Consider the following 144,179-nt stretch of genomic DNA (forward strand, 5'->3'; position numbering starts at 1 on the left):
AACCCCAACATTGCATTTTATGACCCGGGACAGATGGCATGGGTCATGTCGATATCCGAGAAAGATTTGATATAATACAACTTGAATTGAAGTGAATAGCAGCAACCATCCCCCTGACAAAAAGGCCTTCAGGTCAGTTAATGCATCCAATGTGGATTCTTTGCCCACTGGCCTCCAGGCTTAGGGGCAATCGTCTGGAGAGAATAAAGGCAATTGGCTTTGCAGAGATGGATGGTGCCACCTCAAAGGGTCTGCAGCATCTCACAAATACCGTCAACTCTGCCCGCCTGCTAATCAGTGGGCACTCATATCCAGGACCCAGCACAGTAGCAAGGCCAGGTGGATAAGGTGGTTAACAAGGCATATGGAATACTTGCCTTTATTGGCCGAGGCATAGAATACAAGAGCAGGGAGGTTATGCTTAATACTCTGGTTAGGACACAGCTGGAATACTGCGTGCAGTTCTGGTCACCGTATTATAGGAAGGACATGATTGCACTAGAGAGGGTGCAGAGGAGATTTACTAGGATGCTGCCTGGAATGGAGAATCTTAGCTATGAGGATAGATTGGATAGGCTGGGTTTGTTCTCATTGGAACAGAGGAGGCTGAGAGGACACCTCATTGAGGTGTATAAAATTTTGAGGGGCCTGGATATAGTGGATAGTAAGTGCCTATTTCCCTTGGTGGAGGGGTCAATTATGAGGGGGCATAGTTTTAAGGTGGTTGGTGGAAGGTTCAGAGAGAAATTGAGAGGAAGCTTCTTCACGCAGAGGGTTGTGGGGATCTGGAACTCACTGGTTGGAAGAGTGGTAGAGGTAGAAACCCTCACCACATTTAAAAGGTGCTTGGATGGACACTTGAAGTGCCGTAACCTGCAAGGTTACGGACCTAGAACTGGTAAGTGGGATTAGACTGGATAACCTCTTGTTGGCTGGCGCAGATATGATGGTAAGTACTGCAGGGAATCGAATACAGCCAGAGTGATCTCCTGGACTAGTTTCGATCACCTGGATGCGTCAGAGAGGAATTTTCCCAGATTTTTTTTCCCCAACTGATCTGGGTTTTTATCTGTTTTTTGCCTCTCCCGGGAGATCGCATGGCTCCGGTTGGGGTGGAGTGTAAAATGTTGCGATGCATGAGGTGTCGCAGTTGTGTGGGGCAGACTGGTTGGGCCGGATGCTCTTTACCTTTCTACCATTGTTCATAGGTTTATATGTAACCTTCAGGGCTGTTGACTAAGGGCCGTGTGGCTCTTTGTCAGCCGGCGCGAACACGATGGGCTGAAATGGCCTACTTCTGCGCTGTAAATGTCTATGTTTCTATGTTTCTATGACACCGTCATCTTGTCTGATAACAGATCATATGATCTTTGGAGCCAGCCCCCTCACAGGTTTATGTCTGTTCTTCATTTGATTTTGTGTTTCAGAGTATGTTTTTTGGTGAGTTTGCAATGAGATGCACTGTTCCTGCTGTGCCTCCTTAATGAACCATTGCCTCCCTCAGCAGATCACTTCTGAAACATCATTGAGGAGGGGACATGGTCTGGAGACTCTGGTGGAGGGGTACCCACTAGTTTTTTGTAAATGTATTCAGGGGATGAGGGCATTACTGGCAAGGCCATCACTTATTGCCCATTCAAAAGCAAAATGCTGTGGATTCTGGAAATCTGAAATAAAAACAGAAAATGCTGGAAATACTCAGCATGTGGGGAGAGAGAAAGATTTAATGAATCAGTCGATGACCATTCCTCAGAACTGTGGAGTCAATGTGAGAACAAGTCAGCCAGGTGGAGGAGGGTGGTAGTGGTTGGGGACTGGTTGGTCCTCTGCTCAATGAAGAGGCCGAGCACCCTCAGGCCATCCTGGTGGAGGATGGAGGTGTTGGGGATTTGACTTCCATGGTGAAAAGGAGACGGTTGGGGCCAGGAAACTGAAAATTGTTTAAGTGGTGGAGGGCATCGGAAGAGTCACAGATATAGGTGGGAAGAGACTGGACAAGGGGAGAAAAAAATAGAGTCGGGATAGGAAGAAAGTAGAGGCAAAACAGGCTGAAATGATGGGTTTACCGGGGCAGTCCTGTTTGTGGATCTTGGGAAGGAGGTAGAAGCGGGCTGTGCGGAGTTGGGGGACTATGAGGTTGGAAGCTGTGGAAAGAAGATCTCCAGAGGAGATGAGGTCAATGCTAGTCTTAGAAACAATGGTTTGATGTTCGGGGTTGGGGGTAATATATTAGCATGGAGAGAGGATTGGCTAACTAAAGAAAACAGAGAGTTGGGATGAATGGTTAATTCTCAGGTTGGCAATCAGTAACCAATGGGGTGGCACAGGGATCAATGCTGGGACTCCAACTATTTACAATCTATATTAACGACTTGGAAGAGGGGACTGAGTGTAACGTAGCCAAGTTTGCTGACGATACAAAGATGGGTGGAAAAGCAATGTGTGAGGAGGACGCAAAAAATCTGCAAAAGGACATAGACAGGCGAAATGAGTGGGCAAAAATTTGGCAGATGGAGTATAATGTTGGAAAGTGTGAGGTCATGCACTTTGGCAGAAAATAATTAAAGAGCAAGTTATTATTTAAATGGAGAAAGATTGCAAAATGCTGCAGTACAGCGGGACCTGGGAGTACTTGTGCATGAAACACAACAGGATAGTGTGCAGGTACAGCAAGTGATCAGGAAGGCCAATGGAATCTTGGCCTTTATTGCAGAGGGGATGGAGTAAAAAAGCAGGGAAGTCTTGCTACAGTTATACAGCGTGTTGATGAGGCCACACCTGGAATACTGCGTGCAGTTTTGGTTTCCATGTTTACGAAAGGATATACTTGCTTTGGAGGCAGTTCAGAGAAGGTTTACTAGTTGAGTCCAGAGATGAGGGGTATTATGTGTGCAACACCTTGTAACCAGCATTCTACCGCCACCAGAGGGTGCATCTGTTGGAGTCCCAAGGGATCCCTGGGAGCACTGCATATAAGCAGACCTCCCATGCTGTGTCAGCAATCTGGAGTCAGACTAAAGAGATTAAGGTCACACTTACTCAAGTCTACAGTACTCAGTCACATTACTTTATTTGAGACATAACAACTGGCAACGAGTAATAGATAACGAACCATCAGGCGAGAATGCAGAAAACTGTTAGTATCCTGGAGAAATTCTCAGCAGGGGACGATCGGGAGGCCTTCGTGGAGCGACTCGACCAATACTTCATGGCCAACGAACTGGAAGGGAATGAGAATGCGGCCAAACGAGGGTGATCCTCCTCACTGTCTGCGGGGCAACAACCTATGGCCTCATGAAAAATCTTCTTGCTCCGGTGAAATCAACAACCAAATCCTATGAAGAACTGTGTATGCTGTCCGGAAGCACCTAAATCCGAAGGAGAGCGTTCTGATGACCAGGTATCGACTTTATACGTGCCAACGGTTTGAAGGCCAGGAAGTGGCGAGCTATGTCGCCGAATAAAGGCGCCTTGCAGGACATTGCGCATTCGATGGATTCCTGGAGCAAATGCTAAGAGACTTTTGTGCTTGGCATTGGCTATGAGGTTATACTTCGCAAATTATTGACTGTTAAAACACCGAACCTGAGCAAAGCCATAACGATAGCCCAGGCATTTATGTCCACCAGCGATAACACCAAACAAATTTCGCAGCATAAAGATGCATTGGCAAGTACTGTCCACAAAGTAATGCCGTTTTCAGGCAGGAATGCATATGGCAGAATGTACACGCCTGCAATCGTATGACCTCAGATGACTCAGAGTCCGCCATCAAGTGTGAATGCGAGGCAATTAACACCTTGTTGGCGCTGCGGAGGTGATCATCGAGCCCATCAATGCCGCTTCAAACACTATGTGTGCAGAGGCTGTGCAACATGGGACACCTCCAGCGAATGTGCAGACGAGCTGCAAACCCTGCAAACCACCACTTTGCAGAGGAAGACCGATCCATGGCGGATCAAACTGAACTAGAGACTCGAACCGAGGAGGCAGAAGTGTACAGGGTACACACCTTCACCACGAAATGTCCACCGATCATGTTAAAAGTTGAACTGAACGGAATTCCAGTATCCATGGAATTGGACACGGGTGCGAGTCAGTCTATCATGAGCAAAAAGTCCTTCGAGAGGCTGTGGTGCAACAAGGCACAAAGGCCAAAGCTGAGTCCTATTCATACCAAGCTGAGAACTTACACTAAACAGCTGATCCCTGTAATTGGCAGTGCAGCAGTAAAAGTCTCCTATGATGGTGCGGGGCATGAACTACCACTATGGATTGTACCAGGAGATGGCCCCACATTGTTCGGCAGAAGTGGGCTGGAAAAAATCCGCTGGAACTGGGACAACATCGGAGCGCTTTCGTCCATCGACGACGGCTCATGTGCCCAGGTTTTGAGCAAGTTCTTATCGTTGTTTGAGCCAGGCATCAGAAATTTCTCTGGGGCGAAGGTGCAGATCCAGTTGGTTCCCGGTACACGACCCATAGAAACATAGAAACATATAAAATACATGCAGGAGTAGACCATTCGGCCCTTCGAGCCTGCAGCACCATTCAATTTGATCATGGATGATCATTTTTGCATCTTTAGTACCCCATTCCTGCTTTCTTTCCATACCCCTTGATCCCTTTAGCCGTAAGGACCATATCCAACTCCCTTTTGAAAATATCTAATTAACTGGCCTCAACAACTTTCTGTGGTAGAAAATTCCACAGGTTCACAATTCTCTGAGTGAAGAAATTTCTCCTCATCTCAGTCCTAAATGGCTTACCCCTTATCCTTAGACTGTGACCCCTGGTTCTGGTCTTCCCCAACATCGGGAACATGCTTCTTGCATCTAACCTGTCCAATCCCGTCAGAATTTTATATGTTTCTATGAGATCCCCTCCCATTCTTCTAAATTCCAGTGAATATAAGCCCAGTTGATCCAGTCTTTCTTCATATGTCAGTCCTGCCATCCCGGGATTTAGTCTGGTGAACCTTTGCTGCACTCCCTCAATAGCAAGAATGTCCTTCCTCAGATTAGGAGTCCAAAACTGTACACAATATTCAAGGTGTGGCCTCACCAAGGCCCTGTACAATGAAAGTAAGACCTCCCTGCTGCTATACTCAAATCCTGTTGCGATGAAGGCCAACATGCCATTTGCCTTCTTCACCACCTGCTGTACCTGCTTGCCAACTTTCAATGACTGATGTACCATGACACCCAGGTCTTGTTGCATCTCCCCTTTTCCTAATCTGTCACCGTTCAGATAATATTCTTCCTTCCTGTTTTTGCCACCAAAGTGGATAACCTCACATTTATCAACATTATACTGCATCTGCCATGCATTTGCCCAGTCACCTAACCTTTCCAAGTCACTCTGCAGCCTCTTAGCATCCTCCTCACAGCTCACACTGCCACCCAGCGTCATCTGCAAACTTGGAGATATTACATTTAATTCCTTCGTCTAAATCATTAATGTCTATTGTAAATAGCTGGGGTCCCACCACTGAACCTTGCGGTACCCCACTAGTCACTGCCTGTCATTCTGAAAACGACTCATTTATTCCTACTCTTTGCTTCCTGTCTGCCAACCAGTTCTCTATCCACGTCAATACATTACCCCTAATACCATGTGCTTTAATTTTGCACGCTAATCTCTTGTGTGGGACCTTGTTAAAAGCCTTTTAAAAGTTCAAATACACCACATCCACTGGTTCTCCCTTGTCTACTCTATTAGTTACATCTTCAAAAAATTCTAGAAGATTTGTCAAGCATGATTTCCCTTTCATAAATCCATGCTGACTTGGACCGATCCTGTCATTGCTTTCCAAATGTGCTGCTATTTCATCTTTAATAATTGATTCCAACATTTTCCCCACTACCGATGTCAGGCTAATGAAAATTCCCTGTTTTCTCTCTCCCTCCTTTTTTAAAAAGTGGCGTTACATTCGCTACCATCCAATTCATAGGAACTGATCCAGAGTCTATAGAATGTTGTAAAATGACGACCAATGCATCTACTATTTCTAGGGCCGCTAATCTAAGTACTCTGGGATCAGAGTTGCAGACTATCAGGCCCTGTGGATTTTTCGGCCTTCAGTCCCATCAACTTCCCTAACACAATTTCCTGACTAATAAGGATTCCCTTCAGTTTCTCCTTCTCACTAAACCCTCGGTCTCCTAGTATTTCCGGAAGGTTGTTTGTGTCATCCTTAGTGAAGACAGAACCAAAGTATTTGTTCAATTGGTCTGCCATTTCTTTATTCCCCATTATAAATTCACCTGATTCTGACTGCAAGCGACCTACATTTGTCTTCACTAATCTTTTTCTCTTCACATATCTATAGAAACTTTTGCAGTCAGTTTTTATGTTCCTTGCAAGCTCCCTCTCATACTCTATTTCCCCCCTCCTAATTAAACCCTTTGTCCTCCTCTGCTGAATTCTAAATTTCTCCCAGTCCTCAGGTTTGCTGCTTTTTCTGGCCAATTTATATGCCTCTTCCTTGGATTTAACACTGTCCCTAATTTCCCTTGTTAGCTATGGTTGAGCCACCGTCCCCATTTTATTTTTACACCAGACACGGATGTACAATTGTTGAAGTTCACCCATGTGATCTTTAAATGTCTGCCATTGCCTATCCACTGTCAACCCTTTAAGTATCATTCACCAGACTATCCTAGCCAATTCACATCTCATACCATCGAAATTACCTTTCTTTAAGTTCAGGACTCTAGTCTCTGAATTAACTGTGTCACTCTCCATCTTAATGAAGAATTCTACGATGTTATGGTCACTCTTCCCCAAGGGGCATCGCACAACAAGATTGCTAATTAATCCTCTCTCGTTACACAACACCCAGTATGGCATGTGCGGTGCCATACATGATGCGAGAGAAAGTGGAGATCGAGCTGGACAGGCTGCAACGAAAGGACATTATCACACCGGTTCAGTTCAACGAATGGGCCAGTCCGATTGTTATGGTTCTCAAAGGCGATGGCACGGTCAGAATTTGTGATTATAAAGTAACGATTAACTGTTGTTTGCTGCAGGACCAGTACCCGCTACCCAAGGCAGACGACCTATTTGCGATGCTGACAAGAGGGAAGGCATTCACCAAGTTGGACCTGACCTCGGCCTTCATGACGCAGGAGCTGGCGGAATCTTCGAAAGGCCTCACCCACCTGCATCAACACGCACAAAGGTCTGTTCATCTACAATAGACGCCCGTTTGGGATTCGATCGGCCGCGGCTATTTTTAAAAGGAACATGGAGAGTCTGCTAAAGTCGGTTCTGTGCACTGTGGTATTGGTCACAGGTCGGGACACCATCGAACACTTGCAGAACCTGGAAGAGGTTCTAAGTCGGCTAGATCGTGTGGGACTCAGGTTGAATTGCTCGAAGTGTGGTTTTCTGGCACCAGAGGTCGAGTTCTTAGGGAGAAGAATCACGGCAGATGGCATCAGACTCACCGACGCCAAGACGGAGGCCATCAAGAACGCACCGAGACCACCGAACATGATGGAGCTGCGGTCGTTCCTGGGACTTCTCAATTATTTTGATAATTTCCTACCCTGGTTGTGCACCTTGCTAGAATCTCTACATGTGTTACTATGCAAGGGAGATGACTGGGTATGGGGGAAATCACAAGAGACTGCTTTTGAGAAAGCCAGAAATCTGTTATGTTCCAATAAACTGCTTGTTCTGTATGACCAATGTAAACATTTAGTGCTTGCTTGCGATGCATCTTCGTACGGGGTCGGGTGTGTGTTACAACAAGTAAACGAATAGGGAACATTGCAAACGGTCGCTTATGCGTCCAGGAGTTTGTCCAAGGCCGAAAGGGCCTACAGCATGATTGAAAAAGAAGCTCAATCATGCTTTTGCGGGGTGAAAAAAATGCACCAGAATCTGTTTGGGCTTAAGTTCGGTTAGAAACTGAACATAAGCCGCTCATATCGCTATTCTCAGAGAGCAAAGGTACTAATACCAATGCCTCTGCTCGCATCCAAAGATGGGCACTCATGCTGTCTGTGCTGATGCTGTCAGTTGGCTACCATTGCCCACCACCGGGGTGGAAATGGCACAGCCTGCAGACTTGCTCTTGGTGATGGATGCATTTGAAATTGAAAAGTCACCCATTACGGCCCACCAGATCAGGACCTGGACCAGCCAGGACCCTTTACTGTCTCTTGTAAAAAACTGTGTCCTCTATGGGAGCTGGTCCAGCGTCCCAGCGGAGATGCATGAAGAGATCAAGCCTTTCCAGCGGCGCAAAGACAAAATGCCGATATAGGTGGGGTAATTGCGTGGTTTTGCCAAAGAAAGGTAGGGAAATGTTCATATGCGACCGACAGAGAACCCACCCAGGCATAGTAATGATGAAAGCTATAGCCAGATCCCATGTGTGGTGGCCCGGCATTTACTCAGATTTGGAGTCATGCATGCACCAATGTAACACTTGCTCTCAACTGAGCAATGCACCCAGGGAGGCACCGCAAAGTTTGTGGTCATGGCCCTCCAAACTGTGGTCTAGGATCCACGTTGACTTCGCTGGCCCATTTCTAGGCAAAATTTTTTTGGTGGTTGTGGATGCTTATTCAAAATGGATTGAGTGTGTAATAATGTTTGTAAGCACGTCCACTGCCACTATCGAAAGCCTTCGAGCCATGTTTGCCACGCACGGCCTGCCTGATATCCTTGTCAACGACAATGGGCCGTGCTTCACCAGCGCTGAATTCAAGGAATTCATGAACTGCAATAGGATCAAGCAAATCACATCTGCCCCGTTCAAGCCCGCATCTAACGGCCAGGCAGAACGGGCAGTCCAAACCATCAAGCAAAGCTTGAAATGCATGTCGGAAGGCTCCCTGCAGACCCGCCTGTTCCGAGTCCTGCTCAGCTACCGCACAAGACCCCACTCGCTCACCGAGGATCCCCCTGCCAAACTGTTCATGAAAAGGGCACACAAAACAAGGCTCTCTCTAGTCCACCCTGATTACCATGATCATGTCGAGGGAAGGCGGCATCAACAAAGCATGTACCATGATCGCGCAAATTTGTCACACGATATTGAAGTCCCTGTATTGGTACTCAACTATGGACATGGTCCTAAATGGCTTGCTGGCACTGTCCTAGCCAAAGAAGGGAGTAGGGTGTTTGAGGTCAAACTTGCAAATGGACTAACTTGCAGTCTAAATTTCTCCCAGTCCTCAGGTTTGCTGCTTTTTCTGGCCAATTTATATGCCTCCTCCTTGGATTTAACACTATCCTTAATTTCCCTTGTTAGCCACGGTTAAGCCACCTTCCCTGTTTTATTTTTACTCCAGACAGGGATGTACAATTGCTGAAGTTCATCCATGTGAATTTTAATTTTTGCCATTGCTTATCCACCGTCAATCCTTTAAGCATCGTTTGCCAGTCTATTCTAGCCAATTCGCCCTCATACGTCGAAGTTACCTTTCCTTAAGTTCAGGATCCTAGTTTCTGAATTAACTGTGTCACTCTCCATCTTAATAAAGAATTCTACCATATTATGGTCACTCTTCCCCAAGGGGCCTCGCACAAGAAGATTGCTAATTAGTCCCTTCTCAGTATACATCACCCAGTCTAGGATGGCCAGCCCTCTAGTTGGTTCCTCGACATATTGGTCTAGAAACCCATCCCTAATACACTCCAGGAAATCCTCCTCCACCGCATTGCTACCAGTTTGGTTAGCCCAATCAATATGTAGATTAAAGTCGCCCATGATAACTGCTGTACCTTTATTGCACACATCCCTTATTTCTTGTTTGATGCTGTTCCCAACCTCACTACTACTGTTTGGTGGTCTGTACACAACTCCCACCAGCGTTTTCTGCCCTTTGGTATTCTGCAACTCCACCCATACCGATTCCACATCATCTAGGCTAATGTTCCTCCTTACTATTGCATTAATTTCCTCTTTAACCAGCAACGCCACCCTGCCTCCTTTTCCTCTCTGCCTATCCTTCCTAAATGTTGAATACCCCTGGATGTTGAGTTCCCAGCCTTGGTCATCCTGGGGCCATGTCTCCATGATGCCAATTATATCATATCCGTTAACTGCTGTCTGCGCAGTTAATTCGTCCACCTTATTCCGAATACTCCTCGCATTGAGGCACAGAGCCTTCAAGGTTGTCTTTTTAACACACTTTGCCCCTTTAGAATTTTGCTGTAATGTGGCTCTTTTTGTTTTTTGCCTTGGGTTTCTCTGCCCTCCACTTTTACTATTCTCCTTTCTATCTTTTGCTTCTGCCTCCATTTTATTTCCCTCTGTCTCCCTGCATTGGTTCTCATCCCCCTGCCATGTTAGTTTAACTCCTCCCCAACAGTACTAGCAAACACTCCCCCGAGGACATTGGTTCTGGTCCTGCCCAGGTGCAGACCGTCCAGTTTGTACTGGTCCCACCTCCCCCAGAACTGTCCCAGGAATTTGAATCCCTTCCTTTTGCACCATTCCTCAAGCCACTTATTCATCTGAGCTATCCTGCAATACCTACTCTGACTAACATGTGGCACTGGTAGCAATCCTGAGATTACTACTTTTGAGGTCCTACTTTCTAATTTAGCTCCTAGCTCCCTAAATTTGTCTTGTTGGACCTCATCCCATTTTTTACCTATATCGTTGTTACCTATATGCACCACGACAACTGGCTGTTCACCCTCCCTTTTCAGAATGTCCTGCACCCGCTCCGAGACATCCTTGACCCTTGCACCAGGGAGGCAACATACCATCCTGGAGTCTCGGTTGCGGCCGCAGAAACGCCTATATATTCCCCTTACAATCGAATCCCCTATCACTATAGCTCTCCCATTCTTTTTCCTGCCCTCCTGTGCAGCAGAGCCACCCACGGTGCCATGAACTTGGTTGCTGCTGCTCCCCCCTGATGAGTCATCCCCCTCAACAGTACCCAAAGCGGTGTATCTGTTTTGCAGGGGGATGACCGCAGGGGACCCCTGCACTATCTTCCTTCCACTGCTCTTCCTGTTGTTCACCCATTCCCTATCTGTCTGTGTACTCTTTACCTGCGGTAAGACCAACTCGCTAAAGATGCTATTCACGTCATTCTTAGCATCATGGATGCTCCAGAGTGAATCCACCCGCAGCTCCAGTGCTGCAATGCGGTCCATCAGGAGCTGGAGGCGGATGCACTTCCTGCACACGTAGTCGTCAGGGACACTGGAAGCGTCCCTGACTTCCCACGTAGTACAGGAGGAGCATAACATGTATCCGTGCTGTCCTGCCATGATTTAACTCTTAGATAAACTTAATTTGGCAATGACGATGCTAAAGGTTACTTACTGATAAAGAAAAGAAAAAAGAAAAGCTACTCACCAATCACCAGCCAATTAGTTACCCCCTTGGCTGTGACGTCACCTTTCGATTTCTTTCTACTTCTTTTTTGCCTTCTCTCCCCGCTGCAGCTACACAAACACGCCTCTCTTCTGCTGCTGGGCCTTTATAGGCCTCACCAACGCCCCGAACTCCCGCCTCTCTGACTGCCACCGCCTTTCCTCTGCCGCTGGGCCTTTATAGGCCTCACCAACGCCCCGAACTCCCGCCTCTCTGACTGCCACCGCCTTTCCTCTGCCGCTGGGCCTTTATAGGCCTCACCAACGCCCCGAACTCCCGCCTCTCTGACTGCCACCGCCTTTCCTCTGCCGCTGGGCCTTTATAGGCCTCACCAACGCCCCGAACTCCCGCCTCTCTGACTGCCACCGCCTTTCCTCTGCCGTTGGGCCAGGTACTCGGTCACATTGCTTTATGTGAGACATAACAAGAGGGTTGACTTATGAGGAAAGGTTGAGTAGGTTGGACCTCTACTCATTGGAATTCAGAAGAATGAGAGGTGATCTTATCGAAACATATAAGATTATGAGGGAGCTTGACAAGGTGGATGCAGAGAGGATGTTTCCACTGATAGGGGAGACTAGAACTAGAGGGCATGATCTTAGAATAAGGGGCCGCTCATTTAAAACTGAGATGAGGAGAAATACCTTCTCTCAGATGGTTGTAAATCTGTGGAATTTGCTGCGTCAGAGAGCTGTGGAAGCTGGGACATTGAATAAATTTAAGACAGAAATAGACAGTTTCTGAAACGATAAGGGAATATGGGGTTATGGGGAGCGGGCAGTGAAGTGGACCTGAGTCCATGATCGGATCAGCCATGATCGTATTAATTGGTGGAGCAGGCTCGAAGGGCCGTATGGCTTACTCCTGCTCCTATTTCTTATGTTCTTATGTTCTTATGTCATGGTCCAGGAAAAGTTGGTGTTCAGCCACTACAAGGTGGAAGTTGGTTTGCTAAACAGTAACAGCACCACCCTTGTCAGCAGGTTTGATGACAATGTTGGGGTTGGATCTGAGAGAGTGGAGTGCTGCAAGTTCAGAGCAAGGTAGGTTGGAGTGAGCGAGGGGAGCAGATAAACTGAGATGGCCGAAGTCACGCTGGCAGTTCCCAATGAAAAGATCTAGAGAGGGTAAGAGGTCCGAGGGAGGGGTACAGGTGGAATAAGAATTCTGAAAATGCGAGAAAGGGAAGGGAAGGGAAGATCCCTGACCAAATAAATGGGTGGAGGCAAAGGTGATGGAAATGGAGCTCAACGTTGTGCCAAGCTCAAAATTCATTGAGATTGGGGCATAAGGGAATTAAGCTGAGGCCTTTGATGAGTTGTGATGAAAGGCCATCGATCCGAAACGTTAACTCTGCTTCTCTCTCCACAGATGTTGCCTGATCTGCTGAGTAGTTCCAGAATTTTCTGTTTTTATTTATTGTTCATTCCTAGTTGCCCATGAGAGGTGATGGTGAGCCACCTTCTTGAACCACTGCAGTCCCCGTGTGGTGACAATACTCCCACAGTAGTGCTGATAGGAAGGGAGGGAGTTCCAGGATCTTGACCCAGTGATGATGAAGGAAGTCAGAATGGTTTGTGACTTGGAGCGGAACTTGGAGGTGGTGGTGTTCTCAGGTGCCTTCTAGGTAGTAGAGGTCGCGGGTTTGGGAGGTGCTGCATTGCATCTTGTAGATGGTACACACTGCAGCCATGGTGTGCCTGTGGTGAATGGAGTGAATGTTTAAGGTGGTGGATAGGATGCTGATCAAATGGTGTCGAGCTTCTTGAATGTTGTTGGAGCTGCATACATCCAGGCAAGTGGAGAGTATTCCATCACTCTCCTTTCTTGTGACTTGCAGATGGTGGAAAGGCTTTGGGGAGTCAGGAGATGAGTCACTCACCACAGAATACCCAGGCTCTGACCTGCTCTTGTAGCCACAGTATTTATGTGGCTGGTCCAGTTAAGTTTCTGGTTAATGGTGACCCCCAGGCTGTTGATTGTGGGGGATTCAACAATGGTAATGCCGTTGAATATCAAGGGGCGGTGGTTAGACTCTCGCTTGTTAGAGATGGTCATTGCCTGGCATTTGTGTGGCGCAAACTTTACTTTTCACTTATCAGCCCAAGCCTGAACATCATCCAGCTCTTACTGCCTGCGGGCATGGACTGCTTCATTTTCTGTGGAGTTGCGAATGGAACTGAACACTGTGCAGTCATCAGCGAACATCCCCACTTTTGACCTTATGATGGAGGAAGATCATTGATGAAGCAGCTGAAGATGGTTGGGCTTAGGACACTGCCCTGAGGAACTCCTACAGCGATGTACTGGGCTGAGTTGATTGACCTCCAACACTCCAACAACTACAACCATCTTCCTTTGTGCTAGGTATGATTCCAGCCAGTGGAGGGATTTCTCTCAACTTCAATTATGCTCGGGTTCATTGCTGCCACACTCGGTCAAATGCTGCCTTGATGTCAAGGGCAGTCACTCTCACCTCTGGAATTCAGCTCCTTTATCCATGTTTGGACCAAGGCTGGAATGAGGTCTAGAGCCGAGTGGTCCTGGCGGAAACAAACTGAGCATCGTGACCTAGTTATTGATGAATAAGCGCTGCTTAATAGCATTGTCGACGATACCTTCCATCACTTTGCTGATGATTGAGAGTAGACTGATGGGGCGATAATTGGCCGGATTGGATTTATCCTGCTTTATGTGGACAGGACATACTTGGGCAGTTTTCACATTGTCGGGTTGATGCCAGTGTTGTAGCTGTACTGGAACTGCTTGGCTAGAAGCATGGCTGGTTCTGGAGCACAAGTCTTCAGGACGACAGCCGGGATGTCGGGGCCCAAAGCCTTTGCTGTATCCAGTGCACTCAGCAGTTTGTTGATATCACGTGGAGGGAATCGAATTGGCTGACTGAGTGGCTTCTGTGATAGTGTGGACCTCAGGATGGATCATCCCCTTTGCACTTCTGGCTGAAGATGATTGCAAACGCTTCAGCCTTATCTTTTGCACTCGCATGCTGTGCTCCACCATCTTTGAGGGTGGGTATGTTCATAAGAACATAAGAATTAGGAGCAGGAGTAGGCCATACGGCCCCTCGAGTCTGCTCCACCATTCAATAAGATCACTCTACTTTCCTGCCTGATCCCCACATCCCTTGATTCCCCTAGAGTCCAAAAATCTATCTATATGTGCCTTGAATATACTCAACGTATCTGCATTAACATTCATGGAGCCTCCTCCTCCCATTAGTTGTTTAATGGTCCACCACCATTCATGACTGGGTGTGGCAGGTATGCAGAGGCTTGATCTGATCTGTTGATTTTGGGATCACTTAGCCCTGTCTATAGCATGCTGCTTTCGCTGTTAGCATGCATGTAGTCCTGTGTTGTAGCTTCCCCAGGTTGGCACCTCATTTTTAGGTATGCCTAGTGCTGCTCCTGGCAGGTTGGTCTCCTTTGGTGTAGCTTTGTTCTTCGTGGCTCTGTTTCATTTTCCTCTGGTTCCTGTTCTTCCTCCATTATAAGGACATATACCAGAATGACCATAGTACACAACATGCTAAAGGCTCCACAATGGAACGGTGGGAAGCAAAAGATTTCACTGCCTGAAACTGGTGAAAGACAGCTGGCAGAATACTTTCTTAGTTGTTCAACTGAGCAAAGGTTATTTTATTAATTTCAGCCAAAGCTAATGTTTTAAACAGATTTTGTGGCTGGTCAAAGCCTCTGAATTCAACCTCTTTCTGGTTTGACAAGTCCGGCAGTTAATTTACGCCACTTTTCTACAGGTTTAACTTCTGGCAGGTGCAGTTCTGGTGTAAATGGTGGAATTTCTGGGGCAGCAGCTTTGGGCCTCATTGTACTGTCCTTTAGGAACAGGCACTTCTTTTACCAACAGCCAGTTCCATTGGAATTTGGGGAGTATTTTACAATGGGAATAACCTGGTGTATCTGACTTGCACCCTAAGCTTCGGTGCCATATGTCAGAACTACGCCAGTTTGAAAGGCAAATGGAATGTTGGCCTTCATTGCGAGAGGGGTGGAGTATAAAATCAGAGAAGTTCTGCTACAACTGTACAGGTCATTGGTGAGGCCACAACTAGAGTACTGTGTACAGTTTTGGTCTCCTTATTTAAGGAGGGATATACTTTCATTGGAGGCAGTTCAGAGAAGGTTCACTAGGTTGATTCCTGAGATGAAGGGGTTGACTTATGAAGAAAGGTTGAGTAGGTTGGGCCTATACTCGTTGGAGTTCAGAAGAATTAGAGGTGATCTTATTGAAACATATAAGATAATGAGGGGGCTCGACAAGGTAGATGCAGAGAGGATGGTTCCCCTCGTGGGGGAATCTAGAACTAGGGGCCATAGTTTCAGAATAAGGGGTTGCCCATTTAAAAGTGAGATGAGGAGGAATTTCTTCTCTCAGAGGGTTGTAAATCTGTGGAATTCTCTGCCCCAAGAGCTGTGGAGGCTGGGTCTTTGAATAGATTTAAGGTGGAGATAGACAGATTTTTGAACGATAAGGAAGTCAAGGGTTATGGGGAGTGGGCTGAGAAGTGGAGCTGAGCCCATGATCAGATTAGCCATGATCCTATTGAATGGTGGAGCAGGATCGAAGGGCCAAATGGCCTACTTCTGCTCCAATTATGTTCTTAAAACCTACCTTTTTGACCAAGCTTTTAGTCATCTGTCATAATAACTCATGTGGCTCGGTCTTAAATTGTGTTTGATAACGCTCCTGTGAAGCACCTTGGGATGTTTAACTATGTTAAGTGAGCTATATACATGCAAGTTCTGCTTCAAATTTAGCCCTCCCGGCTGGAATCAGGCATTCTGCCCTCTCCAGCACCAGAACCTTTGGAGCCAGAGTGTATAATTTGGATTTAACCATTTATTGTCTCTAGAATGTAATCATTCAGTCCTCTTCCAATTATCAATTTTTGGAGGGCTATCAATTAAAAGTATCTTTCACACAATTCTAATGTTTATAGTGGAAAGACACAGAAGAACTCAAAGTTACAAGTTGAGTTAAATCTCATGCTGAATTCAGTAAAAGATGCATAAATATGCATGATGAGTAATAATGGGAGGGCGGGGGATGAGATTTTAACACCCAAAAACGGGTGGGTTGGAGTTGGGTGGGAGGTTAAAGTTTTAAAAATCTGAATTGCCACCTCCAACCTGCCAAGCTTTGGTTTTAATGGAGGTGGGGCAGTCAATCAACCTGCTCCCAGGAGGCGGGTTGGCACTTTAAATATGATAATGAGGCTGGAAGCCGCGGAGTTGACCTGGGTATCCCGTGCTCTATCGGGACCCCCACTCCCAGTGGGTCTCCGGGTAAAAATTCCAGCCTATGAGATGGAAGTTTGACGAACTAATCATTCTGCAGTTTCTTTTCAAAAATATGTTTAGTAATATTAAATAGAAATAAGTTTCTCTTTTTTTGTAGACTGCACCCTTGCAGCAAAAATTACTCTCAGGCTCTTCACAAAATACTGGTTGTTTCTTGAAGCATAGTGAATTGAGTTAGTCTTTGGCATGCTAATTAATCAAGCTTTGTGAGAGAATGACATCATTGCAAGATCTGGTGCATAATCCATGCATGCATAAATGTTACTGGGCTAGTAATCCAGAGGCCTGGGCTAATGATCCAGAGATGTGAATTCAAATCCCACCATGGCAGCTGGGGAATTTAAATTCAGTTAATTAAATAAATCTGGAATAAAAAGCTAGTATCAGAAATGGTGACCATGAAACTACCGGATTGTCGTAAAAACCCATCTGGTTCACCACTGTCCTTTAGGGAAGGAAACCTGCCATCCTTACCCAGTATGGTTGATATGTGACTCTAGACCCATAGCAATGTGGTTGTCTCTTAATTGCCCTCTTAAATGGCCTAGGAGGCAGCTCACCCCCACCTTTTTGAGGGCAATTAGGGATGGGCAATAAATGCTGGCCTTGCCAGCGATGCCCATGTCACAGAACGAATATAAAATAAAACACAGAAAAACATGGGGGTGTGTGAGAATTGTATAACAACATTTAATGCAAAGTAGAGAAAGTAGCAAAAACAGCTGAAACTTACAAGTAAGCCACATTTCCATCATATTCAAATAATTTAAAATACAAAATCAGCTATTACAGATCTACATGGCATTCTGACAGCTAAGAGAAAGCCATTAACAGATAATTATTAACTTTAAACAAGCGTTGAGTTCATTTTAATAACAGTCTGCCGACACCATCATTACTCAAGAGGAATGTAGTAGGTTGAGTTTGCAGAGTAAAAGTAATGTGGATGTCAGCAGGTAATTGAGGCTTAAATGGGAAGATGCGACAAACTCATTTGCTCTTTCAGAGAGAAGGCTGAGCTGCATAATGTATCTGCCATCCACACTCTCACGTCTGAACCATTTTTCAAGTTTTGTGCCTGAACTAACACTTATTTGCATTAGAGGGGAAAAAAGTCAGGCAATTAAAACAAAACTATTTTCAGAGCTTTTCCATTACATGTCTCGTCAAGTAGAGCTGAAGTTTTATGTGTTTTACTTGTTAACCATTACCACTTAGTTGGGTTGGAGGGTTGTGCTCAGAGGATGGTGAATCTTTGGAATTCTCTACCCCAGAGGGCTGTGGAGGCTCAGTCGTTGAGTATATTTAAGACAAAGAGTGATACATTTTTGGATATCAAGGGAATCAAGGTATATGGGAACAGTGCAGGAAAGTGCAGTTGAGGTTGAAGAATAGCCATGATCTCATTGAATGGCGGAGCAGGCTCGAGGGGCCAAATGGTCCACTTCTGTTCCTAATTATTATGTCCTTAGTCGAGATACTGAGGCCTAGAAATTCAACTGCAACACGAAAGGAAAGTTGCCAGTGTCACCATGGCCTCGGATTAACTGCCGCTGAAAATTGTCGCGCCGGTAGGAGAGAAAAATTTGCGCTGGGGACTAAAGATTAGTAGCCCAGCGCTAACTCATCATGCAACGCCCTCCTGATGGCGTTAGTGTAGGCATCGGTCCTAAATGTGGCATCCAGAAGTGGCGTTGCATCTTCCAACAGCCTCTGGAAGCGAAGCTATGAGTTTGCAAGGCACTGATGGATATTAAAAGGGAAATGCATTGTCGTTTGCTTAAAGGGGCAATGTCTTCTGAACTGATTAAAAATAAAAATGATGTAAAAAAAATTGCAGTTTCCAGCCTTTACAGCTCTATTGCCTTTAAAAAAAAAAATTTGAAAAAAGATTCCCAAATGTGAGTCTTCAGCTGTTAAAACTAAATTACCTTGCACAACGCAAATCACTTAGCAAGCCAGGGAAGGGCACCCAGGGTCTCACACGTAGCACTTCAGCTTTGTGCAGGGGTCAACACTACAAGAGAGGTCCTCTACCCACGGGGCCAGGAGGCCCACCAGAAAGATTGATGTGCAAACAGATCACCGAGGCCATCACTGCCAGCAGTGTCACCCCCACCACCTGGCTCAAAAGCCCAAAGAAGCCTCATGATTTCAGACCACTGGTCAAGATCAGTGAATGCATCTTCAAAGTTGTCACCTACCAACTGCATCACTAGCCTCACACTGCTCAATGTACGACCCCCCCGCCCACCCCACAATCACTCACCGACCAACAATCTGTACCAAACACGAGGCACACCTCCCATTCTTATCTTCACCTCATCCCCTTGGAGGAGACGATGCTGACCATTCTTGGCAGGGGCATGGCTGAGCTGTTGGCCAGCGACAGGAATGAAAGGATACAAGATGCTGGTATCCTCATGCATTATCCTCCTTCTCCCATGCCCCTCTTGCTTTCCCTACCTCCTCCCACCACAACTCCACCCTTGAGCTTTCCTCATTTCACACACCCAAGAAATGCAGTCTGCCCAGCCAATGGTTGGACAAGAACAAAGAGAGTGAAGATGAAGAAGAAGAAACACTATCACTCGATTTCACACTCCCAGCTACCAGCTCCCTGAGGTCATCCAGCAAGGCCATCTGCAATGTCCCCCACTGAAAGTCAGCAGCCTTCCATCAGCTATGCTGCAGCCCTGGGGTAGTACTGCATGGCATTAGTAGGATAGGCAAAGGCACACACAAGACAGTCACTAAGGGAATGCATAAGGGTGATGAGTTGATTTATTGATGTCATATTGAATGAATAGTTGTTTGAAGTTGGATTGGAATGTTTGCTTTGTGGTGGCTTTTATTTTAGCATTGTGGCCAAGAGGATGCTGTGATGGTCAGTAACAGAGGGAAGGTAAGGTGTGGGGCAAATGTTGAAAGGGAAATTGGGGTGATGGTCACTGGGACTGCAGGTGGATGATTCCATCCCAGATATCCCGGCCAGAAAGGGGCTGTCTAGATAGCTTCCTTCCTTCCGCTTCCTCGTATTCGGCTTCTTCCTCTTCCCTGTATGAGCAGATGCTGTAAATCTGAAATAAAAACATAAAATGCTGGAAATACTCAGCAGGTCAGGCAGCATCTTTACCTGAGACATTAACTCTGTTTCTCTCTCCACGTATGCTGCCTGACCTGCTGAGCATTTGCTGCATTTTCTGTCTTCTCTGAGGCCTTCCTTTACCATCCGAGGCCTTGCAAGCATCCAGCATCACTCCCTGCACACTTTAAAAACTTTTAACATGTATTGCACCAAGCCACTACTTCAATAAAATCCCCCAAATTCAGTCCAAAAGCTTAAATGCAAACTTACTTGAAAAATGTGTGTGTGTCACTTTAAGAAGTACTGACAGCGCTTCTGTCAGTCTGCGGTTTTCAGAGCGAGCTTAGGACCCAGCGCTGAACTCAGTGCTAGTGTCAAAGTACACCGAGGTGATGTTAGGTTGGCATTGCACGCCGACTGATGTCACCTCTCGCTCATTTAAATCAGCAGGGCAATCGCTCTGACTGATTATTCTGATGGTAACGGGGGAGTTTAAAGCACCCAAATTCTTAGCCCTCGTGAGACTGTCTCCAGAGGAGGAGGGAAGGCGAAGAGGAGATTTAGCCAAGGTTTTTCAATTATGAAAGGATGTGATAAGATGTATTGGGAAAGAAAGGATATCATGAAGTGAAAGGGGAAACACTATTTATTCTGTTGAGGAAGTCGGTAACAAGGGGACATTAATTTTAAATGGTCACGAAGACACTGAGGAGAATGGTTATGACAGGGCTGCCAAACAGTTCCATCTGGCGTGTGGTGTGCTGTGCCGAGACCGCCCGGCATTACATCTTTTAAACTTTTCATCACAGAAGTGCTCACTCATCCCTGCTCCATGACATCACCTCAATGCAGTGGGTGGGCCTGTTGGTTCAAAGATCTAGCCCCAAATTAGGGATGAGCAGAAATGGAATCGGCTGGGTGGAGGGGAGCGAGACAGAGCGAGGTGAACTGGGATGAAAGGATGAAGAGAGACTATGGTCATGATCACGAAAGGCGCTATATAAATGTAAGGCTTTCTAGACGTTCTTTTTAAAGATCTAAAGAAATGCACTTAATTAAATAACTTTGTTTCCCATTTTATTCTGCTATTGTTACAATTGGAAATGTTTGTTGTCACATCCTTATGCTACTGAGGTCTGCTGCATTGACTGGTTAATGAGGAAAAGAGTGTTTGAAGACCAGGCCCTCAAAACTGCCACCAAGCTTATGGTCTACAGGACTGTAGTAATACCCTCCCTCCTGTATGGCTCAGAAACATGGACCATGTACAGTAGACACCTCAAGTCGTTGGAGAAATACCACCAACGATGTCTCTGCAAGATCCTACAAATTTCCTGGGAGGACAGACGCACCAACATTAGCGTCCTCGACCAGGCCAACATCCCCAACATTGAAGCACTGACCACACTTGATCAGCTCCGCTGGGCAGGTCACATCGTTTGCATGCCAGACACGAGACTCCCAAAGCAAGCGCTCTACTCGGAACTCCTTCACGGCAAACGAGCCAAAGGTGGTCAGTGGAAACGTTACAAGGACACCCTCAAAGCCTCCCTGATAAAGTACAACATCCCCACTGACACCTGGGAGTCCCTAGCCAAAGACTGCCCTAAGTGGAGGAAGTGCATCCGGGAGGGTGCTAGGCACCTCGAGTCTCGCGGCCGAGAGCATGCAGAAATCAAGCAGAGGCAGCGGAAAGAGCATGTAACAAACCAGTCCCACCCACCCCTTCCTTCAACGACTATCTGTCCCACCTGTGACAGAGACTGTGGTTCTCGTATTGGACTGTACAGCCACCTAAGAACTCATGCTAAGAGTGGAAGCAAGTCATCCGTGAATCGAGGGACTGCCTATGATGATGATGATGGCTAAGAACAGCTCATATTGCAGATTTAAATGTGGAAAAGAAGTTAAAATGTATTTGCAACACACAATGTTAACCATTGAGTGAAGTTCTAATCACTTTTGGGGAATTATCTCCACTGCTTAATCGCTGTGAAAGAATGACCTTTTCCCTTATAATTAACCAAGTGAATTATGTGGAAATGTATTTTTATCTAAGCTGTACCACACTGTATTTTTGTGCCCTTTTAATATAAAACAAAATGGAGTCCTGGTCCTTCCAGAAATTTCTGCAACAAGCAGTCAGTTTGCATAAACAGCTAAACCTGCCTTGAAATGGCTGATAGCCACCAGACAGCTGGGAGGCAAGTCCTGCTGAGACAAGTACCACCCATGGTGCTCTCCTATTGTCTATACAACACTAGTTCCACTCCACCCCACCCTTTTCGAAGTACTCAAACCACCAGCCATTATCTCTTGTACAGACCTCATCCATTTGATGCAAAAAGATAACTGACCAGGAAACTGGACAATCCTGACACAATGCAATGCTCTCATGGAGTGATGTCTGGCTGGCCAACCAATAACCCCGACAAAAGAAAATATCTGGAAACCATGTCAGGACAAGGATGTAGTAATTAACTCTTTATCTGTATTCACTGACTGCGAGACAGAGCCAATACACAGGGAGAGGCCATAACTTGGGTTTAACTGTATAAATATCTCGTGAAATTGTACCATTTCGGGGGGTCTCCACCTAGCCTTTGACTGGGTGAGACCTTTCCCCTTGCTGCAAGTAAATTAAAGAAACTTCTGCCGGAGCTGAAGGTGTTTGAGTCGTTTATCGGGAGTCGATATTTCTTGGAGCTTCCACCGAGATGCATACTCTCTACCCTGTGAGTAAAACAGATAGAGGCATAGTGCCTCTCCAGTGAACGGCTTCAGTGGCCAGAATAAGGTGAGCCTTTTGCTCACAAGAGGTTTCTTCACTGTTGAATCGCATATGTAATCTGTTGTCCACAGAGGAGGTACTGCAATCTACGAGACTCGACATTTAAAAGCTAAAGTTATTTTTTGTGATCATTTCTTTCTCAGCTCACAGGCAGAAGGGATCTGGTTCTGGAAATATCTTGAAATAGCCCGGGGAAGGTTTCAGTAGGAAAAGGCAAAAAGAGCACTATCGAAGGTTCTTATGTGATAAGATTAGGGGAAAAGGTTCTTATGTGATAAGATTAGGGAAAAAAATTGCTAATCGATCGAAGGTTCTTATGTGGATAAGAGTTAAGGTAATGGGACCATAAGTTTTATAAGTTTTATTAGGATAAGTTAAGGACTCGGTCTGTAGTGGCGTACAACGCAAGCTGAGAATTGATTATTTGTTTAGATAGAGTTTAAGGTTATGATTTGTATACTCGCGTGAATGTTGTTTGTCCTAGTTGTCCTTGTTATACTGTTCAATACCTTTGAGCCACATTGTAATTAGAGAAACGAGAAGAGTCACTAGGGAAAATTGTGATTCGGAAAAACAAGGATTGATTAAGAAAAGAAACAGTAACTGATTGATCAACTATGGTTGGTTCGTGCCAACATATCTCACACACCCAGACTGAGCCCGAATTAAGAACCTTTTCAGGCCACGTAACGGCCAGGTGAAGTGGGCGTAGAGAACTCGGTTGGCCAAAAGGATTGTGAGATCAGAAACTGTGAAAAATCTTAATCATCCAGAATGGGTGCCGGAGCACGTTAAAACACCACAAAAGGCACACCAACCTATGTCATGCTCCAGAATTGTGGTCAGTCTTCAATTGACCACCAAAAAAAAAAATGGCTAAGGTGGACTAAGGGTGAAAACAGGCCATTTCCACCCGATGGTTCATTTAATTTAGAGAGAACAACATGTCTAGGGGAGTGTCTTATAAACCGAGAAGAGGTAAAGGAAAAAAAAAGGAAAGTACTAGAAAGGGCCTGGGTTCCGATTCTTCAAGCCCACGTAAAATTAACAGAAGAATTAAATCAAAAAGGAACCCGATAGTGAGTTATGGATCCAAAAATAGAGCTGGCCAAACAATAAGCTGTATTGAATGAAGAGAGACTTTTGTGAATGTCTGTCTTTGAATTTTTCATGTGTCTGGAAGCCTGTTTGGAAAGGTTGTGGAACTGCCTGTTTGTTTTAGCTCCACCCACTTTTTCAAACAGAGTGAAGGATTTTTTAACCCTTCATAGTGTTGTCCTGTATGTGGGAAGTTTAAGACATTTTAAGTTAGAAACGCAGGTGTGGATTTATTCGGATGAGAAGTTACGGAGCTAGGAAATGCACAAAGGATAGGTTTGTTGAGACATGGTCCCGGTTAAAAAAAAAAGAGAATTTATTTGACACACTCACTTACTTGTCGAAAGAAGACACGCAATCATTGATTACATTGGATTGAAAGACATAAATTTAGTCTAGGAGTGAGATAAAGAACGGGGAAGGGAAGTTGTAATGCCTTTAAAAAAAAAGCCTTTGTGGGTCTCTCGAGGCTACAGGCTGGGGGAGTACGCTACCATTGTCCTTGGTGTAAAACCTTGACGCGAAAGCTTCTAGCTCAGTAAGAGGATTTGTTTTTTTAAATAAAGAGTGGCAGTACAATATTTGAATTGGGATTTTGAGATACTTCAGGTGATTCTCCTTGATCAACATTTTGGGTGTATTGGAAAAATCTTGGGTTTGGAAGCCTTTTAATAAAATTATAAAACAAGTACTTTGCATTCTGTGATCTGTGAATCACTATAAGCATAAATGAGAAGTCCGTGTAACACACCGATTCTTCCGGTTCAGAAGCCCGATAGTGACACATGGAGGTTTGTCCAAGATCTACGAGCTGTGAATGAATCTACTATATTCTTACCATGCTTAAAGAAGGATTTGGAATGAAGTATCCCGGAATGCTTTCCAGAGTCTTAAGCAGTCCCTCACTTCAGCAGCAGCCTTGGGATTACCAGATTACACAAAGACATTCAACTTATTTGTTCATCACAAGTCGGGTTTTGCACAATCTGTTTTGACTCAGCTACATGGGGACAGGCAGTGACCGGTAGCGTATTTCAGTGTCCAACTAGACCCAGTGGCACGCGGACTGCCAGGATGTCTTCCTTCGTTGGCAGCAGCTTATTACACTGTACAACAGGCTCAGACAATAACTCTAAATCATCAGACCATTTTATATATCCCACACTCTGTCGAGATTTTACTTACTAAATGTGCCACCCCACACCTAACTTCTACAAGAACCACTAAATATGAAGTCGAACTGTTATCAAATCTGAACCTTATCATTAAAAGATGTACTACCTTAAATCTAGCCACTCTACTCCCCACAGAAGAAGATGGCGAACCCCATTCATGTGAAATGGTAACGGAATTAGTGACTAAACCACGTATCAATTTAACAGATGTACCAATGTGTAACCCTGATCTAGTGTACTATGTTGACGGATCAGCCCTACGAAATGATAGGGGCCAACCTAGAGTGGTTTATGCAATTGTAACCTAGTTTAATGTTGTCGAAACAGTCTCTCTTCCAGATTCCTTTTCAGCCCAGCAAGCCGAATTGTTTGTGTTAACTCGAGCCTGTATTCTGGCTGAAGGACAAACAGTTAATATCTACACCGACTCCAGGTATGCTTTTTGGGTATCACATGACTATGGACAAATTTGGAAAATTCACGGGTACCTGACTTCTTCAGGAACCACTATCAAAAATGCAGAACAAGTGGAAAATCTCCTGCGAGCCATTCACTGCCCCTTGAAACTTGCCATTATCAAATGCCAAGCACTTGGGAATGCCAGAGCTGATAATGCAGCTAAGTCAGCAGCTCTGTCAAAAGGAGGGATGCAGGAGTCATTGTTCCCACTAAGGAAAAATATTTGCTCAGACCCACCACCCACCATTAATGATGTGCTGGCCTTTCAGACACAGGCCAGTATGGAGGAGGTGTTGACCTGGACAAAGGATCAATGTTATAAAAATCCAGAAGGAATATGGGTTCACCACGACGGCCGTGTGGTGGCGCCCAGATCCTTACTTCCATGGATTGCCTGATGTGTTCATACATTCACACATGCGGGCAAAGGGGGGGGGTGGCAGATTATATTTTGGCAACTTGGTATGCACCAGGTATTTCGGCAACTGCAAAACAAATCTGTGAAAATTGTGTTACCTGTCAGACAATGAATCGGGTAAGACGGAAAAAAGTAGAGTCTGCCTCCCACCCAAATCCAATTTTGTACATTTACAAATGGATTTTATTGAATTACCTCTGTGTATGGGATTCAAGTATGTATTAGTTATTGTCGATGCATTCTCTAGATGGATTGAAGCCTTTCCATGTAAAAAGGCCGATGCCACTACTGTTGCTAAATGTTTGTTAAAGGAAATCGTACCGCGCTTCGGAATCCCTGCTAAGCTTTCTAGTGATAACGGGTCACATTTCACGGGAACTGTTATAAGAGAAATGTGTAAAGCTTTACAGATTAACCAACATTTTCATTGCAGTTATCATCCACAATCAGCTGGACTTGTTGAAAGATATAATGGAATGCTTAAAAATAAGCTGGCAAAATTATGCAATGACACTGGACTAAAATGGACAGAACTGCTGCCCTTAGCTTTTATGGTAATGCGATCTGCAACCAACAGAACAACAGGCCTGTCACCGCATGAGATAGTTATGGGACGTCCCCAACGACTACCTTTTACAGCACCATTTACTGCAAAACAAATGGACATCCACAAAATGGAGGAAAATATGTTGAATTCTTGTATTGCACTAACCAAATGTATTTCCAGCTTTCATTCACAGGTAAAGGAAGCTCAAGTCAAGCCAGCGGAAGGGAAGTGTCATAATCTTGAGCCCGGGTAATTCATTTACATCAAAATCTTTTTTTAAAAAAGCAGTCTACAGCCAAGATTTGAAGGACCATACCAGGTCTTGCTGGTGACTAATATTGCAATCAAGGTAAAGGAAAGACCAACATGGATCCATGCGTTCCATTGCAAAAGGGCACCCGACCAGGAGGAAAGGAAGAAGGAACCAGAGGAACAGAAAAGGAAGACTGAATAAGGAACTGTATGGACTATGGGGACTGATGGTGCTGGGCTTGACAGGGTTTTACATTGCATTATTGATTATACCAGGTGTACAGACACGCAACCGAAGGGAACTGCAAGTAAACGTATTTATGTCATAAGTATGCTCAAGAAAGAAACTTGTCTAGTTGTTGGATATGTTCCCATGTACCTGTCCACTCCAAAGGGGGTATTTCTGTAAGATCGGTCCCCTTTAACGAATCAGAAATTGTAGAATGGTTGATAGTGCAAAATAGGACAAACCTAACCAAAATGTCAGAAACGAAGGAGCAAACAGAATGGAGGTCAGCAGGGTATAAACTTACAGCCTTCCAGGGATGGTACCAGCCAAATTATAATAATAACCGTCAACCTCCCTTCCTAAGCATTACTCCCAGAATAGGAAATCCTGAAGGTATAATATGCCTAGTAAGTAATGAGACTAAAGGACCAGAAATGGGACGCAGCAAGTGTTCCCAAATGACTAAATGGCAAACCACAACAAATCCCACTGATGGGAGAAAGATAGCAACCGTTTGCTGGACGATGGTCCATAACAAAGCCACAGGTGAGACCACTTGAGTATGGATGGCACAAAAGGACCAGGAGCTGACGTACTATAATTGCACCTACTTTATTTGTGGCCATAAAGCCTACCCATGGTTACCAGCCAACTGGACAGGGTTCTGTTACTTAGGATATGTGGTACCCTTTATCAGATCAATAAAGACTCTAAGGGAAGCCTATGGAAGTCATAGATTTAAACGGGATTTGACATGGCTAAATGGAATATTCAAGGTAATGGTGCCACCCTATGGAATAGCATCAACCGAATGGCAGTTACGGGAACTGGCTAACTTAGTCGAATCAGTAGCCAACACAACTTCCCAAGCCTTCGAAGGGGTGAATGATGAAATGGTAGCTATTCGAACAGTGGCTCTCCAAAATCGTATGGCCTTAGATTATCTCCTAGCCAAGGAAGGAGGGACATGCGCATTAATAGGTGGAGAATGCTGTACGTATAGCCTGGATAAATCAGAAGAAATCGGCAGTCTAGCTGAATACATTAGGAAAAAGGTAATAGAGTATAAACAGACAGTTGGCCAGGACGGTATCACCTTGTGGGGTTGGGCATCGGGATGGTTAGGATCCCTAGGGAGATCTGTGGTACAGGGTTTGATCATATTCCTGCTGAAAGTCTTTGCCTTATATCTATTACTTGTCTTGGTTAAGTGTTGCTGTCCCAGGCTGGGAAAAACCGTGTTACCTACCGAGATCACGGCTAGAGTTATAGTAGCAACAACTACTGAAGGCTCTTGTGTGGAAATGGAAATAGAGAGACTGTACAAGATCAGAGTGGATTAAGTTGTCCTTGTGAAGGACAAAATGGGGGAATGTGGAAATGTATTTTTATCTAAGCTGTACCACACTGTATTTTTGTGCCCTTTTAATATAAAACAAAATGGAGTCCTGGTCCTTCCAGAAATTTCTGCAACAAGCAGTCAGTTTGCATAAACAGCTAAACCTGGCTTGAAATGGCTGATAGCCACCAGACAGCTAGGAGGCAAGTCCTGCTGAGACAAGTACCCCCCATGGTGCTCTCCTAGTGTCTATACAACACCAGTTCCACTCCACCCCACCCTTTTCGAAGTACTCAAACCACCAACCATTGATCCCAAGTTTTGGGCTGCGACGTTCGACCTGGACGACCGTTTTTCGCGCCACAAAGTGCGCCTAAAAAAAACCTCCAGATTCTCCGGCTCCCTGCTGGTCCTCTTGAGCTGGGCGCGGCGCAGCACGAGCAGTTGGGGGCGGAGCTAGGTCCCTGTGCTGAAAACAGTGCCGGGACCTCTGCACATGTGCGCTACAGTGGGCGCGCATATGCAGTAGCTCCAGGCGCCCGAAACTGTGTGGGAGGAGACCGAAGCACGCAGCCCCTAGCCCTGGCCCAATGGCCTCACTGGGGCTGTGTGCATAAGGCTGCCTCCCATGCCCAGCTCCTGCTTCCTCCCGACCCGACTCGATTCCCGCTTCCCCCCGCCCCCCCCTCCCCCGCCCCCGGACCGAACCCGACCCGATCCGTGCTCCCCGCCCCCACCCCCCGACCCGAACCGAACCGACCTCCCTCCCACCACCCCCCTGACTCGACCCGCGCTCCCGACGCTCCACCCCCCACCACCCGGATCGGACCCGACCCAAACTGACCTCCCTCCCCCCGCCCCCGACACGAACCGACCCATGCTCCCTCCCTCCCCCCCTACCCGAACCAACCCGACCTCCATCCTCCCCCCCCCGTCCCCGACCCAACCCGTGCTCCCGACCGGACCCGACCCGACCCGACCCGACCCGTGCTCCCGACCCCGATCCGCGCTCCCCTCAACCCGACCCGCGCTCCCCCCGACCCGACCCGCACTCCCGACCCTGGACCCTGGACCCGACCCGACCCAACCCAACGCCACCTACCTGTAAATCTGGTGCTGGGGACGGGCCCTGCCCGAAGTCTTGGGCCCGGCCGGGCCCGGCCCGTTCAGCCTCCCCCCCACCCCCTTCTCCTTCCCCCCCTTCTCCTTCCCCCACTTCTTCTTTCCCCCCTTCTCCTTTCCCCCTTCTCCTTCCCCCTTCTTCTTTCCCCCCTTCTCCTTTCCCCCTTCTCCTTCCCCCTTCTCCTTTCCCCCCTTCTCCTTTCCCCCCTCTTCTCCTTTACCCCCTTCTCCTTTCCCCTTCTTCTCTCCCCCCTTCTCCTCTCCCCCTTCCCCTTCTCCTCTCCACCTTCCCTTCTCCTCTCCCCCCCTTCCCCTTCTCCTCTCCCCCTTCCCCTTCTCCCCCTTCTCCCCCTTCTCCTCCTCCCCCCCTTCTCCTCCTCCTCCCCCCCTTCTCCCCTTCCCTCCACCTTCTCCCCCATCCCTCCCCTTCCCTCCCTCCCCCTCTGCCTCCCTCCCTCCCCTCCCTCCCCCTCTGCCTCCCTCCCTCCCCTCCCCCTGCCCCCCCTCTCTCCCTCTACCCCCCTCCTCCCCCTCCCCTCGCTGTCAGAAACACAGACACTGACAGACAGAGAGTGAGAGACACAGACAGACAGACAGACAGAGAGATAGAGACACTGACAGAGACACACTGGGGGGGGGGGGGGCGGGGGCATCCCAGTACGATGTTGGAGGGCTCCCGGTGCTGCAGTCAATAAGTAGAAAATGTTTTATTTATTGATTTAAAAAAATATATTTCTTATTAATTTTTTTGGATTGACTTATTGGTTGATTTATTGATGTTTTTATCATTTATTATTGATGATGGCTCTTTATTTGTAAAACTGAAGTGTTTAATGTTTGTAAACTTCCCTTTAAACCCCCCCCCCACCCATTCCCTGTGCCTGATTTGTAACCTACGCCTGATTTTCTAAAATGTAGACAAGGTTTTTTCGAGCGTACAAAAATCTTCACTTACTCCATTCTAAGTTAGTTTGGAGTAAGCTTTCACTGCCGAAACTTTGAAAACAGGCGTAAGTGGCCGGACACGCCTCCTTTTGAAAAAAAAATTCTGTTCCAAAGTGAAACTGTTCTAACTGACTAGAACTGGAGCAAACTAAGTGCCGAGAATTTGAAATTCTAAGATCCTCCATTCTACACCAGTTGCTCCAAAAAATTAGGAGCAACTGAGGCCGAAACTTGGACCCATTGTCTCTTGTAGAGACCTCATCCATTTGATGCAAAAAGATAACTGACCAGGAAACTGGACAATCCTGACACAATGCAATGCAGATAATAGCTCATTACCACACTCTCATTGAGTAATGGCCGGCTGGCCAACTAATAACCCTGACAAAAGGAAATAGCTGGAAACCATTTCAGGACAAGGATGTTGTAATTAACTCTTTATCTGTATTCACTGACTGTGAGACAGAGCCAATACACAGGGAGAGGCCATAACTTGGGTTTTACTGTATAAATATTTCGTGAAATTGTACCATTTCGGGGGGTCTCCACCTAGCCTTTGACTGGGTGAGACCTTTCCCCTTGCTGCAAGTAAATTAAAGAAACTTCTGCCGGAGCTGAAAGTGTCTGAGTCGTTTATCGGGAGTTGAGATTTCGACAGTTATTATAAAACATGTTGAGGTAGAAAGGAAACTGCAAATTAGAACTTGAAATCTATAACGAAGCAATAAGCAGCTGTAACAGGATGCTAGGTTGATGTTTCAGCGAGGACAGCATTGCTACTAATTGGGAACTCAGTTCTAATGAAAGGCTACACTTTTATATGCTATCTTACCTTGCTCTTCCAAATACTCACTGGGCTGCTGCGCATTTCAAGCATATTCAATTTTATAACATGGAACGGATTTTCACCTTGGGCGATAATCGGGCGGCAGTACAAGCGTGTCATTTGACCAAAGTTGTTGGCGAGAGGCCTGGACCATTTTTTGATGGGTGCGCCTTATCTGCACAACCCTGGTGTACTGTAAGCGTTGAACCAGCACTCACAGGCAACTCACTGGAGGGAAGGAAATCTGATGGCTCCTTCAAGAGGTCGAGCTGGACATTCAGGATTAAAAGGAGGGGGGCCTGATGGGTGGGTGGGATGGGGTGGGTTTATGGATTGGCAATACTTGTGAGACCAGGAGGAGTATTTGGATTTACTGATTTCATAGAATCATAGAAATTGACAGCACAGAAGGAGGCTATTTAGGCCACCTAGTCTGCGCCAGCTGACAAAGAGCTATCCAACCTAATCCCACTTTCCAACTCTTGGTCCATAGCCCTGTAGGTTACGGCACTTCAAATGCACATTCAAAGTGCTTTTTAAATGTGGTGAGGGTTTCTGCCTCTATCACCCTCTCAGGCAGTGAGTTTCAGACCCCCACCATCCTCTGGGTGAAGAAATTTCCCCTCATATCTCCTCTAAATCTCCTACCAATTACTTTAAATCTATACCCCCTGGTTGTTGACCCCACTGCCAAGGCAAATAGATCCTTCCTGTCCACTCTATCCAGGTCCCTCATAATTTATACACCTCAATAAGGTCTCCACTCAGCCTCCTCTGATCCAAAGGAAACAACCCCAGCCTATCCAATTTTTCCGCATAGCCAAAATTCTCCAGTCCAGGCAACATCCTCATAAATCTCCCCTGTACCCTCTCTAGTGCAATCACATCTTTCCTGTAATGCGGTGACCAGAACTGCACGCAGTACTCTAGCTGTGATCGAACTAGTGTTTAGATTTCCGGAGTGCAGCCAGTTAATGCCTAGTGCCAGTGGGTGGACTGTGCATGGTGCATGCTTTGTCCATTGGTACCTGAGAACTGCATATAACTAGTGCAGGGCTCTGATTTGCATATTACAAGTTGGTTCCCACTTGAAACAGACCGCCTATGCCAAAGCTCCAATGAAAATAAATGCCAACGTGTGGATCAGGAATACGAATGTAACTGGGGACGAAAATCACTCCTCCCCCACTGTTTCCCCCCTCCCCCACCCAACCCCATCTTCAGGCTTATGCACTTTAACAAGACTGATAGTCAAACAGAAAGAAGAAAATATAAATTAAAAAAATGAACAACAATAAAATTAGGAAAAATCTATGAAAAATGAACAAAGGGAGTGAATTTGCTTACTGATTTCTGTGCATAATCGTTATCATGGTGGAGGAGTAGGAGCACAGGATGGAGCAAGGGAGAGTCAGGAAACATTCAAGCAGGATGCAGCCTACTAGATATGACCCCCACATGCATCCCCCCCCCCATTAAATATACAGACAGCACAGATCATATGAGGACCATAAAGTGGAATTTTGCATGAGTGAGTTTTACCAAAAAGGCAATCGGGCAGCTCTGTCACCAATCATATCAACACCCATCTGACTGCACTGCTCTCTCCATGAACCTTTGTGGCACAGCCTCATTTCAGGCAGCCATGGGTGAGCTGTGCAATATCAGTCCAGCAGCAGTACAGGTATACCGTCGTCAGGTCACCAATGCCCTTCACAGGAAAATAGGAAAATTCATCACCTTTGGCAATACAGTAAGGTAGGTCACCCACTTTTACAGAGTTGTTGGTTTCCCCAAGGTCATGGATGCGATCAATAGCGCAAACATTGCTTTGCCTGCTCCCACAGAACACTCCCTCAACCACCTCAAAGGGAAGAGATTCCACTTCTTCAATGTGCAGATTGTGTGTGACAACTGTTGTGCATGGAGAAAAATTCAGACTGAACACTGTGAGCTCAAAGTAGAGTGTGACCTTAATCTTTTATTGCAGGTCTCCAGAATGCCTCTCCAACCTGTGAAGCCTTCTTAAATACCTGTGCTCCCAAGGGATTATGGGATCCCTTGGGACTCCAGGGGATAAGCCAATATTCCCCCCCAAAGTCACTAGTGTAACTATTTACAATGTGAGTCGATCTGGGGTCCTTCTTGCCCTGGTTGATCGTCTCGGTGTGAAAGCTGGTGTTGTTGAATCATTTGTTGGGCCCTCGCTGGGTTGCTGTGCAGCTGGCCTTGCTGGGCTGCCTGGTGTGTTGGGCCCTGCAGGGCTGCTGTGGATGATGGGTCCTGCTTCATCGTCAACCGTGGTGTCGGTTGCCACTGATGTGTGTGTTGGGGAACAAAAAAAGTAGGGTCCAAGGTGGGTTGCTCAGAGTAGTCCGTGAATCTGAGTTTGATTTGGTCCAAGTGTTTCCGGTGAATGAGTCCATTGAAAGTTTGACCCAAAACACACTGCTCCCCTCTTTGGCTACGACAGTGCTGGGAAGCCACTTGGGACCTTCTCCATAATTTAATACAAATACAGGATCATTGACTTCAATCTCGCGTGACACATTTGCGCTATCATGGTATGCACTTTGTTGAAGCCGCCTCCTCTCTACCTGTTCATGCAGATCAGGGTGAAGTAACGAGAGCCTTGTCTTAAATGCTCTTTTCATGAGCAGTTCAGCAGGTGGGATCCCAGTGAGTGAGTGGGGTCTCGTGCGGTAGCTAAGCAGGACTCGGGATAGGCAAGTCTGCCGTGAGCCTTCAGTTACCCTTTTCAAGCCTTGCTTGATGGTTTGCACTGCTCTCTCTGCCTGACCATTGGACGCTGGTTTAAACGGGGAAGATGTGACATGTTTGATCCCGTTACGGGTCATGAATTCTTTGAACTCAGCACTGGTAAAACATGGCCTGTTGTTGCTCACCAGGGCATCGGGTAAGCCATGTGTGGCAAACATGGTCCGCAGGCTTTCAGTGGTGGCAGTGGATGTGCTAGCCAACATTATCTCACACTCAATCCACTTGGAGTACGCATCGACAACCACAAGAAACATTTTACCCAAGAATGGACCTGCATAGTCGATGTGTACCCTAGACCACGGTTTGGAGGGCCAAGACCATAAACTTAGTGGCGCCTCCCTGGGTACATTGCTTAACAGCGAGCATGTATTACATCTGTGAACGCAGGACTCTAAGTCTGCATCGATACTGGGCCACCACATGTGGGATCTGGCTATCGCTTTCATTATCACAATGCCTGGGTGGATACTGTGGAGGTCATTGATGAAGGTTTCTCTGCCCTTCTTGGGATCCACTACTCAATGGCCTCACAGAAGGCAATCTGCCTGTATAGACATTTCATCTTTGCGCCGCTGGAACGGCTTTATCTCTTCCTGCATTTCCACTGGGAGACTGGACCAGCTCCCGAGAAGCACACAGCTGTTGACAAGAGATAATAAGGGGTCCTGGCTTGTCCAGGTTTTGATCTGCCGGGCAGTGACGGGTGATTGCTCACTCTCAAATGCTTCCATAACCATGGCTAGATCTGCGGGCTGCGCCATTTCCACCCCCGTGGTGGGCAATGGCAGCCTACTGAGAGCATCGGCGCAGTTTTCTGTGCCTGGCCTGTGGCGAATGGCGTAGTTGTATGCGGACAACATGAGCGCCCATCTCTGGATGCGGGCCGATGCGTTGGTATTCATCCCTTTACTCTCGGAAAACAGGGATATAAGTGGCTTATGGTCAGTTTCCAATTCGAATTTTAGCCCAAATAGGTATTGATACATTTTCTTTACCCCATAGACACACTCTAATGTTTCTTTTTCAATCATGCTGCAGGCTCTCTCGGCCTTACATGACTCATGGATGCATAACCAACCAGTTGCAGTTTCCCAAAATCATTAGCTTGTTGCAAAACACACCCGACGCCATATGACGATGCATCATATGCTCGTACCAAATGCTTACATGGATCATACAACACAAGCAATTTGTTTGAGCATAACAATTTTCTCGCTTTTACAAAGGCATTTTCTTGGCTTTTGCCCTAAACCCATTCGCCCCCTTTTCGTAGTAAGACATGTAGTGGATCTAGCAGTGTGAGACCCGGTAAGAAGTTACCAAAGTAGATCAAGAGTCCCAGAAACAACCGCAGCTCCGTCACATTCTGTGTCCTCGGTGCATTCTCGATTGCCTCCGTCTCCGTCTTCGTGTTTGTGGGCCTGATGCCATCCGCCGCAATCCTCCTTCCCAGGAACTCCACTTCAGGTGCCAGGAAAACACACTTCGAGCGTTTTAACCTGAGCCCCATGCGGTTGAGTCGACAAAGAACCTCCTCCAGGTTCTGCAGGTGCTCGACTGTGTTCCGACCTGTGACCAAGATGTCGTCCTGGAAGGCCACGGTGTGTGGGACCAACTTCAGTGAACTTTCCATGTTTCTCTGGAATATCGGCGCCACTGAGTGGATTCCAAACGGGCATCTGTTATAAATAAAAAGACCTTTGTGCTTGTTGATGCAGGTGAGGGCCTTCGATGATTCCTCCAGTTCCTGTGTCATGTAGGCTGAAGTCAGATCCAGCTTCGTGAAAGTCTTTCCTCCCGCCAGTGTTGCAAAGAGGTCGTCGGCTTTTGGTAGTGGGTATTGATCCTGCAGCGAGAAACGATTGATAGTTACTTTGTAATCGCCACAGATTCTGACAGTGCTGTCTCCCTTGAAGACTGGGACAATAGGACTGGCCCACTCGCTGAACTCGATCAGTGAAATGATGCCCTCTCGTTGCAGCCAGTCTAGAGTGATCTCTACCCTTTCTCTCATCATGTACGGTGCTGCTCTCGCCTTGTGATGGATGGGTCGTGCCACCAGAGTTAGGTGGATCTGCACTTTTGCTCCTTGGAATTTCCCGATGCCTGGTTCGAACAGCGAAGGAAATTTGTTTAAGACCCGGGCACACGAAGTGTCGTCAATGGTGATATCGCTCGGATGTCGTCCCAGTTCCAGCCTATCTTTCCCAGCCAGCTCCTGCGAAGCAACGTGGGACCATCACCCGATACCACCCTGAGTGGTAGCTTGTGCACCGCTCCATCATAGGAGAACTTTACAGTAGCACTGCCGATTACAAAAATCAGTTCTTTAGTGTAAGTTATTGGTCTCGTACGAACTGGAGTTAAGACTGGCCTTGAGGCCTTGTTGCACCAAAACCTTTCGAACGTCTTTTTGCCCATGATGGACTGGCTCGCACCCGTGTCCAGCTCCATTGATACCAGGAGTCCATTTAGTTCAACATTCAGCATTATCGGGGGACAATTCGTGGTGAACGTGTTCACCCCATGTACCTCTGCCTCCTCTATCTGAGGCTCTGGTTCTTAGTGATCCTCCGTGGATCTGTCCTCATCTACAACATGGTGGTTTGCAAGTTTCACGGGCTTATGAGCTCGCCTGCACACTCGTTGGAGGTGTCCCATTGTTCCACAGCCCTTGCAAACATATCCTTTGAATCTGCATGAATTGAAATGATGATCACCCCCACAGCGCCAACATAGTGTTAATGGCCTTGCATTCATCACCCTTGATGGTGGACTCTGAGACATCTGCGGACGTGTAGTTGCAAGTATGTGTGACCTGTCCTGTATGTTACGATTCGAAAACAACATCACTTTGTTCACAGTACTTGTAGCAGCATTTGTGTGCTGTGAGATTTGCTTAGCATTGTCACTGGTGGTAATGAACACCTGGGCTATCGCTATGGCCTTACTCAAGGTTGGGGTCTCTACCGTCAAAAGCTTGCGAAGTATGGTTTCGTGGCCAATGCCAAGTACGAAAACGTCTCTGAGCATGTGCTCCAAATGTCCTTCAAATTCGCTATGTCCTGCAAGGCGTCTTAGCTCGGCGACATAACTCGCCACTTCCTGGCCTTCAGACCTTTTGTAGGTGCAGAACCGGTACCTCGCCATCAAAACTCTTTCTTTCGGGTTCAAATGCTCTTGGACCAGTGTGCACAAATCGTCGTATGATTTCTACATGGGTTTCGCTGGAGTGAGCAGATTCTTCATGAGGCCATACGTTGGTGCCCCACAGACGGTGGGGAGAATCGCTCTATGTTTGGCGGTGCTCTCTTCCCCATTTAGCTTGTTGGCCACGAAGTATTGGTCGAGTCGCTCCACAAAAGTTTCCCAATCATCTCCCTCCGAAAATTTCTCCAGGATGCCCACTATTCTCTGCATCTTTGGATTCGCTATCTGTATCTCGTTGCCAGTTGTTGTGTATGGAGAAAGAGTCAGACTGAACACTGTGAGCTCAAAGTAGAGTGTGACCTTAGTCTTTTATTGCAGGTTTCCAAAGTGCCTCTCCAACCTGTGAAGCCTTCTTAAATACCTGTGCTCCCAAGGGATTATGGGATCCCTTGGGACTCCGGGGAATGAGCCCTCTGGTGGCTGTACAGAGTAAATACAAGTCCACATATATAACAACAACACACAGAGGATCCTACTGGAAGTTATCATAATGACTTCATACTCTGATATTTGACCCTCCACGACCTTTTTATTGAAGAAAATCACATGAAAGAAAGGCTTCTGGGTGATAAAGCCTCTTGATAATGACCCCAGAAAGAGTGGCTAGAAGAGCAGTGGAGGAGCACAACAAGACAAGCCTTGGCAAGATTTGTCATTGAGAGGGCCTTCTGGATTTTAAATGCACATTTCTGCAGCCTGGATAAATATGGAGGCTTCTGCAGTATGTTGCAGATCATGTGTCATGAATAGTTATAGCCAGCATCACCATATCTACAACTTCACCATTTAAGAAGTGCTGGACTTGGACATTGCTGTCAAGGATGCCCTGATTCAATTGCATCCGGTGGTATCGCAGCTTATCTCATCACTGGAGTCTTCTCTTCTGTGGAACACATTTTTCCTTTGACACCACCACCTTATCTCCTTCTCCCTCATTTTCCAATAAAGGGACATTCCTTCAATCCACTATGCATCCAACAACATAACAATACATCAGCACTCTCTGCCACTACATGAGCGTGCTTGTAATCATCGCCTGAGTGAATAACTCAGCAACAAGTAAGTGCAGCCTTTCCTGTATGACTCTATTCTCCGTGAACAACAAAGCGCGATGATAGAGCATATTCTATTTTAATACACTGAAGTCCAAATCTACTCTGCCAAAACCATGCATCTCCGAGGTGCATAAACATGCCTTTTCTTCATCTATTCTAGTGATTCTCCTAGTGCAATGTACAGGCCAGTATGGTGTGGGTGGCTGTGTGCGCATGCTTTAGAAAAGAGTCATGGGACAGTGGTTACCCCCATCTTAAACCAAGGTCCAGTCTGCTCGCTCAGGTGGATGTAAAAGATCCCATGGCACTATATCAATGAAGAGCAGGGGAGTTATCTCCGGTGGCCTGGCCAATATTTATCTCTCAATCAACATAACAAAAAACGATTATCTGGTCATTATCATATTGCTGTTTGTGGGAGCTGGCTGTGCCCAAATTGGTTGCCATGTTTCCCAAATGACAACAGTGACTACACTCCAAAAGTATTTCATTAGTTGTAAAGTGCTTTAAGACGTCCGTTGGTCGTGAAAGGAGCTATATAAATCCAAGTCTTTCTTTTATTTTCTTGGCAGGTTGGTGTTAGCAGGGAACCTCTGTTGGCTGCATGTCGGGAGCTTGTTCCTGGACAGCCTGGTGTCGCCTCCCATATTCCACTGCCATGGTGCAACATGAAGCAAGGTACATAGCCTGGCATATGCTGCTGTTCTGTGAAACAGCTGTATCAGGCTGGTGGGCTCCAGCCATCTCCATTCCACCGTGTCCTGGATCTGTGGTCCCACTGACCAGTGGATGGCTGGTCTAATGACAGCGATCAGATTTCGAAAGCCCTGAAAAACAGTAGCATGCATCGTGGTCTGGAAGCCTCTATGTAGGCTGCTTTCTATCCCCTTCCCTATTGCTACCAATGTTTAATTCTGTGCTCCCATGGGGGTAGGGGCACCAACTGGTCCCTGGCCATTTCATTGGTGATGATCTGCTGTAGATTCCAGTGAAGCTGACACCCGCTCCATTGGATCCTTCAACAAAGAAAAATGCCGCTATTTCAATGGGGGCGGGGTGGGAGGGGGGGGCTTAACAGTGTGCATGAGCCCCATATTGGGTGGCAGCACCCGGAAACAACAGAGATGTCGAGGCACTCCTGCTCCTCTTGGGCGCACAAAGATAATCTCAACATGGCACGCCCAGTTGTGGTCAGAATTTCAATCAGGGTCCTACGAACGTCATTGTTTCCCGGTTTACATATTAAGAGGCCTATTACCTGAAACAGCTGAGCCATCCAGAATTAAACCTCTGGGCTAGTGTAACAGAGGGAACTCGAAACTCAACTGGGATTTTGTTTAGTCTGAACACAAGATCAGACTGCATAAATTATAGCACAATATTCCAGTCACCTTTGAGCTGATTCTGCATGTGGTATAATCCATCCTACAGCTGTACATACTGCAGAAAAAGGGCATTGGAAAATGTTTGGAGTGGCCCCCCAGATTGGGGGGTACTTGATTTAAATGTTTTATTTTGTCTTCTCTAAAAGAGTTGTACATACTGCAGCTAACATCGGAAATCATGTCAGGTTCACGTCCTGACCGCCCAACAAAAGGCCCCTTTGAGGATGGCGGAAGCCTGTGCATCATGGTAAATGGGGCGTTGAGCCATTTTCGGGCTGTTAGCTGCCCTGCTTATGTCGGGCGATGCAAGATCAAATCTACCTCTCTGTATTTTCTAACTTGGTAAGTTGGTACTGATAACACGTTGTTTGTGGAACATCACAGAATGTTGCCTGGAGAGGCTTAAAGACAACAATCATCAAGTTCAAGCTCCAACTGGATGCCATAGTTTAATGACATTGGCAAATATGTACCAGCTGTTCATGGACAAACTAATCTGGGGATCTATGAATGTCCAGAGTCAGGCCATATTGTTCATTATTGTTCATTAACTTCCTGGAAAATGTGGCATGGTTACATCATATACCTGCCGCCTGTTACCATGCAACATAGCAGCTCAGCTTTTTACTTAACTGGCTAACACTGACATTTGGATTTACAGGAAATTAAATCTGGGAAAGAAACCAAATATTGAAGTTGCCAGGCCAAGTTTATATATAGCTATATGTCATATCTACATATTAAAAAAAAGAAAACTTGCATTTATACAGCCAATGAAGTACTTTTGAAGCATCAGCGCTGTTGTAATGTGGGAAATGCAGCAGCCAATTTTCACACAGCAAGCTCCCACAAACAGCAATGTGATAATGACCAGATAATCTGTTCTTTTGTTATATTAATTGAGGGATAAATATTGGCCAGGACACCGGAGGTAACTCCCCTGCTCTTCTTCGAAATAATGCCATGGGATCTTTTACGTCCACCTGAGAGAGCAGTCGGGGCCTCGGTTTAACATCTCATCTGAAAGACGGCACTCCCTCAGCACTGCACTGGAGTATCAGCCTATATTTTTGTGCTCACATCCCTGGAGTGGGACCTGAATCCACAACCTTCTGACTCAAAGGCGAGGGTTCTGCCCACTGAGCCACAGCTGACACTACATATATATATATATATATATATAAAATATATATATATATTTATATATATATGTATGTGTGAAGGGAGGGGTAAAGCATAGTAGGTATCAATCTCTTGAATTGATTGAGCTCTTTAGCATCATGCCTTTCACGTCAAATTGCATGGTTCTGTGCCCACAGTTAGATGAACATTTTCGAAGAGCACCTGTCTTAGCATTTTGCCAAATATCTAGTATTATTTTGCGCCTACTTGGGATATCTGTACTAAATAACTAATATACTCACAGTGGGTCTATTTACTTGGAGTCAAAAATGTCCATTGCTTTTGTTGACTATATTTAATCTTTATGATAAATCTGAAAGACAGATGGTCTAGTTACATGCAAGTAATGTTTTGTTACTTATTTTTATCTTGTCATGAATTTGCTGACAAATCTTAGAATATCCACTAAATCTATAATGTCCCATGTCCCATATCCTCACATAGATAGCAAGCAAGGTAATGTCTGCCATAGTCTGAAAGCTGGTCCAAATGGAATGCATCTTAGGTTGCTGAAAGAAGCAAAGGTAGAAATCGCAGAAGCATTGGTCACAATCTTTCAATCGTTATTGGATACAGGAGTAGTGCCGGAGGACAAGAGGGTTGCTAATATTACATCACTATTCAAGAAAAGGGAGAGGTATAAACTAGGAAATTACAGGCCAGTCAGCATAATATCGGTGGTGGGGAAGTTATTGGTTATTGTCAGGGACAAAATAAACTTTCATTTGGAAAGGCATAGGTTAATCAAGGAGAGCCAGTATGGATTTATTAAAGGCAAATAATTTTTGACTAACTTGATTGAAGTCTTTGATGAGTTCACATAGAAACATAGAAAACATAGAAAATAGGTGCAGGAGTAGGCCATTCGACCCTTCGAGCCTGCACCACCATTCAATATGATGATGGCTGATGATGCACTTCAGTATGCCATTCCTAGTTCCCTCCATACCTCTTGACCCCTTTAGCCATAAGGGCCACATGTAACTCCCTTTTGAATATATCTAACGAACTGGCCTCAACAACTTTCTGTGGTAGAGAATTCCACATGCTCACAACTCTCTGAGTGAAGAAGTCTCTCCTCATCTCGGTCCTAAATGGCTTACCCCTTATCCTTAGACTGTGACCCCTGGTTCTGGACTTCCCCAACATCGGGAACATTTTTCCTGCATCCAACCTGTCAAATCCCATCACAATTTTATATGTTTCTATGAGATCCCCTCTCATTCTTCTAAATTCCATTGAATATAAGCCTAGTCGATCCAGTCTTTCTTCATATGTCAGTCCTGTCATCCCAGGAATCAGTCTGGTGAACCTTCACTTGCACTCCCTCAATAGCAAGAGTGTCCTTCCTCAGATTAAGAGACCAAAACTGTACACAATATTCAAGGCCAAAGATCTGTACAACTGTAGTAAGACCTCCCTGCTCCTATACTCAAATCCTCTCGCTATGAAGGCTAACATGCCATTTGCCGTCTTCATTGCCTGCGGTACCTACATGCCAACTTTCAATGACTGATGTACCATGATAGAAAAACATTGGAGGTGAAATTGGCCCGCACTGGGTTTGGGGCGCATAATTTGAATTATCTGATTTTTTTTATCGCCCGGCGACAGCAGCAGGGGGAGCCCCGGAATTAGGCATTTGAAGTTTGAAAAATGATGCTGGTGCTCTCGGGTGCTCTCGGGGTGGGAGGGAGACGGGAGGGAGGCGGGAACGTGGTGCTGTGAGTCAGCGCCATGCTAACGCATTGCAACGTCCGTCCCCCTCTCTTAAAGTGGAGGGACACTGCAAAGCCAACGGCCGGCTCCGTGGCGCCCACTAGGCCACCAGGGAGGGTTTCGGCTGGGCCGACACCAGAGTCGGACGATAAGTAAATCAAGTTAGCGGCCGCGGCACTAGGCCCTCCCCTTTAAGAGATGCTGAAGCGCCCCGGCCACACGACAGCTTCACGCACCGTGAAATTGTTGGTGGCATCGGCCAGCAGTGACCAGGTTTTGGCGCGGGGCGATAAGGGGTCAGCATGACACCAACGATGGGGCGTGGCACAAAGCTGTTTTCACCCACGGCATCCCGGGGGCAATTCCGGCCGTGATGCTCCCACCGCCTGCCCCCGGACGCAAACCACTTATCGTCTCGTTAGCGCCAGTCGGTGGCGTTAATGTGTCTTGCACAAAGGGGCAATTTCAGCCCCATTATTCCCTCTGGCAAGTGGATAAATAACTAAAGGTTATAAATTCAAAATCATTGCAAAAGATCGAGAGGGGAGATGAGGAGATTTTTCTCACTCAGAGTTTTCGCGATCTGGAGCGCTCTACCTGAAAAGGTGTTGGGAGCTGATTCCATAAATAATTTTAAAAGGGAGTTGGACAGGTACCAGAGGATGAGGAGGGAGGGAAAGAGTAAACGGGGAACTACAGACCAGTTAACCTGACATCAGCAGCGGGGAAAATGCTAGAATCTATAATTAAGGATGTGGTAACAGGGTACGTAGAAAAGAATAATAGGATAGGGCAGAATCATAGAAACATAGAAAACATAGAAAATAGGTGCAGGAGTAGGCCATTCAGCCCTTCTAGCCTGCACCGCCATTCAGTGAGTTCATGGCTGAACATGCAACTTCCGTACCCCCTTCCTGCTTTCTCGCCATATCCCTTGATCCCCCTAGTAGTAAGGACTTCATCTAACTCTTTTTTGAATATATTTAGTGAATTGGCCTCAACTACTTTCTGTGGCAGAGAATTCCACAGGTTCACCACTCTCTGGGTGAAGAAGTTTCTCCTCATCTCGGTCCTAAATGGCTTACCCCTTATCCTTAGACTATGACCCCTGGTTCTGGACTTCCCCAACATTGGAAACATTCTTCCTGCATCTAACCTGTCTAAACCCGTCAGAATTTAAATGTTTCTATGAGGTCCCCTCTCATTCTTCTGAACTCCAGTGAATACAAGCCCATTTGATCCAGTCTTTCTTGATAGGTCAGTCCCACCATCCCGGGAATCAGTCTGGTGAACCTTCGCTGCACTCCCTCAATAGCAAGAACGTCCTTCCTCAAGTTAGGAGACCAAAACTGTACACAATACTCCAGGTGTGGCCTCACCAAGGCCCTGTACAACTGTAGCAACACCTCCCTGCCCCTGTCCTCAAATCCCCTCGCTATGAAGGCCAACATGCCATTTGCTTTCTTAACCGCCTGCTGTACCTGCATGCCAACCTTCAATGACTGATGTACCATGACACCCAGGTCTCGTTGCACCTCCCCTGTTCCTAATCTGTCACCATTCAGATAATAGTCTGTCTCTCTGTTTTTACCACCAAAGTGGATAACCTCACATTTATCCACATTATGCTTCATCTGCCATGCATTTGCCCACTCATCTAACCTATCCAAGTCACTCTGCAGCCTCATAGCATCCTCCTCGCAGCTCACACTGCCACCCAACTTAGTGTCATCTGCAAATTTGGAGATACTACATTTAATCCCCTCGTCTAAATCATTAATGTACAATGTAAACAGCTGGGGCCCCAGCACAGAACCTTGCGGTACCCCACTAGTCACTGCCTGCCATTCTGAAAAGTACCCATTTACTCCTACTCTTTGCTTCCTGTCTGACAACCAGTTCTCAATCCACGTCAGCACACTACCCCCAATCCCATGTGCTTTAACTTTGCACATTAATCTTTTGTGTGGGACCTTGTCGAAAGCCTTCTGAAAGTCCAAATATACCACATCAACTGGTTCTCCCTTGTCCACTTTACTGGAAACATCCTCAAAAAATTCTAGAAGATTTGTCAAGCATGATTTCCCTTTCACAAATCCATGTTGACTTGGACCTATCATGTCACCTCTTTCCAAATGCGCTGCTATGACATCCTTAATAATTGATTCCATCATTTTACCCACTACTGAGGTCAGGCTGACCGGTCTATAATTCCCTGTTTTCTCTCTCCCTCTTTTTTTAAAAAGTAGGGTTATATTGGCTACCCTCCACTCGATAGGAACTGATCCAGATTCAATGGAATGTTGGAAAATGACTGTCAATGCATCCGCTATTTCCAAGGCCACCTCCTTAAGAACTCTGGGATGCAGTCCATCAGGCCCTGGGGATTTATCGGCCTTCAATCCCATCAATTTCCCCAACACAATTTCCCGACTAATAAAGATTTCCCTCAGTTCCTCCTCCTTACTAGACCCTCTGACCCCTTTTATATCCGGAAGGTTGTTTGTGTCCTCCTTAGTGAATACCAAACCAAAGTACTTGTTCAATTGGTCTGCCATTTCTTTGTTCCCTGTTATGACTTCCCCTGATTCTGACTGCAGGGGACCTACGTTTGTCTTTACTAACCTTTTTCTCTTTACATATCTATAGAAACTTTTGCAATCCGCCTTAATGTTCCCTGCAAGCTTCTTCTCGTACTCTATTTTCCCTGCCCTAATCAAACCCTTTGCCCTCCTCTGCTGAGTTCTAAATTTCTCCCAAGTCCCCGGGTTCGCTGCTATTTCTGGCCAATTTGTATGCCACTTCCTTGGCTTTAATACTATCCCTGATTTCCCTTGATAGCCACGGTTAAGCCACCTTCCCTTTTTTATTTTTACGCCAGACAGGAATGTACAATTGTTGTAGTTCATCCATGCGGTCTCTAAATGTCTGCCATTGCCCATCCACAGGCAACCCCTTAAGTATCATTCGCCAATCTATCCGAGCCAATTCACGCCTCATACCTTCAAAGTTACCCTTCTTTAAGTTCTGGACCATGGTCTCTGAATTAACTGTTTCTTTCTCCATCCTAATGCAGAATTCCACCATATTATGGTCAGTCTTCCCCAAGGGCCTCGCACAATGAGATTGCTAATTAATCCTCTCTCATTACACAACACACAGTCTAAGATGGCCTCCCCCCTAGTTGGTTCCTCAACATATTGGTCTAGAAAACCATCCCTTATGCACTCCAGGAAATCCTCCTCCACCGTATTGCTTCCAGTTTGGCTAGCCCAATCTATGTGCATATTAAAGTCACCCATTATAACTGCTGCACCTTTATTGCATGCACCCCTAATTTCCTGTTTGATGCCCTCCCCAACATCACTACTACTGTTTGGAGGTATGTACACAACTCCCACTAATGTTTTTTGCCCTTTGGTGTTCTGCAGCTCTACCCATATAGATTCCACATCATCCAAGCTAATGTCTTTCCTAACGATTGCATTAATCTCCTCTTTAACCAGCAATGCTACCCCACCTCCTTTTCCTTTTATTCTATCCTTCCTGAATGTTGAATACCCCTGGATGTTGAGTTCCCAGCCCTGATCATCCTGGAGCCATGTCTCCGTAAACCCAATCACATCATATTTGTTAACATCTATTTGCACAGTTAATTCATCCACCTTATTGCGGATACTCCTTGCATTAAGACACAAAGCCTTCAGGTTTGTTTTTTTAACACCCTTTGTCCTTTTAGAATTTTGCTGTACAGTGGCCCTTTTTGTTCTTTGCCTTGGGTTTCTCTGCCCTCCACTTTTCCTCATCTCCTTTCTGTCTTTTGCTTTTGCCTCCTTTTTGTTTCCCTCTGTCTCCTTGCATTGGTTCCCATCCCCCTGCCATATTAGTTTAACTCCTCCCCAACAGCACTAGCAAACACTCCCCCTCAGACATTGGTTCCGGTCCTGCCCAGGTGCAGACCGTCTGGTTTGTACTGGTCCCACCTCCCCCAGAACCGGTTCCAATGCCCCAGGAATTTGAATCCCTCCCTACTGCACCACTGCTCAAGCCATGTATTCATCTGCGCTATCCTGCGATTCCTACTCTGACTAGCACTGGTAGCAATCCCGAGATTACTACTTTTGAGGTCCTACTTTTTAATTTAGCTCCTAGCTCCTTAAATTCGTTTCGTAGGACCTCTTCCCTTTTTTTACCTATGTCGTTGGTACCAATGTGCACCACGACAACTGGCTGTTCTCCCTCCCTTTTTAGAATGTCCTGCACCCGCTCCGAGACATCCTTGACCCTTGCACCAGGGAGGCAACATACCATCCTGGAGTCTCGGTTGCGGCCGCAGAAACGCCTATCTATTCCCCTCACAATTGAATCCCCTATCACTATCGCTCTCCCACTCTTTTTCCTGCCCTCCTGTGCAACAGAGCCAGCCACGGTGCCATGAACTTGGCTGCTGCTGCCCTCCCCTGATGAGTCATCCCCCCCAACAGCACTCAAAGCAGTATATCTGTTTTGCAGGGGGATGACCACAGGGGACCCCTGCACTACCTTCCTTGCACTACTCTTCCTGCTGGTCTTCCATTCCCTATCTGGCTGTGGACCCTTCTCCTGCGGTAAGACCAACTCGCTACATGTGCTACTTATGTCATTCTCAGCATCGTGGATGCTCCAGAGTGAATCCGCCTTCAGCTCCAATTCCGCAACGCGGATCGTCAGGAGCTGGAGGCGGATACACTTCCCGCACACTTAGTCGTCAGGGACACCGGAAGTGTTCCTGAGTTCCCACATGGTACAGGAGGAGCATAACACCCGACCAAGCTCTCCTGCCATGACTTAACCCTTAGATACACTTAAATTGGCAACAACAATGTTAAAAGTTACTGACTGATATAAAAAAGAAAATCAACACAGATTTATGAAAGGGAAATCATGTTTGACAAATCTGTTAGTGTTTTTTGAGGTTGTAACTAGTAGAATAGATAAGGGGGACCAATGGATGTGGTGTATTTGGATTTTCAGAAGGCATTCGATCAGGTTCCACACAAAAGGTAATTGAACAAAATTAGGGCTCATGGGATTGGGGGTAACATACTAGCATGGATTGATTGGTTAATGGACAGAAAACAGAGAGTAGGAATAAACAGGTCATTTTCGGGTTGGCAGGTTGTAACAAGTGGGGTTCCGCAAGAATTGGTGCTTGGGCCCCAGCTATTCACAATCTATATCAATGATTTAGATGAGGGGACTAAATGTAATATATCCAAGTTTGCTGATGAAACAAAGCTAGGTGGGAATATAAATTGTGAGGAGGATACAAAGAGCCTTCAAGGAAATATAGACAACCTAAGTGAATGGGCAAGAACATTTCAAATTGAATCCCCAATTTTCCCCAATTAAAAATTATGGCGTCCACTCACCTGTACTCACATTTCTTTGAGCACCGTCAGCGCCGGAAAAAATCACTAATTTCCGGCAAAGGAAAACTGACTGTCGCGCCAGTGCTACCCGAGTCCATCTCGGGGGCGGTGCTAACAGTGTGCGCTTAAAATGCACTGCGCATGCATTAAAAAAAAAGGTAAAAAAGGAGGACCATTGACTGGAGGTAGCAGCAGGTTGAGTCGGCTGCGTAGAAGAATTGGAAAAAGCAGCCCAGGGTGTTTTTTGAAGGATTCCTCCTGTTGATGTGTTGATTTTGGCTGCTGTATGCAATAAGAAGGCTTCTTATTGGAGTATGGCACTTTTGGAGTATCTTTGGAAATTTTTAGCCACTTGGAACTTCGATGGAAAAGGCGAGTCGTGAAGATTTCTGTTTAATTTGTCTGCCTGCAGTTCTCTCAACGAAGGAGGAGCATTTTCTTGTAGCTGAATTATTTTTAAAGTGCATTAAGTTGATAGAAAATAACCAGGGAGGCTATTCAGCTAGGGATAGGAGCAGGCCAGCGCCAATTTCTTTAAATGTAGGTAAGGCTTTTTCCAACGGTGTTGCATGTGTCTGTACACGGATTAAAAAGAAATATTATTGGGGAATGTTGGCCTTATGGCCAGAAAGAGCACTTAAACTGCTTTTTAACATACACCAGCGCCAGAATGTATGGCGCCAAATATTCTGGTGCTGGTAGTTGGCGCTGGCGCCCCAACATTGGGAAAACTTTTAAGTGACCAGTGCCAGAAAAATCGCTGGGCGCCGAAACGATATGGAGAAATGTGAAGTTATCCATTGGGTAGGGAAAATAGAAAAGCAGAGTATTTTTTTAAATGGTGAGAGATTGGGAAATGTTGGTGTTCAGAGGGACCTGAGTTTCCTTGTACATGAATCACTGAAAGTTAACAAGCAGGTACAGCAAGCAATTAAGAAAGCAAATTGTATGTTGGCCTTTATTACAAGAGGATTTGAGTATAAGAGTAAAGACATCTTACTGCAATTATATTGGGCTCTGTTGAGACTGCACCTGGAGTATTGTGTACAGTTTTGGTTGCCTAAGGAAGGATATACTCGCCATAGAGGAAGTGCAATGAAGGTTCACCGGACTGGTTCCTGGGATGGGATTGTCCTATGAGGAGAGATTGAGTAGACTAGGCCTATATTCTTGAGTTTAGACGAATGAGAGGTGATCTCATTAAAACATACAAAATTCTTACAGAGCTTGACAGGGTAGATGCAAGGAGAGTGTTTCATCTGGTTGAGGAGTCTAGAACCAGGGGTCACAGTCTTAGAATAAGGGGTCGGCCATTTAGGACTGAGATGAGGAGAAACTTCTTCACTCAGAGGGTGGTGAATCTTTGGAATTCTCTACCCCAGAGGGCTGTGGAGGTTCAGTCTTTGAGTATATTCAAGACAGATCGATAGATTTTTGGTTATTAAGGGCATCAAAGGATATGGGGATTGGGTGGGAAAGTAGAGTTGAGGTAGAAGATCAGCCATGATCTCACTGAGTGGCAGAGCAGGCTCGAGGGGCTGCATGGCCTATTCCTGCTCCTAATTTTTTGATCTAATGTTATGTAGGAACTTACAGGGTTAGTGGCGCAGAAATCTCATTCCCACCACGGAATTGCCCTTACAGTCCCTGAAAGGAAGTGGAGCGCAAGTTCCCGTGTTCCATTTCCTTTGGGGGCGGAACCGGGGCGCTGAGGAAAGCACTACGGGGAGCTGACGCGGTTCAATACTCCTCCCCTTTGACTTAAGGGTAGGGCCACTGTGCATTCTGCTCTTCTAGGCTACCAGGGCAACGTGCGACTGGGCCTGCAGCCCGGCATCCAAAATGGAATGCCGGGTTGCAAGATGGTGGCCCAAAGCACTAACCACGGGGCACGGCGTTGCCATGGCAGCCCCCAGAGGCGCTATTGGGGCTATAAAAAGCTCCAGCGATGACCTGGCCTCTCTTCCTCCAGGGACGACCTGGTCTCTCTTCCTCTAGCGACAACCTGGCCCCCAGCGCAAGGCATTTCTGAATCTAAAACAACAACCCAAATAGGGAGCCGCAAAGCAGCATTACAGATGGCTTAAGGCTGAGGTTGAACAAAAAACCTGCAACCTAAAGAATAGATGGTGGGTGGAGAAAGCACAGGAGATTCAACAGCTGGCTGACAGCCATGATGTGCGAGGATTCTTCACCGCAGTCAAGGCCACCTACAGCCCAAACACCCAAGGCCCCACCCAACTGTTGGCCAAGAATGGGGAGACACTCATCAAGGACACTGAGGCAGTCAGGACCCACTGGAAGGAGCATTTTGAAGATCTCCTTTACCGAGACTCTGCCTTTGACTCGAGTGTCCTCGACTCCATCCCGCAGCATGCTACCCACCGCCATCTCAGCAAAACCCCAGCCCTGCACGAGGTAGAAAAGGTCAGCTCAAGAACAACATGACAACTGGAGTGGATGGAATCCCCGCTGAGGCACTAAAGTATGGAGGAAAGGCACGATTGGCACGAATACATGACCTCATCTCACTCATCTGGAAGGAGGAGAGCATGCCGGGAGATCTGAGATGCGATAACTACAGAGGAATCTCTCTGTTATCAGCCACTGGGAAAGTTGTCACGAGAATCCATCTCAACCGTTTGCTACCTGTGGCTGAGGAGCTCCTCCCGGAGTCACAATGCGGATTTTGTTCACTACGGGGCACAATGGACATGATTTTTATGGTGCGACAGCTGCAAGAAAAATGCAGTGAACAGCACCAACCCTTATACATGGCCTTCTTTGACCTTACAAAGGCCTTTGACACTGTCAACTGTGAGGGACTATGGAGCGTCCTCCTCCGTTTCAGCTGCCTCCAAAAGTTTATCATACTCCGCCTGCTCCACGACGACATGCAAGCCGCGATCCTGACCAACGGATCCATCATAGACCCAATCCACGTCCGGACCTGGGTCAAGCAAGGCTGCGTCATCGCTCCAACCCTCTTCTCGATCTTCCTTGCTGCAATGCTCCACCTCACATTCAACAAGCTCTCTGCTGGAGTGGAACTAAAGTACAGAATCAGTGGGAATCAGTTCAACCGTCGTCGTCTACAGGCCAGATGCAAGACCACCTCAACGAGGTCATCGAGCTACAGTACGCGGACGATGCCTGCGTCTGCGCACATACAGAGGCTGAACTCCAAGTCATAGTTAATATATTTACTGAGGCGTACGAAAGCACGGGCCTTACACTAAGCATCCGTAACACAAAGATCCCGGCATACAGCACTGCCACCCAGTCAACAAGATCCACGGTGCGGCCCTGGACAACATGGACCATTTTCCATAACTCGGGAGCCTATTATCAGCAAGGGCAGACATCGATGATGAGGTTCAACATCGCCTCCAGTGTGCCAGCGCAGCCTTCGGCCGCCAGAGAAAAAGAGTGTTTGAAGATCGGGCCCTGACATCTGCCATCAAGCTCATGATCTACAGGGCTGTAGTGATACCCGCCCTCCTGTATGGCTCAGAGACATGGACCACATACAGTAGACACCTCTAATCGCTGGAGAAATATCACCAACGATATCTCCGCAAGATCCTGCAAATCCCCTGGGAGGACAGACGCACCAACGTTAACGTCCTTGACCAGGCAAACATTCCCAGCATCGAAGCACTGACCACACTCATCCAGCTCCGTTGGGTGGGGATCATTGTTCGCATGCCTGACACAAGACTCCCAAAGCAAGCGCTTTACTCGGAACTCCTACACGGCAAGCGAGCCTAAGGTGGGCAGAGGAAATGTTTCAAGGACACCCTCAAAGCCTCCTTATTAAAATGCAACATCTCCACTGACACCTGGGCATCCCTAGCCAAAGACTGGCTAAGTGGAGGAAGTGCATTCAAGAGGGCGCTGAGCAGCTCGAGTTTCGTCGCCGAGAGCATGCAGAAAACAAGTGCAGGCAGCGGAAGGAGCGTGCAGCAAACCAGTCCCACCCACCCTTTCCTCCAACGACTATCTGTCCCACCTGTGACAGAGACTGTAATTCCCATATTGGACTGTTCAGTCACCTAAGAACTCACTAAGAACTCATTCCTTTTCAGTGTGGAAGCAAGTCATCCTCGTTTCGAGGGGCTGCCTATGATGATGATGAAAAACCGGCAATTTCGCCCCCAAGGTGTTTTATGTTTTTTTGACAAGGGGCTGTAACAGCACAAAGTAGTAGTGCAAATTGTCAAGCAGAATTGAAGAATTCATCATCATAGGCAGTCCCTCGAAACGAGGATGACTTGCTTCCACACTGAAAAGGAATGAGTTCACAGGTGTTTCAATGAAGGACCTAATATTCCAGATCCCGAACTACATCTTGAAGGGTGGAAGATGCCTGTGCATGCATTTCTTTAATGTGGGGTGGCCGTTGCACACCAGCCACCACACAGGCTTGACAGAGCTGGGTCTTGGTCCAGTGGCAAGGATTACCCAAGACAACTGGAGATCAGCTCTGCTGCACGGACCTAGTGCGCACACATATCACAGTGTGGGCCGTCCATGCTGCCCCTGGGCTCCTGGCCCCAAACTAGCGCCTCCACTGGGCTCCGATCACGTCCCTCCACAGTCTCTCACTGCTCCTTCGCCCCGACCTCGCTGCTCCTGCTGTATCTGCCCACGCTCCAATCACCGACCTGGATCTTGATGATGTCACTCTTCGCTGCCGTCGCCCTCCTGCACCAGCTCGTGCTGTACCTTGTAGTGGCATGCCCATGGCCGCTGTTCGCTGCTCCCCCTATGGCTCCGACCTGCCGCAGATGTTCCCTCGCAGGTCGGGGTCTCCACGCTGCCCATGGCCGCCGCTCGCCGCTTCTTGCAGAACTATTAGCAGAGTTCTCAAATGAATTATAAGAAGCTCGTATTTCATGTTACTCTTTACAGATATCCACTGTATATCAATCTATTTTCATATAGATTGGGAACAGCAGAGTAGCTTAAATCAGAAAGGCAGCGAACTTCTTAAGTGCATTCAAGATGGCTTTCTGAAGCAATATGTTGTAGAACCAACAAGAGAGCAGGCCATACTATATTTAGTAATGAGTAATGAGCTAGGGCTAGAACCTCGACTTTTGAGCTTATCGCCCAAAAATGGGCATTATTTCTGGTATGCGTGGTACAAAAGGGTTTTCAGATCGCCGGCTTCTTGCCCATTCTCAAAACACCTAGTTTACATTCTTGAAAATGGGTGTTACCAAATGGGTGGTAGTGTTACATTTTTTTGACCTTCTGCCGTAAAGTGTGGCTGTCCTTAGCAACGGCATGGTAACGCTCGATTCCCGCGATTCTGGAGGTCAAGGGTCACCATGACATGCGCAGAAGAGGAGACAGAGAGAGAGGGAGCTAAGAGGAACTGAAGGCGTGGCTGCTTTGGGAGGAAGGAGGGAGACTTTAGAGCTTTACGGCAAGTAGGCAAACAAAAAGAAGGTGTTACCAGCCACATATTTGACTGAATTTGGCCTATAATGGAGAGAGAGGAGGAAGCATCACAGCATGCTGTGGAGACTGACGCGGGAGAGAGCAGAAAGTTGGGAGAGGAGCACATTGGAGGTCGCAAAAGAGCCAGGAGTTTCTTGGATGAGCCAAATGCCTCCCTCCTGGGGTGATTTGACACAGGGAGGGTGTGGGAAGCCCACTCCAAAGGCCTACCAGAGGATATGGACCGAGATAGCGGAGGTGATCTCGTCGGCGACCAATGAAGTGCGTGAGGGCAACCAATGCCACAAATGATGGAATGACCTTGTGGGATCTGCAAGAGTAAGTATTACATTGATTTACATGTCCTTATATATTTATATAATTTGATTTGTAACAGTCATGAGTGACTATCAACAGATGTGAGGTCTTTCACTTTTACCGGGAATGTTTTACTCAAAGCCTGCTGTCACGGTGCACGTCTTTAGGTAAAGAATGATCATTTTCATAATAATCATGATTACATCTGTCGGTTATGTGGTGTATCAGTCTCTGTGACAGTACCTAGGAATGATATCACACAGAGAGTAAACAAAGATGATTTATATCCAACCAAGGGAAAGTTGGATGCAATCAGAAATGTACCCACTCCCAAGAATGCCACTAAACTTCGATCATTTTTGGTTCTTTTGAACTATTATGGGAAGTTCCTGCCAAATTTGGCTACAGTGAGAGAACTGTTGAAAAATCAGGTTCATTGGAAGTGGTCAGAAGAATGCAACACAGCATTCAAGGAGTGTAAAAGCTAATTGGTAGAGAGCACCATGTTAGTTCACTATGATGTACCTAAGGAGATTAAGTTAGCATGTGACGTCTCTCTGTATGGAATTGGGGCAGTGATCTCTCGTGTACGACTTAGTGGGGAGGAGAGACCAATTGCTTTGGCTTCATGCACTCTCAGTGCCAGTGAGTGTAATTATGTGCAAATTGAAAAGGAAGCTTTGGCACTAATCTTTGGGGTCAAGAATTTCCACAAATACTTGTATGGTCATAAGGTTACCATCATTACGAAACATAAGCCCCTGACAGCAATCCTCCATCCAAAGTCCCCAGTTCCAACCTTAGCTGCAGCCCGAATGCAGAGATGGGCTTTGATTTTGTCAGCATATACGTATGACATTGAGTTCAGATGATCAGCTGATCACAGTAATGCTGGTGCTGTGTCTAGGTTGCCATTCCCATCACAAGTTACACCCGATAGGGAAGAAGTGTTCTATTTTTCATACATTGATGAACTGCCAGTCACAGCTGAAGAGATTGGTAAAGCAACCAAACATGACTCAGTTATGTCAAAGGTGTTTACAAAGCAAATAGCTGACCAAACCAGGTATCAGAGAAAGATATTCATCCATACTTCATTCATGAGAATGAATTGTCTGTGGGTAAAGAATATATCAAGTGGGGCGCAAAAGAAGTTATACCAAATAAATTCAGGTCCAAATTATTAGGAGATCTTCATGACCAGCACCTGGGAATGTGCTTGACCAAGAGTTTTGCACGCATATGGTGGCCAGCTCCAGATAAAGATATATAGGGCTAGACTTTCGGCACATCATCATCCATTTAGCGCCCAAATAAGTGCTGAGATTCAGGCTAACACCCACATTTGTTGAAACATGGAAGCTAGCCCCCGATTGTCACCCATTTATCGCCGGCGCAACTTTCAGCATATATGACTGAGCTGCAACGCCGGCCTATTTTAAAAAAAAATGACTTCATCCTTGTGCAAGGCTGAGAATACTGTTTATAACATAGCAATATAGAAACATAGAAACATAGAAACATAGAAAATAGGTGCAGGAGTAGGCCATTCAGCCCTTCAAGCCTGCACCACCATTCAATAAGATCATGGCTGATCATTCCTTCAGAACCCCTTTCCTGCTTTCTCTCCATACCCCTTGATCTCTTTAGTTGTAAAGGCCATATCTAACTCCCTCTTGAATATATCCAATGAACTGGCATCAACAACTCTCTGCGGCAGGGAATTCCACAGATTAACAACTCTCTGAGTGAAGAAGTTTCTCCTCATCTCAGTCCTAAATGGCACACCCCTTAACCTAAGACTATGTCCCCTGGTTCTGGACTTCCCCGCATCTAACCTGTCCAGTCCCGTCAGAATCTTATACGTTTCTATGAGATCCCCTCTCATCCTTCTAAGCTCCAGTGAATAAAGGCCCAGTTGATCCAGTCTCTCCTCATATGTCAGTCCAGCCATCCCTGGAATCAGACTGGTGAACCTTCGCTGCACTCCCTCAATAGCAAGGACATCCTTTCTCAGATTAGGAGACCAAAACTGAACAAAATATTCCAGTTGAAGCCTCACCAAGGCCCTGTACAACTGCAGTAAGACCTCCCTGTTCGCTCCTATACTCAAATCCCCTAGCTATGAAGGCCAACACACCATTTGCCTTCTTCACCGCCTGCTGTACCTGCATGCCAACTTTCAATGACTGATGAACCATGACACCCAGGTCTCTTTGCACCTCCCCTTTTCCTAATCTGCCGCCATTCAGATAATATTCTGCCTTCGTGTTTTTGCCCCCAAAATGGATAACCTCACATTTATCCACATTATACTGCATCTGCCATGCATTGGCCCACTCACCTAACCTGTCCAAGTCACCCTGCAGCCTCTTAGCATCCTCCTCACAGCTCACACCACCACCCAGTTTAGTGTCATCTGCAAACTTGGAGCTATTACACTCAATTCCTTCATCTAAATCGTTAATGTACATTGTAAAGAGCTGGGGTCCCAGCACTGAGCCCTGCGGTACTCCACTAGTCACTGCCTGCCATTCTGAAAAGGACCCGTTTATCCCGACTCTCTGCTTCCTGTCTGCCAACCAGTTCTCTACCCACGTCAGTACATTACCCGCAATACCATGTGCTTTGATATTGCACACCAATTTCTTATGCGGGGCTTTGTCAAAAGCCTTTTGAAAGTCCAAATACACCACATCCACTGGTTCTCTCTTGTCCACTCTACCAGTTACATCCCCAAAAAATTCCAGAAGATTCGTCAAGCATGATCTCCCTTTCATAAATCCATGCTGACTTGGACCAATCCTGTCACTGCTTTCCAAATGCGCTGCTATTTCATCCTTAATGATTGATTCCAACATTTTCCCCACTACTGATGTCAGGCTAACCTATAATTTACCTGTTTTCTTTCTCCCTCCTTTTTTACAACGTGGTGTTACATTAGCTACCCTCCAGTCCATAGGAACTGATCCAGAGTCGATAGACTGTTGGAAAATGATCACCAATGCATCCACTATTTCTCGGGCCACTTCCTAAAGTACTCTGGGATGCAGACTATCAGGCCCCGGGGATTTATCGGCCTTCAATCCCATCAATTTCCCTAACACAATTTCCCGCCTAATTAGGATATCCTTCAGTTCCTCCTTCTCACTAGACCCACTGTCCCCGAGTACATTCGGAAGGTTATTTGTGTCTTCCTTCGTGAAGACAGAACCAAAGTATTTGTTCAATTAGTCTGCCATTTCTTTGTTCCCCATTATAAACTAGTGCCCAATTATGGCTCAGATTATTGTCGAGCGCTTCTTTCGGCTTTTCGTTCATAATTTGCCCAATGATCGCTGGCCCAAAAAGACGCTGAAGAAAAGCTGCAATCACCTGACCTTAACTCAGCACTACGGACGCCATTTTGAAACTCGGGGGATCTTTAATAAAAGGCTGCTCGAAGTGCTTGTCAGGAGAAGCAATTTGTGAGTGATTTTAAGGGCGTTTTTGACACTTGCCAATCATCTAATCACATTTGTATTTGTTGAGGACAAATTAAGGGCATTTATAGTGATGGGGCCTATCATTTCTGAATCAGTAGAGATGGGAGGTGGTTTATTGAAGAGCATTATGTGCCCAATCAAAGAGGTGGTAGACTGCTGAGGAGGCGCATTTACAGGGATAAGCGATCATACCTGGACTTGTCCGATAACATGTGCATTTGAAGGCTGCGATTCCGAAAGGAGGTCATCAGTGAGATAAGCCAGCTAATTAAGGGAGATCTGCAGTCTACCAGCGCCATCAGAACCACACTGCCCGTTGAGGTTAAGGTTACTTCAGCATTTTCCTTCTACGCATCGGGCTCCTTTCAGGCCTCAGCTGGCAACATATGCGCTATCTCACAGCACGCCACACATTGCTGCATTTAACAGGTGACTGAAGCCCTTTATGCATGCAGGATGGACTTTTCAACTTCCAGAGGGTGCAGCTCAGCAGGCCCTCCTTCGGTCCGCCTCTGTTCGGCATGATTCTTAGATATCTTCCTCTGCAAACGTGACAAGAGAATGGCATAAGCTAATTGATGAGATACTATTATGGAAACACAACAGATATTGTAATCTACAATTAGTCACCTCACATTCTATTCATCCATAACTTTAACATTATATGCAAATATGGTTTGTATCCACAATGGATGCATGGTTATAACATCTAAGTTCAGAAAAAATATTTAATAAGATCGTGTTTAGGAACTAATGCTTGACACCAAACATCTCGCATACAATTTCCAGGAAAGGTCCCATCCACGGGCCGTGCCATTCGACACCTGAGGGGAGGTAGGCGGTTTATTTGAATCAATGGAGTTCCCCCATTGGGGGGGAATCAGGACCGCTGGTGAGCTCAGCAATGACAGGAATGTAATGGGAGGATGTACTGTGTCTATGGGCTGTGCTCGGAGACCTCCGTGCGGCCGGAGCTAATGTCCCAAAGTGTCCCAGGACAGACAGCGAGCCAGGGCAGCTCTTTCCCAGTCCAGGCTGGGTCACTGTGTGAGTGACAGCAGCCGGAGAGACTCACACAGTCTGGGTAAAGGTGAACGTACCCCTCAGTGCTCAGTTGTGCCCCACCCATCAACGTAACCAAAAAGGAGACGGTGCCCAAGTTAAAGACTTGCCCACAGCACACAAAAATTCTCCTAAACTAAAGTGGTAGAAATGCCGAATGTTTGTGGTCTGTCTGTTTCCAGTCATTCCTTTAAATAATAATAATTAATACTGCTGATTAAATGTAAGGCACCTCAGCAAAATTAGACTTAAAGGGGTGCAGGTTCCTTCCCCAGTCCAAATCTTAGCAGGCAAGCTACTTAAGATTACCCAGCTTAATTACAATCCGACAGATTTGCATTCTAATTAATGAGTCAATGCATCATTACAATTTAAAATGTAATAATTTAATACTTACTCTTGCCGAAGCAACCAGGCTGTTCCACCGCTTGCGGCACTGGTCTGCCTCATGCCTATCGTGGGCCACCGATGAGACTACGGCAGCGATATCGCCCCATATTTTTTGATATGTGCGGGGAGCTTTCCCACGCTCACCCCAGGTTAATTGGCCCCACTGATTTTCTACCTCATTAATGAGGGCATCATTGGCCTCATCAGAGAAGGCTTTTGCCCCCCTTCTCCCTGACAGCTGCGCCTGCTGCATGCTACTATCGCTCAACATTTTTACCTTCCACAGACAGTTTCCTTCTCTTGCGTTCTCTCTCTCCCTCTCTTTCAGTCTTCTGAGCATGTGCAGATGACCCCTGAATTCCCGAATCGTGGGAAAAGTTCTTTGATTAAAAAAAACTCACGCATGCGCAGAATAGCCATTGCTATGGACGCCAGCCTTGCATGACTGAATACATCGCTAAGGCCCATTTCACATCGTTAAGGCTATCGGCCAAATGAAAAAGGCAAAACTAGCTTTTTTAAAATGGGTGATATTCCAGCGGTCCTGAAAAATAAAAAAAGCACTAAGGTTGGAAATATTGCCCATTTTTGGGCGATAGCGATCATAGTGGAAAGTCTAGCCCATAAAGTACATCGTTAGTCAGTGTAGAGCATATCAATCGGTAAGCAAGAAACCACCATTAGTGCCATTACCGCCAGGGAAATGGCCTCCCAGGGTGTGGCAAAGGTTACATATCAATTTTGCTGAGCTAGAAGGGCAGCAATTGTCCATTGTGATTGATAGCCATTCGAGGTGGGTAGAGGTGTTTCCAATGCGGAAGATAATAACAAGTGAAACACTAGACCATTTGCAAAGCTTATTTTCTTCAAAAGGCCTCCCAGAAGAAATTGTGTCTGATAATGGGCCACAATTTTGTTCCTAAGAATTTGCACAGATCATGAGCAGAAATGGTGTGAAATATACCAAGGTTCCACCGTACCACCCTGCTTCAAATGATGCAGCAGAGCGCACAGTGCAAATTGTAAAATGTGCCCTCATCAGGCAAAGGTTGGATCCAAATCCAAACAAACGGCAATTGTCGTTGGACCACAAATTGGCAAATTTTCTAAGTACTTAGCGTAATACTCCTCATACAACTACTGGTGGAACACCAGTCGAGTTGTTACTCAAACGCCAGCCATGAACCAGGTTCTCGTTGTTAAAGCCAAACTTGGCACAGTCTGTAGAAGAGAAACAATTAAGACAGAAAGAGAATCATGATTGAGGTCGAGTAAGAGAGAAAAGTGTGAAATTAAATAAGAAGGTGAGAGTGAAGAACCATCACCATAAATGGTTAAAGTGATTACCAGGAAGAGTAGTGAAGCTATGTGGTCCTCGCAAATACTTGGTCAAGATGTTTGATCATGGACAGGTTAGGTTTGTTCACATTGGTCATATTTTACCTACAGATGTGGAAGGAGTTGAAAGTTGGAATGATTCGATTATTTCTGACTCATCAGATAGTCTTACAATAAGTAGAGTACCAGTAGCATATCTTACATCAAATGTACTAGAAAGAAGTCCACGAGAAAGACAGAATTTAAGTCCAAGTCCGAGACAGGCAGACAAATGGTCTGAAGTTGTAGATCAAGGCATCCTTTGGGACAAATTCTCCTCAGGATCAGCCTATAATGAGTCTAAGTTCGACACCATGGGTTAGATTTTCCACTTTTGTGCTTATCGCCCAAAAATGGGCATTGTTTCCGGCGTGGGTGGTAAAAAAGGGTTTTCAGGTCGCCAGCTTCTTGCCCATTCTCAAAGTACCTAGTCTCCATTTTTGAAAATGGGCATATGAGCGATATGAAATGGGTGGCAGCGTTAAATCTTGCTGACCTTCTGCTGTAAAGTGTTGCTGTCCTTAGCAACGACATGGCAACACTCGATTCTCGCGATTCAGGAGGTCAAGGGTGATCACGACATGCGCAGAAGAGGAAACAGAGAGAGAGTGAGCTCAGAGGGACTGAAGGCATGTCTGGGTGTGGTGTGGCTGCTTTGGGAGGAAGGAGGGAGATTTTAGAGCTTCATAGCAAGTAGGGAAAGAAAAATGAGCTATTATCAGCCACATATTTGCCCGAATTTGGCCTATAATGGAGGGAGAGGAGGATGGAGACTGACGCTGGAGAGAGCATTGAGGTGGGAGAAGAGCACATTGGAGGCCGTAAAAGAGCCAGGAGTTTCTTGGACGAGGCAAATGCCTCTCTCCTGCAGGAGGTCGAGTCACGCTGGGGTGATTTGACACAGGGAGGGCGTGGGAAGCCCACTTCAAAGGCCTACCAGAGGATATGAACCAAGATAGCAGAGGTGGTCTCGTCGGCAACCAACGAGGTGCGTGAGGGCAACCAATGTCGCAAACGATGGAACGACCTTGTGGGATCCGCAAAAGTAAGTATTACATTTATTTACAAGTATTTATGTATTTATATAATTTGATTTGTAACAGTCATGAATGACTATCAGCAGATGTGAGGTCTTTCACTTTTATCAGGAATGTTTTATTCAAAGCCTGTGGTCACGGTGCACGTCTTTAGGTAAAGAATGATTATTTTCATAATAATCATGATTACATCTGTCGGTTATGTGTTGTATCAGTCTCTGTGATGGTATCTAGCAAAGATATCATGCAATGATCTCATGCCATGTTGTCCTGTCACCTTTTACAGAAGAAGCTATCGACGATGAGGTCTGTGCAGAGGCGAACGGGTGGGGGGCCACCAGTCCCCAGCGACATCACTGAGATGGAGGAGCGGGTGCTCGCACTCATGGGGAAGCACATCTGGACAGCCATGGATGCATCTGCAGACCCTGAAGTGATGCCACGTGAGTAAAGCTTACACCACTGCGTAATGTAAAGGCAATAGATGCCACACCCACTCATATCTGAACAATCATATATGATAGATGATTTCTAAAATTGTCATAGAAATAATGATGACCTAATGAAAATCATTGCAATGCAATTCTGTTGATGGTCATGAAATGTGATGTCTGTGATGATTTTGAGAGTGGTGGTGCTTTTGTCGTGCATATGCTGTGTGTAGCACAGGAATCACCCCCTTCTCCTCTAATAACCTCATTTGTGTTTTGCAGCTCAGCCAGCAGTGTGTCCCAAGATAAGACAACAGAGGCCAGAAGGTGGGGGCGCTGGGCCGGACTCTCCGGACGATCCAACATCTGGTGCTGAGGAGCTCCGATTCTCGCCCGTCAATCCGCTGGGTCTGTTCTCCACGGATGAGAGCGCGGACTTCGAGGAGCTCCAGAAGCCATTCCACCCCAAGGCCATCTAGTGATTCTCCTGTCATTCCCGCCTCTACTCTGGAGGTACTGGCCCCAAGCACCTCGCTACAGGGCACCCCATTTGTCCCCAGGACAGCGCCAACCCCGTGGAAGTTTCATGGACGCGGCAGGTCTGTTCCATGAGCGCCACATGAAAGCGGAGCGATGGTACAGTTGTCCAGGAGGACTGTAGACATTGGTGACCAGCTCATCGAAGCATTGGGGGGCATATCCCGACAGCTGGCTGTAGTGTATGAAATGATACAATGATCGCCGTACTGTGAGCCAGTGACTAATTTGACCTGGTCAGTCTTTAATTGCTTCCAGAAGTGAAGATACAAAGGTGAAGTTCAGGTTATATACCGGGCCCAGCACAAGTATACCTATAACCCTAGGACCTCTGACTGTATTGCCCCCTGGTGGTGGGCAGACCTTATGTACATACATTACATCATTCCCCCCCACAGTTCTTGGCACAAATCCATATTACAAGTTCAGACGGTCCGGGGACCTTCGCTCCCTGGTTGACCGTCTCAGTACAATCCCAGTGCTTTCCGAGTCTCTCACGACTTGGGGCTGGGCGTTGACCGCAGTGGGTTCTTCTGATGGCGAGACATGAGTTGATTGGTCGTCTAAGCTTGCGGTCTCTTCTTCCAACTGTTCCGATTTGTCAGAGTGTCTTAGCTTGATTTGATCAATGTGTTTCCTGCACATCTGCCCATTCTTGAGCTTAACCATATACACCCAGTTACCCTCCTTATCCGTAACATTGCCCGGGAGCCACTTGGGCCCTTGACCATGGTTAAGTACATACACTGTGTATGTTTACAGATATGTCGTGTGACACTGTGGCGCGGTCGTGATACCACTGCTGATGTTGACGTCGGGTTTCGATGTGATCGTTAAGGTCAGGATGGACTAGAGAGAGCCTGGTTTTGAGCCCTCTCTTCATCAATAGTTCCACAGGCGGGACCCCGGTTCTGTTCTGTAACTGAGCAGTATGCGTGACAAGCATGTCTGCAAGGAACCATTAGTTATGCGTTTCAGGCTCTGCTCGATAGTTGAACTGCCCGCTCTGTTTGACCATTGGATGCGGGTTTGAACGGAGCTGACCTCACGGGTTTTATGCCATTGCGTTTCATGAACTCTTGAAACTCCAGGTTCGTGAAACACGGTCCGTTGTCGCTGACAACGATGTCTGGCAGACCATGTGTGGCAAACATGGTGCTCAGGTTCTCAATGGCGGCAGTGGAAGTGCTGGATGACATGATCACACCTTCTACCCATTTGGAGTATGCATCCACCACCACAAAAAACATTTTACCGAGAAAGGGGCCCGCAAAGTCGATGTGGATCCTAGACCACGGTTTGGATGGCCATGACCACAGACTGAGCGGAGCTTCCTTTGGGGCATTGCTTAACTGCATGCAAGTGCTGCACTGATGCATGCATGACTCTAAGTCCGAGTCAATGCCAGGCCACCAAACATGAGATATGGCGATGGCCTTCATCATGACAATACCGGGATGCATATTATGTTACTTCCGTACAAATCTCGCCCTGTCCTTCTTGGACATTACAACACGATTATCCCACAGTAAACAGTTGGACTGGATAGAAAGCTCATCTTTGTGATGACTGTAGGGTTTGGTTTCATCACCCATTTTCTTGGGGATGGTCGACCAAGCCCCGTTAAGAACACAATGTTTTACTACCGATAGGGTCGGATCCTGGTTGGTCCAGGTCTTAACTTGTTGAGCAGTGACAGGCGATCCTCACTCTCAAAGGCATCCATGACCATGAGTAGCTCTGCGGAGATTGGCGTTTCCACCATAGTGTGGGCAATGTTAGCCGGCTCAATGCATCAGCTGTTGTCGGTGTCTGGTATATGGCGAATTACATAATCATAGGCGGATAATATCAGCGCCCATCTCTGGATGCGGGACGACGCGTTGGTATTGATACCTTTATGTTCCGAGAACAACGCTATAAGCGGCTTGTGATCGATTTCCAGCTCGAAGTGAAGCCCAAACAGGCACTGGTACATTTTTTTTATCCCATAAACACATGCTAAAGCCTCTTTCTCTACCGTGCCGCAGGCTCTTTCCGCTTTGGACAGGCTTCGAGATGCATATGCAACTGGTTGTAGTTTGCCTGACTCATTGGCTTGATGGAGTACGCAGCCGATCCCATAGGACGACGCATCACAGGTTAAAACTAGACGCTTGCATGGGTCATACAGTACCAGTGGCTTGTGGGAACACATAAGATTTCTAGCCTTCTCAAAGGCTTTGTCTTGAAGTTCACCCCACACCCAGTTGTCTCCTTTCCTGAACAGCTTGTGCAAAGGCTCTAATACTGTGCTCAATTTGGGTAAGAAGTTACCGAAGTAGTTGAGAAGACCCAGGAACGAATGCAGCTCCGTCACATTCTGGGGCCTGGGCGCATTTTTGATGGCCTCTGTTTTCGCGTCCGTTGGCTTGATTCCATCTGCAGCAATCTTTCGTCCAAGGAATTCGACCTCTGGTGCCATGAAAACGCACTTCGAACGTTTCAGCCTGAGTCCCACTTTGCCCAGACGACGCAGAACCTCTTCCAGATTGTGCAGGTGCTCGGCGGTGTCACGACTTGTGACTAGGATGTTGTCTTGGAATACCATGGTCCTGGGGATGGATTTCAATAGGATCTCCATGTTTCTCTGAAATATGGCTGCTGCCGAACGAATGCCAAAAGGACACCTGTTGTAAATAAACAATCCTTTGTGCGTGTTGATGAACGTAAGTTTCTTTGATGATTCAACCAGTTCCTGTGTCATGTAAGCCGACGTTAGATCCAATTTGGGGAACGATTTTCCCCCGCTAGTGTTGTAAACAGGTTATCAGCTTTCGGTAGCGGGTACTGATCTTGTTTCGAAACTCGATTGATCGTGACCTTGTAGTCTCCACAAATCCTGACCGTGATGTCGCTCTTTAACATCGGAACATTGGGACTGGCCCATTCATTAAATTCGACCGGTGACATGACCCCCTCGCATTGAAGCCTGTCCAATTCGAACTCATGTGCGGGACCGCCCTGGCTTTGTGATGGATGGGCCTTGCGTCTGGGCCTAGGTGAATCTACACCTTAGCTCCCTTGAAGCTGCTGGTTCAAACAGTGAGGGAAATTTGCTCAGCACATGAACACACAAATCATCATCCGCTGATGACAAAGCTTTGATATCGTACCTGCCATGTATCCTACATGGTTACTGCTTGTACTATTACAAGGTGTGCCACCAGAGGGCACTGCAGTAGGAGACTTATAGGTTACCTGTACAGGTGTGCCAAGCCTAGTATAAAAGGCCGGCCACTATGTGTGATCCTCACTCTGGAGTTACATTAAATGGACTAAGGTCACTACAGTTCAAGCACAATACATTGTCTCGTGGAGTCATTATTACAGCATCTGAAGACATAACAATTGGAGATGAGATTACGGACCTTCACGCGAAAATGGCTAACTTTGGTATGTTGCAGCAGTTCGCCGATGGTGATGATTGGGAAGACTTTGTGGAGAGACTCAACCATTTCTTCACAGCAAACAACCTGGCAGGTGACAATCCGGCCACACTAGCTGATAAGCGCAGAGCTAGCCTGCTAACCAGTTGTGGGCCCACCGTCTATGGCCTCGTCAGGGACTTGCTGGCACCAGCGAAGTCAACGACCAAGACATATGAGGAGCTTGTAATGCTGATCCAAGAGCAACTCAAGCCCAAAGAGAGCATCCTCACAGCCAGACACCGGTTTTATACACACCGACGGCCCGGTGATCGCGAAATACACTGCAGACCTCAGGAGGCTGGCGGCACTGTGTGATTTTGGCGACCACTTCACCGAAGCACTGCAGGATATCTTTGTCATTGGCATCGGCCATGAGGGCCTTCTTCATAAGCTACTATCTGCGGATACCATAGTCACACTGCAGAAGACCATCTCCATGAGCCAAGCATTCATGACCTCGACCTGCGGCTCTAGGCGGTTGACTCATCCTCAGGACTCAAACCTGGCAAGTACTTTTAGAGGCTGGACTGTAGAACGTGAATCTCCTCAGGGGAGAGAGAACAGGCCCCCGAGTCCCTTAACTCAGTGTCCAGTGAGGGGAGCTAATCGAGTAGCTCCATGCTGGCGTTGTGGAGGGAATCACAGAGCTCACCAGTGCCGTTTTAAGGACTATGCGTGTAAAGGCTACAGCACAAAGGGCCACCTCCAGCGAATGTGTAAAAGAAATATGACTCACTGTGTCGATGAAGAGTCTGCAGATGGTCATGAATCCAGCGCGGATTATGAAACGGTAGTCAGAGAGACAGCTCAGCCCCACGATGAGGCATACAGCATGTTTACCTGCACCACCGAATGTTCCCCGTTGAGGATGGAAGTCAAGATAGATGGTGTTCCAGTCTTCATGCAAGTGGACTCGGGGGTGAGCCAGTCAGTAATGAATCAAGAAGCCTTTGAGAGGCTATGGGACAATCAGGCTGAACGACCCAAGTTGGTCCCGGTTCAGGCAAAGCTGCGCACCTACACTGATGAACTTATCCCAGTCATTGGTAGTGCGGATGTAAATGTACTCCATGATGGCGTGGTGCACAAGTTACGCCTGTGGATTGTTGCAGGTGATAGGCCAACACTACTCGGAAGAAGGTGGATGGAGAAGATCCATTGGAGCTGGGATGATTTCATCCCTCCAGCGATCGACGTCCCCCGCTCTCAGAGGCAAAGTAAACCACGACCTGAGGTTGGATCCGGCACCAGAGAGCAGGCCAGCACAGTACCCGAGGCACAGACAGCTCAGCACGACTGCGTGGAGATGACCCAGCTGAGACGACCCGAACGCACCTTCCAGGCTCCAGTGGCAGGACTCCAGAGGAAGAAAATTGGATCCAGAGGTGACTTCCCAGCTTCGGTGGCAGAACCCGGGGAGAAGAGGATCACTGCAGTCGGCATCATGGATGGAAGAAAAATGGCGCCCAAACTATGAGGTGAGGCGCTGAAGAAAAAGATGTTGGCGGCCAGACCACGAGTTGCAGCGCTGATGGAGCAACATGTGGTACCAAGCGAAGAAGAGGATTGGGGTAAAGAAAGCAAGGCTCTCTTAAAGGAGGCCAGCAACCCACCACACTTAAAGGGACAGTTCCACACTCTCAATCAATGTAACTGTGAGTTAGATGTAAAATGTGTAATTGATGATCAGAATTGTGTACGTGCAATAAGCAGGGAAAAGTTGCACAATTGCGATGATGTAAAATGTGTAATTGATGATCAGAGTTGTGTACATGCAATAAGCAAGGAAAAGTCGCGCGATTGTGATCGGAGCTACAGGTTATTTACAATAAGTAATGAAATGTTGTGCAATGTAGGACTTCAACTGCATACAGTCAATGCAGCTGGCAAACACCCATCGGGAGCACACAGGTCCAGCGAGCTACCCAATGCTGTAGCCTGTGTCCCTGGGACCAGAGTGATGCACCACGGAGTGTGGCCACAAGCAGCCAATATATACAAGCTGCAGAGCAAGCGATCTCAGGAGGACAACGGCAATGGTATCGATACCCTGCCCCCGATCGACTCCACCTCTCAGGCACCCGATGGCACCAACCGCCACGAGTCTGAAAGAGCAAACTGCGCTAAGGCGCAGCCCCCAGACTAAGGCTACACCCGGGAACGGAGGGTCACCCGCAACAGTTCTCCCAAATGGGACTGGGACCAGCCAGGATCCCAAACCAAATAATGCCCAGGCAAGCGAGTCAGCAGTTCCCTATGCACTGCTAGACGACTGCTCCTCAGGGAGCAGCAGCGACCCGGGGTGCAAGGAGAGGACAGGGATGCCACCGGCACCTGTGAACCTGCCCGCGCTAAAAGCAACACCAAAAGCCCCGAGAGCAGGCAACTTGAGTCAATCGGGTTCCCTCTGCCAGCACTGGGCACTGCGCCACCACCAGACTACCTGAACACCATCCGACAGTTCTGGCACTAGTTTGTTCTCACGCACCGGTGCTGACCCCAGCACTGACTCCAAGCATATACCTCACCAGTCAAATGTACTTACCTCACCACAGTACCACGAATGCAATACTGTAAACGCAAATTTTTTTTGGACTTGAATGTATATGAATGTAATGAGCCAACAGCACAATCTGCATTTGGGGGGCGGGGTGGGGGAGAGAGAATGGAATGGTCATGGACGCTCAAACAGAAACCATCAGCAACTCTACTGCCAACGAAACACCATCGACTCACCCAAGCTGGGAACGACCCTACAAGGATCAACCAGATAGAGCTAAGTCCAGAGCACAGTCAATGCAAAGGCGATTTGCACTAAAGACTTGGGGGGGAGGTTGATGTCATGTATCCTACATGGTTACTGCTTGTGCTATTACAACCAGAGGGCACTTCAGGGGGAGACTTGTAGGTTATCTGTACAGGTGTGCCAGGCCTAGTATAAAAGGCAGGCCACCATGTGTAATCCTCACTTTGGAGTTACATTAAATGGGCTAAGGTCACTACAGTTCAAGCATAATACATTTTCTCATGGCGTCATTATTAGAGCATCTGAAGACATAACAGTACCATTTGCATTTTATTTTCTCGAGCCAACTCCTGTCGAATAACGATGGGCCGTTGCCTGGGATAATCCACAATGGTAGATCATGAACCGTTCCCTCGTACGACACTCTTACTGCTGCACTACCGATCACTGGTATGAGCTCTTTGGTGCAGGTACACGACTTTGCATTTATTGGACTCAGCTTGGGTCTCTCTGCCTTGGTCTCCCACAGCTATTTGAAAGTCCTCTGGCTCATTATCGATTGACTAACACCTGTGTCTAATTCCATGGATACCGGCACGCCATTTAATTTTACCTCCATCATTATCGGTTGGCTCTTTGTTAGGAACGCATGTACGCTATACACTTCCTCCTCGGAGCTCTCAAATGCCTCGGGCTGCATCGCCAGATCCACGCTGAATTGATCATCAACCACATGGTATGTCGCAGCTCGATGCTCCGCTGCGGACACGTCCGCTGAAGATGCTCCGTCTTCGCACACCCTCTGCATACATACTGCCTGAAGCGGCACTGATGGGGTCTGTAGTATATGCAAGCACTCTAATAACGACTCCACGAGGTAAGGGTATTGTACTTGAACTGTAGTGACCTTAGTCCGTTTATTGCAGCTCCTTGAGTGAGAACACAATGAGGTAAGCTCCCTTTTATACCTGGTTACCTGCAGTGTGCAGGTGACCCTTAGGTCTCCACCAGTAGCACCCCTGGTGGTACAGGTATGGTGTATACAGTGTGAAGGTACATTCAGTGGTCTAGTGTTACAGTACATACATTAACATGCATAACAACACTCCTCCCTACTGCCCTTCATTGGTGGTGGAAGTCTGGTCATCCCAGGTCCCACCGGAAAAGCTGGAGGGTACTGGCTTCTTGCTCCTGGTGCTGGCCTTGGTGGGCAGGGGGGCAGGGCCGATCTGGGGCAGGTTGCCAGTGGTTGTGGCTGTGCTGTCCATTGATCGTTGGTTCTGCAGTGGGTATGCTCCCACTGTATGTGTGTGTGTGTATGTGTGTGTCTGTGTGTGTACCCTCCCTGGGGCATCACATTGGTCCTGGAGGCGCAGGCTACATGATCGGGTAGCCCGCTGAAATTGGGTGTTTCCCATGGGAGGTTGCCTTTGGCATTGTCGGCATACATGTAGAATCCGGCATCATTTCTCATTTTATCATTAGCATTTATGATACATTGGCTCCGACCAGCCGACTCGACATTGTTATTTGTCTTTACACTTTCACATTTATCCATTACAACACTTTCCTGTGTACTATCAGTATCTCTGTGCAAGGTTACATTTGGATACCTGCCTTTGTTAGTTACATTTGTCTCATTAGCATTATCAGCATCACTGTTCAACAGTACGAATTTGTCACGTACATTACTTTTTTGAGTACTCTCAGCATTTCCATGCAAGGATACATTTGGATACCTGCCTTTGTTAGTTACATTTTTCTCATTAGCATTACCGGCATCATTGTTCAACAGTACATTTACATACTTGCATTCGTTAATTACACCTTTATCATTAGTGTCACTAGCATCGCTGTACCAAGAGAGGAACTGTCCCTTTAATTGTGTTGGGTTGCCGGTCTCCTTTAAGAGGGCCTTGCAATCATTACCCCAATCCGGTTCACTGCTCGGCATCACGTGTTGCTCCCTCAATGCTGCCCCTCGTGGTCTGGTTGCGGCCATCTTGATTTCAGGTGCTTCACCTCGTGGTGCAGGCGTCATCTTCTTTCTCTCCACGAGGTAGGCTGCGGTGATCCTTTTCTCCCCAGGTTCTGCCACAGAAGCCGGGAATCTACCTTCTGCGCCGATCTTCTTCCCTTGAAGTCCTGCCACTGGAGCCCGGAAGGTGAGGTCTGGTCGTTCTATCGACTCTGGATCAGTTCCTATGGTCTGGAGGGTAGCTAATGTAAGATCACTTTTTAAGAAAGGACGCAGAGAGAGAACAGGGAATTAAAGACCGGTTAGCCTGATATCAGTCGTGTGGAAAATGTTGGAATCAATTATTGAAGATGAAATAGCAGCGCATTTGGAAAGCAGTGACAGGATCAATCCAAGTCAGCATGGATTTATGAAAGGGAAATCATGCTTGACAAATCTTCTAGAATATTTTGAGGATGTAATTAGTAGAGTGGACAAGGAGAACCAGTGGATGTGGTGTATTTGGACTTTCAAAAGGCTTTTGACAAGGTCTCACACAAAAGATTGATGTGCAAAATTAAAGCACATGGTATTGGGAAAAGTAAAAGTGGAGGGCAGAGAAACCTGAGGCAAAAAACAAAAAGGACCACATTACAGAAAAATTCTAAAGGAGCAAAGTGTGTTAAAAAGACAAGCCTGAAGGCTCTGTGCCTCAATGCGAGGAGTATTCGGAATAAGGTGGACGAATTAACTGCGCAGATAGCAGTTAACGGGTATGATGTAATTGGTATCACGGAGACATGGCTCCAGGGTGACCAAGGCTGGGAACTCAACATCCAGAGGTATTCAACATTTAGGAAGGATAGACAGAAAGGAAAAGGAGGCGGGGTGGCATTGCTGGTTAAAGAGGAAATTAATGCAATAGTAAGAAAGGACATTAGCTTGGATGATGTGGAATCGGTATGGGTGGAGCTATGGAATACCAGGGGGCAGAAAACGCTAGTGGGAGTTGTGTACAGATCACCAAACAGTAGTAATAACGTTGGGGACAGCATCAAACAAGAAATTAGGGATGCATGCAATAAATGTACAGCAGTTATCATGGGTGACTTTAATCTACATATTGATTGGGTTAACCAAACTGGTAGCAATGCGGTGGAGGAGGATTTCCTGGAGTGTATTAAGGATGGTTTTCTTGACCAATACGTCGAGGAACCAACTTGGGAGCTGGCCATCCTAGACTGGGTGATGTGTAATGAGAAAGGACTAATTAGCAATCTTGTTGTGCGAGGCCCCTTGGGGAAGAGTGACCATAACATGGTAGAATTCTTTATTAAGATGGAGACTGACACAGTTAATTCAGAAACTAGGGTCCTGAACTTAAGGAAAGGTAACTTTGATGGTTTGAGGCGTGAATTGCTAGAATAGACTGGCAAATGATACTTAAAGGGTTGACGGTGGATAAGCAAAGGCAAATATTTAAAGATCACATGGATGAACTTCAGCAATTGTACATCCCTGTCTGGAATACAAATAAGACGGGGAAGGTGGCTCAACCGTGGCTAACAAGGGAAATTAAGGATAGTGTTAAATCCAAGGAAGAGGCATATAAATTGGCCAGAAAAAGGAACAAACCTGAGGACTGAGAGACATTTAGAATTCAGCAGAGGAGAACAAAGGGTTTAATTAAGAGGGGGGAAATAGAGTACGAGAAGAAGCTTGCCGGGAACATAAAAATCGACTGCAAAAGCTTCTATAGATATGTGAAGAGAAAAAGATTAGTGAAGATAAACGTAGGTCCCTTGCAGTCGGATTCAGGTGAATTTATAATGGGGAAGAAAGAAATGGCAGACCAGTTGAACAAATACTTTGGTTCTGTCTTCATGAAGAAAGAGACAAATAACCTTCCGGAAGTACTAGGGAACCGAGGGTCTAGTGAGAAGGAGGAACTGAAGGATATCCTTATTAGGCGGGAAATTGTGTTAGGGAAATTGATGGGATTGAAGGCCGATAAATCCCCAGGGCCTGATAGTCTGCATCCCAGAGTACTTAAGGAAGTGGCGCTAGAAATAGTGGATGCATTGGTGATCATTTTCCAACAGTCTATCGACTCTGGATCAGTCCCTATGGACTGGAGGGTAGCTAATGTAACCCCACTTTTTAAAAAGGGAGGGAGAGAGAAAGCTGGTAATTTTAGATTGGTTAGCCTGACATCAGTAGTGGGGAAAATGTTGGAATCAATTATTAAGGATGAAATAACAGCGCGTTTGGAAAGCAGTGACAGGATCGGTCCAAGTCAGCTTGGATTTATGTGTGTCCATCTTTGGGTGCGAGCAGAGGCATTGGTATTGATACATTTCCTCTCTGAAAATAGCGATATGAGCTGCTTATGGTCAGTTTCTAACTCGAACTTGAGACCAGATACTGGTGCATTTTTTTTACCCTAGTAAACACAAGCCAGAGCTTTTTTTTCAATCATGCTGTAGGCCCTTTTGGCCTTGGACAAGCTCCTGGACGCATAAGCGACCGGTTGCCATGTTCCCGATTCATTTGCTTGTTGTAACACACACCCGACCCTGTACGAAGATGCATTGTAAGCTAGCATTAAATGTTTACATGGGTTATACAAAACAAGCAGTTTGTTGGAACATAACAGATTTCTGGCTTTCTCAAAAGCAGCCTCTTGTGATTTCCCCCATACTCAGTCATCTCCCTTGCGTAGCAACACATGTAGAGGTTCGAGCAAGGTGCTTAACCCGGGTAGGAAATGACCAAACTAATTGAGGAGTCCCAGGAACGACCGCAGCTCCATCATGTTCGGTTGTCTCAGCGCGTTCTTGATAGCCTCCGTCTTGGCGTCGGTGGGTCTGATGCCATCTGTTGCGATTCTTCTCCCTAAGAACTCGACCTCTGGCACCAGGAAAACACACTTCGAGCATTTCAACCTGAGTCCCATGCGATCTAGCCGACTTAGAACCTCTTCCACATTCTTCAAGTGTTTGACGGTGTCCCGACCTGTGACAGTATGTCGTCCTGGAAAACCACGGTGCGCAGAACCGACTTTAGCAGGCTCACCACGTTCCTTTGAAAAATTGCCGCAGCCGATCAAATCCTAAACGGGCATCTATTGTAGATGAACAGACCATTGTGCGTGTTGATGCAGGTGAGGCCTTTCGAAGATTCTGTCAGCTCCTGCGTCATATAGGCCGAGGTCAGGTCCAACTTGGTGAACGTTTTTTCTCCAGCCAGGGTCGCAAATAGGTCGTCTGCCTTGGGTAGCGGGTACTGGTCCTGCAGTGAAAAACGATTAATCGTTATTTATAGTCCCCACAAATTCTGACCGTGCCATCGCCTTTGAGAATCGGACTGGCCCACTCGTTGAACTCCACCGGTGCGATGATGCCTTCTCGCTGCAGCCTGTCCAGCTCAATTTGCACTTTCTCTCGCATCATATATGGCACCATCCGTGCCTTGTGGTGGATGGGTTGTGTACCGGGAATCAAGTGGATCTGCACTTTTGCCCCCGAGAAACTTCCGATGCCTGGCTCAAACAATGATGGGAACTTGCTCAGAACCTGGGCACATGAGTCATCATTGACGGACAAGAGCGCTCGGATGTCGTCTCAGTTCCAACAGATTTTTTCCAGTCAGCTTCTGCTGAACAGTGTGAGGCCATCTCCTGGTACAATCCGTAGTGGGAGTTCGTGCACTGCTCCATCATAGGAGACTTTTATTGCTGCGCTGCCAATTACAGGGATCAGCTCTTTAGTGTAAGTTCTTAGCTTGGTATGAATGGGGCTAAGCTTGTGCCTGTGTGCCTTGTTGCATCACAGCCTGTCAAAGGACTTTTTGCTCATGATAGACTGACTTGCACCCGTGTCCAGTTCCATGGATACTGGAATTCCGTTCAGTTCAACTTTTAACATGATCGGTGGACATTTCGTGGTGAAGGTGTGTCAACATCGTCATAGGCAGTCCTTCGGAATCGAGGAAGACTTGCTTCCACTCCTGAAGTGAGTTCTTTGGTAGCTGAACAGTCCAATACGAGAGCCACAGACTCTGTCACAGGTGGGACAGATTGTTGTTGAGGGAAGGGGTGGGTGAGATTGGTTTGCCACATGCTCTTTCCGCTGTCTGCGCTTGATTTCTGCATGCTCTCAGTGTTGAGACGCGAGGTGCTCAGCGCCCTCTTGGATGCGCTTCCTCCACTTAGGATGGTCTTAGGCCAGGGAATCCCAGATGTCAGTAGGGATGTTGCACTTTATCAGGGAGGCTTTGAGGGTGTACTTCTAGCGTTTCCACTGCCCATCTTTGTCTCATTTGCCATGAAGGAGCTCCGAGTAGAGCACTTGCTTTGGAATTCTCGTGTACCCCATACACTTCTGCCTCCTCGGTTCAAGTCTTTAGTTCAGCCTGATCCGCCATGGATCGATCCTCCTCTGCAACGTGGTGGTTTGCAGGGTTTGCAGCTCATCTGCACATTCGTTGGAAATGTCCCATTGTTCCACAACCTTTGCAAGCATAGTGTTTGAAGCGGCATTGATGGGCTCGATGATCACCTCTGCAGCGCCAACAAGGTATTAACTGCCTCGCATTAACATTTGATGGCGGACTCTGGGTCATCTGAGGTCATGTAGCTGCAGGCGTGTACGTTCTGCCATATGCATTCCTGCCTGAAAACGATGTTACTTTGTGTACAGTACTTGCCAAACATCTTTTTGCTGTGAAATTTGTTTGGTGATATCGTTGGTGGACATAAATGCCTGGGCTATCGTTATGGCTTTGCTCAGGTTCGGTGTTTCAACAGTCAATAGTTTGCGAAGGATAACCTCATGGCCAATGCCAAGCACAAAGAAGTCTCTTCGCATTTGCTCTAGGAATCCATCGAATTTGCAATGTCCTGCAAGGCACCTTTGTTCGGCGACGTAGCTCATCACTTCCTGGCCTTCAGACCATTGACATGTGTAAAATCGATACCTTGCCATCAGAACACTTTCCTTCGGATTTAGGTGCTCCCGGACATGTGTACACAGTTCTTCATACGATTTGATTGTTGGCTTCACCGGAGCTAGAAGATTCTTCATGTGGCTTCACCGGAGCTAGAAGATTCTTCATGAGGCCATAGGCTGTTGCCCCCCAGACGGTGAGGAGGATCGCCCTTCGTTTTGCAGTGTTCTCATCCCCTTCCAGCTCTTTGGCCACGAAGTATTGGTCGAGTCGCTCCACGAAGGCCTCCCAATCGTCCCTGTCTGAGAATTTCTCTGCATTTTCGCAATTGTTCGTTATCTCGTCGCCAGTTGTTATGTTCATAATAAAGCAATGTAATTGAGTACTGTAGACATTAGTAAATGTGACCTTAGCTCCTTTATTCAAACTCCAGATTGTTCGTACAGCATGAGAGGCCTGCTTATATACAGTGCTCCCAAGGGATGCTGGGATCACTTGGGACTCCAACAGGTATGCCCTCTGGTGGTGGTATGATACAGGTTGCATAGGGTTGCAAACATAACAAGTACGGTTCAAGTGAAGCCCGTCCCAATGGAACAGCTCCCTCTTTCCCCAGTACTGGTGCCAGTGCCCGATGAATTGAAGCCCATTTCTCCCACACCAATCCTTGAGCCACGCATTCAACTCTCTGATCTTATTGACCCTATGCCAATTTGCTCGTGGCTCAGGTAGTAATCCAGAGATGATTACCTTTTTGGTTTTGCTTTTTAATTTAGCCGCTAGCTGCTCATACTCCCTCAGCAAAACCTCTTTCTTAGTCCTACCTTTGTCATTGGTACCTATGTAGACCACAACAACTGGATCTTTCCCCTCCCATACCAAGTTCCTCTTCAGCCCCGAGGAAATGTCCTTAACCCTGGCACCGGGCAGCCTTTGGGATTCACGCTCTCGGCTGCAGAGAACAGTATCTATCCCCCTAACTGTACTGTCCCCTACCACTATAACAGTCCTTTTTAATCCCCCAACTTGAATGGCCCCTGTACCACGGTGCTGTGGTCAGTTTACTCATCCTCCCTGCAGTCCCTGCTCCCGTCCACACAGGCTGCAAGAACTTTCTACCTGTTGGTCAAGTGCAAAGGCTGAGGCACCTCCAACGCTACCTTTTGGATCCCCATAGCTGCCTCACTTGTACTCATACCCTTTTGTCCCCGACCATGGACCAAATCTGAAGTACTTGGCCTAAGAAGTGTGACTGCCTCCTGGAACAAAGTGTCCAGGTAACTTTTTCTCTCCCTGATACATCACAGTGTCCGAAGCTCAGACTCCAGCTTATTAACTTGGAGCCAAAGTTCCTTGAGATGCCAACACTTACTGCAGTTATGGTGGTCGTGGATTACACTGGTGTCCACCAGCTCCCACATTCTACAGCTGCAACATGTCACCAGCCCTGCCAGCTCTATTGTATTTTATTTAACTAATTAGTTTTTCAAGTTTTGAAATATCACACAATTGTCTGTTTATAGTTTTTAATCCAGGTAATAACCTTGTTAAATGTATTAAATTTAGTTATATGTTTTAGGTCTTTAATGTAACTTAGCCCACAGTCCTAATTTAACCTTATTTGTTTATATTTATTTTTTAAATATCAAGCAGCACCTCTTATCCCCACCTCACTGAATTCCCACACTCACCAAATTCCCTTGCACTCTGGTGAAATCTGCACTCAGGTGAAGCTGCCTTGCACTAAGACTCTTATTATTAATTCACTTGCTGTTTTACTTACCTCGATTGAAATTTTTAATTTCCCGGCCCTTAGTTTAAACCAATGCTATAGTTTAGAGAGAAAAAAAAAAGAGTAAAAAAGAGAAATACTCACCAACCAATCACTTACCTGTTTTCTTGTGATGTCACACTTTGATTTTTTTTTCCCGCCTGTTTTTTCGAACTCTTGATTCGCAAGTGGTCCGTCTGCTCCCGCTGCTGCTCCCAACTAGCTCGGTCTGGGCCTCGAGCCTTGGGCTTTATTGGAGCACTCCGCTGCCGCCAGTTCCCTCACAGGTTCATCCGCTCCTGCTGCTGCTCCCAATGAGCAGGAGCGGAGACAGTGGTAGAAGGCCGCAGCCTGGGGGGAAAGTAGTCTTGCTCCTTCTGGCCCACAAGCAGTGGTATAAAGAGCACTTACCTGCTAGATCCGAATGCTCCCGCCTCCATTTAGCTGCAGGCTTTCCCGAACCCTGAGAAACCTGACCGGCCAGCGTTAAATTCAAAATGGCTGCTACAATCTGAGGAATGGAGCCTCATTAACATATTATAATCACTGACCCACCTCTCCAGAGCATCTTCCTTGGACACCCCCAATCTCGCCTCGGCAAAACCGGAAGTAGGCACATTCATCATTCATGGTGGGTTGGGGTCGGGATTTGTATATTTGCCATTTTAAACCCCCCCGTGACTCTCTCCCCACTGGCGTGGGATGGGGGGAGCTGGGGGAAGAGGTTAAAATTGGCCCCAAAGGCTTTGGTCTTCCCAAAGTTTAACTGGAGAAACTTGCCTGTCAGCTGAGATTGGAATTTGTACAAGCAGTCGCGGGGTCGCGAGAGGTGGTGGAGAGGTACAGCTGGCCACCATCAGAGTTCATGACTCCATGTCTGTGGATGATGCTGCCAAGGGGCCAACATTTAGATGAGGAAGAGGAGGGGGCCTAAGGATAGATGCTTGGTGAACTCAAGAGGCATCTGTGTGTTGGGGGCGGGAAGGAAAGCCGTAATGGCGCAACCCGCCTCTCCAGAACACTGGAGATGTTCTGGCTACATTTGCACAGGCGAGGGTGGAACCCAGTGAGGGCAGTCCCACTGAATGGGACAGCAGAGGGGCGGCATTGGAGAAGGCTGGTGTGGTGTACCATGCCAAAGGCTCAAGGGAGAACATAAGAACATAAGAAATAGGAGCAGGAGTAGGCCATTTGGCCCCTCGAGCCTGCTCCGCCATTCAATAAGATCATGGCTGATCTGATCTTGGCCTCAACTCCACTTCTCTGCACGCTCCCCATAACCCTTGACTCCCTTATCATTGAGGTTGAGGAGAAGGGAGGAAATGGCACCATGGTTACAGTTGCAGAGAATGTCAGTTGTGACTTTGATCCGGGCCATTTCAGCTCTCTGGCAGGGATGGAAAGCTTCTAGCACAATTATTTCCTTTTCTTACAAGTAAAGTTGTCAAGGCTTGATGATCTGTAGTTAAGATAAATGATATTTCTATCACTTTATTACAGTTCAGGCACATGTGTAAGTTTTTCTTTCTGCTTCAGAATGTCTCCTTTCTACCTCTAACATCCAGGGATGAAAATCTGTCATTACTGAGTAAGTAAAACATTGGTGGGGGAGCAATTCGGTTGCGCCTCTGTTGTGGCATTAATCTAAGCAGAGCGGTACTTTTAACACCTTGAAAAAGTTTGCGCCTCCCGCTTAGAAATTTGTCAGAATTGGTCGAAGAGCTGACAGGGGAGCTAAATCAGCCATTGCACACCAGAGATGGTGGGGGCAGGGGGGGGTGTGGGGGGCGATATGGAAAGTTTGGTTGGTAAATTTTACAGACCCATTGCGCGAACTCCGATTCAGATCCCAGGAAAAGCCAAGTCTTAAAGACATGGCATAGTACTGCACCCATTAAAGTTTTCAAAATAACTTGTTTTCAACCTGTACTGTTATTTTTGTCTGCCACTGCAAACTCGGAGACTCAACACCGTGCTGTATGTAAACGTTGCACTGACTGTGAACTCCTTATCCCTTTAAGTAGCCATTAGTTAATGACTCTGCAAGCCTGTACCGACTGTTTTTCCAGACGTTATTGGTGGGCACTCGATGAGCCACACGCTCCGAATTTACCGTGCGCATTGCACCAGGGATAAGTCATGATCGGAGTGATCATCAGCAGCCAGGTGCTAATGGTTTGCGCCCTCGGTAAACCTCTAATGAATTTTCCATCGGGGCGCTAAATGCTGCGCTCCTGTTCGCTAAGCTCTAACGCTCGTATTAATGCTGGCCACTAACTGAGGCTATAGACAACTGAAAATCCAGCTCTGGGTTCATAATGGTTCATGGGACAATTCTATGAAGTTATCGATCAAAAAAGTGTCAAAAAAGCAAGATTATTTTATCACCTTTCAAAGCTGTTCTGAGCAGCATCTGTTCACAAGTAATTTGATCTAGAAATTCGATGGCACTGCCTTTGTTTTTCAGGTGCAGAATGTGGCGAGTGGGGCGAGCATGCTGATTATGCGTTGGAAGTGCCCCGCTTGCCATAATAGTAAAGGCAATGAAAGAGGCATCCAGGGTCCACGCCTGTAATGGGCGTTAGGCCCTTTGCATATGAAGATAGGAAGCCCAACACCTCTTTGAGACCCGCAATGCAAAATTGGGTTGCCCTGAACGTAGCCAGCACTGGAGAGCCATTACCAAAAAAGGTAAGCTTTGAAATCATGAGGGGTCTGGACAGGTCGATAGAGAGAAACTGTTCCCATTGGCAGAAGGGTCGAGAACCAGAGGACACAGATTTGAGGCAAAAGAACCAAAGTCGACATAAGAAAAAATCTTTTTACACAGCGAGTGGTTAGCATTTGGAATGCACTGCCTGAAAGGGTGGTGGAGAAAGATTCAATCACTGCTTTCAAAAGGGAATTGGATAAGTATCTGAAAGAAAAAATATTGCAGAGCTGCGGGGAAAGGGCGGGGGAGTGAGACTAGCTGAAGTGCTCTTGCAGAGAGCCGACACGGGCTCAATGGGCTGAATGGCCTTCTTCGGCACTGTAACCATTCTCTGATTCTAAAATATATTTACTGGAATGTAGACCCTGGGGGAACACGGGTGCAACTCCACTGCTGTGCCCAAGACTGTTGGTGGCTCTGGCTAGGCCCCATCGATCCCTCTCAATCGGCCCCTTCCTCCCTTCTGATTGCTTCCCCCCTGTCTCTTCCGATCACTTCCCCTCCTTTTCCAGGACCTACCTGAGGACCATTGCCGGAGACACAACAGCCTGAAATTGAAATGATCTTCACGTGAGCACATCTGTCTTATGTAAAGGAGGTCTGAAGCCCAATATCGGGTGTAACTCAGTCCTACCCATTGCGCCACAGGGGAATTGGTTCGCGCGAACCAATTTCAAGGCCTTGTTTCTACTTAGGGCCAGGGCTGACGATCATTGTTAAGGCAGAGTAGAGGGAGCTTTACTCTGAGTCTAACTAGTGCTATACCTGACCTGGAATTACCTGCAAATTGTTACATTTCCCAATGCTGATCAATGGGTTGGATTTTTGGCCAAGATGTTTTCGGGGCGGTAATGATGGCGGGCTGATAAAGTTTGCGCCCAGGAACAGTTTGCGCCTCAGTAAGTCGGGCAGCTGGACCCTGAGTCTGGGGCACAGCGGTAAGGAAAGCATTGTACACCTCTCTTGGGCGCTAGCATGGGAAAATTCCAAGCTAAAGAGCTGGATCGGGAGCACTCTGAGCAATGCCTAGGGAGAAAAAAACCCTAAAAAAAACCCAACAAAAACATTCGCAAAACATTGCCCACACCACCACAACATAAATTGCAAAAAATTAAAAGAAAAAACAATCACACTTATCTTAGGACTGCATTACTGACCTCTCTGCAGCCGGTGTAGTCGGACCGCCCGATTTCCCAGGCAGCCACTACGGGACGCACAGTGGGGCGAACGGATTGGGCAGGAGTCAAAACTCGCGCCAGTGTCGCAACCAGGGGCGTTTCACACCGGTGCAGCTCTTCCGGGCATGGCTGCTCTGCGCCACTGCAAAACCGGACCCGAGGATCCCTGCGGGGCGCTGGAGACTGACCGCTGGCCCAGAAGACTTCACCGCCGCCACTGCCGCCACTCCGGAATGGAAAATGGAGTGCAGAAGACCAGAAAATCCGCCCCTTCCACACAAAAAATGCACCAATTTTATTTTTAAACACGAGGGTGCTGAAATTCAGGTCCCCAAAAATGCCCGTTACCGGTGGATTGCGGCAGCCATGCGGCGGAGTCGAGCAGCGGCCGACATACGGTCCAATGGCCATCGGCAGCGAAATTTAGCTTGGCCTTTTTTCCGGCGTTGCCGACTTCCGCCCTAATCGCCCTACTTCCACTGCAGTACTGTGGTTGCGGCCGTGATGATGAAATCAGAGTGCGCACCACTGCCGCTCCGCCCCACAAACCATATTCAGCTCTAAAAAGCCTACCTGCTTCTTGATGGTGCCCCCGACAGCTTTTTGTATCGGAGCATTTTACTGGGCTGCTCGAGACCGCCAGCAGAAGAGAAAGGAGTTTTGGTGGAATCGGGATTTTTGTGCTTGAAAATGTTGCGCATTTCTAACAACCTGTTGGGAGTTCCAAAAACTGTTGTGGACTTGTGAGAACTGTTGGCGACTGCTGAAAAGTTTTTTACTCGCCATGATTACTAGTGGCCTGGGGGCCTCATTCTGTTGTCTTCAGAGGCCTCCTAGTGAGGGTTGAGCCATTGGGCTCTATGTTAGCAAGGGAACGCCTTGTCCACATCGTGAGAGGCAGGGAGGCACGTAGGAAAGGGCGGCCTCGTCAGCAACGGGTCCAGAGGCAGCGGGCAAGGGAGGCAGCAAACATGGCCGCCCAACATGGAGAAGGGCCTGGAGATGGCTGAAGACCTCAATGCAGAATGGTTGGCCAGGAAGGAGCTAGCATCAGGAGGAGCACCAGATAGTGGGCGAGTAGCCAGATGCTTGCCAGCTTCAACCTTCAGAGGCTGCGGAAGATCAACAGCATGAGTAAGAAGGCAATCAGCGAGCTGCCATCGGAGGGGCCCAGCACAGACCTGGGGGAAGGAGCCTCTACCCTGCAAACATTCCTGGAGCTAAGCAATGAGCAATGTCTGCGAAGGCTCAGATTTAGGAAGGAGATCCTGAGGGAGCTGTGCAATGTCCCGTGGCCAGATCTGCAGCCTCAGACAAGACTGAGGACAGCTCTCAGTGTGGAAACAAAAGTCACCATAGTGCTGAACTTCTACGCAACTGGCTTTTTTCCAGTCTACAACTGCAGACATTTCTAATATCTCACAGTTCTCTGCCCATCGCTCCATCCATCAAGTGACCAATGCTCTCTTTAAGAGAAGTGTCCAATACATATCATTGCCGATGACCAGGAAGAAGCAGGTGGAGCGGCAGACCGGATTTTCCCACATTGCTGGCTTCCCCAGGGTGCAGGGCGCCTTCGACTGCCCACATTGCAGGGTTCCCCAGAGTGCAGGGCGCCTTCGACTGCCCACTTTGCAGGGTTCCCCAGGGTGCAGGGTGCCATCAGACTGAGGGACCCATGCTGAGACCACCAGCGCAGGATCATGGCAGTTGATGTCCGTTATCCAGACAGCAGCCTTCATCCTGCACCAGAGCAGTGTGCCCGCTGTCTTCTCAGGCCCAAACCAGGATTGTGGATGGCTGCTTGGGGACAAGGGATATCTCCTGTCCACTTGGCTGCTGACTCCACTTTGGAACCCCAAGACTGCAGGCGAGCATGCCTATAACGACACTCATTCTGCCACCAGGTGCATAATTGAGCAGTGCATCGGGATTCTCAAACAGAGGTTCCGTTGCCTGGACTGCTCTGGTGGAGTTCTGCAGTACTTGCCTGAAAGGGTCTCCATCTTCGTAGTTGTCTGCTGCATGCTTCACAACCTGGCAAACATGAGGGGCCAGCCACTGGAGGTCGATCCAGCAGCAGCACCTCAGGAGGAGGCTCAGCAGCAGGAGGAGACACAGGAGTAGGAGGAGGAGAAGGAGGACCAGGATGCGTGTCGCCAGCCACACAGGAGGCATCGTCACCATTCCAACCCTGCAAGGGAAGAGCAGACCCATCTCATTGCTGCTCGTTTCAGGTAATGTAAAGCCCACATGACCCTTCAGCTTCGCTTTTCCATGGCCATCCCAATGAGACCCTTCATACATCATTACCCACTGTCAAATGAAACACCTGCCCAGATAAAGGAACACAAAATAAAGATTTATTACATCATAAAAAAACGGTGCAAAAAATAACACAACATATTTTCTGACCCTTGTGCATCTCCTTTTCACCCCTCTTACACCTATTCCAGTACTACGTCACAGTGTCTCCCCTGTAACTGCCCCATGGGTCTGGGAAGGCTGCTGTGTTTGCTATGTGGAAGCTACAGATGTCCTTCGAGGATGCCCTCGACCAGCTCTGGCCCTAGAAGGGCTGGCTGGAGATGGGGCAGCACCCTCCTAGGAGGGTTCAGTCGGCCTTGGTGCGGCTCCATGCTTGGAGGCAATGGCGGAGTGACAGGTCTGGGGTCAGGAAAATTGTGATCCTGAGAGACCACATCATCATCATCCTGGTCTGAGGTGCCTGCATTACTTCTCGGGGGCAGCACATCACCACCACCACCAATATGAGGTTGTTCAGGTCGGTGCTGTGCTGCAAGACCGGAAGGTTCCCTGTGGCCCGTGGTGGACCCACCTGCGAAAGCAACACTGAGGTGTCAGGTGGCATCGAGCTGAGACTGCATGAGAGCAGCCACAGTTGCAATGCACCAGAGATGACAGCACTTAGATGCTCCGTGGCCTGTTGCACAGACTGCATAATAGCATTCTGAGCTTCCAGGGCCACGACCATCCTTTCCAAAGCAGCTCGTTCCCATGCACCTGCGCTGCAATGGCAGCTGCCACATCACCTATGAGTTGCGGCATCACAGTTGGATCTGCACGGTCTCTCTGGGAGTCCACCATCGCCAGCACACTGGCAATGATGGGCTCCATGGTGTGAGCAGAGCTGTCGGCAATGCAGGAGGCAGACTCCTCCACGCTCCTGACCAATTCCGACAGCTTTTCCAGCACCCTTGCCACTGCCCCCAACATCTGGGAATGCATGGCCTCCACCCTTCTTTCTTAAGCCCCAACATCGATGGGCTCATCTGCATCATCCTCAGCAGAACTCTGGTGCGGACTCGCCCTCCGGAGAAATGGCACCCGAGGCTCCCACTGTTCGTCACCATGCTGCAGCCCTCTTGACCCCGATGCAACACCCAGTGCAGACCCCTCTGCTATCTCAACTAAATCTGACCGCGTACTCCCAGTATCTGAGCTGGCATGTGTGAGTGAAAGCAGTGACACGGTGCTGACAACATTGACCCTTTCGTCCTCTGCCTCATCGGAGCCAGCAGTGTCCCCTTGTCTTCTGCCTCATCGGAGTTGTTGCCAACGGATGGAGGGGGCTCCAGCGTGTCATGTATAGAAACATAGAAACATAGAAAATAGGTGCAGGAGTAGGCCATTCGGCCCATCGAGCCTGCACCGCCATTCAAAAAGATCATGGCTGATCATTCCCTCAGTACACCTTTCCTGCTTTCTCTCCATGCCCCTTAATCCCTTTAGCCGTAAGGGCCATATCTAACTCCCTCTTGAATATATCCAATGAACTGGCATCAACAACTCTCTGCGGTAGGGAATTCCACAGGTTAACAACTCTCTGAGTGAAGAAGTTTCTCCTCCTCTCAGTCCTAAATGGCCTACCCCTTATCCTAAGACTGTCTCCTGGTTCTGGACCTCCCAAACATCGGGAACATTCTTCCCGCATCTAACCTGTCCAGTCCCGTCAGAATCTTATACGTTTCTATGAGATCCCCTCTCATCCTTCTAAACTCCATTGAATAAAGGCCCAGTTGATCCAGTTTTTCCTCATATGACAGTCTAGCCATGCCTGGAATTGGTCTGGTGAACCTTCGCTGCACTCCCTCAATAGCAAGAATGTCCTTCCTCAGATTAGGAGACCAAAACGGAACACAATATTCCAGGTGAGGCATCACTAAGGCCCTGTACAACTGCAGTAAGACCTCCCTGCTCCTATACTTAAATCCCCTAGCTATGAAGGCCAACATACTATTTGCCTTCTTCACCGCCTGTTGTACCTGCATGCCAACTTTCAATGACTGATGAATCATGACACCCAGGTCTCCTTGCACCTCCCTTTTCCTAATCTGCTGCCATTCAGATAATATTCTGCCTTCGTGTTTTTGCCCCCAAAATGGATAACCTCACATTTATCCACATTATACTGCATCTACCATGCATGTGCCCACTCACCTAACCTGTCCAAGTCACCCTGCAGCCTCTTAGCGTCCCCCTTACAGCTCACACCGCCACTCAGTTTAGTGTCATCTGCAAACTTGGATATATTACACTCAATTCCTTCATCCAAATCGTTAATGTATACTGTAAAGAGCTGGGGTCCCAGCACTGAGCCCTGCGGTACTCCACTAGTCACTGCCTGCCATTCTGAAAAGGACCCGTTTATCCCGACTCTCTGCTTCCTGTCTGCCGACCAGTTCTCTATCCGCGTCAGTACATTACCCCAATACCATGCGCTTTGACTTTGCACACCAATCTCTTGTGCGGGACCTTGTCAAAAGCCCTTTGAAACTCCAAATACACCACATCCACTGGTTCTCCCTTGCACACTCTGCCAGTTACATCCTCAAAAAATTCCAGAAGATTCGACAAGCATGATTTCCCTTTCATAAATCCAGGCTGACTTGGACCGATCCTGTGCTTTCCAAATGCGCTGCTATTTCATCCTTAGTGATTCATTCCCCACTACTGATGTCAGGCTAACGATCTATAATTACCCATTTTCTCTCTCCCTCCTTTTTTAAAAAGCATCTCTACTTCACCTGCTATCTATTCCATCAGCATCAGTGCTCTTTATAATCTGTCACCTTGGTCCTCAGAATCCCATCACAATCAGCCCAAACACCAGCAGCACCAACAACAGCACCAACCTTCTCCGCAACCATGCTGATGCTGCACAGGACACAGGGCATCAGCACCCGACTACATTGCTGGCCGGGATGCCAGGGATGGTCTCACCATGGCCACATTTACTTCACTTGACGCTGTACACCCTGGCTGCCATATGATGCGCCACGTTGGCACTACCCTACACCAACACCATAAAACATCCCTACAATGCCCAAGCCATTCTTTTCACACTCATCACCATTGCAGGGGGTAAAGTCATGTATCACCATTCACTACACTCACTAAGTCACTTCCAAAGGTGGACACAAATTTGCCCGAGAATGCAAAGTGCTGAAAATAAAGTTTTCAATGTTTGACACCACATTAACAGAAACTTTACATGAACATTGGATAAAACTCCCAAGTACCTACCCTTGTGTATTGTTAGTTGGTATGATTGCATAGGATGATTGGTAGGATGAGGGATGAGGGTAAGTATGAGGGGTGGCTAGTGAGATAGGAAAATGCTAATTTAGATAGAAAGAGTTGGGTGGAGGTGCAAGGTAAGTTGGTGTGAGTCAGGATGTGCAGGAGTAGGATAGGGAAGGCAGAGTGATGGGGATGTGATGAATGGCACAGCAGGGTGAGGTTGAGTGTGGATTTCCAGTAGTGTTTCATGATCTACTGAGATCTTTGAAAGGTTTGAGCCACTGCAGCCTGATCCTCCTGACAACATCCCTGCTTCTGCCCTCCTGTGCAATGTGCAACCATGCTGCATTTATCACCTGGGGAAGCCTCTTCCGCCCATGGGAAGGGAAGATAACGTCCCTGCGTGCTGTGACTCCCTCCATCAGCAAATGGAGGGAGTCATGGGAGAGCCTGGGTGCAGCATCGATGCCACAATGTCTTCCAGGGTGTCAGGAACCCCATGGGTTTCTGGCCCCTCAAGGCTGCCATCCAGACCTCGCCTTCCACTCTCCACATCATCGTCTGCTCCCTGCTCTCAGCTTTCACTGCTGTCAAGACGATCATCGGGTCATTTCCCTCCCACACGCACCAGTGCTAGGATCCGCTCGTTGGCTGTCAATGCACCTCTCCTTTGCAAGCATAAATGGCACAAGGGCTGCCGTGACGGGGAGGTAGGGGATTGGCGCATGGAGGCTGCAACTAGCACACTTTCAGAAGGAAACGCACAGCAGGCACTGGCACTTTCAGGGAGAAATAGCATTAAAGGAGGGCCTTCACTTACCCATGCTGCCTTCAGGGGGATCGGCATCGTCAATATCGGTGGCTACAGGGAAGGCAATATAACTGCCCACTACCCTCTCCTCCAAAGGGGTCAATATTTGAAGCTGGGGCTCGCCACCATCTTCCTTTGCTCCATGCGGTTGTGCGCAACCTTGGCCTGCAAAACAAAGAATGGTTGCTGAGTTGCAGTGTGATGAGGCCTCAGAAATGAGTGCACAAGTGTGTGTCCCTGACATGCAGCTGTAACTGTGACATGAAAGGGAACACACACATATCAAAACAGGCCTCAACAAAGAAATGCTGCTTCAATGACTATATAGTGAAGGTGGGAAATAAGAGAAGGATGAAGGAGAGGCTCGCAGATGGAAGGTCAGCAGTTGGTGCAACAGGTACTCATTTTCAACAGATGAATGATGTAATTCAGCCCTTTTCGGCACTGGGTAGCAGTCCGGTCATGAATGGAAGACCCTGAGACCTCCTCAGCTATCTCCCTCCAGGCAGGTCTGCCTGCATTGGAGTACAGCACTCACCTCCTTCCCTCCACAGCCTGCATTTGTGTCTCCAGTTCGGCGTCCAAAAACCGGGTAGCCCTCCTCGCTATAGCTCCAGCAGGTCCAGCAGCCATATTCTACAGTTAAACGACTTCCCTCCTCAGGGCCTAGCTGCAAAGCTCATCAAGACAAGGTGAATTTCTCCATGGAAACTCCTCTCCAATCTACGCACCAACACCACTGTAAAGTCCTGATTCCCGCCTGCCAATACCACTGGACGACAGTTTTTTTCAAAAATCAGTCAATTTAGCTCGGATTCCCCACTCAAAGATTGCGGTGGTAATGGAGGCAAAAAAGTGGTAGGTGCACCCTGTTTCGGGCGGACCTGAAATTCGCCCATGAGGAGTTCTTCTGCACAGACCCTGTGCACTATTTCAGGCAGTGTGCAGAGTGCGCAGGTTTTCTAAACAATAACTTACTGATAGCATCGAGTGAAGTCCAAGTCACAGTAGTAAAGGTCATTAAGGTCACAGTTACTAAAAGCAGAGGGAGAAAAACATCCTGACATTGGGTAATCATGGACATCATTACAGGCAGAGATTGAAGGAAAATGGGTGAAAAAAGCAAGTCAAAGAGAAAAAGAGAGAGATGAGCACAAAAATTCACAGATCTTGGAGAAATTCAACAACAGCAATATACTTTAGTACAAACTTAACTCTAGTGTGCAGTAGGTCCGACGATGGAGCACTGGCTAATGCAATGTGGTCCAATACGTTGGCTATATGTGGCTAATTGGGATTCCAGATTTGACTAAAGAAACAAAGGAACAAAGAAATGGCAGACCAATTGAACAAATACTTTGGTTCTGTCTTCAAGAAGGAAGACACAAATAACCTTCCGAATGTACTAGCTGACAGTGGGTCTAGTGAGAAGGAGGAACTGAAGGATATCCTTATTAGGCGGGAAATTGTGTTCGGGAAATTGATGAGATTGAAGGCCGATAAATCCCCGGGGCCTGATAATCTGCATCCCAGAGTACTTAAGGAAGTGGCCCTAGAAATAGTGGATGCATTGGTGATCATTTTCCCACATTCTATCAACTCTTGATCAGTTCCTAAGGACTGGAGGGTAGGTAATGTAAAACCACTTTTTAAAAAGGGAGGGAGAGAGAAAGTGGTTAATTGTTAGCCTGACATCAGTAGTGGGGAAAATGTTGGAATCAATTATTAAGGATGAAATAGCAGCGCATTTGGAAAGCAGTGACAGGATCGGTCCAAGTCAGCATGGATTTATGAAGGGGAAATCATGCTTGACAAATCTTCTGGAATTTTTTGAGGATGTAACTGGTAGAGTGGACAAGGGAGAACCAGTGTATGTGGTGTATTTGGACTTTCAAAAGGCTTTTGTCAAGGTCCCACACAAGAGATTAGTGTGCAAAATCAAAGCACATGGTATTGGGGGTAATGTACTGACGTGGATAGAGAACTGGTTGGCAGACAGGAAGCAGAGAGTTGGGATAAATAGGTCCTTTTCAGAATGGCAGGCAGTGATTAGTGGAGTGCCGCAGGGCTCATTGCTGGGACCCAAACTCTTTACAATATACATCAATGATTTGGAGGAAGGAATTGAGTGTAATATCTCCAAGTTTGCAGATGACACTAAGCTGGGTGGCGGTGTGAGCTGTGAGGGGGACACTAAGAGGCTGCAGGGTGACTTGGACAGGTTAGGTGAGTGGGCAAATGCATGGTAGATGCAGTATAATGTGGATAAATGTGAGGTTATCCGCTTTGGGGACAAAAATGCGAAGACAGAATATTATCTGAATGGCGGCAGATTAGGAAAAGGGGAAGTGCAACGAGAGCTGGGTGTCATGGTACATCAGTCATTGAAAGGTGGCATACAGGTACAGCAGGCGGTGAAGAAGGCAACTAGTATGTTGGCCTTCATAGGTAGGGGATTTGAGTATAGGAGCAGGGAGGTCTTACTGCAGTTGTACAGGGCCTTGGTGAGGCCTCACCTGGAATATTGAGTTCAATTTTGGTCTCCTAATCTGAGGAAAGACATTCTTGCTATTGAGGGAGTGCAGCGAAGGTTCACCAGACTGATTTCCGGGATGGCAGGACTGACATATGAGGAGAGACTGGATCAACTGGGCCTTTATACATTGGAGTTTAGAAGGATGAGAGGGGATCTCATAGAAACATATAAGATTCTGAAGGGACGGGACAGGTTAGATGCAGGTAGAATGTTCCCGATGTTGGGGAAGTCCAGAACCAGGGGACACAGTCTCAGGATAAGGGGTAGGCCATTTAGGACTGAGCTGAGGAGAAACCTCTTCACTCAGAGAGTTGTTAACCTGTGGAATTTCCTGCCACAGAGAGTTGTTGATGCCAGTTCATTGGATATATTCAAGAGGGAGTTAGATATGGCCCTTACGGCTAAAGGGATCAAGGGGTATGGAGAGAAAGCAGGAAAGGGGTACTGAGGGAATGATCAGCCATGATCTTATTGAATGGTGGTGCAGGCTCGAAGGGCTGAATGGCCTACTCCTGCACCTATTTTCTATGTTTCTATGTTTCTAAATGCATTTTATTTTAGTAAATAATAAATGAGTAAGAGACACCGTTATTACCATGTGATCTCAATATTCATTTGCACGGCGCATGCATGTATACTATAATCTTGTTGTGTGTTTGTTGGTAAAATTATAAGATGAGAACCAAAATGTGCGAGTGTTTTATGTTCGATGTGTGTGCTTTACTTCCTCGGTTACTGTTTATTGTTTATTTGCTAAAATGGTGTGTAACACGGGTGAAACACAAGCAACATTGTATGGAGAGGTGAGCTGTCATTGTGGTCAGCTCGACCAGTCAGAATAAGGGCTCCAGGCCAGCAGGAGAAAGCAAGCCCAACCAATAACAGGCTGCTCTAACAGGACGCGTCATGGTCAAAGGAAAGCAGCATCCATGCACGATCTGCATGGACACCAGGGGCGGGTCTGGTGTGTGTCGTTTTGAGAGTCAACATACTCAGCAATCACGCTCGCAACTGCTGGACTAACACCTCGAAGATGTGCTGTGTCTGATAAATTCATGCCAGAACCTCTAGAGGTTGGTGAAAGGGAAAGGGTTAGAAATTGGACCTCATTGCACCCATTTTACGGACGTAAATCAGGCGTAACGAGGGACATTTCCGGGGAGCGAACTCTAGTGCTCGATCAGTGAGAGGATATGACTGTCGCCATATTGGTATAGGGGGGCTACCTAGGCACCTGTGATGTTAGGCCCATTATATATGTAAATTACCTGTTTCAATCAAACCTGCACTAAGCTGGTTGGCGATGACGGAGCGGGCTTCGAGCTGCATAAGGTTTTAATGAAATGTTCCTGTGGAGCCAGGAGGAGGCCAGAAAATGGGCCGTAACTAATTTCTACTCCAAAGCCTGCAAAGTTTTGCGCTGAATGTTGGTAGATGTTTGTTAAGTAAATATACAAATAGGAATGTCAAGCTATTATGATTTATAAGGTTTTTTCTACTAAAATGAGTCCATGTGGCTAAAACAGTGTTGCCGTAGCCACGTGTGTGTGGACAACACTGGGCTAGTGTACAATATGTGGGTGGTGCAGCAACAGCTGCACTGCTGTGAGTTTCACTGAGTTGTAATCCCGAGGGTGAGATTAGATAGGCAAAGAAGCATAACTTAATCTATCTAAAGTGACATTCTTTCATACTAATTTTCAAATCAGAATTACTGATGCTAAACCGGCCTTGCGTTTTTCTCATGTTCCACTGCCATTCATCTGTAACCAATTACATCATTCAGCTGACCTTGTAACTCATGTAAGATCGTTGTCGGCTTTTCTGTTCAAAGGATGTTGATGCTTAAATAAGAAATTAAGGCACAAGGTAGGAATGAAAACAATCCTTCCTCAGCGACCAAAGTAGGTGGATCTCCACTCTCCTTATGGACTACACCAGTTGCATTAAATACATTGTGGAACTCCTTAAATGCAGACAATTGGGTGGAAATTTAACCTAAAAAAGGTTGGGTTGGGGACAGGGGATTGTTGTTAAAATGATAAAAGTCTGAATCTCGACCTTAACTCACCTCCAACCCACACACTTTATGTTGTAAAGGAGGTGGGGTGGGGGCGGGCAGCTAATCCGCTTCCAGGAGGCGAGTCCTCTATTTAAATATTATAATGAGGCTGGAAGTGTCATCTGCAACCTTCGTTTTGTCTCGAACTTTGGCTGGTCGGGTTTTGCAGCTCTCATGAAACCCACCAGCTAATGCAAGGCTGAATCTAGGAAGTAAGAGTCTTTATACTTTCCTCCTGGATCGAGGGTCCCTGCATCACCCACCCACGCAATCGGAGACCCTCCACGAGGCCTCCGTTTCCCCCCCCCACCACCATCCCCAGACCTCCAATTGCCCCAGGCCTCTGACTCCACCTCCGTGCTGTTTCGCCCCAATCCCTGTCCCCCCCAGGTGCTGCTCCCGGACCCTGATCCTCCTCGCACCATTCCCCCCCCCCCCGATCCTTAGTGACCCTCCTCCATGCTGGTGGCCTGCGATCTTCATCCAACGCACCCACCCCCCCATGCAACTCCGGCACCCCCTCCCCTAGCCCTCCCTCGATCCCTCCCTCCTCTGTGTGGCCTAGTGCCGCAGCCTTTCCATCTGGCTGGCCGCGGGCAGGAAACAGAGGCTTCCCATTCAAGTCAAACTGTCAAATTCGGCAGGGCCAGTGATAAACACAGTCTCCCAGTGTTGTGTATGAATATACCCTGTACATTCAATGTACAGTTACATAAGACCAATGAATGTATCTTTACACTGCATACAATATGCCCTGTACTACCAGAGAGTGCAACTGGTGGAGACCTAGAGGTCACCTGCACACTGCAGGTAACCAAATATAAAAAGGAGCCCACCTTACTGTAACCTTATTCAGGAGCTACAATAAATGGACTAAGGTCACAAGAGTTCAAGTGCAATACCTTACCTCGTGGAGTCATTACTAGAGTGCTTACAGACACTACACCCTGGATTCCTGACCCCCTCGGAGCACTGCCCTCCCCAACCCCAACCAGCCTCCTGATTAAAATTTAGCCCAATGTTTTCAATAAGAGGCAGTTGATGATTGATTATCACACCCAACAGCCTTATTTAATTCAAAGAGATTCATGCCAATGAATGCTGTTTCCTTTCTTTACAAAGCCCATTTGGATGCACTGCCTCTCTCAATCCTGCATTGTTTTGTAGAATCTCGTTCCTTTGAATCTGTACTTAAGGCAAGCACCTAAGTTCTGTTGCTCTGTTTATGTCCCTGCGCATCTTAAATTAATAAACAAGCCATCTAGCATAACTATGCTCAACTTTGTCAAATGCTAAATACTGCAGATGACGAAATCTGAAATATAAACAGAGAATGCTGGAAATCTGTGGCAGGCAGCTTGTGTGGAGAGAAAAACAGCGTTAACATTTCGGGTCGACGACCCTTCGTTAGAACTGCCGAATGTTCGAAAAGAGCACATTCTTAAGCACTGAAAGGGGGAGGGGAAGAACAAAAGAGAAGGTCTGTGATAGGATGGAAGGCAGGAGAGATTAGAGAGACAAAAGGGATGATGGGGCGAATTGAAATGGTAATGATAGATTAGGAAAAGGTTAATCTGGATAGGGTGTGAATGGCGTAGAAATGACCAGCTGCCATTATAGACAAAGAGAAACTTGAGAAACTTTATCAAGTTCTCTTGCTTTGTTTGTCTGAACTCACAACAATAGACTAGAGTCTGGCACAGGTAGGTGGTATAGACCGAATTGGCTTGTCTCGATAAATTTGTAATTGAAGAGCAGGCACAACATTCAGCCCTCACTGGGTGACTGAAATTAGTTGGCAGATATCCTCACAGACCCTGCATTGTGCAGTCAGTAAAATTAAGACTGCAGCATCGATTTTTTTCTCCTAAGGCCAAGTCTAAAACACACTCATTTTTCTATTAGCCTCATGGAGCGCCAGCTCACAAAAACTTCCCAAATAACACAGATGAAGTGGGAAGTCGAGCTGGGTGGGACTGCACTTGCCTAGTTCCATTCTTACCTATCTAATTGTAGCCAGAAAATCACCTACAATGGCTTCTCTTCCCACTCCCGCATCGTTACCTCTGGTGTCCCCAAGGATCTATCCTTGGCCCCCTCCTATTTCTCATCTATATGCTGCCCCTTGGCGACATCAGCTGAAAACACTGCGTCAGTTTGCACATATACGCTGACGACACACAGCTCTACCGCAGCACCCATTTCTCTCGACCCCTCCATGGTCTCTAAATTGTCAGACTGCTTGTCCGACATCCAGTACAGAATGAGCAGAAATGTTCTCTTTATCTTTGATCCCCTCCACAAACTCCATTCCCTAGCCACTGACTCCCTTTACCTGGCATCTGTCTGAGCTTGAACCAGGCTGTTCGCAACCTATGTGTCATATTTGACCCTGAAATGAGCTTCAGGCCATATGTTCGCGGCATAACTAAAACCGTCTATTTCCACCTCCATAACATTGCCTGTCTCCACCTCCACCTTAGCTCATCCGCTGCTGAAACCCTCATCCATGTCTTTGTTACTTCTAGACTTGACTATTCCAACACACTCCTGGCTGGCCTCCCACATTCTGCTGTACATAAACTAGAGGTGATCCTAAACTCAGCAGCCCATGTCCTAACTCGCACCAAGTCTCGCTCACCCCTCACCTCTGTGCTCGCTAACCTATATTGGCTCCCGATTAAGCAACGCCTCAATTTCAAAATTCTCATCCTTGTTTACATGGCCTCGCCCCTCCCTGTCTCTGTAATCTCCTCCAACCCCACAACCCCCTGAGATGTCTGCGCTCCTCTAATTCTGCCCTCTTGAGCATCCCTGATTATCATCATCATCGGCAGTCCCTCAAAATCAAGGAAGACATCCTACCACTCCAAAAGTGAGTTCTCAGGTGACTGAACAGTCCAATTCAGGAATTACAGTCTCTGTCACAGATGGGACAGACAGTCGTTGGAGGAAAGGGTAGGTGGGGAATCTGGTTTGTCGCACGCTCCTTCCGTTGTCTGCGTTTGCTTTCTGCATGCTCTCGGCGATGAGACTCGAGGTGTTCAGCGCCCTCCCAGATGCTCTGCCTCCACTTAGGGCATTCGTTGGCCAGGGACTCCCAGGTGTCGGTGGGGATGTTGCACTTTATCAAGAAGGCTTTGAGGGTGTCCTTGAAATGCTTCCTCTGCCCACCTGGGGCTTGCTTGCCATGTAGGAGTTCCGAGTGGAGTGCTTTGGGAGTCTTGTGGCCAGCATGTGGACAATATGGCCCGCCCATTGGAGCTGGTCGATTGTGGTCAGTGCGTCGAAACTGGGGATGTTGGCCTGATCGAGAACACTGACGTTGGTGTGTCTGTCCTCCCAGGGGATTTGCAGGATCTTGCGGAAGCATCGTTGGTGGCATTTCTCCAGTGATTTGAGGTGTCTACTGTTTATGGTCTACGTCTCTGAGCCATACAGGAGAGTGGGTATCACTACAGCCCTGTAGACTGAAGGGATCGCAAAGTCTCTGTTTAAAGAATGGACTCAGTCGAGAATATTTCATGGACTTTATGGAATTTTTTCTGAGGGTACTTTTCCCTGTGATGAGATCACCCTGTGCAGAGAGGCCGCATGGCAGTTGGCTGTGACAAAAGTACTGTCAGTCATCCAGAATGTACGGGTTTGCCCGCCAGTCCTAGCTAAAGGGAGGGGGCCATATGTAAAAGCACTTCTCATCTCCATCTCAGAAGAGAAGCAGAACAATTAACCCACTAGCCTGGCCAGCCAAAGAGGAACCAGTTTTTTTTCCTCCAACACAAAGACCGAGATATGTCCAAGACTCAGGGCCATTAGTCCAATCACGGAATACATATGGGTCTGATGATGCCCCATCACTGACTAAGCATCAGAATGCTTAGATCTTTTTTTCCCCCAAAACAAAGACCGAGATATGTCCCAGACTCAGGGCCATTCGTCCAATACACCTGGGTCTGATGGCCCATCACTGACTAAGCACCGGAGTGCTTAGGAACAAAAGGGTTTTAAAGATTGGTGGGAAAGATAGGGGTATCAAGACTCCTATAAAGGTAGACTCTTTTCCACCATTTTGCTACCCTTCTTCCTCTCGCTCTCGACGTAATCAGAAGTACCGGAGGAGGAAGCCGCAGTTCCGCAGAATAAGCTGCTGAGACAGAGAACCACATATCCCTCACAGGATACGGCCTCCAGGCAGTGACTTCCCACAGCTGAGCTGAGCGATCGAGACCGACTGTGTGTGGTGGTGAGCATGATCACGAGTGTCCCAAGCCGGTAACCAGATATCCCAGGCAAGCTGGTGAGGTGTAAGGGCTCAGGGTTTTTCTCAGAAGTGAAGCTTTTTGGGGCTATTCCAGGGAGGAAGCTTCATTTGGTTTAGCCAGGCAAAGAGGCTGCAACTGGGTAATTCGTTGGTAGGGGTGGAGTTAGAATCCACCATAGCAACAAGGGAATTACTGCATGTTACAGGTCCTCAGTTTTGTACAGTATGTATGTTGTTTGTAACCTGGATCTTATTCTTCGTTTAGTAGTGCATGTTTTAGCCAGTGTATGTTAGACTAAATAAATATAAGTACGATTTTTCACTGAAGCATTCCTGTCCGTGACTTATTCCATTTACACTCTGAATAATAATCCCCGGGTATAGAATTCTCGTAAGGCGGGGGCGATTCGAACCGTCCGTCTAGCAATTGGGCTAAGATCAAAAACCGCTTACATGACCATAAGCTTGGTGGCAGATTGGAGGGCCTGATCGTCGAACACTCTCTTCCTCAGGCGGCCAAAGGCTGCACTGGCGCACTGGAGGCAGTGTTGAACCTCGTCGTTGATGTCTGTCCTTGCTGATAAAAGGCTCCTGAGGTATAGAAAGTGGTACATATTGTCCAGGGCCACGCCGTGGATCTTGATGATGGGGGACAGTGCTGTGTGGTGGGGTCAGGTTGATGGCTTTGTCTTACGGATATTTAGTGTAAGGCCCATGCTTTTGTATGCCTTGGTAAAGATGTTGACGATGACTTGGAGTTCAGCCTCTGAATGTGCACAGACACCAGCGTCGTCCACGTACTATAGTTCGACGACAGGGAATGGGACGTTCTTGGATCTGGCCTGGAGGCGACGAAGGTTAAACATGTTCCCACTGGTTCTATAGTTTAGTTCCACTCCAGTGGGGAGTTGTTGAGTGTGAGGTGGAACACTGCAGTGAAGAAGATCGAGAAGAGAGTTGGCACGGTGACGCAGCCCTGCTTGACCCCGGTTCAGAAGTTGATTGGGTCTGTGGTGGATCCGTTGGTCAGGATCACGGCTTGCATGCCATTGTGGAGCAGGCAGAGAATGGCGACAAACTTTTAGGGGCAGCCGAAATGGAGGAGGATGCTCCCTAGTCCCTCACGGTTAACAGTGTCAAAGGCCTTTGTAAGGTAAAAGAAGGCCATGTACAAGGGTTAGTGCTGTTCCCTGTATTTCTCTTGCAGTTGTCGCGCTGCAAAAATCTCCATTGTACCCCGTAGTGGATGGAATCCACACTGTGACTCCGGGAGGAGCTCCTCAGCCACAGGGAGAAGATGGTTGAGGAAGATTCTAGCGATGACTTTCACAGTAGCTGACAACAGGGAGATTCCTCTGTAGTTGCCTCAGTCTGACATGTCCTCTTTTTTAAAGATGGTCTCTTGAGCATCCCTGATTATAACTGCTCAACCATTGGTGACTGTGTCTTCAGCTGCCTGGGCCCCAAGCTCTGGAACTCCCTCTCTAAAACCTTTCCGCCTCTCTATCTCTCTTTCCTCCTTTAAGAAGCTCCTTAAAACCTACCTCTTTGACCAAGCTTATGGTCATCTGCCGTAATTTCTTCTTATGTGGCTCAGTGTCAAATGTATTTTTTTTTTCTTATAATACTCCTGTGAAGCCCTTTGGGACATTTTACAATGTTAAAGGTGCTATATTAATACAATTTGTTGTTGTTGAAGTTACTTTGTGCAATCCTGCTACTCTTTGATGTAGTGGCTCGGTTCAGCAATATTTGTGTTCAGCGAGTTAAAGAGATACATTCCAGCATAAAGATCGTCATTATTTACAGTGATGTGAATATTCATATTAAAAACGATATCCGTGAAAGTGCTGCATCACATGCTGGGAATCTCCTCTGTTGACCGCTGCAGAATTTCTAGGGTTGGCGCCTTTAGGGGGTATGGTAGCATAGTGGTTAATTTACTGGACCAGTAATCCAGAGTTCTGGACTAATCTGCTATCCTTACCCGGTCTGGCTACATGTGACTCCAGACCCACAGCAATGTGGTTGACTTTTAACTGCCCTCTGAAATGGCAGCTCACCACCACCTTCTCAAGGGCAATTAGGGATGGGCAATAAATGGCCTTACCAGCGACACCCACATCCCAGAACAATTTTTTTAAAAGCACACCTTGGGCTCCCAGCACATTCTGGTCCAGGGAGAGAGTTTCTTGCTTTGACCTCTTTTGTAAGGAAACCGCATTAAAATTAAAAAAAAAATCTCGATTAAAAGCCACAAGTGGGGCCCATATAAACGGCATTCGGTGGCCTGGAGCACCTGGTTTCCAAACGCTGATCTGTCGGTCCACAGAGGGAGCAGAGGCATAGAAACTCCCAGCGCTGGGAGCTCCTGGTCCCAGACCCACCTTCTCCCCTACACTATTGACCTTATTTCAGCCATCTGCCCTGCAAGGTCTTACAAAACCACAAAGTATCTGGGTCCCAGTCCAATTTCTGTGATGCTCTCTCACCACAGTTACGGTGGGAGTGTGCTGGAAGGGTTGCAGATATTCGTCCCCAGAAGGTTTTCAGTAAATATCGGCATAGAGACATGCTTGTTTTCTTTTCAGTATTTATCCAAAAAAAAGGAAAGTCTTGTATTTATGTAGCACCTTTCGTGGCCTCAGAAAAAGGTTTTACAGCCACTGTATTTTTGAAATGCAGCCACTGTTGTAATGTAGGAAACACAGCAACCAATATGCACACAGCAAGCTCCCACAAACAACAATGAAATAAATAACGAGATAATCTGTTTTTTTAACGATGTTGATTGAGGGCTAAATATTAGCCAGGATAACTCCTCTGCTCTTCTTCAAAATAGTGCCATGGGTCTTTTACGTCCGCCCAAGAGAGCAGGTTTAACGTCTCATCCGAAAGACGGCACCTCCGACAGTGCAGCACTCCCTCAACACTGCACTGGACTGTCAGCCTGGATTTATGTGCTCAAGTCTCTTGAAGCCCCGACCTTCTGACTCGGAGGCGAGAGTCACAGCAGTAGTCAGGGAAAGGCAGAAGCAGGTCTGACACTCATTTTTTCTTTAGTCTATAGAGGGTTTTGAGCCTTATAGGTTCTGTCGGGTCACCTCTTTGTCACTGTGTGCTTATAAAATTTCTGTACTTCTAGAAGCAGCTGCCCCATTGAACCCTGAGGCTTTGAGCCCTCCCTTTAAGTTGGTGCTGCAGGCCCATGATGAGCATCGACCCACCAGATTTCCTTCCCTCCCAAATGGTTCCTAAAGGTAGTGCAATTAGTACTGGCTATTCGCCTCTTCTACTCAAATGATATCTGACTACTAAATTAATTGACCCACCCGCCTCCATCATTGGGTAAATAGAGCGGATGTTATAGAATCACAGAATCATACCTTTTTTTGAAATAGTGCAATGGCTCTTTTCCATCCACATAAGAGGTTTAGGGGCCAAAATTTCCCCTCTCAAAAAGGCCCATTAGCGCCACCGGGAGCCACTAATGGAGCACCAAAACGTTTTCGCCCGAGGGCAGGCAGCGGAAGCAACCCACCAGAAATGCCCCCGGGATGGCGGCTGGGAAAATGGGTTTGTGCCGGCCCCCATAATCTTCGCCCCGGGCGCAAGCGCATGTTATCAGCGCTGTGCTGATTTGCTGAGCACGGCGCTGAGCGCCATGGGAGCACTCTGTTCCCGCCCCCTAACAAATGTTTTATAAGACAATTCCATGAGATTTAGCCACCCTTCTTGCCGGCCACTACATTACCGGATTATTCAAATTGCATGCCCCAATACCGGGCGCGGGGCAATTTTGGCCCCTTAACGTCTTATTCAAAGGACGGCACTTTCGACAGTGTAGCACTCCCTCAGCACTGCAGTGAAGAGTCAGCCTAGATAATGTGCTCAACTCTGGAATGAGACTGGGACCCACAACCATCTGACTCAGAGGCAAGAGTACTACCCACTGAGCCACAGCTGACACTAAAAGCAGACCAGCAAATGACAGTTGTTTTTTTTTTCATTCTTGGGATTATGGGCATCATTGACAAGGCCAGCATTTATTGCCCCTCCTTAGTTGTCCTTGAAAAGTTAGGGGTGAATCTTTTTCTTGAACCACTACAGTCCTTGTGGTTCTGGTTGTGGTCCCCACCTACAAGTCCAGGCCTGATTTTCAGGCAAGAAAATTTTATTTATTTTTTATTTTCTTGAAGCCTCATTACATAGGAGGTTGATGGGGCAAGGAAGTTTTTGGAGGAGAGGAACAAGTGCCCCCTGGACCCACCGACCAGCACCATAGGAAGCTGCATTCTGGCACATCATGTGAACCAAATTACATTTTAACATGTCTTCAACATCCATGTGTTACCACATTATCTAGCTTATACTTAAGGCTATTACAACTTCACCAATGTGATGCCAGGTAGTGACGTTTCTAGGATATCTATATATATATGTTGATGCCTTAGTGCCATGTAAATCCCTAGCTTATTGAGGTAAAATAAATATTCATTTCAGATTGATTTGTTACAATTTGATACAAATTGTTAAATAACCTAGAAAATGACACTGCACGTCTTGCTTTGCATGCATGATATGGTTTGGGGTGGCTCATTGGCTCTGCCTAAGAGAAAAAAACAGTAGTTCAATTATAAATGAGTTTTCTGTCAAGGAGAGATTTTACACTGTTCTGTTGCAATGGCATTTTAGAACCACTAGTTAGAATTCCTGTTTATGACAAGTAATATTAATCTGCCAAATGGTAGGAGGTAGTCCATACTTTTAACTGGTTAAATTGATTATATTATTGTCAAAAGAACTTTGCAAGGTCAGTGAGCCATGTAATCCAACACATATTAAACAGACCAAAAAACGCGTTTTAACTTTTGACATCTCTTTCTAATCTGGTTGGCTGTCTGTACCATTTCTGACATGAAGTATGTTTGCTGAGATTCCTGAACATTATTTTAGGAATGGAAGTAGACTTTTGCCCGGAATCTGCGGTGAACTAGCAGCGTTGGACCCTCTGAAACTGACCGTAACCTCAGGATGTAGCGCATGCACAGCTAAACACGGAAATCCTGAAGTTGCAGTCAGTCATTCACTGCTCTGACACAGGCTGTGCTGTGCACTCCTGCACCCCACCCCCACCATCGGCAATCAGTGTAATCAGTGAAACTGACAAAAACTTGGGCTTTTCCGCCGTAATATCACTGATAAATATCTCATTAAATGTTAAACCTTGTTGGAATAGGTGTACCTGGGGCTTCAACAGTGTATTTACTGGTAAACAAATGTTATGGCCCTGCAAAACTAATTTTTATATTTGTGGAGTGTCAAATATGATAAAAATGACAATTTTTAAGAAAAAAATTATTCATGATATTTCAGGTTCTACCTTATTCCCATGTGAGAGCCCCAATCTTTGTATCGCTCTCTGTAACATTTTTAAAAAGCCTGGATAAAAGCACCTTCTCGTTTCCTGGTTTCCTGTCCGTCAGAATTCTGCAATGTAATTGGCTACTTAGATAGCTTGCTGACATAGCAGCAGCATCACAGTAGGAAATTCCCACGACAGAGCGCTGAAATCACTTGAACATCGAAAATGGCAAACTTCTCGCCACAGAGATCGTGAGAGATCACAGAGATCATGAGATCAGCGAGCTCTCTGTGGGCAGCTTTCTTCGGCGCTAGCGGCGAGCGCCTTTGCTTTCCCCACTGACCGCTAATTCTAAGCCATTATGTCTGAGAGAATACAACTTCCAATTTCACAAAACTACACTTCACTTCTTCAACACAAATTCCTAATTCAGATTATCTTATAGGTTATCAGGTTATCAAAAAGCGAGCTTTAGGTGTTGTCTGTCACAGAACCGGCCTTGTTACCCAAAATCAGCAGAGCTGGAAGCTCTTAGTGACATGAATTAGTCAAACTCTGAAAAACGACTCTAATCCCTTGGATTTCCCAATTAGATGTCTATTCAGAAACAGCTGATAATAATTATCATCAGTGAAAGAGTTGGTGCGATACTAAATAGTTAAATTCTTACAAGGATCAGCTTTCAACTTTTGTCAGTCACCATTGCTCAGTCCCAACAATTCACGATAATTATATTGACAATTCATGATCATTATATTGAGCCCCTTCTGGTTGCACGAGGTCTTGCAAAATTCTACGTCCTTATACTGCAGTTTGTTTCTTGAAATCTTAATTATCTTAATTATGTTCGTGTCTTATGTTTAAAAAAAGCTAATACATCAGTTTTGGTTACATGTAGTTGGCTTCTTGATTTGAATTGAAACGTTCCCATTTTAGAGAGATTAAACTACCTGGAATGCCAATATCCTTCAGATTCGGACACCGACAGAAGCTCAAAAATGGTATTGGAAATGGAAGGGCACCAAGAAAGCTTGGAAATATCTATTTTCATTTTCAGAGCATAAGTAATGAACACAGAAAGGCCATTTCACCTTTAAAAGTCCATTCTTCTAGTACATTAACTAGAAATTGGGGTGTATGGTGCCCATTTTACAGGTGCTATGCAGCCTACTTTGCAAGATTCCAAAATTCATGGAAACCCCCCAGTGTTTGGACTCACTGAAAAGGAAATTCGATTTGGGCCCATTAAACAGAAAGTTTGGGATCCTAAAACCCATACGGAAGAAATTTACGAGTTTTAACCAAGTTTGGAACTTTAAAAGTGCATGTTGGACCTATAAAGGGAAAAAGGCTGCAAACCAGGGGATGGGATCGACCTCTGTAAAACCAGTTTGGATATTGGAACTAATCAAACCGTCTGGGGATATTGGAGCTAATCAAATTGTCTGGGGAAACTGTTTACCCTCAGACCTACCCCCTAGAAGACATTAACACTTCAACAATCGACCCACGGAAGAGCAGTCCCCACCCTAATCACAGGACCCATTCAACACATGCATAATTCTAATCACCTTTCCAACCTGCATAGAAATCTCGGACCCAGACAGGCAACTCGAAACCAGAAACTAACTTTAACAATTGCGACTCGAAACCAAAGGATAATTTTAACAGGTGACACATTTTTAATGGAGTTACCATTAACGAGCCCCCAAAATTAAACAAAGAACCGGGCTTGATTTGGCATGTAGATTAGGAGGCCTCTCAAAGTATAATTGAGGCCCTGTTTTACAGTCAGTGGGTCATCACAGGGTTATCACAGATCATCACAGCCAAGGCAGAAAAGTAAGTCTTCAGTGACCCGGACATCATCGGACACATCGCAGCAACAAGAGCCTCACGAAACTATCAACAAACTATTACCAACCACCAACTTGGTAATATTGAGCCACCGCGACCGACAGATTTCGACAAGAACCAACTCGGGGAAAAAACGGAGATTCAAAAGTTTTCCACTCTACAATCTGTTCCTGACCTGCAAATGGATCAAACTTTACCTAAATTAACCCAAAACTCTACCTCTGCAAGAGAAAAGTGAGTACTTACCCCATACATCCAAAACGCGCCCTACTGCATCAGCGGACACACCTCAACTGAAGGAAATGCAGCAAGAAGTCCTCGACTACGTTCGAGGTATGACAAGCAGAATCTACAAAACCCAGTGAACCCCAAAATCGTGAACCACCGTCAACTGTCAAAGGAAGGATTGGTGAGCATTATCCCTGCTGCCCGAGAGTCTAACTTAGCTAGAGATAGGGATTGGGAGGTGGGAGGTGTTCTTTTGCTGTATTTTCTTCTTGTGTGTGTATTAAAGTGTTCCCTATTTTAGAGATTGTAAGATTTGACAATACATTAAGATTGTAATTCTCTTTCTTGAATAAAATCAAAGTTTCTTGCACCAAAACCAGTTGTCTGCTGTACTTTGTCACACCCCTAAATAAATCCAAAGTCTAGAATCAAGTGAGTGGGAGCGATTCGAACCGTTCAGAAGGTCAGAAATGAACCTGACCCCCACACCACCCCCGACATACTAAGGCCCCAAAATGGTGGGCAGGAAGTGCATGCACTCTTCCAGCCAGAAGCATGCCACCTGCCATATTGGGTAAGGACAAACAAAAGGTGTCCTTTACCCAGGCCTAAAGCAGGCATTACTCCCTTTTGCACATTTAAATAAGGAGCCTAAACCTGCTTGAGGTCCCCACTCCAACAGTGGTTTGCCCTGAGGCAGTTCTGTGCCGTCACTTAGGTAAACCAGCCCTATGGAACGTCTGCAACAAAGAAGGTAAGTAACTTCTGACGAAGGGTGTTCGACCCAAAACGTTAACTCTGTTTCTCTCTCCACGGATGCTGCCTGGCGTGCTGAGTGTTTCCAGCATTTTCTTTTAGTTAAGGCAAGGACCTTATCTGAATGCGGATGATGAGGAGCAAGAGATGCCCCTCCCAACCCTACATTAAAGGACCCTACAGATTCCCACTGCTCCAGGCTCCCCTCTTGGCCCAGATTCCTGATCTCCCAACCCTGGAGAGTTTCTCTCCCATCCTTCCTCACTCCTCCAAGCTCATGAGGCCCATCTCCTGCTCCTTTGATCCTCTTTCAACTCAACTTCTGACTCCTTAACTACCCCTCCGCACCCTGCACTTGCTCTGGCACTAACCCCCTCCCTTTCAAAACCACTGAAATCATCTCTCTTCAGTCTACCTTTTACCCATGCATGTTGTCCAACTACTGCCCCATCTCTAATTTCTCTTTCCTCTTTGAGATCATTAAATGTTATTTCCTCCCAACTCTATGTCCATATCTCCCAAAATTCCTGCTCAAATTCCTTCATTCCATCTTTCACCATGTTCATAGCCCCAAGAGCAGCCTGACCAAAGTCACATACAAATTCCCCTGTAACTCTGATGTGTTATTGTGCCTCAGCCTCCTTGACCAGCCTACAGCCGTTGATCTGGTCGACTATGCCACCCTTCTTCATCACTTCTTTTACTTGGGACTTAGATGATTTTACTCCTATTTATTCAATCACAGCCATTGCATTTTCCAAAAATGACTTCTCTTCCTGCATTCACTCAGTCATCTATCATGTCCCCCAAGTATCTATCCTCTTCCTTATCTTTGATAGCACCCTTCTGTGGCATCCATTGATATATAGCCAACTTCCAGATTTTTGCAGATAACATCCACCTCTACATCTCTGCTGATATATATGCTTATCACCAGTTGATACATATGCTTATACGTATAATAAATCACATGTGGTCCATTCTGAAGCTGATCACCTTGTGATCTTTAGGTTTAATGTAGACTCCAAAAGTGAGCACTGTAGGGGGAGCACTGCTTTATATTGGAGGCAACATGAGGTGCAGTAATGTATGCCTCCCGGACTTTTCCCATCTGTTGGCTATTACATGTAATTACATGGTGCAGAGCATGGCTGCAAATACATCACATCTGCCACTTTCCATGCTTACCTCTGTGCTGTCAGGTTGTCTAACTACATTGACGAGTCAAAAATTCCTCCAACTGACCACTAGGAGGATTGATGCTATTTTTTTTAGTTCCCATCATGCATTCTGTTCTGTTGCTGCTGATTCCATTCCCCCCATCCCCCGGACTACTCACCTGGGTTGAATCAAATCATGTGAAATCTTGGCCTTTGGTTTGACCCAGCACTGAGCTTAAAATTCCATCTCACATCCACCATCAAAGATTGCGTATGTCTACCTCTGCAATATCTTTTTCCTCCATTTTTATTGAGGCTTTTTCAGCAATAGACTTAATGGGACTGAAATTGCCCACAGCCCCAAACGAGTCGCACCTACCGTTTTCGAACGGTTCTGTCCGCCCCGATGCATGGGGCAGACAATCTGGAGAAATTCAGGTGTTGGTGCTTTTTTTTTAAGCGGAGCAGAAGTGGCCTCATCATGGGGTGGAAGTAGGGGTGACGCGGAGTAGCCAATGCCCGAAGTCATCAGTGCCACGCCTATGCCGTCATCACGCTGGTGCGTCACAACGTCCCTCCCCATCAGTTAAAAAGGAGGGCCGCTGTGAACTCTGCAGCCACTTTAGTGACAACTACTGGCCCACCAGGGAGGGTTTCGGCTGGGTCAGCGGCCTGACATGCAAGAGGTGTCAGGCTGCCTGTTGGCGGTCCAGCCGAATGCGCGGCCATAATTGTTGGCCCAACCTGGCAGTCGGCCGACAAAAAAAAATAACATGGCGTCGCTGGCAGTGCCACCTCCCCTTTAAGGGTGGCCGCGCTGCCAAGCCACAGAAAGGGGGCCGACAACAAAATCTGTCAAGGGCACTGACTGGCGGCGGCACCGCTCCCGTGGGCAATTCCGAGACAATGGCAATTTCCTGTGGGGCAATTTCGGGAAGGGGTCAGCACCTGCACGCACAGGCAGAGCGGTCCCCTACACCACTCCAAACCTGAGCAAGGGCAATTTTTTAAATGGTGGTCCCTCCACGGAGAATTGGCGGCCATTCCGCACCGACCAATGGCCGTCTGAAAGTGACGGCCAGGGGCCTTATAGAAAGGGGTAATTTCGGCCCGAATTTCTCCAAAGTCCTCCTCACTGGCCTCCCATCGTCCACCTTCCATAAACTCCAAATAGTTCAAAACTCAGCTGGCCATGTTCTGTCCTGCACTGAGTACTAATCACTCGACACTACCGTCATTACTGACCTATGTTGGTGCCCAGTACTCAAAGCATTCAATTTAAAATTCTCAACCTTATCTTCCAAACTTCTCATGACCTAGCCCTAACCTATCTTTGCTACCTCCTCAAGCCTTATACTCCCGCAGCCTTGAGTTCTCCAACTCTGGACTTTTATGCATCTGTGGGAAGGAGGACTATTTACTTGGGGTTAAGGGGTAGAGTTAGGCCCAGTTTCGGTAGAAAATGGTAGAATTCTTCATTAGAATGGAGAACGACACAGTTAATTCAGAGACTAGGGTCCTGAACTTAAAGAAAGGAAACTTTGATGGTATGAGACGTGATTTGGCTAAGATAGATTGGCAAATGATATTTAAAGGCTTGATGGTGGATAGGCAATGGCAGACATTTAAAGATCACAATGGATAAATTACAACAATTGTACATCCCTGTCTTGCGTAAAAATAAAACAGGAAAGGTGGCTCAACCGTGTCTAACAAGGGAAATTAGGGACAGTGTTAAATCTAAGGAAGAGGCATATAAATCGGCCAGAAAAAGCACCCAGCCTGAGGACTGGGAGAAATTTAGAATTCAGCAGAGGAGGACTAAAGGTTTAATTAGAAGGGGGAAAATAGAGTATGAGAGTAAGCTTGCAAGGAATATAAAAACTGACTGCAAAAGCTTCTATAGATATGTGAAGAGAAAAAGATTAGTGAAGACTAATGTAGGTCCCTTGCAATCAGAATCAGGTGAATTCATAATGGGGAATAAGGAAATGGCAGACCAATTGAACAAATACTTTGGTTCTGTCTTCACTAAGGCAGGCACAATAACCCCCTGAAAATACTAGGGGACCGAGGGTCTAGCGAGAAGGAGGAACTGAGGGAGATCTTTATTAGTCAGGAAATGGTGATAGTAAAGTGAAGGGACTGAAGACCGATAAATCCCTAGGGCATGATAGTCTGCAGCCCAGAGTACTTAAGGAAGTGACCCTAGAAATAGTGGATGCATTGGTGGTCATTTTCCAACATTCCATGGACTCTGAATCAGTACCTATGGATTGGAGGGTAGCTAATGTAACACCACTTTTTAAAAAAAGGAGGGAGAGAAAAGACAGGGAATTATAGATTGGTTAGCCTGACATCAGTAGTGGGGACAATGCTGGAATCAATTATTAAAGATGTAATAGCAGCGCATTTGGAAAGCAGTGACAGGATCGGTCCCAGTCAGCATGGATTTATGAAAGGGAAATCATGCTTGAGAAATCTTCTAGAATTTTTTTAGAATGTAACTAGTAGAGTGGATAAGGGAGAACCAGTGGATATGGTGTATTTGGACTTTCAAAAGGCTTTTGACAAGGTCCCACACAAGAGATTAGTGTGCAAAATTAAAGCACATGGTATTGGGGGTAATGTATTGATGTGGATAGAAAACTGGTTGGCAGACAGGAAGCAAAGAGTGAGAATAAACGGGTACTTTTCAGAATGGCAGGAAGTGACTAGTGGGGTGCCGCAAGGTTCAGTGCTGGGACCCCAATTATTTACAATATACATTTATGATTTCGACGAAGGAATTGAATGTAATATCTCCAAATTTGCAGATGACACTAAGCTGGGTGGCAGTGTGAGCTGTGAGGAGGATGCTAAGAGGCTGCAGAGTGACTTGAACAGGTTAGGTGAGTGAGCAAATGCATGGCAGATGCAGTATAATGTGGATAAGTGTGAGGTTACCTACTTTGGTGGCAAAAACAGGAAGGCAGGTTATTATCTGAATGGTGACAGATTATTAAAAGGGGAGGTGCAACGAGACCTGGGTGTCATGGTGCATCAGTCATTGAAAGTAGGCATGCAGGTACAGCAGGCGGTGAAGAAGGCAAATGGCATGTTGGCCTTCATAGCGAGAGGATTTGAGTATAGAGATTTGAGCAGGGAGATCTTGTACAGGCCTTGTTGATAGTGGATAGGCAATGGCAGACATTTAAAGATCACATGGATGAATTACAACAGTTTTGGTTTCCTAATCTGAGGAAGGACATTCTTGCTATTGAAGAAGTGCAGCGAAGGTTCACCAGACTGATTACCGGGATGGCAGGACTGACATATGAAGGAAGGCTGTATCGGCTTGGTTTATACTCACTGAAATTTAGAAGAATGAGAGGGGATCTTATAGAAACATATAAAATGTTGACAGGACTGGACAGGTTAGATGCAGAAAGATTGTTCCCGATGTTGGGAAAGTCCAGAACCAGGGGTCACAATCTAAGGATAAGGGGTAAGCCATATAGGACCGAGATGAGGAGAAACCTTTTCACCCAGAGAGTGGTGAACCTGTGAAATTCTCTACCACAGAAAGTTGTCGAGTCCAGTTCGTTGGATATATTCAAAAGGGAGTTAGATGTGGCCCTTACGGCTAAGGGGATCAGGGGTTATGGAGAGAAGGCAGGAGTGGGGTCCTGAAGTTGCATGATCAGCCATGATCATATTGAATGGTGGTGCAGACTCAAAGGGCTGAATAGCCTGCTCCTGCACCTATTTTCTATGTTTCTATGTTTCTATGTTTCACCCAAGTTTTAAATTTAAGATACTGCAAGGAAAATCACACCAATAAGATGTAAATTTTCTAAAATCAATTGAACAAAAGTTACTTACAATAAAGACCTAACACACTTCCGGCCAGGTATAGACAAGAATATGCAGACTCAATCACATGGGGAGGAAGGGAAAAGCCGGTATTCATGAATTCCAGTCATCAGGCTGCCTCAAAAATGGGCTTCTTTGTGAGGGCAAACAGGTAGGCATATTATCCCACCTAAAAGCTGAGTTTTTATTTCAAAGGAAAACTCCAACTGCAAGAGAGAGATCAGCACATTCCTCCCTACTGCCAGTCTCAGCCAATCAAACAATTCCACTGCCCACAAAGAGGGTGCTGTTACATCTGGAAGTAATTTATAAGCATCACTCCCTCCCTGTGCGCAAAATACAACCCAACATACCAGAGAACACTAACACAAAAGCAAAATACTGCGGATGCTGGAATCGGAAATAGAAACAGAAAATGCTGGAAATCTCAGCAGGTCAGCAGGTCAGCCAGCATCTGTGGAGAGAAACCGCGGAAGTGGCCTCATCATGGAGGTGGAAGTGGGACTGTGACCCTTCGTCAGAACTGGAAAAGTTTGAAATGTAATAGATTCTTAAGGAAGGGCAGGGGCCCTGAAAGGGGGTGGGGAGGAAAGAACAAAAGGGAAGGTCTGTGATCGGGTGGAAGGCAGCTGGTGAGGATTCCGCCATTCACACCCCATCTAGACTCATCTTTTGTTTCCTAACTTGTGCCATTACCATCTCATTTTTGCCCATCATCCCTTTTGTGTCTTAAATGACTCCTGCCTTCCACCCTATCACAGTAAGGAGCTTTGGGATGTCCGGTGGTCGTGAAAGGCACTTTCTTTTCTCTCAGGATTGGAGCAGCGAAATAACGCACCAAGTAGAAGTAAAAAAACATAACTCCAGTGATCGCATCTCTGAGGTTGGTGTTACACTTTGTTCACTAAAATGGCCATCATAGAAACATAGAAGTTTACAGCGCAGAAGGAGGCCATTTCGGCCCATCGTGTCCGTGCCGGCCGACAAAGTGCCACACGGCCCTTGGTCAGCAGCCCTAAAGGTTACATATATAAACCTATGAACAATGATGGAAAGGCAAAGAACACTCAACCCAACCAGTCTGATAAGGGGTGTCACCACAACTGCGACACCCCTTATACTAAAACATTCTACATAGGTTACTGCACTTTAAGTGCCCATCCAACTATCTCTTAAAAGTGGTGAGGGTTTCTGCATCCACCACTCTTCCAGGCAACGAGTTTCAGATTCCCACAACCCTCTGCATAAAGAAATCCCTTCTCAAATGCCCTCTAAATCTTCCACCAACCACCTTAAAACTATGCCCCTCATAATAGACACCTCCACCAATGGAAATAGACCCTTAATAGCCACTATATCCAGGCCCCTCAATATTTGCACACTTCAATGAGGTCTCCTCTCAACCTTCTCTGTTCCAATGAGAACAATCCCAGCCTATCCAATCTCATAACAAAGATTCTCCATTCCAGGCAGCATCCTAGTAAATCTCCTCTGCACCCTCTCTAGTGCAATCATGTCCTTCCTATAATACGGCGACCAGAACTGCACGCAATACTCCAGCTGTGGGCTAACCAGAGTATTATACAATTTAAACATAACCTCCCTGCTCTTATATTCTATGCCTCAGCCAATAAAGGCAAGCATTCTGTATGCCTTCTTAACCACCTTATCCACCTGGCCTGCCACTTTCAGGGATCTGTGGACAAGCACTCCAAGGTCCCTTTGTTCATCTACACTATTAAGTGGCCTACCACTTAATGTGTATACCCTTTCCTTATTAGCCCTCCCAAAGTGCATCACTTCACACTTCTCTGAATTAAGTTCCATTTGCCACTGCTCTGCCCACCTGACCAGTAGATTGATATCCTCCTGCAGCCCATGACTTTTCTCTTCATTATCAACCACAGCCAATTTTAATGTTGTCTGCAAACTTCTTAATCATACTCCCTATATTCAAATTTAAATAATTGATATATAACCAGGGTCCCAGTACTGAGCCCTGCGGAACCTCACTGGAAACATCCTTCCAGTCACAAAAACATCCATCAATCATTACCCTTTGCTTCCTACCTCCAAGCCAATTTTGGATTCAACTTGCCACTTTACCCTGGATCCCATGGGATTTAACCATCATGACTAGTCTACCATGTGGGACCTTATCAAAAGCTTTGCTAAAGTCCATATATACTACATCGTACGCACTACCCACCTCTTGGTTACGTCCTCAAAAAATTCAATCAGGTTCGTCAGACATGATCTTCCCTTAACAAATCCGTGCTGATTGTCCCTAATTAATTCTTGCCTTTCCAAATGCAGATTTTTCCCACCACTGAGTTTAGGCTGACAGACCTGTAATTACTCGGCCTATCCCTTTCTCCCTTCGTAAACAAGGGTACTGCATTAGCAGTCCTTCAATCCTCTGGCACCATGCCCAGATCCAAAGAGGACTGGAAAATGATGGTCAAGGCCTCTGCTATTTCCTCTTTTACTTTGCTCAACAGCCTGGGATGCATTTCATCTGGGCCTGGGGACTTATCTACTTTCAAAGCTGCTAAACCCCTTAATATTTCCTCTCTCACTATATTTATTTCATCCAGAATATCACACACCTCCTCGATAGCAGTATCTGCATTGCCCCTTTCCTTTATGAAAAAAGATGCAAAGTATTCGTTAAGAACCCTCCCAACTTCCTCCGCCTCCACACAAACATTACCCTCATGGTCTCGAATAGGCCCTACCCTTTCTTTAGTTATCCTCTTAATATATTTATAGAACATCTTAGGGTTTTCCTTAATTTTACTGGCCAAGAATTTCTTGTGCTCTCTCTTATTCCTAATATCCTTTTTAATTTTACTTCTTAACTTTCTATATTCCTCTAAAGATTCTATAGTTTTTAGCCAGTGATATATGACATAAGCATCCCTTTTTTCTTAATCCTCCCCTGTAAGTCCCTAGACATCCAGGGGGCTCTAGAATTATTTTTTCCAGCCTTTTCATGAAGATAAAACATCAAGTTAACCTTACTATGAAAACAGAAGGTATTTTTAAAAATTAATTTCTGAGCAATAAGCATGTTCTAGCCTTTATTTGTGGCAGTGTGAATAATTCTTGTACATTGTTTTAGATTCATAGGATGTGGACATTGCTGGCAAAGCCAGCATTTATTATGCAATACTAATTGCCCTTGAGAATATGGTAGCGAGCCGCCTTCTTGAATAACTGCAGGTTCTCCCACAGTGTGGTGAAGGTTCTTCCATAGCGCTGCCCTTGTCCTTTGAGGTGGTAGAGGTCATGGGTTTGGGAGGTGCTGTCGAAGAAGCCTTGGCGAGTTGTTGCAGTGCATCTTGTAGATCATAGCATCATAGAAATTTACAGCACAGAAGGAGGCCATTTCAACCCATCGTGTCTGCCCCGTCGACAAAGAGCTATCCAGCCTAATCCCACTTTCCAGCTCTTGGTCCGTATCCCTGCAGGTTACGACATTTCAAGTGTACACCCAAGTACTTTTTAAATATAGTGAGGGTTTCTGCCTCTATCACCCTTTCAGGAAGTGAGTTCCAGACCCCCACCACCTTCTGGGTGTAGAAATTTCCCCTCAAATCCCCTCTAAACCTCCTACCAATTACTTTAAATCTATGCCCCCTGGATGTTGACCCCTCTGTTAAGGGAAATAGGTCCTTCCTATCTATTCTATCTAGGCCCCTCATAATTTTATGTATCTCAATAAGGTCTCCCCTCAGACTCCTCTGTTCCAAAGAAAACAAACCCAGCCTATCCAATTTTTCCGCAGAACTAAAATTCTCCAGTCCAGGCAACATCCTTGTAAATCTCCTCTGTGCCCTCTCTAGTGCAATCACATCTTTCCTGTAATGTGGTGACCAGAATTGCACACAGTACTCCAGCTATGGCCTAACCAGTGTTGTATTCAGTTTAAGCATAACCTACCTGCTCTTGTACTCTAACCTTCGGCTAATAAAGGCTAATAGATTACGAATGCCTTCTTAACCATCTTATCCACCTGGCCTGCTACCTTCAGGGATCTGTGGACATACACTCCAAGGTTCCTTTGTTCCTTTACACTTCTCAGTGTCCTACAATTTAATGCATATTCTCTTGCCTTGTTAGCCCTCCCCAAATGCATTACCTCACACTTCTCTGGATTGAATTCCATTTACCACTATTATGCCCACCTGAGCAGTTCATTGATATCTTCCTGCAGTCCACAGCTTTCTTCTTCATGATCAACCACACAGCCAATTTTAGTATTATCTGAAAATCTCTTAATCATTCCACTGCATTCAAGTTTAAATCATTGATCTATACCACAAAAAGCAAGAGCCCAGCGGAACACTGCAGTCATAGTACGCCGTTGGTGGAGGGAGTGAATGTTTAAGGTGGTGGATGGGGTGCCGATCAAGCAGGCTGCTTTGTCCTGGATGGTGTCGAGCTTCTTGAGTGTTGTTGGAGCTGCACTCATCCAGGCAAGTGGGGAGTCATGAGGTGAGTCACTCCCTGCAGAATACCTAGCCTCTGACCCGATCTGTGGCCACAGTATTTGTGTGACTGATCCAGTTAAATTTTTGGTCAAAAGTTGATGGTGGGAGATTTGACGATGGTAATGCCACTGAATGTCAAGGGGAAGCTGGTTAGACTTTCTCTAGTTGGAGGTGGTCATTGCCTGGCACTTGTGTAGCGGAAATGTTACTTGCCACTTATAAGCACTAGCCTGAATGTTGTCCAGGTCTTGCTGTAGGAGTTGTGAATCACAAAATCATAGAAATTTACAGCACGGAAGGAGGCCATTTCAGCCCATTGTTTTCGCGCCGGCCGACCAAGAGCTATCCAGGCTAATCCCACTTTCCAGCTCTTGGTCCGTAGCCCTGTAGGTTACGGCACTTTAAGTGCACACCCAAGTAGCTTTTCAATGTGGTGAGGGTTTCTGCCTTCACCATCCTTTCAGGCAGTGAATTCCAGACTCCCACCACTCTCTGGGTGAAGAAATTTCCCCTCATATCTATGCCCCCTGGTTGTTGACCCCTCTGCCAAGGGAATCAGGTCCTTCCTATCCACTCTATTCAGGCCCCTCATAATTTTATACACCTCAATCAGGTCTCCCCTTAGCCTCCTCCGTTCCATAGAAAACAGATCCAGCATCTCCAATCTTTCCTCATAGCCAAATTTCTCCAGTCCAGGCAACATTCTTGTAAATCTCCCCTGTATCCTTTCCATTGCAATCACATCTTTCCTGTAATGTGGTGAGTCTCGTGTATGGCATGCGAACTATGTGGCCTGCCCAGTGGAGCTGATCAAGTGTGGTCAGTGCTTCAATGCTGGGGATGTTGGCCTGGTCAAGGATGCTAATGTTGGTGCGTTTGTCCTCCCAGGGGATCTTGCGGAGGCAAGTGCTCTACTTGGAGCTCCTTCACAGCAAACATGCCAAAGGTGGGCAGAGGAAATGCTACAGGGACACTCTCAAAACCTCCCTGAAAAAGTGCAACATCTTCACTGACACCTGGGAGTCCCTGGTCAAAGACCGCCCTAAGTGGAGGAAGTGCACCCGGGAGGGCGCTGAGCACCTCGAGTCTCATCGCTGGGAGCAAGCAGAAAACAAGAGCAGGCAGCAAAAAGAGCGTACGGCAAACCTATCCCACCCACCCTTTCCCTCAACGACTACCTGTGACAGGGACTGTGGTTCTCGTATTGGACTGTTTGGTCACCTAAGGACTCATTTTAAGAATGGAAGCAAGTCTTCCTCGATTCCGAACGACTGCCTATGATGATGATGATGCAATGTGGTGACCAGAATTGCACACAGTACTCCAGCTGCGGCCTAACCATTTATTAATACGGTTCAAGCATAACCTCCTTGCTCTTGTATTCTATGCCTCGACTTATAAAGGCAAGTATTCCATATTTGTTCTTAACCACATTATTTACCTGGGCTGCTACCTGCAAGGGTCTGTGGAATAGCACTCCAATGGCCCTTTTTTCCTCCACACTTTTCAGTGTCGCCCCATTTAATGTGTATTCCCTTGCCTTGTTAGACCTCCCCAAATGCATTACCTCACACTTATCTGGATTGAATTCTATTAGCCACTGTTCTGCCCACCTGACCAGTACATTGCTATCTTCCTGCAGTCCGCACCTTTCTTCTTCATTATCAACCAATTTTTGTTTAATCTGCAAACGTCTTAATCATACCCCCAACATTTAAGTCCAAGTCATTTATATATACCACAAAAAGCAAGGGACCCAGCACTGAACCCTGCGGAACCCCACTGGATACAGCCTTCCAGTCAAAAAAACACCCATCAACCATTACCCTTTGCTTCCTGCCTCTGAACCAGTTTTGGATTCAACTTTCCACTTTGCTTTGAATTCTATGAGCTTTTACTATCATGACCAGTCTGCCATGTGGGATCATATCAAAAGCTTTGCTAAAATCCATATACACTATATCATACGCAATGCCCTCATCAACCCTCCTGGTTACCTCCTTGAAAAATTCAATCAAGTTATTGATCAAGGCATCGAACACTGTGCAATATCAGCGAACATCTCCACTTCTGATCTTATGATGGAGGGAAGGTCATTGATGAAGCAGCTAAAGATGGTTGGGCCTAGGACACTGCCCTGAGGAACTCCTGTAGCGATGTTCTGGGGCTGAGATGATTGACCTCCTACAACAGCAACCATCTTCGTTTGTGCTAGGTATGATTCCAGCCAGTGGAGAGTTTCCACGATTCCCATTGACTTCAATTTTACTAGGGCTGCTTGATGCCACACTCGGTCATTTGCTGCCTTGAAGTCAAGGGCAGTCACTCTCACCACCTCTGGGATTCAGCTCTTTTGTTCATGTCTGGACCAAGCCTGTGATGCGGTCTGGAGCCAAGTGGTCTTGGTGGAACCCACACTGAGCGTCAGTGAGCAGGTTATTGGTGAGTAAGTGCTACTTGATAGCACTCTCGATGACACCTTCCATCACTTTGCTGATAATTGAGGGTGGACTGATGGGGCAGTAATTAGCTGGATTGGATTTGCCTTGCTTTTTGTGGAAAGGACAGATGTCAGTGTTGTATCTGCACTGGAACAGCTTTGCTAGAGCGCGGCTAGTTGTAGAGCACATGTCTTCAGCACAACAGCTGGGATGTTGTTGGGGTCCTTAGCCTTTGCTGTACCCAATGCACTCAGCCATTTCTTGATATTTCGTGGAGTGAATCGAATTTGCTGAAGACTGGCTTCGGTGATGGTGGAGACCTCAGGAGGTGACCGATATGGATCTTCCACTTGGCACTTCCGGCTGAAGATGGTTGCAGACGCATCAGCCTTGCCTTTTACTCTCACGTTCTTGGCTCCACCATCTTTGAGGATGGGGATATTTAAGGAGCCTCCTCCTCCCGTTATTGTTTAATTGTCCACCATCATTCATGACTGGATGTGGCAGGACTGCTGAACTTTGATCTGATTGGTTAGTTGTTGATTGCTTAGCTCTTTCTTCTGTTGTTTAGGATGCATGTAATCCTGTCTTGTAGCTTCACCATGTTGGCACCTCATTTTTAGGTGCTGCTCCTAGCATGCTCTTCTCCTCATTGAACCAGGATTGGTCATCTGGCTTGATGGTAATGGTAGAGTGAGGGATATGCCAGTCCAAGGTTATAGATTGGAATACAATTCTGCTGCTGCTGATGGCTCACCACACCTCATGGATGCCCAGTTCTGAGCTAGTGGATCTGTTCTGAATTTATGGCATTTAGCAGTGGTAGTGTCACACAACACGATGGATGGTGTCCTCAGTGTGAAGTCGGGACAGATGTCATGGGCGCATCTGTGACAGATGGATTGTTGAGGACAACGGCAAGTAGGTTTTTCCCTCGTGTTGGTTCTCTCACCACCTGCCTGCCGCAGGCCCAATCTGGCAGCTGTGTCAACAGGGAGCTACTGAGCCACTCTTGGTGATGGACGTTGAAGACCCCAACCCCATTTTGTGCTCTTGCTACTCCCAGAGCTTACTATAAGTGGTGGTCAACGTGGAGGAGTACTGATTTATTCGCTGAAGGAGGGCGGTAGGTGATAATCAGCAGGAAGTTTCTTTGCCCATGTTTGACCTGAAGCCATGAGACTTCATGGGGTCTGGAGTCAATGTTGAGGACTCCCAGGGCAACTCGTCCTGACTGTATACCACTGTGCTGCCACCCCTGGTGGCGCTGTCCTGCCAGTGGGACATGACATAACCAGGGATGGTGATGGTGGAGTCGGGGACATTGGCTGGAAGGTTTGATTCTGTGAGTATGACTGTCAGGCTGTTGCTTGTCTGGTCTGTGGGACAGCTCTCCCAATGTTGGCACAAGTCCCCAGATGTTAGTGAGGAGGACTTTGCAGGGTTGACTGGGCTGGGTGCACCTTTGTCGTGTCCTAAACTGGTGCTGGGTGGACCAATGTTATTCCTATTATAATTTTACGCAGTGGTTTTGATACAACTGAGTGACTCGCTAGGCCATTTCAGAGGGCAGTTAAAAGTCAACCACATTGTTGTGGGTCTGGATCACATATAGACCAGACCGGGTTAGGACGGCAGATTTCCTTCCCTAAAGGACACTAGTGAACCAGATGGGTTTTTTCAGTAATCTGGTAGTCTTGTGGTCACCATTACTGATAGTAGCTTTTTATTCCAGATTTATTTAATTGACTGATTAGCTGCTGTGGTGGGATTTGAATTTATATCTCCAGATCATTAGTTTCGGCCTCTGGATTGCTAGTCTAGTAACATAAGCACTATGCAACCATACTCCTTGAGCACAGATGCTTGCCGTTAAACAACATGAAACTGAGTGGGTATCAGTGGAATATGGCTATGAATCACTCGTACCTCTGCATGTATTGCAGAATAAATCATTGATTTATAATCATTTGTAATGTGCATAATTTCAATTATTGGCAAGGAGGTGTGAAAATGCTGTCTCCAGGTTTATACATAATTCATAGTGATATTTTTCTAACTCGTCTGACTTTGGAGACAGTTCAGGTCTACATTAATGATAGACTTTAATAAATCTTGCCATAGGACAGAAGCTAGGCTGCCTGATTGATGGAAGTACATGGAAGAGGACCTGAAAAATGCAGTGAATTGCGACACTGGCACTGAAATTCTGCAGGGATTTGGGGCCACTCATTTTTTATTTCTGGGATATTGGTTTGAGCCCAGCTTGGGCTGAAAGGAGACTGCATATTGGGGCCCCACAATTCCCGGCCAGAACAGAGATGATTGGGGAATTGCCCCATCAATCACGCCTGGAGACTGCACTACTGTCAGTAACTGGGATTGATTTTATATACAAAATGTATACCATGTTACAATCCTCCACTCACTATATTTTGCTGGAGGAATCGCCCGACTTTCATCAGGAGAAGTTGCTGCAGTTTCGGTCATGAGTTCTGTTTGCTATAGTTCATAGAGACTCCTTTTAATAGACTTTGCTTTGTTGTTTGCTGAGTAAATTAACTTTGTTTGGTGTATTGTTTGCTCTAAATCCCACTGTAAGTCCCACCCTGCCTCTAATTCATTGACTGACACACTGGTGTCAATAGACAATTTACTGAAAGGACAAAAGTCTTCTCTGCTGCTTGGAGGGATCCTTGTTGAAATACGCTTGGGCACCTTTAACCCAGTTGCGCGTGGCAAGACTCCACAGCACAAAACTAGAAATTGACTCACTATTAAAGGCATTTTCTTGGCTTTTGCCCCAAACCCATTCGTCCCTTTTTGTAGTAAGACATGCAGTGGTTCTAACAGTGTGCTGAGACCTGGTAAGAAGTTACCAAAGTAGTTCAGGAGTCCCAGAAACGACCGCAGCTCCGTCACGTTCTGTGGCCTCGGTGTGTTCTCAATTGCCTCCGTCTTCACGTTGGTGGGCCTGATGCCGTCCTCCGCAATCCTCCTTCCCAAGAACTCCATTTCAGGCGCCAGGAAAACACACTTCGAGCATTTTAACCTGAGCCCCACGCGGTTGAGTCGACTAAGAACCTCCTCCAGGTTCTGCAGATGCTCGGCTATGTTCCGACCTGTGACCAAAATGTCATCCTGGAAGACCACGGTGTGCGGGACCGACTTCAGTAGGCTTTCCATGTTTCTCTGGAATATCGCCGCCGCTGATCGGATTCCAAATGGGCATCTGTTATAAATAAAAAGACCTTTGTGCCTGTTGATGCAGGTGAGGCCTTCGATGATTCCTCCAGTTCCTGCGTCATGTAGGCTGAAGTCAGGTCCAGCTTCATGAATGTCTTTCCTCCCACCAGCGTTGCAAAGAGGTCGTCGGCCTTTGGTAGTGGGTATTGGTCCTGCAGAGAGAAATGATTGATAGTTACTTTGTAATCGCCACAGATTCTGATGTTGCCATCTCCCTTGAGAACAGGAATGATTGGCTGGCCCACTCGTTAAACTCGATCAGTGAAATGATGCCCTCTCGTTGCAGCTGGTCTAGCTTGATCTCTACCCTTTCTCTCATCATGTACGGTACTGCCCTCGCCTTGTGATGGATGGGTCGCGCCCCTGGAATTAGGTGGATCGTCATTTTTGCTCCTTGGAATTTCCCAATGCCTGGTTTGAACAGTGAAGAGAACTTTTTTAAGACCTGGGCACACGAAGTGTCGTCAGCAGGCGATAGTGCTCGGACGTCGTCCCAGTTCCAGCGTATCTTTCCCAGCCAGCTCCTGCCGAGCAGCGTGGGACCATCGCCCGGTACCACCCAGAGTGGTAGCTTTTGCACTGCTCCATCGTAGGAGACCTTTACGTTAGCACTGCCAATTACAGAAATCAGTTCTTTCGTGTAAGTTTTTAGTTTCGTACGAATTGGAGTTAAGACTGGCCTTGAGGCCTTGTTGCACCACATTCTTTCGAAAGTCCTTTTGCCCATGATGGCCTGTGTCCAGTTCCATTGACACTGGGAGTCCATTTAGTTCAACATTCAGCATTATCGTGTTGAATGTGTGCACCCCATGTACCTCTGCCTCCTCGGTCTGAGGCTCTGGTTCGTCGTGATCCTCCGTGGATCTGTCCTCCTCTGCGACATGATGGTTTGCAGGTTTACCCACATTAGCAGCTCGCCTGCACATACGGTGAGGTGTCCCATTGTTCCACAGCCCTTGCAAACATACCCTTTGAATCGGCATGAATGGAAACGATGATCACCGCCGCAGTGCCAACATGGTGTTATTGGCCTTGCATTCATCACCCTTGATGGTGGACTCTGAGACAGCTGCTAACGTGCAGCTGCAGGCATGTGTGACCTGCCCTGTATGTTGCGATTCGAAAACAATATCACTTTGTTCACAGTACTTGTAGAAGCACTTGTGTGCTGAGAGATTTGTTTAGTATTGTCACTGGTGGCAATGAACACCTGGGCTATCACTATGGCCTTACTCAAGGTTGGGGTCTCTACAGTCAAAAGTTTGCAAAGTATAGTTTCATGGCCAATGCAAGTGTGAAAAAGTCTCTGAGCATGTGCTCCAAATGTCCTTCAAATTCGCAATGTCCTGCAAGGTGTCTCAGCTCGACACTTCCTGGCCTTCGTAGGTGTAGAACCGGTACCTCGCCATCGGAACGCTTTACTTCGGGTTCAAATGCTCCCGGACCAGTGTGCACAAATTAACGTATGATCTCTCTGTGGGTTTTGCTGGAGTGAGCAGAGTCTTCATGAGGCCATACGTTGGTACCCCACAGACGGTGAGGAGGATCGCCCTTCATTTGGCAACGTTCTCTTCCCCATCTAGCTCGTTGGCCACGAAGTATTGGTCAAGTCGCTCCACAAAAGTTTCCCAATCATCTCCCTCCGAGAATTTCTCCAGGATGCCCACTGTTCTCTGCATCTTTGGGTTCGCTTATCTGTATCTCGTCACCAGTTGTTATGTATGGAGAAAGAGTCAGACGGAACACTGTGAGCTCAAAGTGAAGTGTGACCTTAGTCTTTTATTGTGCTTCTCCAAACTGTGAAGCTTCCTTAAATACCTGTGCTCCCAAGTGATTGTGGAATTCCTTGGGACTCCAGTAGATGAGTCCTCTGGTGGCTGTACAGAGTAAATACAAGTTTACATATATAACAAGAAGAATCACTGCTGGATCTAGTAATGGAAATGAACCAGTGCATACGGGATCATCTCAGCAATAGCGATCGTAACATAATAAGGTTTAAAAATAATGAGCGAGAAGGACATAAGTAAGACACAGCAATAGACTGGAAACAAGCTAATTTTGAGGGATGAGAATGGAACTAGGGTAGATAAATTGGAAAAATATTGACAGTCAAAGAAATAGAACATCAGTGGGAAATACTTGAAAGAGTGATCAATAGACTTCAGAAGAAATATATTCCACTAAAAACAAGAAGAAACTGATCAATAATGAAATACCATGGATGAATAAAGAGATAAGTTTATAATTGAAACTAAAGAAAGAGGCAGACACTAAGTACATAGACAATAAAGGAAAGGATGATAAAAGGAAATATAACGAGGTTAGGAAAGAAGTCAAAAATCAATTAAGAAAGCAAAGAGAAAATATGAAATTAAATTATCAAAGAATATAAAAAGAAATAGTGAAATATTCTAGACATAAACAACAAAAAACACATCAGGATAGAATAGAACTACTGAGGGATGCACAAGATAAACTCACAGATAATGTTTTCTTTGGATCAGAGGAGGCTGAGAGGAGACCTTATTGCGGTATATAAAATTATGAGGGGCCTACATAGAGTGTAGGAAGGACCTGTTTCCCTTAGCAGAGGGGTCAATAACCAGGGGCATAGATTTAAAGGGCTTAATTTTCCCCAGTGATTTGTGCTATTTTTTTGGCGCGTGCCGCTTTTTTTGGTCGAAATTAAAAAATCCAAGTTTCCCCCAAACATTGTGTGCCAGCATAACTCAGTTAGTTACGATTTTTTTAGGTAGTTTTTTCTTGCATCATGGGGGCGTTACCTGATGTCTGTGCCAGTTTTTCACAATTATGCAAGTTTGGCCAGCTTAAAATTCTCCTATGATCGCGTTTGTGATGAAAGATTCGGCCAAAACATTGACAGCAAAAACTTAAAGTTTTGAACATTGCTTGGACACATTTTCTGTTACTGCAGAGAGCAGACAGCACTGACTTTGGGCAGGTCCAAACATGCCTCACAGGAATACACATCAGGTGGACAAGGAATCAATGGCAGGAATGGTTGATGGACAGGTCTTTTGCCTTGCATCAGTGAGAGATTAAGTAAAGTGGCCGGGGTTTCAGGCCATCGAAAGACAAAGGAAAGCTATTCGATCACAGTCTCATTGGAGCCACACATCGAGGTACCGCCCAGCTGACAAAGGAACAGGCCAGAGACTTGATTTTGCTTTTGAGTTGCACAGCCTCAGGGGAAAGGACAATTGGACTTTTGGCATGAGAAGAAGCATTTTTGCAAGTACAAGAGAGGCAGTGTTGGCTGCCTTCTTGCTCTCTGCCCTCTTCTACAACTGCTTGCTTCATTCAATGCACAAGGACTGACACTCCGTCTGGGATGGAGAGAAGAAACACCAGAGAGCCTTGCTACTTCGACTGGGAAGCTGACCTTGACACTGGACTTGAAGACCCAGAAGATACGCTTCATCGGGAGAATCAGCGAGTAAGCCAGAGGGGTAATTGGTGAGCATTTATCCCAGCCCACACATCTTTAAGACCACCGCAAAGTGTGAAAGTGTGTCATGTGTCCCAACCAAGCCTTAGGGGTTTTAGTGGGGAGGTTTTTGCAAGGATCATAAGCGTACGCACATTCTGTTGGACAGAATTCAGTGGTGCAATTTTGAATCCGAGCAGGGGTGTTTTAGACATGGTTGCTTCGTGTTAGGGGCCTGTTTAGACGAGCCAGACTGTGTGTTGTACTGTGTTTGTTTGTATTACACTACCAGGGTGTGTTTTTATTGGGTGTAAGTGTGTGCTTTAACTTGAATAAAAGCATTGTGACGGTGGAGACCGAAAAGATCTGTCTATGACTGCATATTACTGTTCACGACTATAATTCCGGTGTCTAGAACTATTGTAAGAGGGATGATTCGAAACCACTTACAGAATTTGGTGACTGGGGGCAGGACACCGGTATGAGTGAACAGACAGTCATGGAAGATCTCAAGGTCAAGAGATCGGCAGTGGGAGATAGGATTTCTTCGTACGTATTAGGTAAAATTAATGTAGCACAGCAGTGGGTGTTAGACCTGTTGTGCGCTGAGAGTCCTGAGGACAAAGCTGCTGAGTGGACGGGGAGTAAGGAGCACAAAAAGGCAAAAGAAAAGGCCATTTGGCTCCTGTGTTTGCAGAAGCAAGTCCAGTTGCTCAATGAGCAGGTTGGTAAGCTTAAGGCAGAGCTCCACGAGTCAGAGGAGCAGTCAGCCACAGGGGCCACAGTGGGGAACAGATTAGTGGATGAGTTACGCGAGGAGAGGCAGGAAAGGCGTACTCAGGAGGAAACCTCCCGTAACACCGGGGAGTACCTGCAATGCCAGGTCACTGAGGCCAAGCTCAATGAGCTGGTTGTATGGGAGGAGAATGTCCACTTAACGGGTAAAATTGACGATGGCTAAAGTTGACAGGCTGGAGGGGTAACTGAGAGAAATTAAGACAGCTTACAGGATAGCTAGCAGTAGGCGGTTTGAGAGGGGAATCACGGGCCCTGCCAAGATAAAATCCAAAGCTTGACTCAAGCTCTTGCTAAAACCAAAGGCATGGTTTGCTTGATGGCTCTGGGGAAAGCTTGGGTGGACTGGGAAGAGGAAGGAGAAGATAGCGAGGATTGGGGGCAGGGTAGAGACGTCTGACCACCGCTTGAAGCACCAAAGGTGGCCGCCCTTCAGATAGTTTTTGTGCCAGAGCAGGGAAGGGTAGATGCTGCCGTGAGCATGGAAATCCCGACCGCTCCGGTAATCCCACCACCCTGACTAGCATGCACCCAGCCTGAGTAACATAGAAACATAGGAATATAGAAAATATGTGCACGAGTAGGCCATTCGGCCCTTCGAGCCTGCACCACCATTCAATATGATCATAGCTGATCATGCAACTTCAGTACCCCACTCCTGCCTTCTCTCCATACCCCCTGATCCCTTTTGCTGTAAGGGCCACATCTAACTCCCTTTTGAATATATCCAATGAACTGGACTCAACAACTTTCTGTGGTAGAGAATTCCACAGGTTCACAATTCTCTGGGTGAAAAAGTTTCTCCTCATCTCATTCCTAAATATCCTTGGACTGTGACCCCTGGTTCTGGACTTCCCCATTCGGAACATTCTTCCTGCATCTAACCTATTCAATCCCGTCTAAATTTTATATGCTTCTATGAGATCCCCTCTCATTCTTCTAAATTCCAGTGGATATAAGCTTAATTGATCCAGTCTTTCTTCATATGTCACTCCTGCCATCCCAGGAATCAGTCTGGTGAACCTTCGCTGCACTCCCTCAATAGCAAGAATATCCTTCCTCAAATTGGAAACCAAAACTGCACACAATACTCAAAGTGTGGTCTTACCAAGGCCCTGTACAACTGCAGCAAGACCTCCCTGCTCCTATACTCAAATCCTCTCGCTATGAAGGACAACATGCCATTTGTTTTCTTAACTGCCTGCTGTACCTGCATGCCTACCTTCAATGGCTGATGCACCATGACACCCAGGTCCCGTTGCACCTCCCCTTTTACTAATCTGCCACCATTCAGATAATAACCTGCTTTCTTTTTTTTGCCACCAAAGTGGATAACCTCACACTTATCCACATTATACTGCATCTGCCATGCATTTGCCCACTCACCAAACCTGTCCAAGTCACCCTGCAGCCTCTTAGCATCCTCCTCATAGCTCACACTGCCACCCAGCTTAGTGTCATCTGCAAACTTGGAGATATTACATTCAATTCCTTCGTCTAAATCATTAATATATATTGTAAATAGCTGGGGTCCCAGCACTGAACCTTGCGATACCCCACTAGTCATTGCCTGCCATTCTGAAAAGGACCCGTTTATTCCCACTCTTTGCTTCCTGTCTGCTGACCAGTTCTCTATCCACATCAATACATTACCCATGTACCTTAATTTTGCACACTAATCTCTTGTGTGGGACCTTGTCAAAGCCTTTTGAAAGTCCAAATACACCACATCCACTGGTTCTCCCTTATCCAGTCTATTAGTTACATCCTCAAAAAATTCTAGAAGATTTGTCAAACATGATTTCCCTTTCGTAAATCCGTGCTGACTTGGACTGATCCTGTCACTGCTTTCCAAATGCGCTGCTATTACATCTTTAATAATTGATACCAGCATTTTTCCCACTACCGATGTCAGGCTAACTGGTCTACAATTCCCTATTTTCTCTCTCTCTCCTTTTTTAAAAAGTGGTGTTACATTAGCTACCCTCCAATCCATAGGAACTGATCCAGAGTCCATGGAATGTTAGAAAATGACCACCAATGCATCAACTACAGGCAACTCTCGATTATCCGTACACGGATCTAACGGAGAACCCGCTGCAACGGCACTTTTAAAAACTGTGATTCTGTCCCGTGTACAGCTGCACATGAACATTAAACCCACCCACACACAGTCCTGCGCTGACACACAGCATTATCACTACACACTGAGGAAGGGTTTTTTTTATAATAAAGTTTAATGCTATCTTGACAAAGGAATCCTTGTAGAGCAATCAAATTAACTCAGACTTGGACAACCTGTCTGCTCATACTGCGACCCATCCTCATGTTATCAGATCAAAGGCATTGCTCCCAACCCCGCTCTTTTAGGGCACTGTCCAGATCATCACGGTGGAAGCAAGTTCAGAGGGGCAAAAGATTTATCCAACTCTTCCTCCCTTCCCCCTGCCATCTTTCCATTTTCTGATCTTTCTGAATGTGCTCTTGTGCAGTCTGGAGTATCACTGAGGGTGCTGCCTCGGGGGTAAGTAAAGCCGAGTCTCATTCGACCTCCAGCGGTTGAAGCCTTTAGATTGGCCATTTTAAGAAAAAGTAGACACAGTATAACATGGGTCTCTTCATTTTATATTAAAATGAATAGGTGGACAATCTCATCCTGGAGTGCACAGAAGCAGAAAAGCATCAAAGTACTGTATAAATTTGGGACCCAAGCATTCTCAGCAAGTACGTGCACTCGCCCTAGTGGCAAAATCGCTTACCCGGAATAGTCCGATCCCCGAGGGTCTCGGATAATCGAGAGTTGCCTGTATTTCTAGGACCACTTTCTTAAGTACTCTGGGATGCAGGCTATCAGGCACTGTGGATTTATTGGCCTTCAATCCTGTGTACTTGTGATTGCTCACATACGATGAGTGGAGTAGACCATGCTGAGGATGGGGGTGGAGAAGGTAGAGGGGAAGTACTTGGTGGACCGGAGCTTCGAGCACGGTGATCCATGCGAGTAACCCGACCGATTCACCCTGGTCCAGCAAGGTTTCATTCAGTCTGGTGGGGTTCACCGGGAACGAGCAGGCGGGGGCGATGTCCAGGCCGTTAGCCATAGATTTAGGATCCCTCCACACCAGGTGGGAATGCATCCTAATAAAGTGGGAACAGCCAGGGTCAGGAGTCCTAGGGCCGACTTGATGTTAGCCCACAGAATTATAGTGGATTTGAGGAATCACTGCCTTTGGGGAGCAATGGGTTCCGATAAGGAGAACGAAGTTGTAGTGATCCCGGGGAAAGGGGAAGGAAAAGGCAACATGTGTACCATGAAGCCGAAGAGGAGTTACGACCTAGAGTAATTGGTCAATACTACCCCGGCCAAGTACCAGGCGTACGTGTGGGACAACCTCGCATCGTTCGCCACACACAAACACGTCTGTGGTAGGGTGACGGGGGTGGAAGTCCGATAGGTGATCCCATGTCACAGCCACAGAACCAGTATAGCTTCCCCAGAGAGGCAGAGGCCGACTTGTAGACGGCACTGGGATCCCTGGTAGCACAGGAAGTGTTGAGGTCCATCGCCACATACGTGAATTCGGCACTTTGGCTGGTTAGGAAACCGGACCAGTCTTGGAGAGCCACTGTGGACTATCGGGTGCTCAACAAAAACATCCCAGCCTGCGTGCCCACAGTCGCTGCCGTAGCTGATCTGATAGGGAGCATTCCAGCAACTGCAACCACATTTACAGTGCTGGACATTTCAAATGGGTTTTGGTCGATTCCCCTGAAACAGGAAGACCAGTCACTTTTAAGGGACAGCAGTATACATGGGCGTGCCTTCCCCAGGGATTTCACCAGTGTATGGCAGATGCTTTAAAGGGTTTCAGCAGACCCCAGCAGTTGGTGCAGTATGTGGATGATTTACTGTTGTTCTCTGATGAGGGGGAGGAGCATGGTCCGCTGCTGGCTGAGCTGCTGGAGCTGCTGAGAGAGACAGGGTTCAAGGTCAATCCTAAGAAAGCTCAGATCGGTCAAAGGGAAGTAAAATTCCTCGGGCTGACCGTGTGGGCTGGGGAAAGGGCTATAGATGAGGCCAAACGGAAGGCGGTCCAGGAGTTACCAGCCCCCACGACCGTGACGGGGGTGTGATCCTTCCTGGGGCTCACGGGTTACTGCGGGGATTTTATTTAGGATTACGCCACCAAGGCAGCCCCTCTGCTTCGGCTCCTCCGCAAGGGAGTGGGATGGGAGTGGGATGGGGACTGCCCGGCAGCGTTCAATCGCCTCGAGGGAGACCTGCAGTCGGCACCTGCATTAGGGGCGATTAATGGTGGGGAGGACTTCTTTTTGGAAGTAGCAGCCAGCGGGGACAGTTTGAGCGCGGTGCTGCTCCAGGAGCAGTACAGCAAACTGAGGCCCGTGGTGTACTCATCAAGAGTCCTCACGGATGTAGAACGAGGATATTCCAATTGTGAGAGGCATCTCCTAGCCATGCATTGGGCCGTAAAGCACTCACAGCTCTATACGGGATCTCTCTGATCGTTCTACTAACCCACCATACCCCCACTCAGATGTTATTAGATGGGAGGATAAAGGACGGCATGGTGAGCAGTGCTCGCATTGCCTGCTGGACTTTATTGCTCTCACAAATGCATCTGAGTGCAAGGCCTGAGTGAGCCCAAGTTGGCTGCCAACATGATGTACCCAGGGACGGCCCACAAGTGTACGGTGGAAGGGGTATGGGACGTGGACGTAGGATTCCGGGCCGGGTTATATCCAATGGCCGTGAGATCTATGTCAACAGGTCTAGTTTGGTAGTGAACCAGCGTTTCACCGGGTGCGGGATTTATGACCCTACGGCTGGAATAGCAAGGGCCATTAAACTTCCGAGCGCCCTGAGCACCCAGCATGCCGAACTGTCGGCAGTGGTGTACGTCGTTACCCACGCTGACGAGTTCTCGGCCCCATACACCATCTGCTCAGATTCCATGTTTACGTGCAATTCATGTATCAAATACTTGGCCATCTGGGCTCGTCGCAATTTCACATCCGCAGACGGGAAGCCCTTAGAACAGCACCGTTACTACGAAAGGTCTTTAAGACCACAGGGACCCCGGGATGTCATTACATCCACAAAGTAAAGGCTCACTCTAAGACAGAGCCCAGAGGGGAAGGCAACCAAAGGGCAGACGAGTTAGCAAAGGAGCGAGCCAGGGAATTAATTTTTTGGGATCCAAATGGGTCCAGCCCAGTAGCAGCGATTCTGGACAAAGGAGGGACACCAGGGGGTGTAGGTGACGCGTTGGCCCCGGACTTGAAGCAAGTCCAGGCACAGGATCCCGCCCTCAAGATCGTCTTGGAGCAGCTGGCTAAGGGCGAGAAGGTAGAAGGTCCGTTCGGGGTCGTGGGGATCACTGTAAAGGAGGGGATGCTCTTTAAGGGGGATTGGTGGATAGTTCCCGAGGTGCACCAGTGGGAATTCCTCCAGTTGGCCCACGGGAGCCCAGGAGCGGGACACCCAGGGGCGAAGACTACCTGGCAAAGCAGGCAGGGTGGTGGCCGCAACTGAGGGAGGATGTCTGCGATTTTTGCACGGACTGTCTGGTGTGTGCGGTGAACAACCCTGATCCGCAACGTAGGAAGGTTCCCATGGGGTACACGAGAAGAGTCATCATCATCATCATCATAGGTAGTCCCTCGAAATCAAGGAAGACTTGCTTCCATTCCTAAAGTGAATTCTTTGGTGGCTGAGCAGTCCAACACAAGAGCCACAGACTATGTCACAGATGGGACAGATATTCGTCGGGGGAAGGAGGGGGCGGGTGGCACTGATTTACCACATGCTTCTCCTGCTGCCTGTGCCTGACCTCTTTACTCTCTCAGCATTGAGATTCGAGGAGGTGGTTGGTGATATACTTCCAGCAACTTGATGTGTCTTCTGTACATCATCCATGCCTCTGAGTCATACAGGAGGGCAGGTATCACTACAGCCCTGTGAGCTTGGTGGTAGGTTTGAGGGCCTGGTCTTCGAACACTCTTTTCCTCAGGCGGCCGAAAGTTGGTCTGGTGCACTGGAGGCGATGTTAAATCTCCACATCAATGTCTGCCTTTGTTGACAAGAGGCTCCCGAGGTATGGGAAGTGGTCCACGTTGTCGAGAGCTGCGCCGTGAATCTTGATGACTGGGGGGCAGTGCTGTGCAGCGAGGACAGGCTGGCGGAGGACCTTTGTCTTATGGATGTTAAGCGTGAGGCCCATGCTTTCGTACGCCTCAGTAAATACATCGACTATATCCTGGAGTTCAGACTCAGAATGTGAGCAGACGCAGGCATTGTCCTCATACAGCAGTTCAACGACAGAGGTTTCGGTGATCTTGGACCTGGCCTGAAGGTGGCATAGGTTAATCAGCTTTGCACTGGTTCTGCAATTCAGTTCCACTCCAGCGGGGAGCTTGTCGACAGTGAGGTGGAGCATGGCAGCAAGGAAGATTGAGAAGAGGGTTGGAGTGATGACGCAGCCCTGTTTGACCCCGGTCCAGACGTGGAATGCGACTGTAATGGATCCGCTGGTAAGGATCATGGCCTGCATGTCGTCGTGGAGCAGGCGAAGGATGTTGACAAACTTTCGGGGGCATCCAAAACGGAGGAGGACGCTCCATAAGCCCTCACGATCGACAGTGTCAAAGGCCTTTGGAGAGAGACAATGGCAGTCGGTAGAGGTCGATTACATCGGGCCATTGCCCACCACAAAGGGGGATTACAAGTACTGTTTGGTCCTAGTAGACATGTTCTCCAGTGGGTGGAAGCCTTCCCTTGCCGATCAGCCATCATCATCATAGACAGTCCCTCGGAATCGAGGAAGACTTGCTTCCACTCTAAAAATGAGTCCTTAGGTAGCTGAACGGTCCAGTATGAGAACCACAGTCCCTGTCACAGGTGGGACAGATAGTCGTTGAGGGAAAGGGTGGGTGGGACAGCTTTGCCGCACACTCTTTCCGCTGCCTGCGCTTGATTTCTGCATGCTCTCGGCAATGAGACTCGAGGTGTTCAGCACCCTCCCGGATGCACTTCCTCCACTTAGAGCGGTCTATGGCCAGGGATTCCCAGGTGTCAGTAGGGATGTTGCACTTTATCAGGGAGGCTTTGAGGGTGTCCTTGTAACGTTTCCTCTGCCCACCTTTGGCTCGTTTGCCGTGAAGGAGTTCCGAGTAGAGCTCTTGCTTTGGGAGTCTCGTGTCTGGCATGCGAACAATGTGGTCTGGCCAGTGGAGCTGATCAAGTGATCAAGTGTGGTCAGTGCTTCAATGCTGGGGATGTTGGCCTGGTCGAGGACGCTAATGTTGGTGCGCTTGTCCTCAAGATTTGTAGGATCTTGCGGAGACATCGTTAGTGGTGCCGATCAGCCACAGTATTGGTGATGGCAATGATTTTGGTAAGGGAAGGTTCTCCAGGTGGGGACTGGCACAGATTGTGGAGTCTGACCAAGGGAGCCACTTCATGGGACAAGTCATGTAGGCCACCTTGAAGCTTCTGGGGATAGAGAGTAAATGGCATGCGGCTCACAACCCACAGTCATCGGGGGTTGTGGAGCGATTAATCGGACCATCAAAGAAAGGCTGTGGAAGGAAACAGGGTCATTCCCGAAAAGGTGGGATGAGGTCCTGCCGTTAGTTTTGATGGGGGTCTGAGCCAGCCTCTCCAGGAGCACAGGGTACTCCCCGCATGAGCCCATGACCGGGAGGGTCATGTGCACGCCCACCCATGTCCTGGTACCGGATCTCACCGAAGGTCAAGTGAGAGAAGTAAACCGGGATAAGTTTGTCAAGAACCGGTGTAATCGGTTGCTGCTCGAGCCCCAGAGAACGCACGAATGGAAGGTTGGGGACCAGGTGATGGTCCGAAACTACGCTCACGTAGGGACGTTTGAGCCACTATATATGGAACTTACAGTATAGTGGATGAGGCAAGCCCCATGCTTTATGCGGTTAACCTTGCAAGGCGCACAATGTGGTTCCACGTGAACCAGTGTAAATTGTTTAACCCGGGGGAAAGGGTAAGGAAAGGAAAGAAACACCAAGGTGCTGTAAACAGCATGGTGGATGCGGGTCTTCCTCCTATAGTTTGGGACAGCGAGGTTCCCGTGGTGGGGGCTGTAAGAAAGAACAGAAGGATCCCACGGCTAAGGGCGCCATGGACACCTCCTTACTCGCCGACCAGGAGCCACAAAAGGCCCAGGCAAGAGGCGCCCGAGCGGGGCCACCCGGCGGCACGGGTGGTGTTGTACATAGTTTTTTTTTAAAGTGTTTTGGTTAGCTGTAATGAAGCCAGACCTGTGGAGGTAGACCCTCTCACAGCAAGGTGCTTGTTAGATTTGTTTTGCAGGAAGCTGAGGACGGAATGGAGACAGCCCTGAGCATGAGCCTGATTTGGATGTTGGCCGGAACGGGGCTCAGCAGGAGAGGAGACACTGAGTTGTCCTTCCTCTACGGATGTACTGGGGGAAACGGACCCACCATGACACAGGGGGGTAGGACAGGGGACACGGACGGGATGGCAGCCTACTTCCACGAGGGAAGGTGGCCAGGGTGGCTGGGGTCAAATTCGACGAGATACTCCAGCCACGCCGGGTTCACATACAGGGAGGCTCCCATACCATGTCCCAGACTGAAGGTCACAGCCACACGGGTTAGGGTGACCGAGGGCAAGTGCGTATGCTGTAAGTACAAGGGACACATTCCCCTGGGATGGTGGTGGTGGCTCAGGAAATTAAGTCAGGACACGGAGAACCAGACAACGGACTGGGAGAGACTAGGGAATGATACATACCGACAGATCATGGGGTCAAAGGGGGGAGTGGAAGTGTGCTGGGACAAGTGGTGGAAGGAGGAACAGGGAATTTCTGTGTGTATGTGGGGGTCGGAGCGGATCTGCCCAGCGGATGTGTCTATTGCCTTTTCACGGCAATGGCAGGACGCCGGGGCTGGGATCAGATGGGATCGGAGTATGGACTCCTGCGTCATCCCAGACTCTCCCAACACAATAAATTCCACAGAGCTTGTCGCATACATGAGGAAGCCCCTGCCCACAGCCCCACCAGTACAGGCAACAGAAGTTACGTGTCCTGCCACCACACCAGGCCCAGGGAATGGTTTTGTTTTAGTCCCGACCGGGAAGGTTCTATTCCGGGGATGCATTATGCGGTCGCATCGGTCATTTTAAACTTAACCGGGGTACATATGCCTGAGCGGTGTCCCAAAAGAATTGAGCAGCTGTATGAGATGCTCATTAAAGAAATGTTCTGCCAGTTCTTTGAACTCAGTTGCGGGGATGTGAGTCGGAAAACATTGGACGACATGGAAGTGTACGATAAGTGTACGATGAGTGTACGTTAGTCCGAGGAGGCAGAGGTGAGGGGTGTTCAATGATGTCACTACGGCGTTTAGCGCAGGTACATCCCTCGTCAATAGTATGGACGACGTGCAGCAGCAGGTATGGGGATTGTGTTGCGTATGCAATAAAGGTGCAGCAGTTATAATGGGTGATTTTAATATGCATATAGATTGGGCTAGCCAAACTGGAAGCAATATGGTGGAGGAGGATTTCCTGGAGTGCATAAGGGATGGTTTTCTAGACCAATATGTCGAGGAACCAACTAGGGGGGAGGCAATCTTAGACTGGGTGTTGTGTAATGAGAGAGGATTAATTAGCAATCTCGTTGTGCGAGGCCCCTTGGGGAAGAGTGACTATAATATGGTGGAATTCTGCATTAGGATGGAGAATGAAACAGTTAATTCAGAGACCATGGTCCAGAACTTAAAGAAGGGTAACTTTGAAGGTATGAGGCGTGAATTGGCTAAGATAGATTGGCTAATGATACTTAAGGGGTTGACTGTGGATGGGCAATGGCAGACATTTAGAGACTGCATGGATGAATTACAACAATTGTACATTCCTGTCTGGCGTAAAAATAAAAAAGGGAAGGTGGCTCAACCGTGGCTATCAAGGGAAATCAGGGATAGTATTAAAGCCAAGGAAGTGGCATACAAATTGGCCAGAAATAGCAGCGAACCCAGGGACTGGGAGAAATTTAGAACTCAGCAGAGGAGGACAAAGGGTTTGATTAGGGCAGGGAAAATGGAGTACGAGAAGAAGCTTGCAGGGAACATTAAGGCAGATTGCAAAAGTTTCTATAGGTATGTAAAGAGAAAATGGTTAGTAAAGACAAATGTAGGTCCCCTGCAGTCAGAATCAGGGGAAGTCATAACGGGGAACAAAGAAATGGCAGACCAATTGAACAAGTACTTTGGTTCGGTATTCACTAAGGAGGACACAAACAACCTTCCAGATATAAAAGGGGTCAGAGGGTCTAGTAAGGAGGAGGAACTGAAGGAAATCTTTATTAGTCGGGAAATTGTGTTGGGGAAATTGATGGGATTGAAGGCCGATAAATCCCCAGGGCCTGATGGACTGCATCCCAGAGTACTTAAGGAGGTGGCCTTGGAAATAGTGGATGCATTGACAGTCATTTTCCAACATTCCATTGACTCTGGATCAGTTCCTATCGAGTGGAGGGTAGCCAATGTAACCCCACTTTTTAAAAAATGAGGGAGAGAGAAAACAGGGAATTATAGACCGGTCAGCCTGACCTCAGTAGTGGGTAAAATGATGGAATCAATTATTAAGGATGTCATAGCAGTGCATTTGGAAAACGGTGACATGATAGGTCCAAGTCAGCATGGATTTGTGAAAGGGAAATCATGCTTGACAAATCTTCTGGAATTTTTTGAGGATGTTTCCAGTAAAGTGGACAAAGGAGAACCAGTTGATGTGGTATATTTGGACTTTCAGAAGGCTTTCGACAAGGTCCCACACAAGAGATTAATGTGCAAAGTTAAAGCACATGGGATTGGGGGTAGTGTGCTGACGTGGATTGAGAACTGGTTGTCAGACAGGAAGCAAAGAGTAGGAGTAAATGGGTACTTTTCAGAATGGCAGGCAGTGACTAGTGGGGTACCGCAAGGTTCTGTGCTGGGGCCCCAGCTGTTTACATTGTACATTAATGATTTAGACGAGGGGATTAAATGTAGTATCTCCAAATTTGCGGATGACACTAAGTTGGGTGGCAGTGTGAGCTGCGAGGAGGATGCTATGAGGCTGCAGAGTGACTTGGATAGGTTAGGTGAGTGGGCAAATGAATGGCAGATGAAGTATAATGTGGATAAATGTGAGGTTATCCACTTTGGTGGTAAAAACAGAGAGACAGACTATTATCTGAATGGTGACAGATTAGGAAAAGGGAAGGTGCAACGAGACCTGGGTGTCATGGTACATCAGTCATTGAAGGTTGGCATGCAGGTACAGCAGGCGGTTAAGAAAGCAAATGGCATGTTGGCCTTCATAGCGAGGGGATTTGAGTACAGGGGCAGGGAGGTATTGCTACAGTTGTACAGGGCCTTGGTGAGGCCACACCTGGAGTATTGTGTACAGTTTTGGTCTCCTAACTTGAGGAAGGACATTCTTGCTATTGAGGGAGTGCAGCGAAGATTCACCAGACTGATTCCCGGGATGGTGGGACTGACCTATCAAGAAAGACTGGATCAACTGGGCTTGTATTCACTGGAGTTCAGAAGAATGAGAGGGGACCTCATAGAAACGTTTAAAATTCTGACGGGTTTAGACAGGTTAGATGCAGGAAGAATGTTCCCAATGTTGGGGAAGTCCAGAACCAGGGGTCACAGTCTAAGGATAAGGGGTAAGCCATTTAGGACCGAGATGAGGAGAAACTTCTTCACCCAGAGAGTGGTGAACCTGTGGAATTCTCTACCACAGAAAGTAGTTGAGGCCAATTCACTAAATATATTCAAAAGGGAGTTAGATGAAGTCCTTACTACTCGGGGGATCAAGTGGTATGGCGAGAAAGCAGGAATGGGGTACTGAAGTTTCATGTTCAGCCATGAACTCATTGAATGGCGGTGCAGGCTAGAAGGGCTGAATGGCCTGCTCCTGCACCTATTTTCTATGTTTCTATGCCAGTGACGGGCGGGACACCACAGCCAGCACCGGTATACCGAGTGGAAAACATTGGCGTCTTACGGGAGTGGGTGCACCTGCAGTACCATGGGGCCCCACCGTTTGTAATAAAGTGGGAGCATGCCGTGACCGGCACTGACCTCAAGGGGTGCCAGAGCAGGGGCGCAGACGACATATTGTGTCCCCAGCACTTGAACACGTTCAATCGGCCAGAGTGCGGGTTTAAATCAGAGAGTGCAGAGTTAATTAATTGCACCATGGAGTTGATGGCCCAGAGCCATGTTCCACTTCAGGTAGCATATGCAGGCAATGGGACGTACAGCATCACGACGAGCGTGGACCAGTACCGGGTGCACTGTGACACTTAGTATTTGGTCACCGACACGACTTTCTGCTTCAAACCCCACACCAAAGTTCAAGTGGCCCAAGAGCGCATCCTTCCAATCCCAGAGCCATCTACGGAACACATCACAGTGAATGATACAATCCATAATCTGCAGCAGTACATCACACAGTTCAGATATCAGATTCCTTTTCTGCCCGAACACCTCACAATGTTAATAAAAGCCTTTGAGCTCTCGCAGAAACATTATTTTACATTGGAACAGACAAACCGGAACACAGGGGAGGGAATTAAAGGGATAAATTCCCCGTCCTGGTGGGACATTGGTTTGAATGTAAAAGTTCCTCTGTGGATCCGGATTTGCTCGCACACTTTTGTAATTGTACAGTTTCTCATTGTAATGTATTTGTTGCAGCTGTCTTGCAAAAGGTGAAGCAAGGTGCTCCGAAGTCAGGGAGGTCTTGGTTAAAGGTTGAACCTGAATGTTTTTCTCTGTAGATATGTTGTACGAATGTGTTTCGTGTTGTATTTTAAGGGATGTATTCAGGGTGTTAAAAGTAAATTATATAGGGTTGGTTGGACCACGACGTGTTTTCACCAGTGGATGTTTGATATTCCAGAAGGATTCTTGAAATATCACAAGGGGCGACTGTAAGATTCGCCGAAAACATCGACAGCAAAAACATAAAAGTTTTGGAGATTGCTTAGACACATTTTCTGTTACTGCAGAGTGCAGACAGCACTGACTTGGGGCAGATCGAAACATGCCTCACAGGAATACACATCAGGTGGACAAGTAATCAATGGCAGGAATGGTTGATGGACAGGCCTTTTGTCTTGCAATCAGTAAAACGTTAAGTAAAGTGGCCAGAGATTCAGGCCATCGAAAGACAAAGGAAAGCTATTTGACCACAGACACGTCAGAGCCACACATTGAGGTACAGCCCAGTTGACAAAGGAACAGGCGAGAGAGTTGATTTTGCTTTTACGTAAGAACATAAAAATTAGGAACAGGAGTCGGCCATATGGCCTCTTCAGCCTGCTCCGCCATTCAATAAGATCATGGCTGATCTGATCATGGACTCAGCTCCACTTCTCCGCCCGCTTCCCATAACCTCTTATCCCCTTATCTTTTAAGAAACTGTCTATTATGTCTGAAATTTATTCAATGTCCCAGCTTCCACAGCTCTCTGAGGCAGTGAATTCCACAGATTTACAACCCTCTGAGAGAAGAAGTTTCTCCTCATCTCTGTTTTAAGTGGGCAGCCCCTTATTCTAAGATTATGCCCTCGAGTTCTAGTCTCCCCTATCAGTGGAAACATCCTCTCTGCATCCACCTTGTCAAGCCTCCTCATAATCTTATACATTTCAATCAGATCACCTCTCATTCTTCTGAATTCCAATGAGTAGAGGCCCAACCTATTCAACCTTTCCTCATAAGTCAACCCCCTCATCCCTGGAATCAACCTAGTGAACCTTCTCTGAACTGCCTCCAAAGCAAGTATATTCTTTCGTAACTATGGAAACCAAAACTGCATGCTGTATTCCAGGTGTGGCCTCAACAATGACCTGTATAGCTGCAGCAAGACTTCCCTGCTTTTATACTCCATCCCCTTTGCACAGCCTCAGGGGAAGGACAGTTGGACTTTTGGGGCGAGAAGATGCATTTTTCCAAGCATAAGAGAGGCAGTTTGGCTGCCATCACTCTCTACTCTTCTACGCCTGCTTGCTTCGTTCAATGCACAAGGACTGAGCGCTCCATCTGGGATGGAGAGAAGGTACACCAGAGAGCCTTGCTATTTCGACTGGGAAGCTGCCTTGAGATTGACTTGCAGACCCAGAAGACACACCTCATCGGGAGAAGCAGCGAGTAAGCCAGAGGGGTAATTGGTGAGCATTTATCCCCGCCCACACATCTTTAAGACCACCGCATAGTGTGAAAGGGTGTCGTGTGTCCCAACCAAGCCTTAGGGGTTTTAGTGGGGAGGTTTTTGCAAGGATCATAAGCATACGACAGATTTCAGTGGTGCAATTTTGAATCTGAGTAGGAATGTTTTAGACGTGGGTACTTCGCATTAGGGCCCTGTTTAGATGGGCCAGACTGTGTGTTGTACTGTGTTTGTTTGTATTACACTACCCAGGGTGTGTTTTTACTGGATGCAAGTGTGTGATTTAACTTGAATAAAAGCATTGTGACGGTTGAGACCGAAAAGATCTGCCTATGACTGTATATTACTGTTCACGACAATAATTCTGGTGTCTAGAACTATTGTAAGAGGGGTGATTTGAAACCACCAGGGGCAAAACCACTTACAGTGATCACTCCTAAAAAACCTTCTGGGCACTTAGGAAAAACCAGCAAACATCAAAAAATCGGCGCAGAAAAACATCATTGTTTTTAGGTGAAGTTTTGGGAGGAGTCAAGAACACAAAAAAATGCATCATCAAGCTTAAATTTATCCAACTAAAAATGCAGAAAATGGATGTTTCACTCAATTCTTTAAGTTAAGATTATTTTTAAAGTGCCATGCCACCACCAAACGTCTCCAAACCGGGGGCAGGGCAGGGGGGGGGGGGGGCGCGGCGGTGGGTGGAAGCTGAACTGAAAGCATGAGAAGTCTATGCTACTATGTAGCAAGCAGCATCAAGTGAAGCTCGGGTGGCAGTGGGGGGGGGGAGTGTGAGGGGGTGGCAGGGGCGGCACGGGGGGGGGGGTGGTGTTTCCTGATCTGAGCAAGCACATTGTGCATGCTCAGACCTGGGTGTGGTCCATATTAGAGTGTCGACCTTGGGGAGAGAGACAACAAAGAAGCTTGACGGCCTGCTGTTTTGAGCTTCTTGCAAAGACACAATTTAATCGTGGGGGCAATACCTCGTGCAAGCCTTGTGCATGATGGTGCTCTGGAGGAGACAATTGATTCGACATCATCGCATGAGGAACCGCAGAGCACCTAGGATGATGAGCCGGAGGCCTTACCCATGTTGGGTATATCGAGACAGGCATTCACATGTGCACCTGAGTATTACAGACTGTGTGAGAAGGCTGCGTTTCTGCAAAGAAGTTGTACCTGATATCTGTCAGTTAATAAAAGCAGACCTGGACCCTAGAAGATTCAGAATTGCTTTGTCGGTTGAAATAAAGGTTACAGCTGCACTTTCATTTTATGCATCCGGATCATTCCAGGCCACAACTGGGGATATGTGCGCCATTTCTCAACATGCAACATGTATCTGTATTTGGCAGGTGACTGCTGCACTATATGCCCGGAGGAACGACTACATAAAGTATCCCAGACCACCCAGGCAATGCGTGAAAGGGCTGTGGGCTTCTCCAGGATTGCTGGCTTCCAAAGATACAGGGCTGCATTGATTGTACACATATCACCTTGCGAGCACCTTTGGAGGATTCTGAGGTGTACAGGAACAGAAAAGGCTTCCACTCCGTGAATGTGAAACTTGTGTGTGACGAAATGCATCATGTCAGTTGATGCAAGATACCCCAGGAGCACCCATGATGCATTCATCTTACGCAAGAGCGCTATATCTGCCATGTTTCAGCAGCAGCCAGAAGGACGGAGCTGGCTACTCGGCCAGGGTACGGCCTTGCCACCTGGCTCATGATGCCCCTACGCGTAACCCGGACGGAAGCTGACCGTGAATACAACATGTCGCACATTACGATGCACAGCATCATGGAAAGGACCATTGGCATCTTGAAACAGTGTTTCCGATGCCTGGACCATTCCAGAGGCTACCTGCAATACTCCCCTGAGATTGTCGGTCAGTTCACTGTTGTGTGCTGCATGCTGCATAACTTAGCCATCATGAGGCAACAGCAGCTAGTAGGAGAAGACCAACTTGATGTGAGAGAGGCTGCTGATGAGGAGGAAGATGCAGATGACGAGGAGGAGGAGGACGAGGAAGCCATGTAACTACCTGAACCCGGAGCACGACGGCCGAGGAGGGCGGGCCGGCGATGCCCCTTTAACGATTGTCGAGCCTTGCGCCAGCAGCTCATCCATGAACGATTTGCTGCTTGAAGGCACAGAGGCAACTGTTCCAAATGGACCATGTTTACTAGTTTGGATCTATTCTGTAATGTTGTGTTGTGTTAATGGAACAAATAATAGAAATGATTCTTCTTTACTTTAAAAAGTTGTGTTAATAATGGAACAAATAATGGAAATGATTCAGTTATAATTTAAAATATATTTTATTCAAAAGTTTAACAAACTTGTACTTTGTACTTAACTTAACTTTAATAAAAATATTCTTGTATCAATCTTTAAAGTTTTCAGTTAAGATCACTTACAAACTTTAACATCACTTACAAACTCTAAGATCACTTAAAAACTTTAAGATCTCAGGTTGGTACCAAGCTTATTCTTTTGAACATCTCGGGTAATGCGCACTTCTTGATGGGGCGGGGCGGGTGGTGGTGGCAGCAGCCGGTAATGTGGAAGGCCTGGCTTGGGACTCGTCAGAGGCTGGTTTGAGTATTGGAGTGGGAGTGGCAGTTGATTCTGTCAATGGGCGTAGGGTCTGGGCGTGTTCCCTTATTGCAGCAGCTAACTCTGACATTCCCTCCCTCATGTGCCCTGACAGTGTGTCAGTCATCTGCAATGTTCCCTCCCTCATGTTTGCCGATAGTGTTTCAGCGACATGTAACATTCCCTCCCTCATGTTCACTGACAGTGTCTCAACTACCTGCAACATTCCCTCCCTCATGTTCCCGGAAAGCATTCCCATTTCTCATGAGAGTGTTGTTACTTCTCCCGACAGCTGAACCACATCTGTTAGATCCTGCACCTCAGGAGAGCGCTGTCGAGCTCTCCTTCCTCTCCTCACCCTGAGTGTGGCTCATTGCATCCCAGTGGAATCCCCAGCCTCAGACTGTGGGAAACCATGGAATGTCCCAGCAACACTCGTACCACTCAGGAAAGAGGCTGGCACCTCAATGGGTGGCACCTGCACCTCCTCCAAAGTGAGTATAATAGTAGTGGCTTCACCCATCCCCTCCCCCTCACCCTCACCCCCATGTTCTTGGTCTGGAAGGTGGGATTGGAAGATGTTCTCCTCTTCAGGCTCATCTGCATCTGAATCTTCTTCTGCATCGTAAGGGTTGGCCTCAAGTTATGCAAACTATATCAGAACAGACAAATGGTTAGCAGCAGAGGAGGGGGCAGGGTGGGTGGCATGAGTAGGCTCACACAGCGCAGGCAGCAGGCTCATTTGAAGGACCACAATGAATGATAGCACATTGCATCAACCAAAGCGTAGCTGACAGAGACATCCTCATGAACCGAAGCATTGCCAGCCCGTGCAGTACTTAACATTTAGCAAAGCCAGACTGTGGAATTTGCAGGACTCACCCTCTCCCTCGCGTGTGCGCCCAGCTTGTGCAGTACTGATTGTTTTTTTCCAGGCAGGATCCCTCAAAGCAGCGACACTCTCTTCCAAGGGTGTCAGTGGCTGCAGATTTGCCGGGCCTCTTCCTGTTCAAGTTCTTTCACTTTTGTTGTGTGCCACCTTTCTCTGCAAAGATGAAAACATAACTTTTTAGGGAGAGTGTCTTTCTGCTGGGTGGGACATATACAACTGGTCACATTTACAATTGCAATTCCATTGAATAAATGTAAATATTACTTACACTAACTACTTGACCAAGGTCCTGCCACTTTCTTTTGCACTGACCTCCAGACCTCAGGGTGGTCACCATTGTACAGGAATCTTCTACAAGTTGGTTCCAGCGTTTCTTCACTTCTTTTGATGAAACTTTTGTGTGACTTCTGCTGGCGTCCAGCTGATGCCATCTGGCTTGAATTACAGTAATCAGGGCTTCCACTTGATTCTGTGAGAAACTCTTGGTCTTTGAGCCGCATTGCATCTTGCATTGCAGCTCCAATCTTTCAACTGAGAATTAAAGTTCTCACACACAGCTGGCTCTTTAAAAATGGCCAAATGCAGACCGGGAGCTGTACTGGGCATGCGCGCACATAGCCATCATGACAAAAATGTCCTTTTCCTGCGCATGCGCAGAAGGGGGGCATCATTTTTTCGGCGCAGACATTAGGCTCCACTCCCCGAAGCTACAGGACAGGCTGCATGGCACCAATTTCAAAAAATCAACGGGGAAACTTGGTACTTATTTTTTTGGAGTAGTTGGGACCAGAAAAAACAGATGTACCTCTGGCAATACGCCACAAAATGGCATTGGGGAAAATTGAGCCCAAAGTAGTTGGTAGAAGGATTAGAGGGGATTTGAGGAGAAATTTCTTCACCCAGAGAGTGGTGGGGGTCTGGAACTCACTGCCTGAAAGGATGGTAGAGGCAGAAACCCTCACCACATTTTAAAAAGTACTTGGATGTGCACTTGTAGTGGCATAATCTACAAGGCTAGGAACCTAGAGCTGGAAAGTGGGATTAGGCTGGATAGCACTTTGTCGGCCGGCACGGATACGATGGGTCGAAATGGCCTCCTTCAGTGCTGTAAATTTCTATGACTCTATGACAGCAAAATGGTCAAAATATTGAACAGTTACTTTGCCTCAGTATTTATCAGGGAGATTAACAAGGTGGGCATGACATTAGGAGAAGAGATCAAAAAAGATATAATGACATTTAAGGTAGAAATGGGGGTGATAACAGATAAACTAATCAAACTTAGAGATGGTAAAACCCCTGGTCTGGATGGATTCCAACCATGCATATTAAAAGAAGTTAGGAAAAGGTAGCAGAAGCACTATTACATATATATAAATCATTAGAAACGGGATTAGTGCCTGAGGACTGATGGACAGCTAATGTGATTACTAGATTTAAAAAGGGAGATAGAATGTCCAGGGAACTATCAACCAGTTAGCTTAACATCTAGAAACCGAAAATATAATAGTTAGCACGGATTTCAAAAGAGAAATTCATGCTTGACCAACATTATTGAATTCTTTGAAAAAATAACAGAAAGAGTAGACAAGGGTAAGGTATTGGATGTAATATATTTGGATTTTCAATTTGCCTTTTGATAAGGTACCACATCGACTCATGGCTAAGATAAGAGCTAGGTAGCAGACTGAATAACAAGCGGAAAACAGAGGAGTAGGGGTTCAGGGCAGTTACTCAGATAGGCAAAAGGTGGGTAGTGGTGTTCCACAGCGATCGGTGCTGGGACCACTGTTGTTCACCATTTATATTAACAATTTGGACTGGGAAATCGGAAGTACAATTTCTAAATTTGCGGATAACAGCAAATGTGGGGGGGAGGGTAGCTAATGCAAAGGAAGATTGTGACAAGTTACAAGAAGACATTACTAAACTTGCAGAATGCATATTTAATTGGCAAATTAATTACAATATAGATAAATGTGAAATGGTGCATTTTGATAGGAAGAATATACACAAACTCCTTTTTCATAGAGTCTAAACTGGGCAGATGGGCAAATGGATCTAAGGGTACAGAGGCACAAATCACTAAAAGTAGCAAAGCATGAATAAGGTTATTAAAAAAAGCAAACCAAGCACCAGGGTACATTGCTAGAGAGATAGAATTTAAAAGATGGGAAGTCATGTTAAACTTGTATCAAACCTTGGTTAGACCACACTTTGAGTACTGTGCATAGTTCTGGTCTCTATTACAAAAACGCACTGTAGAAGATGCAAAAAAGATGTACAGGGATGATACCAGAAATGAGAGGTTATAGCTATCAGGAAATACTGAACAGGTTGGAGCTCTTTTGTATATAAAAGAAAATTCTGAGAGGTGCCCTGATAGAGGTCTTTAAAATGATGAAGGGGTTAGATGGGTTAGACATAGAGGAGATGTTTCCACTTGTAGGGGATTCAAAAACAAGGGCTCATAAATATAAGTAAGTCACTCATAAATCCAGTCGGGAATTCAGGAGAAACTTCTTTACCCAGAGTCGTGAGAATGTGGAACGAGCTACCATAGGGAGTGTTTGAGGCAAACAGTATTGTTGTGTTCAGAATAAATCCACAGGACTGTATTGTAAGTTCAAACTGTTGTGACTTTATTCTCTTTATTCAGACACCAGAGTGGAGAAGCAGCATGGTGAATCACCTTTTATACCTGCTTGCCCCAGGGTACACAGGTGACCCATAGGTCTCCCACAGATGTGCCCACTAGTGGCAAGTCTTAAATATTGGTGAGGTTTACATGCATACATAACAACACTCCCCCCCAAAGTCATAGGTACAAGTTATTTGCAAGTTGAGGCAATCTGGCGCCCTGCGTCCCCAGGTCGATCGCCTGAGTTGAAGTCCTGATGTGGTGGGTTCATCCTCTTGATTGACGGTGAGGTCGATTGTGTTAGTGGGTCACTGGGGGCCAGGTCCTTTCACATTGGTT

The sequence above is a fragment of the Pristiophorus japonicus genome, chromosome 1 (assembly GCF_044704955.1).
Source record: "Pristiophorus japonicus isolate sPriJap1 chromosome 1, sPriJap1.hap1, whole genome shotgun sequence".
Taxonomy (NCBI): Eukaryota; Metazoa; Chordata; class Chondrichthyes; family Pristiophoridae; genus Pristiophorus; species Pristiophorus japonicus.